Source organism: Procambarus clarkii, chromosome 48, assembly GCF_040958095.1.
Source record: "Procambarus clarkii isolate CNS0578487 chromosome 48, FALCON_Pclarkii_2.0, whole genome shotgun sequence".
In the NCBI taxonomy this organism is placed as follows: Eukaryota; Metazoa; Arthropoda; class Malacostraca; order Decapoda; family Cambaridae; genus Procambarus; species Procambarus clarkii.
Genome location: NC_091197.1, coordinates 7,730,830 through 7,875,008, shown reverse-complemented (window position 1 = coordinate 7,875,008; position 144,179 = coordinate 7,730,830). Strand labels below are relative to the sequence as shown.

Below are 144,179 nucleotides of genomic sequence, written 5' to 3'. Positions count from 1 at the left end.
AGTAGTATATCACAGTAGTAGCAGTACACACACAAACACAGTAGTAGCAGTATAGACACATGTTGTGATACAGTGGACAAGAGAGCGTCTGGGAACACTCAACACATATGCAGGCGATGAGTCACAATAACGTGGCTAAAGAAAGTTGACCAGACGACACACTAGAAGGTGAAGGGACGACGACGTTTCGGTCCGTCCTGGACCATTCTCAAGTCGATTGTCAACTTGACGGACGGACGGAAACGTCGTCGTCCCTTCACCTTCTAGTGTGTGGCTTGGTCAACACTCAACACATAGGTTCGAACCCTCATCAGGGGCTCGTGTGGGTCTGTTCAGTCTCAGTAGTAATGAGAACAGTAGTCGTAATATAGCAGTAGTACTAACTACTGCAGTTGGGTCACTCATCAGTAGTAAAGAGGAGGAGCTTCACCAGCATCGAGCCCAACCACCACCAACAGTTGTCACACCTGCTTTATGTTACCTCACCACGAGGGTACATGAACGTTATTCCGAGGATCAATGTCCCATCGGCTCGGTCTCGCGCCAGTTTAAAAAAAAGTTATATTCCTAGCCAAATATATGCAAGTTAAAATATGAAGCGAAAAACGCAAATTCATTCAAAATGACGCAAGAAAATAGAACCAATATTATTCACCCAGAGGAGAGCGGAGAGATTGTAAACGATAAAGTCATCAGAGAAATAAAATATTAATGAAAGAACTGTCAAATTTTGTTTTTAACTCCTCGTTAATGCGTCAATAGACAACAAAGGTCAAACATCATATACCACATACCCTAAACAACGGTTCAAACATACAATAACGCATAGCCAATAGTCTTACCATTAAGCTGATGGTGTACGTAGAGGAGGACTTTAAATCTTGTAATTCGTAAGTATATAATGTTGGAGCAATGTCTACCTTGCCATCGGTATTGCCACTCCAAGTGATGAACCAGGAGTCTAACTTGCCGTTGAGCTCCTCGGGGAGTGACCAGACGACGGTGGCCTCCGAGGCGGTGTGGCTCTTCACTCTCAAGTTGACGGGAGCGGAAGGGTCTGGTCGTGGTCCAAGCAGGGAGAGACGAGAGGAACCATTAAAGTCGGGTCGTTTTTCCCCGATTTCAATTCAATTTCTTTCTTTAGTATGCACCCCCTTAATCATCCCCTGGGCGGTGGTGGAAAGGGTTACAGAGGCACATAATAGATTCAGCAAGTGACACACTTTTGAAGCAACTTACACAATTGTTAATGTTGAATACACATGTACATATATATATATACATCCATGTACAGAAATACAGCTTCACACACTCTTCACCCTGAAGAGTGTGTGTGTGAAGCTGTGGGTGAGACAGGTGTTCACTCTGAAGAGTGTGTGAAGCTGTGGGTGAGACAGGTGTTTACTCTGAAGAGTGTGTGAAGCTGTGGGCGAGACAGGTGTTCAAACAGAGGATTGTGCGTGGTAGAGTGGCCGAGACAGGTGTTCACACACAGGAGTGTTAGTGAGACAGGTGTTCACACACAGGAGTGTTAGTGAGACAGGTGTTCACGCACAGGAGTGTTAGTGAGACAGGTGTTCACACACAGGAGTGTTAGTGAGACAGGTGTTCACACACAGGAGTGTTAGTGAGACAGGTGTTCACACACAGGAGTGTTAGTGAGACAGGTGTTCACGCACAGGAGTGTTAGTGAGACAGGTGTTCACACACAGGAGTGTTAGTGAGACAGGTGTTCACACACAGGAGTGTTAGTGAGACAGGTGTTCACACACAGGAGTGTTAGTGAGACAGGTGTTCACGCACAGGAGTGTTAGTGAGACAGGTGTTCACACACAGGAGTGTTAGTGAGACAGGTGTTCACACACAGGAGTGTTAGTGAGACAGGTGTTCACACACAGGAGTGTTAGTGAGACAGGTGTTCACGCACAGGAGTGTTAGTGAGACAGGTGTTCACACACAGGAGTGTTAGTGAGACAGGTGTTCACACACAGGAGTGTTAGTGAGACAGGTGTTCACACACAGGAGTGTTAGTGAGACAGGTGTTCACACACAGGAGTGTTAGTGAGACAGGTGTTCACACACAGGAGTGTTAGTGAGACAGGTGTTCACACACAGGAGTGTTAGTGAGACAGGTGTTCACACACAGGAGTGTTAGTGAGACAGGTGTTCACACTGTACAATGCTTGAAATTGTGCAGTAGGGATTATATATGACTGTGGGTAAGGATTCAGAGTAATCCGTGCTTGGCTGAAGATTGATAAACTGTTCATGGTTATTCACAAGTACTTTGCTGAGTGTTCACGTGTATACAAACAATTCACAGGTATACATGGACTTGAAAGTGGCAAGGTGTATTCTTGCATTTTGCAGTGTAGACAATACACAAGTACGCACAGATTAGCATGGAACAAACAGTACACTCACGCACAATTTAATGTATATTACACAAACAATACATACAGACATACATGGACTAGTCCACGGCAGGCGAAACCTAACGCAGCTTCACCCGAAATGCCATATTGCATATGGCAATGCAAATGACACACATATATCCATTCTAAATCACGTTGTCATGGGATAATATACTCACCCTCCTCTGCAGTCGTGCCGGTACAACATATCTTCTTGCTTTCTTGTGTGTCAATGTTCAAGCAAGCTGTCATATCCGTGTAGGGCTTGAGGCCATATTGCACGTAGCTGACCTTGTCCCCAGCAAGCTGCGTCGTGGTGAAATCACCTGAGGAGCGAGTCTTGTGTCAATTGTCTTCCAACCCTCACACTTGTCTTATGTAATACATTATGTTTTCATTGAACTTTATTATTTCCGGAGAATTTGTAAATAGTGATCCCTCATTTCTATATGTAAACGTTATTATTAATTGACAAGCATACCACAAAATAGACAAATGATTAATTGTAATATAGTAATAATAATAATAATAATAATAATAATAATAATAATAATAATAATATATGGTATTAAAATGACAACTAACATATAGTTGTGGATTTGTTGCTTCTCGTTTCGTAGTAGATCAACTCACTTGGATGTATTAGGATTGTGGTTGAGGGGAATGGGCGGCTAACTAGCATCCGTGAGATTTGAGACAAGCAGATTAACAGGTTTCGAGAATAGATTAGTTTGGGGAGGATTTAAACAGGACCTACTTAGTGTATAGTCTTTATTATAAGTGCTAAGTTAGATCTTATTATTAATATATCGGACCACGTCTTATTCTGATTATTTTGTATTGTCACATAATTTCCTACATAGCCGGGTAAATTGCCTCGTCAGCCTCACCATCGTCGCTGACAGCTACTCCCGACGCCAACTCCACACCATCATGAACTGCAGTTGATAAAACGTATGTTTTGGAGTGTAAGGCAGGTCCTGACACCTGTCTAGATATGCTCCCACCGGAAGCATATCATCCCTACCGTCAGCCCATCGCAGGTGTGTTTGTTATGCTGCCGGTGACTAGTTCCAAGACGTGATTGGTCGCCTGGCCACTAGAGCCAGGCGTGTTTATTTTCGGCTCCTCAGTTGGTGCGCACGCCGCTGTGGTGGAGGTCGTGTGGCTGGGTCGGGTCTGTTTTGGTGCCCTGCTGGTGCGGGGTGAGAGTATTCCAGGATGAGGGGTCTACCTTGCCTCCGTTGAAGAGGATTACCTCTGCTGGTTTAGTTTATTCCTTGCCGGTGGACCATACGTTGGCTGGTATTGAGTTGGTAGACGTGCTACGTGTCAAGTTGCCGGATTTGATAGGCGATCAGCTTCTTCAGGGCCGCCATGTGATGGTTAAGTTTCTACATTAAGATATTTCAAATGTTCCTCGGTCGGTGTGAGGGGGCGTTTTTCCTCTCTGCCTAATGGAGCGGGAACCGTACCGGTGGTTAACCTGAGTGTCACATTGACTTACGTGGCGGTGCGTGGAGCCACGTTCGAAATGATGGATGGGCTTTTGACCAGTCTGTTTGGGCAGTTTAGAAAAATGCTTAGTATACGGTGGAACAAGGTCTCTGCCTGCCATGGTGCGGGGATGCTTGCTGGGGACCAGGACTCTGACAATGTCCCTGGCGCAGAGCGTACCGTCCTTGTTGTCCCTGATGGGGTTTACGCTCTGCTATCTATAAAGACGCCAGCCACGTACGTTTTATCGTTGTGGTTTGCAGGGTCACCTCCCGGTTTGGTGCCTTCTATTGATAATTATTTACTTGCAGGGTCACCTGTCGGTGGCTTGCTCCGTTGCCGCGGCTGACCGCGTAAATATATTCCTAGAGGATGATTTTCAGCATCACTCAGGAGGCGCCGGTGGGGGTGTTGGCTGGGGCGTGTTGTTCTGCCTCCCAGTCTCCCGGGGTGGTGGGTCTAAGTGTATAATGGTCCCGGCTGCTATTGTGTAACAGCCAAGAGGTGTCAGGTAAGTATTGTTGTAATTCAGTTGTTATTTCTTTCTGTTTGTGTTTAAGTAAATTTATATTTTTTGTCTGAGTTTACTTTAACGCTTGGCCACTTTTCACACTGCAAAGGCCAATGCAGTTTACTTTAAATTGCTGTTACTGCATGTGAGACATTCCATCGGCCCGCTACGACCGCAGAAGCGTATCACGTCACAGTATATTTAATTAGATTAAATAGATTGAAGCTCCTCCCACTTCCGTCATGCTCGGCCAATAGTTACGTGCCACGTGCTGCACGGTGATTGGAAGAAATATCAGGGAGGCGGGCCAGGGGGTGGCGTGCGACCATTGGTCAAAGTCCCACAGCAGTTTATTCCTCTTACGATGTTATTGGTGACCTTCATTTCATTTCAATTCTATTTTTATTTCCAAAAGTTCCAAGCAATAATGCAAAAGTAAAGCTAGTAAAGAAATACAGTTGTGGCAAGAGTGAACACTTACTGTGCTCGTTGGACCACTTAACGGTAGTGTTCCAGACTAAGAGGAACTGGGACACGGGACAGTCCGGCACTTCCAGGCTCCAGGAGAGACTCACTTGTCGAGACTCATCATAGCTACAAGTCATCCAGGTGTCTGCAACTGTTGTTAAATTGGTTAGTCTTTGTATTAATGTCAACAAGCATGGCTTCCAAGGGCTCAAGAACAGACCTCCTTTATACAGTGCTAAATGATACTTATTTGTAGCTAAAACTTAAAATGTATTGAAATAAAAACTAAATGCATAATGAAATAAAAATAATGTTAATTTAATAGTTAATGAAATAAAAACTAAGGAATATAAAAACAAATATATGTATCAGAAGAGAGAGAACACAGCTTCAATACACAAAAATAGTATATTTCTTTAATATACTTCATATCGTTTTCTTAATTAACAAGGTGATATTTTCAGACTTGTTATATTTTTACATAGAGGTCTATGGTGTAATAATTGTATAGTGGATTTATTGGGAGGGTGAGTGAGTGCTTCCCATGAGTGGATATATATAAACGTGTGAACAATTCCTACTTTATAAACAAGTGTTATTCTTCCGTACATCTTGTACACTGTGCACAATCGCTTCCTGCTACTACACACACTGACTCGGACCATCACACACCCGCACTCACCCACCATACCTGACCATCACACACACACCCACCATACCTGACCATCACACACACTTACCCACCATACCTGACCATCACACACTCACCCACCACACCTGACCATCACACACCCGCCACACCTGACAATCTCGGAGTGCGTACTCATTAGTCTTTGCTCATGATAATCACCCAATCAAGGGGTGAAAGTTTATTTCCCATGTATATATCTATATAAATAAAAATGTAAATTTTCGTTTGTTCAACACCGCTAATTTCCGAAACTTCATCACCGATTGCTTTGAAATTTTCACACAACGTTCCATTTGCATCCGAGTGGGTTTTTAAAAAATACTATATGGATGTCATGTCTGTGACGGGACAAAAACATGTTGTTTTGGAAAAACTGTGTTTTTCATGTGATTTTCATGTGAGGGAAATCTTCGAAACTTCATTACAGATTGCTTTGAAATTTTGACACAACGTTGCATTCGAATTGGCGCGTGTTTTTATATACGTACTATATACATGCCTCACCTGTGACAGGAAAAAACAGCGCCATTTGTTGGACGAAAGAGCAACGAACGCTGTAATCTCAGAAAAAACTTCACCGATTGCTTTGAAATTTTGACACAACGTTCCATTCGAATAGGCGAGTCTTTTTATATACCAAGTATATAGATGCCACCCCTGTGACAGGTAAAAAACATGCGTTTTTGAAAAGCAGCGCCATCTGTTGCACATAATAGCAACATGCATGCTTTACTAAATATGTCACGAATTCCATTTTAATTCTGGAGATATATCTGGTATCTGGATACACACACACACACACACATATATATATATATTATATATATATATATATATATATATATATATATATATGTCGAACCTAGTAGCCAGAACGCACTTCTCAGCCTACTATGCAAGGCCCGATTTGCCTAATAAGCCAAGTTTTCATGAATTAATTGTTTTTCGGCAACCTAACCTACCTAACCTAACCTAACCTAACTTTTTCGGCTACCTAACCTAACCTAACCTATAAAGATAGGTTAGGTTAGGTTAGGTAGGGTTGGTTAGGCTCGGTCATATATCTACGTTAATTTTAACTACAATTAAATAAAATTGACCTCATACATAATGAAATGGGTAGCTTTATCATTTCATAAGAAAAAAATTAGAGAAAATATATTAATTCAGGAAAAGTTCGCTTATTAGGCAAATTGGGCCTTGCATAGTAGGCTGAGAAATGCGTTCTGGCTACTAGGTACGACATATATATATATATATATATATATATATATATATATATATCAACTATTGTACCTTGACATTTTGAACAGAAAGGGTTATTAATTATCTAACAGAAACAAGAGACACTCACATGTATTTGGGATGGGAGCAGATCTTCCATCAGAGTCTCCCAAGCCTGCAGAAGTTTCTGCTTGAACACTCACTAAATAATTCGCACATCGCCTGAGATTGTTTATCGTGCTTGAATATTCGTTTGGGTTCGCTGATTGGTTCATGGAGTTACCGTCTTGGTCGGTGTAAGTGACCAGGTAGCCAGTTATCACGCCATTCTCCTCCTCTGGACCGTCCCACGAGACAGTCACTGATGTGTCCTGTACCTGTAGGGCCTTGAGGACGGGCGGCCCAGGAACTGGAAGACATTGAATACGTGCAAGGCAAAAAATTTTGAAAAGTATTTAAAAGTATTTAATTGTCCTAATGTGGTCCTGAGCATGATTTGTACTGTAAGATATTTATTGAGATGAGATTGAAATGTAAAAACAAATAATTTGAATATATTTTAATTCAATTGAACCTTGATTTTATTCGTAATTACTTTCTAAAACACAAATATTTGTATCTGGAAGGCAATCATATCTGCTTGGTCTCTTTGTTACTTGATAAATCTTCCAGTAATTTAGCAGTTTACCTTCCAGATACTAATTCAACTGTGCCATTCACTCAGCAACCAAACCTAACATAACCTAACCAAGAAACCTGAGCATGACCACACATATAAGATGATGTAATATAGTGCTCAAGCACTTCCAAAGCAAAAATTTTCGGCTGACCCAAATAGCTCAAGTTTTACAAGTAGCGCATATCTTGTAAACTGAAACACATACATCGTAAACAAGTCGCAGCAACACTGATTCTCTGTGAAGCTCCATCTCCTTAATACGCTAGACACAAGCAAAGCTGTGGAAAATTTTTCCACGAACATTATAGCATAATGGGCTATAGCATAACACCGGGCTGTGGTGGGTATGTGGGCCTGCGGGCCTCTCCAAGCAACAACCTGGTGGACCAAACTCTCACAAGTCACGTTGCAACGGAGTAGAAGAACTCCCAGAACCCCATCAACCAGGTATCAACCAGGTATAACATGTCTTAGTAATGGTCTGTGAAAGCGCATGGCCCAGGCATGGCTATTTATAGCCATGCCTGGGTCAAGCTCTCTCTCTCGAGAGAGAGAGAGAGAGCTCTCAAGTCTTTTGGGTCTTCGTTTGGAGGAGGGACTGATAAAGCAGTGTGTGTGAGAGGGTGAGCCCTCAAGGGGTCGGAGCCCCAGGACCATCCCCAGCCAAACCCGGCTTTCAAACAAAGACCCAAAAGTGATTCCATGCACCCGCCAAACCCCCTATTTATGAATGAAAAGCGGTTTACACACGACTCACAACTGATTTCGTCCGAACACTTCCGGAACAAGAGCTTCACTGACGAATTTTGTTCGAACCACAACGCTGTAAATGCTTCACCCACGTACTACAAATACATATAATCGCCAACAGAACCCAAACACCTAACCTAACCTAGCTTATGCCTATATATACACAATATGCTAATACACTATAATATTAATTTATATATGAGAAAATTCCCGTTTTGAATGAAGAGCATGTTAAAATTTATGAATGCGTCTGTGGGGTCGACCATTGGATGTAATGGACTTAATTAAGTCGAGGTCAGGTTTCACCCACGTACTACAAATACAAATAATCGCCAACAGAACCTAATCACCTAACCTAACCAGTGCCTAAATATGCACAAAATGCTAATATATAATAATATTAATTTATGTTTGAGAAAAGTTTTATTTTAAATGAACAGAATGTTAAAATTGATGAATGCATCTTTGGGGTCGACCGCTGGATAGAATAGACTTGGTCTGAGGACGGGTTGTCAGCAGCTGCATCTCCACAGTTGTGTCGAGGTGACGTACAGCTTCTCCCGGGTCAGGGCTGACGAAGAGTGATAGTCTCCTCTTAAGATGGGAAAAGTGAGGTGGATTCCTGATGAGTTTTTTGGGGTGAAAATGTGTTGCCTCATGTTAATTCTCGTGAGACGTGGGCTACAGGATTTTTTATAAGTAACAGCTGTCGTTTTCTCACAATTGTTCAAGAAAAGGAAATGGTGTCGTATATATGTTTCTTGTGTATCTTAAGAGATATAAGGAGAAAATAGGTAATTGGCGGAAGTTGCCGGAGGCCCAAATTTTAAAAATGGCAGTTATGGTCTTGCGATCTCACTTTATAGGAGCAGAAGTTTAAGGAATGCAATTTCGTGGTGGTTTCATCAGGAGCATCCTGTTAAACTCTGAGAATAAGCACAGGTGATACATTTAGAAATGGTGGTGTAATTTTGTCCAGATATTTAGCAAACAAAATCATCCTTCAGTTTGAGTGGGGCTTGAAAATGGTTACATAAAATCACTCAAGACGTTTTTACTGTCTTAAACAATAGCACTTTATTTGGTCAGTGAGAACGTGTGTCTTACACCTTCTGTTTACTACGTCGAGCTCTAATAGCTTTATCAACACATGAGTCAAGTTGTATAATGTACTACCGGCGGACATCAACATTTGCTCTACGGCCGCACTTAAAACTGGAGGCCAAACGTCTTCCTTCGTGTTAAATGTTATTAACAGTTAAACCGTATATCAGTATTAAAGGGCTATGGCTATATAGCTCCTGGAGCTGACAGACACTTGTACCTTTAATTAGCGTGGACCAAAGTCAGTAATTTTGCTGTTGTGGGGCGCTAGGCTTCTGTGCCTCCCTCTCCTACACTCGAAGAGAAAGACAGACAGATGCAGATTCAGGGACAGAAACAGACAGATTTGGATTTAAAGTCAGAGAAAGGGGACAATGAAAGAGAGACAGACTGGTGTTGATAAAGACAGAGAGAGAGAGATTAGGATATGTACACAAATACATTCCCAATAACAGACCCTTAACACTTGGTCTGCCACTCACATCAGACCTGCTAAGGACTCGTTGCTCGACGATGGAGAATAGAGGACAAGAGGGATGCTTGCGAGCGCCTCTAATCATTGTGTCTTTTATCCCCCCTTCTCAATATGGAACAATCTTGACCAATAAACGAAAACAAATAAATAAATAAAACGCCTTCGGGCACGTTTCATCTTAGTTAAAAACTCAATAGACGCCCATTCCCACACACAGTCTCAGCAACTCTTCCCGGCCTGGCCACTGGCTGAGCTGAGAACTGAGAACAACACAAGCTGAGACACTAGCATGTGAGATGGGCAAATACTATGGCTCCTGACACTAGATATCCTCCCAATCACCAGAGCCATTACAGTTCTCTCCATTGTAATCTCACAGCAAGTGTTAATCTCGGGATAATGTGAAATGTTCGCTGCCGAGCCTATTAAACCTACCGAGGCCGATGAAGAGAAGAACGTCAATATTAAGCATTATTAATTAAACGGATTAGTCGATTCCGTAAACCAAATCGACGCTCTACCGGGACACTAGTACTCACTGTCCTCGAGTGTGGTGCTGGAGCAGCAGGTGGTTGGTCCTGATTCATCGTCGCGGCTCAAGCACGCTAACACCTGCGTGTCTGGCTTGAGCGGTTGTAGCACGTAGCTGGTGTTTCTCCCGTCAATGGTCACCTGAGCAGCGGGACCTGAGCAACACACACACACACACACACACACATGGGTTTTAATGGGAGGACTTAACTCATGTGTTTTATTGTCTGCTTTAGTGGGCCAGAGAAACACAGGTGTGTTATTGTCTGCTCTAGTGGGAGGAGCCGAGAAAAACAGGTGTTTTATTGTCTGCTTTAGTGGGCCAGAGAAACACAGGTGTGTTATTGTCTGCTCTAGTGGGAGGAGCCGAGAAAAACAGGTGTTTTATTGTCTGCTTTAGTGGGCCAGAGAAACACAGGTGTGTTATTGTCTGCTCTAGTGGGAGGAGCCGAGAAAAACAGGTGTTTTATTGTCTGCTTTAGTGGGCCTGAGAAACGCAGGTGTTAATGGTCGCTCAAACAATTATATTATACCATACATCTGGGTCACAGCGATAAATTTAAATTATATTTCTGAAAGTTATCTCACATAACTTTCCAATTTTCTCTCTGAAAATGTTCCCGACACAAATAATAATTGCTATAATAATAATACAAATATTTAGATTATTGTTAATACAATCAATAATTACATATATATAACATTCAATAAAATATATTATTTAAATCATTAATAAAAATTATATGCTGTTAATATTATTGATTAAAATAAGGATAAGTATGAGGAGAAAACACCAAGCTATGATAACGCAGCACTTGGGAGGGATATGAGAAGGAGATGGGGATAGGACGGAGGGAAGGAATAGTACCCGACCACTTGGACGGTCGGGGATCGAACTGCGACCTGCATTAAGCGCGAGGCCGTTGTTCCACCGACCTGTACGAGTGTTGGTTCAGTGTAGTGTTGGTAATTAAAGGGGGATTTGGAGGAAGTAATAAAATTGTTACTGTTTGTCACTGTTTGTTTGTGAGATGATAGTAGCAGTTTTGTTCCTCCCTTCCACTCCCTGTCTATCACTACCACCAACACCTTCCCCCCTCACTGTCTATCACCACAGACACCCTCCCCCTCACTGTCTATCACCACAGACAGATTACCCCTCACTGTCTATCACCACAGACATCTTACCCCTCCCTGTCTATAACTACAGACACCTTCCCCCCTCACTGTCTATCACCAAAGATACCTTCCCCTTCACTGTCTATCACCACAGACACCTTCCCACTTCACTGTCTATCACCACAGACACCTTCCCCCTCACTGTCTATCACCACAGACACCTTCCCCCTTCACTGTCTATCACCACAGACACCTTCCCCCTTCACTGTCTATCACCACAGACACCTTCCTCCCTCACTGTCTATCACCACAGACACCCTCCCCCCCTCCCTGTAATATTAATATTTCCAACTAGTAATAATATTTCCAATTTTTGAGTCCTCGGGAAATTGAACTCAGGTTTGCAAATTACTTGACTCTACCAACGAGAGAGGACGCTGACTATAAGGTATCAGTAAGCATCAAACTGATACTCAAGCTGAGGTGTAAACATTCTCTAGAGCACCACAGCGCTGTCTGGTGGTTATTAACCCATTATCCACCTCATATTATTGTTTAAATCCACATTTCGACGGATCTTGGAACTTTAATATTAAGGTGAATGAAATAGTATTTTGTTTCCCCTATTTCTGAGCAATTTCTAAGTTTCACCTAAAGTTCCAAGCAACAGATATTAAAGGTGCTTACGAAGTGACTCTGTAGCAAGAGTGAACACTTACTGTGCTCGTTGGACCACTTAACGGTAGTGTTCCAGACTAAGAGGAACTGGGACACGGGACAGTCCGGCACTTCCAGGCTCCAGGAGAGACTCACTTGCCGAGACTCATCATGGCTACAAGTCATCCCGGTGTCTGCAACTGTGGTTAAAGTTGTTAGTCTTTGTGCTCATTATGAAACTAACAATATTGCGTTGGACATGGCTGAACATTTCTTTCACTTGACAAACTAAACTATTTTATGTAACAAAAATCTTTAAAAGGAAGGTGAAGGATCATGCTGATGAATCTGATGAATCAGTCAACACCACGGAATCTGTTCTAATTATTACACTCTCATCCCAGAACATCAATTCATCAGCTCTCAAAAAAAAAAGGATGAAAGTGTCGCGAATGACGTCACTGACAGAAAGTGACCCATTTCGACAGTAAACAGATACAGGTCACAAACAATTCTGACAGAAAAATTCAGGCATTTACACTGACAAAAGACACTCACATGTATTTGGGATGACAGCATAACTTTCCTTAGATGGAGTACCGTAGCCTTGGGAAGTCTGTGCTTGAACGGTGATTGTGTGGTTCGCACATCGCCTGAGATTGTCAAACGTGCTTGAGTATTCGTTTTGGTTCGCTTTTTGGTTCACGGAGTCACCGTTTTGGTCGATGGAAGTGATCAGGTAGCCAGTTATCACACCATTCTCCTCCTCTGGCCCGTCCCACGTGACAGTCACTGATGTGTCCTGTACCTGTAGGCCCTTGAGGACGGGCTGCCCAGGAACTGGAGAACAGTCAACACAATTTAAATCTTCCTAAGATTAATATTTTCTGTAATTTCAACGAATTAATACATTTAATATATGTACGTGAATCTGCTTTAATACAGATTACAAAATCATGTAATTGTAACATTTGTTGTGGGTTGTCAAATTTAGATCCATTTTCGATTGATCATTTAAAGGGAAAGTTGAGTTGGGTCATTGATACACAGATACCTTATTAATCTTCCCTTTTCTCGTTAAAGACATTGTACCTCGCCTCAACTCTTTCCTCCCTCTATATCCACCCCACTCAACTGTAAATCTATCTTTCTGAAAATGTATTAATAAATACGAAAGTACTTAAAGAAAATCCTGTCTTAATCCTTCCTTAATTTTATATATATATATATATATATATATATATATATATATATATATATATATATATATATATATATATATATATATATATATATATATATATATATATATATATATATGTCGTACCTAGTAGCCAGAACGCACTTCTCAGCCTACTCTGCAAGGCTCGATTTGCCTAATAAGCCAAGTTTTCATGAATTAATTGCTTTTCGACTACCTAACCTACGTAACCTAACCTAACCTAACTTTTTCGGCCACCTAACCTAACCTATAGAGATAGGTTAGGTTAGGTTAGGTAGGGTTGGTTAGGTTCGGTCATATATCTACGTTAATTTTAACTCAAATAAAAACAAATTGACCTCATACATAATGAAATAGGTAGCTTTATCATTTCACAAGAACAAAATTAGAGAAAATATATTAATTCAGGAAAACTTGGCTTATTAGGCAAATCGGTCCTTGCATTGTAGGCTGAGAAGCCAAGTTTTCATGAATTAATGTTTTTTCGACTACCTAACCTACCTAACCTAACCTAACTTTTTCTGCTACTTAACCTAACCTAACCTATAAAGATAGGTTAGGTTAGGTAGGGTTGGTTAGGTTCGGTCAAATATCTACGTTAATTTTAACTCCAATAAAAAAAATTGACTTCATACATAATGAAATGGGTAGCTTTATCATTTCATAAGAAAAAAAATAGAGAAAATATATTAGTTCAGGAAATCTTGGCTTATTAGGCAAATCGGGACTTGCATAGTAGGCTGAGAAGTGCATTCTGGCTACTAGGTACGACATATATATATATACATATACATATATATATATATATATATATATATATATATATATATATATATATATATATATATATATATATATATATATATATATATATATATATATACTTGTTATTATTTGCCAAGATGTATTAATCAGATTTTAAAAGGTATATTTATATGTGACTTACGGGCCGTTGGCGTCTGTTTCTGGCAGCAGTCGGCGACTGTGTCATAGCCCGACACACTGACACAGACGTTGTAGGCCGCGTATGGCACAGAACTCTCCAGCTGGTGGCAGCTCTGACTCTTGTCCTCCCAAGGCTCTGTGCTGTTGCCAGCCACTGAAACAAAATAATGACCTGACCTCAGTAGCTCACACTTGATATAACTGGAGTTCAGTAACTCACGCTTGACATACGTTAAGTTCAATAACTCCTCAAACTATTACTTTTATTTTGTATAGACGTGATGAAATAGGAAGAGAATCTCGGGTCCAGTTGATTATACTGTGACTGCCTTATAACTTGGTGAGTAAAGAAAGGTAAACATGATAGCCACTGACCATGGTCGGTGTTGTGTGTCCAGAGCCTGGCGCCGTCCCAGGTGACGGTGTAGCCGTCCATGGGACAGTAGCGGGGAGACGGCGTCCAGCACACCTTCACGTCACCGTCTACAATTGAACACTCCACGGCGCTTGGTGCCACTACCGTCAAACAATAACAATTTAGAGGAGAACAAGTCAGAGTAACGAGGCTAGAACAGATATCAAGACCCATATGCAGGCGAGGAGTCACAATAACGTGGCTGAAGTATGTTGACCAGACCACACACTAGAAGTTGAAGGGACGACGACGTTTCGGTCCGTCCTGGACCATTCTCACAATCGACTTGAGAATGGTCCAGAACGGACCGAAACGTCGTCGTCCCTTCAACTTCTAGTGTGTGGTCTGGTCAACATATCAAGACCCACATGTATGACAGGAAAGTGATAACATTTTGGTCACTCTGGACTCATATTATGTCCTCACTTTCATCTCGTTTCATATATGTGGGTGAGGAGTTTGTTATTAATTCTGTTCCCAGCATGTATAATGTGTTAAACCTTAATTGCGATAAAAAAAATAACAATACAGTTCCCAGCATAAATAGGAATTGTGTTAACGAATTGTCTTGCAGTACAATATATATATATTTGTTCATGATTATTGTCTCCACAACCATGAGGTTGTTATCACTTACCCGGACCATCGATGGTAATAGTCGAGAGGTCAGACTCGGGTCCCCAATGTCCGCCCTCAGTCATCGCCCTCACACTGATGGTGTAGTTCTCACACGCTTGTAAGCCATCAACCTCAGCCTTGTTGTCTTCTCCAGTCACATTTATAACTTTAGAATCATGTTCACTCTCACACCTGACTTCATATATTGAAATTATACCATTGGCTTCATCAGGAGGCTGCCAGGAGACAGAAGCTGATCCTTCATTTGGCTTCACCGTCAGACTGACAGGCGGGCCTGGCTCTGGTGTGGGGAAAAAAACGAATCAACACAATATAAACACATTTGAAAGTATTGATATAAAACCAAAACAACAAATTAAAAGGCAGGAGACCTATTGGGCCATACGAGGCAGCTCCTATTTATATATACTCAAACACACAAAAAATATTATATACAGATTTGGTCACCGCACCTCAGAGTGGACAGACATATTCTTGAAAGCATTTCACAATTATCTCCGACATTTTACACCGAGCAACAAAAATATTGCATTAAATGTTAAAATGGTTAAAATACATTCTCTTGTAATTAGACGGGGAGACGGGTGTATAATACACGGGTGTATAAAATACACCAAACAACAAAATCTTTCAAGAAAATAGTCTTGACGCGCGGGATAAAGTTAGACAAATTCTGCATTCTGAAGATCACAACAAAACAGTGACTCGGTAATAAAGACGGAAATAAAACAATGTCTCGGTAATAAAGATCATAAAAACGCAAAGACTCTGCTATGAAGGTTACAAAGAAGCAATGAGTCAGCACTAAAGGGCCACAATAAACCAATTACTCGACAATAAAGAAATAGCTAAACAATAAAGTTTACAATAAAACAAAGAATCGGCAATAAAGTGCACAATACAGCAAGAACGTAGCAATAAATTCGTATAAGCAGACCTTGGAACGTTTCACAAACAGCAGACGGATATACTGGCGTAAAGAAGCCGGCTATATCAGGCTACTAGCTAAGATATAATTCACCTAAATTCCACATAATATTCATCACGTGCTTCTCCTAGCCCCTTTAGTTTATCACTAATGTAATGCCGACTGAACTATAGTGTGTTCAACATAACATGAATGGCAGTTACGGGAAATAATGATTGACCTACCAGCCTCTGGTGTCTGGACCGAGCAGCACGCGGTGTCTGTTACGTCACCATTCACACCCACACACAGACTGTAACTGGTGTAGGGCACAGAGGTCGCAGCTGTGTAACACAGCTGTGGCTCTTCACTCCAAGGCAAGAAACCGCTGCCATCGTCTGAAACACCACACGCCATATTTATTATATATTACGTGATGTAAGTTATATTATGTGGCGTAACTTATTATGCATTATGTGGGGTAACTTATTACAAGTAATGTGACATAACGTTTTATATGTTATGTGATGTTGTAATGCAATAATTAACGTTAATATTTAGAATGCTTTGCCTACTGTCATAATTATATTATTACTGTTGTTCTCAAATTTATTATTACTGTTACTGCCATTGTAATTATAAGTGTTGCTGTCATTGTAATTATTACTGTTGCTGTCATTGTAATTATTTATCTTGCTGTCATTGTGTTTTAAAATATTCAGTATTATGGTATCTTAACTTTAATTAATGTTATTATTATATGTTTCTTATCTATTCACTAACATATATATTCCTCGATAGAAAATATAATGTAGATGATGAGTATGAGCTTTTATATATATATATATATATATATATATATATATATATATATATATATATATATATATATATATATATATATATATATATATATATATATATATATTATATATATATATATATATATATATATATATATAATATATATATATATATATTATATATATATATATATATAATATATATATATATATTATATATATATAATATATATATATATATATATATATATATATATATATATATATATATATATATATATATATATATATATATATATATATATTGTTCAATTTATAAAAAAAAAAGCTTTATCATCTCACATATTACAGACCTGTGTCAGTGGACCACAACACGTCCCCTTTCCAGGTTATGTCGTATTGAGTGCTGGGGTCATCAAGACATTCTCTGGGAAAAGGCGTCCAGCACACCGACGTCTCAGTACCTCCTTCCTCGAGGACACAAGAGACAGAACTTGGCGGAACTGTGGTGGGAGACAACTGACAGTACATGACTCTGCCTGAAGCAACGTATCATTAACAAGAAAGTAAGTAATAACGACGTGGCTGATACAAATCACCCAACTCACACACATGGAATGAAAGGGAGAGTGTGTGTAGACGCTAAACTGGTACCAGGAGCTGATTCTAAACTGGTACTAGGTGTAGACGCTAAACTGGGACTAGGAGCTGACACTAAACTGGTACCAGGAGCTGACACTAAACTAGTACCAGGAGCTGACTCTAAACTGGTACTAGGAGCTGACTCTAAACTGGTACTAGGAGCTGACTCTAAACTGGGACTAGGAGCTGACTCTAAACTGGGACTAGGAGCTGACTCTAAACTGGTACTAGGAGCTGACACTAAACTGGTACTAGGAGCTGACTCTAAACTGGTACTAGGAGCTGACACTAAACTGGTACTAGGAGCTGACACTAAACTGGTACTAGAAGCTGACACTAAATTGGTACTAGGAGCTGACACTAAACTATTACTAGGAGCTGACTCTAAACTGGTACTAGGAGCTGACACTAAACTGGTACTAGGAGCTGACGCTAAACTGGTACTAAGAGCTGACACTAAACTAGTACCAGGAGCTGACTCTAAACTGGGACTAGGAGCTGACACTAAACTGGTACCAGGAGCTGACACTAAACTAGTACCAGGAGCTGACACTAAACTGGTACCAGGAGCTGACAATAAACAAATACTCGTTGCACACACACTGATCAAACTGAAGGAGCTGAAACTTAACGTCATCCCTCAGAATAACACGAATGCCTTTGATATACAGTTATCATTCTTATAATACAGAATTATCTATCAATCATTCTCACTTCTCTAATCACGCTGAAGTCATGCACTCTCATAAACCGACTTTTTGTCCACTAAGTTTACATTCACGTACGCCCTCTCTGACCTGTAGCATTATGTACACAATACCACTTCCCAGGATATACTATACTTATATATACATATATATGACAATGTCAGACCACGGAGGAAAAAAGAAACAGGAATTTCCTTAAGTACTTTCGTATATTAAATACATCTTCAGAAGATGTATTTAATATACGAAGTACTTAAGGAAATTCCTGTTTCATTTTTCCTCCGTGGTCTGACATTGTCACATTCTTAATCACGTGTTTATTTTCGTGATATACACACACATATATATATATATATATATATATATATATATATATATATATATATATATATATATATATATATATTCCCAAGATAGAGGTATACTAAATATTCCAGTCCACTCGTCAGTATTATGAAAGTGTATACCATCTTTACTTGGGTCAGCTCTTCATTACCTTCAAGGTATATATTTTATCTGTTCAATGCCAATTTCGTTCATTTTTGTCTTCTGTCAGGCTGACACCTCAAGGTTTTTTTTTTTAATAATTAACACTTTTACATTATGTGGTTTTCCATCCGACTGTATAACATTCTACGCTACACGAGGTTGTATATATATATATATATATATATATATATATATATATATATATATATATATATATATATATATATATATATATATATATATACATATATATATTCAATATATGATAAGTATTAATCTTCTTTACTTACCTGCGCCGCTGTGGTGAATATTCCAACTTCCGGACTCAGGTCCCGCCCCTACCTCGGTGGTAGCGTGAGCCGTGACGTCATAGGTGTCACAGACAGGTATGTCACTAAACGCAGCAGTGTTGACACTTCCAGTCACATTTTCGTTGCTCTTAAAATGATCATTTTCAAAGCTGAACACATATTGTAAGATCACTCCATTTGCCTCCTCAGGCGGAGACCAGGAGACGTACAGCGAACGTTCATACGACGTGATGTTAGTGATGGTTGGGGCTCCGGGTACTAGTGAGAGGGATATACACGTGATATTTAATCATTTTTAATCATTAATAACACAAGTTAATGATGAAAATATCCGATAATATCCCTCAGCAAACCCATTAAAATTTAGTATATATACCTTCAAGTTATATATGCACGTTCTTTGTTTATTGTTGCAACAGTAAATGATGGTATTTATTGTGCTCTGCTGAGTACTGTAAAACAAACATTACGAAATTCAGATCCCCAGCCACTATGCTGAAATATTTAGGACGCAGATGGTGATGAATTGTATTTTAGTATGTAACCATTTGTAAGTCTTGTTTAACCCTTGGTAAGTCTTGTATAACACTTGGTAAGTCTTGTGTAACACTTGGTAAGTCTCGTGTAACACTTTGTAAGTCTTGTTTAACATTTGGTAAGTCTAGTGTAACACTTGGTAAGTCTAGTGTAACACTTAGTAAGTCTAGTGTAACACTTGGTAAGTCTAGTGTAACACTTGGTAAGTCTAGTGTAACACTTGGTAAGTCTAGTGTAACACTTGGTAAGTCTAGTGTAACACTTGGTAAGTCTAGTGTAACACTTGGTAAGTCTCGTGTAACACTTGGTAAGCCTCGTGTAACGGAAGTTTTAGGTCCGGAGCCAAAAAGACATGTTAGTGGTGCAGGATATAAATAATACACCATCGCCAGGCTTTGGTCCACGGGCCGTTGGGGTTCGGAGCCGCCACCCACTAGCGGTGCGTAAGGAGTTAGGTAAGAGCAGGGGGCACGGTAATGGTTTACAGGTGTTGTAGGTAAGGGCAGGGGGTACGGTAATAGTTTACAGGTGTTCTAGGTAAGGGCAGGGGGCACGGTAATAGTTTACAGGTGTTCTAGAAACGGGTAGGGGGCACAGTAATTGTGTACAGGTGTTTTAGGTAAAGGTAGGGGACTATGGGGAATTTTCACAGCAGGAATATAATTTATGCACTGTTAATTTAATAACAATATAATTTTAAATAATTAATTGATAATGGACTGTATATTAGTAATGGACTGTATATCACTGGTTTGACCTACTGGGAGTGGTCCTATCCACAACTTTAAGGGGTTGTTCGTTCATAGCCTATACCACTAGTTGTGGATAATAATAAACTACAAAATGTTACACACAAGAAATCACAACAGCGTGACATATCAAATGTACAAATCCACAAGGGCCGTGATGAGGGTTCGAACTTACGTCCAGGATGATCCCAGACGCGCCTTAGGGGGCGTAATTTTGAATATTAAAAGTTGTTCAATTCAACCAAGCTTTTTAGACTAGTTGTGTATGAAAAGGGCTGCAACTGTTCCTAGTTTCAGTATCGCAGCCTAAATAGAAAGAGAGATTTTTATATTTTTTTTCAACGAATTTTACACATTTTCAATAAGCTTCAACAACTACAAGTTTCAAATGAAATCATTTCTATGACACTCTTCTATCACCTTAGCATATAATAAAGGATTTGCCTTACTGGATTTTCCGAAATATGTTTAGTTTTACTAATACAAATAGTCCAAGTTCCCACCAAAATTATGCAAATATATCACGTTTATTACAATATATAAAATCAATAAATGAACTTAGGAAAAAATAAGTAAGACACATTGTAGAGACATAAGCTCTACATGTAAGGTGTAAGTTTCATATAACTTGAACAAAAAAATTAATGAGTAGAGTCACTTTTATGTTACTTGAAAAAAAAATAAAGAAGAATAGAAGTCTAAAGTGTTACCAATTTATTAAAAATGGCTTGACGCGTTCTCCTGATAGTGCCCTTCCCCTTCCTCCAAAATTGGCACCCTTACAGATAGGTGAACGTGAAATCAGGTGTATAAGTTTCATGCTAATCGCCCGATAAACAGATGAGAAAAAACATTAAAAAAAAAATCAATTTTTGTTAATAATTATTTTTTGGTTAAAACTAATTATTTTTTATTTTTACATGCTATTGTGATAGTTGAGAGTGATTTACATGATTTCAGTTGACACTTGTGTTTGATATTAATTTTTGAACATTTGGGAAAATTGTTGACACAATTAAATATTTTTTCCCCTTTTTTTCTGCAATATTGAAATCTGAATCTGCTTTAATACAGATTACAAAAAAATGTAATTTGAACATTAGCAGCGGTTTATATAACTTAGATCCATTTTTGATAGATCAATTAAAGGGCGACTTGAGTAGGATCATTGATACACATTTGTCTCACTAATTCACTGTAAATATTTACTATCTTATGCTATTATTATCCATGTGTGGGCCTGTTGGTGGGTATGAATAGGAGCTGCCTCGCATGGGCCAATAGGCCTTCTGCAGCTCTTATGCGGCTCTTATATGTATCCACCTAATTCCCATTCATTTTTCATTGTACCTCACCTCATTTCACCTCTCTCTCCTGCCTATATAGAGAGGTGAAATGATAAGAAGGATATTGATGGACAGCCAAGAGACACGCGAGCCTTAAAGATCCGTGGGCCATAACTATCACATCACCAGGGATGTGATCCACATCACTAAGAATGTGTTGACCTCTTGTCCATAGATGAAGATATTCAGCTTTGTTCTGATACCCTACAAGAACAACAACAACAATAATATCTAACTATATAAAGTTAACTCACTGTCCTGAAGCGTGACATTCCAGCAGGTTGTGGAGGGACCATAACCTGCCTCAGTGGCGGCTGACACACTGACCGTCACATTGGTGTAGGGTTTGAGGTTCCTTACTGTGTGGTGGTCTCCACTGGTTTGGGCGACACCTGTGTCCTCCTCGTCATTCCAGAGGACGTGTGACGTCCAGCTAATGCTGTGGTTGGTAACTGGACACTGAATGTTTGGATCACTCCAGTAGGCAGTTAACAAGGTGGTGTCAATGTTGTCAAACCAACATCTTGGTGGTGCCGGTGGTACTGTGGGAAAATGGTGAAGTTCAGTCCGGCTACTAGCCATGATTACAATATTTGTGGTATATTTTGTATATTGAAGCTTTGGAAGCCGAGACTGAACTTCTTATTGGAAACGGAAGACTTATGCTCTGTTTGGCAGCCGGTCAACCAACCCGTCCACAGACCATGTCCAATCTATCCAGCGGTCGATCCCAAAGACGCATTCATTAATTTTAACATGCTGTATTGCTGTTCATTCAAAATAGGAATTTTCTCAAATATAAGTTAATATTGTAATATAATAGTACATTGTGCATATTTAGGCTTTGGTTAGGTTAGGTGTTTAGGTTCAGTTGGCGATTATTTGTATTTGTAGTACGTGGGTGAAGCATTTCCAGCGTTGTGGTTCGAACAAAAGTCGTCAGCGAGCCACTTGTTCTGTTAGCGTTCGGACGCCATCAGTTTTGAGTCGTGTGTAAACCGTTCTTCATTTTTAACAGCACCAAGTTTGAGTTGCACTTTCACCCTTATGTGTAAACACTCACTAAATCACCGTAACCAAAAAAGCTTGCCAAACCTTACGTATTCCTAACTATACATAAACCCCTACTGTATTCTAATATTAATTTACATTCAAAAGTTTCTAATTATACTGTATGGAAGATTCATCCTGTCAGTAGGTTGTCTACTGAATATGTCAAATCTGCACTAAATTAGTCAAATCTAAGTCAGTATTATACTTATTGCTGAGGCTGAAGGATGAATTGGCTAATCATATAATCGCCAACAGAACTTAAACAACTAACCTAACCTATGCCTAAATATACACAGTATAATAATATTTAATAATTTGAATTTATATTTGGAAAAATTTATATTTTGAAGGAACAACCTCTTAGGCTTTATGAAGGCGTCTTGGCGTCGGCCGCTGGTAGTAATTAACATTTGCTGAGGACGGGTTGCTGTTTGGGTAATATTTGTTAAGGATTATGAAGAAAATATATAATTAAAAAATACATAAAATTATAAAAAACGTTGTTAAATGCATTTTGTTCAAACTAAAGAGCAATACAAATTAACAATTTCTGGCGCCAGAGCACCGCTGGTATTACCTGAAATATCTGTTTCTCCGTCCGTAAAAGCAGGGAAGGTCTGACCGGCGCCTTCGTATACAGAGGTCACGATAATACTATAATCTGTACAAGGTTGCAGTCCTTCTATAAGGAAGAAGGTATCGTGTGTAATTTCGTTACTGGTTCCAGCTTCTACCGTATAATAAGAAGGTTCCTCCCCTGGCGGGTCCCACGACACATTGAGAGCGTTGGTGAACTCCCCGACCACTGCCACGTTCTCTGGCGGCCCACGAGCTGAGGGAGACAATGTTGTTGTTATCAATAAGAAAAAAACAGTAGTAGCCATGAGGAGAATTCGAACTTCCACACTGGGCGCTCCAAAATGCACACCTCAATCCACGATATGTTGAAATTAATGTAACCTGGGATTCGACTGAAACCTCTAGGGTTCCTGAGGCATCTTCTGGTAACAAATCATGATTCCATATACATTTCCCGCATATCGTCTGGCGGTGGTATAGGAGCTCCACTCAAACGCCTCTCTTCAAATGCACAGAGAAATAAACATTAACATCACGTTAATGTGATTACTTTGTTCGTTGTTATCACTTTCACGTTCTTGAGCGGCCCACAACCTGACGGAGATTAACATATTAATATTTTGAAGCTTCTCCTATTTACATCATTCAAACACACTAATATAAATGTCTAATCTACGCTTGAAACAATACAGCGATCGCAGGTCTATTATGTTATCCTGAAATAATTTGATGAAATTTATTGATACCTTCAAAGTCCTTTATGTGAGGATAACCCAAGAAGATACTTGAGACTGTTTCTCCCACATCTTTAAATATTATTTGATATCCAGTTAATATTTTGTTCTGCAAAATCTGATATTATCCGAGTGCAGTGTTCTTCCCTTTGGCCATAGTCAGCAGAGACGTGTGTTGCTCAGGAGCCTGGGCCACACCAGACTAAAGGACGGTGACACATTCAAACTGGCTTATGGCTTAAAAAGTAAGACAATGTTTAAAAGCATCACGCTAGAAAAGGTAAGAAGAAATTTGTAATAAGTAAGACGTAAAAACTAAGAAGCAAAAAAAAAAAAAAGCTCGTAGGCTAACAGACCAACACACTAGAACAGACTAACAGACTCACACACTCGAACAGACTAACAGACTCACACACTCGAACAGACTAACAGACTCACACACTCGAACAGACTAACAGACTCACACACTCGAACAGACTAACAGATTCACACACTCGAACAGACTAACAGACTCACACACTCGAACAGACTAACAGACTCACACACTAGAACAGACTAACAGACTCACACACTCGAACAGACTAACAGACTCACACACTAGAACAGACTAACAGACTCACACACTCGAACAGACTAACAGACTCACACACTCGAACAGACTAACAGACTCACACACTAGAACAGACTAACAGACTCACACACTCGAACAGACTAACAGACTCACACACTCGAACAGACTAACAGACTCACACACTCGAACAGACTAACAGACTCACACACTCGAACAGACTAACAGACTCACACACTCGAACAGACTAACAGACTCACACACTCGAACAGACTAACAGACTCACACACTCGAACAGACTAACAGACTCACACACTCGAACAGACTAACAGACTCACACACTCGAACAGACTAACAGACTCACACACTCGAACAGACTAACAGACTCACACACTCGAACAGACTAACAGACTCACACACTCGAACAGACTAACAGACTCACACACTCGAACAGACTAACAGACTCACACACTCGAACAGACTAACAGATTCACACACTCGAACAGACTAACAGACTCACACACTCGAACAGACTAACAGATTCACACACTCGAACAGACTAACAGACTCACACACTCGAACAGACTAACAGACTCACACACTCGAACAGACTAACAGACTCACACACTCGAACAGACTAACAGACTCACACACTCGAACAGACTAACAGATTCACACACTCGAACAGACTAACAGACTCACACACTCGAACAGACTAACAGATTCACACACTCGAACAGACTAACAGACTCACACACTCGAACAGACTAACAGATTCACACACTCGAACAGACTAACAGACTCACACACTCGAACAGACTAACAGACTCACACACTCGAACAGACTAACAGACTCACACACTCGAACAGACTAACAGACTCACACACTCGAACAGACTAACAGACTCACACACTCGAACAGACTAACAGACTCACACACTCGAACAGACTAACAGATTCACACACTCGAACAGACTAACAGACTCACACACTCGAACAGACTAACAGATTCACACACTCGAACAGACTAACAGACTCACACACTCGAACAGACTAACAGGTTCACACACTCGAACAGACTAACAGACTCACACACTCGAACAGACTAACAGATTCACACACTCGAACAGACTAACAGACTCACACACTCGAACAGACTAACAGATTCACACACTCGAACAGACTCACACACTCGAACAGACTAACAGATTCACACACTCGAACAGACTAACAGACTCACACACTCGAACAGACTAACACATTCGAACAAACTAAAAGACTAACACACTCGTACAGACATACAGACTCAGGAATCTGTACACCAGTTGATTGACAGTTGAGAGGTGGGACGAAAGAGGCAGAGCTCAACCCCCGCAAGCACAAATAGGTGAATACAGACTAACACATTCGTACAGACTAACAGACTAGCACACTCGAGCAGACTAACAGACTACTACAATAAACTACTGCTCACAGGACGAGTATGGGGTGCACAATAAACTACCACTCTCAGGACGAGTATGGGGTGTACAATAAACTACCACTCACTGGACGAGTATGGGGTGCACAATGAACTACCACTCACACTCTACCTAAACTACCACTCAGGCGAAGGGAGCAGAAGACTGATCACAAGGTACCATCTGGGAGGTGAAATCCTGCAAGAGTCAAAAAAAGAAAATGATCTGGGGATTGATATCACACCGAACCTGTCCCCAGAGGCCCACATCAAATGGATATCATCAGCGGCATATGCTAGATTGGCCAACATAAGAACTGCCTTTAGAAACTTGTGTAAGGCATAGTTCATATCCTTGTATACCACTAATGTCAGACCAAGACAAAGTTAGAGAAGATTCAGAGATATGCCACCAGACTAGTCCCAGAACTGAGAGGTATGAGCTACGAGGAAAGGCTACGGGAGCTAAACCTCAGAAGAGTAAGGGGAGACATGATAACCACCTACAAAATTCTCAGGGAAATAGACAGGGTACACAACAAAGTACTTAATGGGGGAATTGTTTCCGCCGGGGATCGAACCCGGGCGGAGGACTACAAACCTCGAGCGCTGTCCTCTCAGCCATCAGACAATACCCGCAGTGTAATCATTTTTGCGGTTAGCAGGGTCACACATTCGCATCAACTACCCTAACCTAACCATCCTATTAATGACGACCCAACTACAAGACGGGTCCCTCCCTCCATATACTAAGGTTTTCCCGAGGCAGCTATAAGAATAAGAATCTTTTTACCCAAGGATGGATCTACGTCTACTCGTAGTAGACGTAGATCCATCTAGTATGTAGATCCATACTAGTGGATCTACTAGTATGGGAAGCAGTTAGGAGGATCCCACACTCGTCACAACTTGGTGAGTACAGAAAAAAGTTCTGTCCAGAGGAGGAAATTTTCTTGTAACTCCTCCACGAGACAGAAAGAGCACCAGAAGCAACACGTCGCTGACAGAACTCCTGTCTACCGTTTAGTTCACTAAATATTTTCTTGCGAATTAACTTCAAAGACTTTTTTGGGGGGTAAAACATCTCAGATAGGGACCGTCCCCTTGGTGTCTTATCTATCTGAGTCAGAGATATCAATTGTTTATTTGGCTTGAGAAACTGTACGGTATCTGGACACACACACACAGGGCAGAAGAGGAGAATTATCCGTGGATTTATACTACAGTTTTCCAGTAGAAATAAGGCTAAAGTTACCTTGACACAGCAATGATAGACCATGGGTTTCCTGCGGTCAAATTTAAGATTGAAATTACATACTAAGGAATAGTTAAGTGACAGCAGACTATTATCAGAGAAATAATGAATAAAATATTACTCTCTAAACTAATGTTATTGATAATTAGCAGAATACAACAGTAATAAAACGCAGCGAGAGAATATAAACTAGAATAAAATTCAGGAAAACTGTAATTTCAGTACACTGGAATAAATTATATTTCGAAAAACCCGTGGATGTCTAACACAGTTATGGGAAAGATATCAAAACATAACCATATCAGTTAAGTTAGAAATTATTAAAGTCTGCTCTGTTTCATGCAAACTTTCTCAGTGTATTGTGTTATAGAAGATTGCTTTATGCTCCCCTTGACATGTTAGAGTGTTGATGTATTTAGAAGGTGGAGACAGCTAGATCATTAGGACTGTAACAACCTCTAAGACAGATCCACAATTCTTATTGTGTTAAAGAGACATGTGGAAGTGTGAGATTGGATCACAGTATGAGGAAATGTTGGCCATTATCTCTGATGATCTTAACTGGTGAATATATAATAATAGGAATACACAGAGAGTAATCACACTAACCCCATTGACTACATCAATGAGAAAATCAATAGGAGCCGTGATGAGGGGTTCGAAGCTACGCGATGGGGGTCACACGCACACACTTCAAGCGACTCGACCATTTCACGGTCTAGTCGCTAGAAGCAAGTGCGTGTGCGCATTGGTGCGAATCCTCATCACTGCTCCTACGGATTTTCTCAATAATAATAATAATGAGAAAATTCACAGGAGCCGTGATGAGGATTCGAACCTATGCGAACCCACGCTCTTGATGTGTTTACCAGGTCGCTGGGTCAAACCCTGCATTGCTGTAAGTGATATTTTGAGTAAGATAGTTCGCATCATTATCACAGGCCCAGAGACACTTCAAGATGTTACACGACCACAGATCACATTCACTCCAAACATCTACCACACACGGGTTACTCATGCCCGTGCCACCTCTTCTGGTGGTTTATCTTCAACAACAACAACAACAACAGCATCATTGTGAACTCCTTGCGTATTTTCTCAAGAATTTGTGTTCAAAATGTTCATTGTGTAGTCCGGTGCGAGAATGAACTGTGGTCTAACTAGCCGAGGATGGGGCGAGATAACAACTCGGTGATAACATAAGCTGGGTTTATTATTAACACTCCGTGTTATTAACCCCCAATATGTGTGTTTTGATCTAAGATTAACACGTGGGTTTGTTGACTTTGGTCCCCTCATTGTCATGACAGACGGATCTCTTCAACATTCCGATTTGGCCTTTTCCAAGTAACGAAGCTGCTGACTGTCTCAGGTGGACAAGGGTCCAGCACCGACCGGAACGTTGCCACTTTCTTTCATTACATATATATGGTTTGGGTCACTTGTTTCCCACTACTTTATTGTGACATTCTTTATTAGTTCATGTCAGCCTGAGGGATACTTAAGTGTGGCTTGGCACTCAGCTGTGCATCAATATCTTCACCTGATAGCAGAATATGAGGCCACTTATTTAAGGAAAAGTAGCATCGAGAAAGTCTAAATTTTGTAGTAATTTTCGAAGAGAAATTCAAACGCAACTATACTTGTTATGTGGTCAAAATTGATACACCACGTTATTGATACATCACGTTATTGATACATCACGTTATTGATACACCACGTTATTGATACATCACGTTATTGATACATCACGTTATTGATACATCACGTTATTGATACACCACGTTATTGATACATCACGTTATTGATACATCACGTTATTGATGCATGACGTTAATGTGATTTCTTTGTGCGTTGTTAGTTGGTGTTTTAACCCATCATTCCTGTTTCCCACAACCTTCCCCGACCACAGAGACAACGAAGATCATTCGAGCAATCATTAGAGAGCCAGAGAGCAGACTGATGAGGTCATAGAGGGCTGAGATCCTTCAGTAGCTCTACACACCTCTCCTGAGCCGAGCAGCCTATAATCTCAGCTCCCAGTAAAGTTCCTGTACCGTCCCTTCTCGCCCTCTCCAAGGCGTCACGTGACCAATACAAACCACAATTTCTGGCAAGCTGAACTTCCAAAAGAATTGAAATGAGTAGTACAGAGGCCTCCAGGCACTACACATGCGTGGTATCATTCTGAGGTAAACTATATACAAGGCATATACAAACTTCATTCTAATGCAGTGCCTTAGAATGAACTGCATTAGAATATATACAAACTTCATTCTAATGTAGTGCCTTAGAATTAACTGCATTAGAATATATACAAACTTCATTCTAATGCAGTGCCTTAGAATGAACTGCATTAGAATATATACAAACTTCATTCTAATGCAGTGCCTTAGAATGAACTGCATTAGAATATATACAAACTTCATTCTAATGCAGTGCCTTAGAATGAACTGCATTACAATATATACAAACTGCATTCTAATGCAGTTCCTTAGAATGAACTGCATTAGAATATATACGAACTGCATTCTAATGCAGTTCAAGGAAGGTGAATGTCATCTCTGGGCATCGAAATCCTACCTCGATACCACATGTTCAGATTACTGAATATTCTATATATAAGAATAGTTATGAAACTGTAAATATCTGAGGTGAGGCGCAGGGAGGAGGAAGGCATCGCCCCGGTAGTGTTGGAAAAAAGCCCATCTTCCAAAAGTTTTCCAACGTAGAGAAACAGTCGTACTAAAGTGCCCTGATCCTAACCTACCAGAGGAACTAAAACAGAAAACGGGGACAGTATGTCAAATACACGAGCCGCTATCATTTTCTAGTACGACAGTGTTTGGTCTTAGGTAGAGTGTACGTCAAAATGCGACGTTGTATCAGGAGGACGAGTTGGGTGGTGACGCCGCTCGCCAGCACAAGGTTAGCAGGTTTGGAGAAGACAGCCACTGTCCTGATTAGATATACCTGTCCCCTCCCCTCCCCTCCCCTATCACCCTCCCCCCTATCACCCCTCCCCCCAATCACCCCTCCCCCCTATCACCCTCCCCCCCTATCACCCCTCCCCCCCAATCGCTCCTCCCCCCCCCAATCCCCCCTCCCCTCCCAACATGTATCACGGAGCTGCTCCACTCAACAATATTATCTGTGTTGCCTCTATCGCGGAACTTCGAGCCCGACAGACGTGATTTCTTAAACCATTCCGCTCGTAATACAAGTTACAGTCGTAATGGCTTAGTGCTTTCTCCCGATAATTATCCGCTCGTTATTTTAGCGCCGTGCGTGCTGAGTCCTGGTCAGTAGACCTCGGACACAAGTACTTACGAACGTGTACAACTTTCCTCAATCTTTAATGGCTTTGGTTACATTTATTAAACAGTTTACAAACATGAAAACTTGCCAATCAACCGTTGTTATTGTTATAAACTGCCTCCTGGTGTTTCGGAGCTCATTAACTGTTTAATAATTGTAAACAAAGCCGCTAAAGCTTGAGAAAAGATGAACAGGTTCGTAAGTGCATGCGTAACTGCTTCGTGAATCTTGTCCCTAACCTCCCGGGAGCTGAATTATGTCTAATTGACGAAAAAGTTTAGCTACATATTAGGTGGTTATATCAGTGGCTGGTGAAGGATATCTCCCCATTAAGATCACAGGGTGGACCAGGTGATTATATCAGTGATAAGTGAAGGATATCTCCCAACTAAGATCACAGGGAGGACCAGGTGATTATATCAGTGATAGGTGAAGGATATCTCCCAACTAAGATCACAGGGAGGACCAGGTGATTATATCAGTGATAGGTGAAGGATATCTCCTCACTAAGATCACAGGGTGGACCAGGTGATTATATCAGTGATAGGTGAAGGATATCTCCCAACTAAGATCACAGGGAGGACCAGGTGATTATATCAGTGATAGGTGAAGGATATCTCCCAACTAAGATCACAGGGAGGACCAGGTGATTATATCAGTGGTAGGTGAAGGATATCTCCTCACTAAGATCACAGGAAGAACCAGGTGAGGATTTAGGCGCTTAAGAGAAGGTTAACGTAGACTCAACAAAGGAGGTCACTGCCCATACTTGGAACAAGCACCACCTCCTGTAGCCTGGTTCATGCTCTTAACGTGGGTCAGACCAGAAGTGGTTGTGCCTATAATGAAGGTTATGAGCCTCAGTCACCTACGTTACTTACCAAGGCCGCTGCCCACGGGATCGTAAATATTGCGGTGTTTTTAGATTGAAATTCAGCACCAGATTTTCGACGTATGGTCAGACTGTGGTGCATCAGGTGTGAGGGAAAGTTGGGCAGGTAAGTGAGGTGTCCTGTACGTCAGAGAAGCTCTCATGTGTACGTTACAGGTCGTGTACGTCTACCAGTCACATACAGGAATGGATCAATTGCGCTCCACGAAGCAGTAAATCACAGGTGAGAGGCATTCACCTGACAGTTGATCAACACTGGCAACAATAGATGAAGCCGTTGACCTATTGATGCTATGCCAAAGACACTAACTGATCGACCACAGAAACTGTGATGAAGCAGATGGAAATATGGTCATTACAATCTACGGTAAACAGCATATTCAGATAACCAACACGATACAAGGAAAAGCATTAAGACTCACGTCCAACCACTTGAACTGGACGGTTGAGTTACGATCTTCGTTCAATCCCCGACCGTCCAAGTGGTTGGGCACCATTCCGTCCCACCGTCCCATCCAAGTGCAATAGTGTCGTAATGGTTCAGTGCTTTCAGTGCTTACGAATGAAAGCACTTTCAAGCAGAACGTTATTTTACCATCACCATCAATTTACTTTTCAATTCCAACACTTAAAACAATTTATATTATCTTCAGGCATTTTAAAATTATAAAATTATATATTGATAAGATATAAAGTGGATAATAGTAATGGATGTGTGTTCAGACTGACAGTGACGTCACCAGTGACAGTTGTTAATACTACGTATTCCAGCTTATACCTGTACCCTGTGTGTTGATGTGTACCCTGTGTGTTGATGTGTACCCTGTGTGTTGATGTGTACCCTGTATGTTGTGTGTACCCTGTATGTTGTGTGTACCCTGTGTGTTGATGAGTACCCTGTGTGTTGATGTGTACCCTATATGTTGTGTACCCTGTGTGTTGATGTGTACCCTGTATGTTGATGTGTACCCTGTGTGTTGATGAGTACCCTGTGTGTTGATGTGTACCCTGTATGTTGATGTGTACCCTGTGTGTTGTGTGTACCCTGTATGTTGTGTGTACCCTGTGTGTTGTGTGTACCCTGTGTGTTGATGTGTACCCTGTGTGTTGATGTGTACCATGTATGTTGTGTGTACCCTGTATGTTGTGTGTACCCTGTGTGTTGATGTGTACCCTGTGTGTTGATGTGTACCTTGTGTGTTGATGTGTACCATGTATGTTGTGTGTACCCTGTATGTTGTGTGTACCCTGTATGTTGTGTGTACCCTGTGTGTTGATGTGTACCCTGTGTGTTGATGTGTACCTTGTGTGTTGATGTGTACCATGTATGTTGATGTGTACCCTGTATGCTGTCTGGGTTCGAACCCTTCTGGGGTGTGGAGTTTTCAGTTGCATATTGGCTTGGGGACAATGCAAGCTGCATAATGATGCATTCAACCCCCTGCAATAATGATGTATACCTTACATGTTTATATATACTCAGTATGAGGGTAAATATTAATATGTAGGTTATATATCTTTCCATTCCTACTATATCTTTACCTGTGAGCCTTCCTATGATCTTAGTGGCGCAACATCATTCACCAAACTCTAATATACAAATTTTCTGTCCAGTAGTGGTCAGGAGTTAAAACTTGTGCCCATCAAGTTGTATGAAAAATGAGTTAGAAGACTGTTGTTGTTGTTTAAGACTGGCTACTTGGAACAAAAAGTTCCAAGTAGCACGGGCTATGGTGAGCCCGTTGTGGACTTACTAGTTAGAAGACATTTTTAGTGAAGAATTTTGTGATATTTAGGGATTGAATAAAGGGGAAGATGTTAAATTAAAATCACTAACATATTTTTCAAGGGACGATATTAAGAGCAATATTTGCTTGTGGATATATCCCGAACTTTATAACACTGACATTCACCATACTGAAGAGAGTCAAAACCACATATATATACCAACTGCATTACGACGACCAGAGTATAAATCTTTTGCAGAAACGTAGGCTTCAGCGTTTGAGTAGTTATCAGGAAGAAGTGCACCTGCATATTCATTAACAGCTTCATCACCAATAGGACGGTAATAGAGGGGTCTGGTAACCTTTACTGGAGGTTGTAGCTGAATGGGTTTAGCATCTGGGAAAGCACCAGAAAGAAGCTGGCAGTCCTTTGAACGGCCATATGCAGCTCTGCGTTCTGCTACAGAAGGGATTTCTTCTAGTTCGTGTTCCACTGTAGCCCAACTCGTGTGAGTATGTGAGTCTAGGTCTTATACATCATGGTTGTGACGGACATGGAAGATGGTTCATGTGTTACAAGCTATAATGTTCGATGTTATAATATCCTCCAGGAAACATTCAAAGTTATAGTATATTTTTTTCTAAACCACATTGAAAAATATAAGAATGCTACACATGTTTTTCGACCGTCATGTTTACATCAGAGCTCGACAGCAAGGGCGTTGAGAGTGAAGGACTGGTGGTGAGGTGACCGGACCCACAGGTAGCTGGGACCAGTCACCAGCCAGAGTCAGAAGGAACCAAATATGTATCTTATAGGGAAAATAGGGAATGATTAAATATTTAAGACAAGTTTAGGACTATTCAACTTTATAGAAAATTTACGCAAGAACAAATTAACCAATAAGGCTCAAGGCTGGACCAAACCCCCTAACCAAAACCACTTTACAGGGGTGCTTCACTGGGTCCAATTTTTAAGACTTACGTGCAATATTGTAGGTTAAATGTGGCTCTAATTTGTTCATGCCAGGGCTAACGTTAAGTCTATTGGGACATTGTTAATCAGGGTTGACTCAATCAAATTTTGCTCAACAAAACCCCTTGCACTGAGCAATGTCTTTTAACCCTTTCAAGTCAATAGAATGATCACATAAAATGGAACGTAAATACAATACGCTCCTGGGCCGTTCAAATTGAGTAAGAATGTTACTTTAAATGTAAATATAGAAATTTACCAGTTTGGCCAATGTACGTAAATGCACAACCATTGCAAGGGCTCGAACATTGCATTAGATCTCTCAAATTGTAAGCTAAATGTTACTCACTTTAAACAAAACTGTAAAGTAAGATTTCTACTGATGTACATCTGTGTAGTTCACCCATAATTTTGACGATTGAGTAAGTTCTTATGTAAATAGTTTATAATTCTGAATTTGACAACTGTAATGACTTTTTTAACCCATTGATAAATGTTGTTTCTAAATCTGAATCTTGAATAAACAGTTTATAATTATAGATGTTGCATGTTACGTTATTAATGCGACTTTCTCTTAGATAAATATTGTACTGTAAACTTGTGTAAACTATCTGAATTATAAATAAACAAACATTTATAAATAAAGTGTTCTAATTTCAATTTCTAGTAAGACTTTCTTGGTGACCCTCCTTGTAAGGCACCCTAAGTGTCCCTCCTTGTAAGGCACCCTAAGTGTCCCTCCTTGTAAGGCACCCTAAGTGTCCCTCCTTGTAAGGCACCCTAAGTGTCCCTCCTTGTAAGACACCCTAAGTGTCCCTCCTTGTAAGGCACCCTAAGTGTCCCTCCTTGTAAGGCACCCTAAGTGTCCCTCCTTGTAAGGCACCCTAAGTGTCCCTCCTTGTAAGGCACCCTAAGTGTCCCTCCTTGTAAGGCACCCTAAGTGTCCCTCCTTGTAAGGCACCCTAAGTGTCCCTCCTTGTAAGGCACCCTAAGTGTCCCTCCTTGTAAGGCACCCTAAGTGTCCCTCCTTGTAAGGCACCCTAAGTGTCCCTCCTTGTAAGGCACCCTAAGTGTCCCTCCTTGTAAGGCACCCTAAGTGTCCCTCCTTGTAAGGCACCCTAAGTGTCCCTCCTTGTAAGGCACCCTAAGTGTCCCTCCTTGTAAGGCACCCTAAGTGTCCCTCCTTGTAAGGCACCCTAAGTGACCCTCAGGTAAAACCCCCTAAGTGACATTTTTCACGTTCTTCCTCGCCTAATCTTGGTCAGTAATGTGGGTTCTTACTTAAGAATACAATAATGTTCACAGTGTTCTTGAACCACCTCGCATGTGGTTCAAGAGCAATAGGAACATTTCTTAACGCTATTTGCTTCCTGCAAATAGCTTTGCAATAATAAAAGAATTCACTCACAGTCGAATGAGAATGGTCCAAGACGGACCGAAACGTCGTCGTCCCTTCACTTTCTAGTGTGTGGTTGGGTCAACAGACTATCATGGTCAATTATGTAATACAATACAGTATTTTCTATTCGCCGATCTGCATGTACCGTGTTCAGGACGATCTATGAATTTCCTTCCTGTAACCAAGGGTGATATCTGAATGTGTAGGGAACTGTTCCTTGAAGAACACAGGTTCAAAAGTTTAGTTGGTGCATCTAATGAGTTGACTTGGATCTCTTTGTTCTTATTTGAAGAATGTTATTTACAGTAGGATGTGATATGGTATTTGGACATGAATGTTGAATTGTGTTGGATCTGATCCGTTCAGTGTTGAGAATGCAGTACTGAGGTTTTAGAAAAATGTCTGCGAAGTCCTGGCGCTTATCAGATATTAGTTTTTCACTTGTGCTGAATCTTATCAGAAGCTGCATTAACGTCTCTTATCACCGAGTTACAAAGTTCCTCGTTTGTGTGTTTTGACTTAGCTTACAGGGCGGTGGTAACCGCTTGTGTCTGCCTTCGTCTGAATACGGACTGCCTAAATATGGTGCGTAAATATGGTGGCAGTATACTAGAAAGGAGCTAGAGAAGAGGCACTTAACTACAGAACATTGTCGCTCACAATCATTCCTTGCGAAGTACTTGAAAGAATTACTTGGCTTAAGACTAGTTGCACTAGTAGGAAGAATTAGGCTTGTATTTAAATAACAACACGGCTTTAGAAAAGGGAAATCATGCCTGACGAACCTCCTGGAGTTTTATGATCATGTAATGAAAATAAGGAAAGACAAAGAAGGCTGGGCAAATTGCGTATTTCTGGACTGACAAAAGCCTTTGATACAGTAACACACAGAAGGTTGGTACTGTAACTGCCTTAACTATGCTGGAATAAAATAATAGCAAATTTCTTAAACATGAACAGCCATTTGTAAAACCATGTTAAGAATCAATTATTAATTTATGTTTTTCAAGGTGAAGACGAATTGTATTTGCCGATTCAAGTAACTTTCCCACAATAGACGTTGGGCTAATTGGTCGATAGTTTGACGCAAGTGATCTATCTCTTTTCTTAAAAATTGGTACCACATTAGCAACCTTCCAGGACTCAAGCACTCTGCCTGACTCTATTGGTTTATTAAATATGGTAGACAGTGGCTCGCAAAGCTCCTCTTTGCATTCTTTAAACACCCTAGCAAACACTTCATCCGGCCCTGGGGATTTGTTTGGTTTGAGTTTTACTATTTGTTTATTTACATCCTCCCTAGTAACTGCTAAACTAGTCAACCTGTCCTCGTCCCCACCCACATAGACTTGATCGGCTGAAGCCATATTGTTAAGTTCCTCTTTAGTAAATTCAGAGAAAAAATATTTATTAAAAATACTACTTATCTCTTCGTCATTATCAGTTTTCTGACCTGTCTCATTTTTTAATGGACCTATCCTTTCCTTAATCTTAGTTCAATATAACGGTAAAAAACCTTTAAGATTTTTCTTTGCTTGTCCTGCTATGCGAAATTCATAGTTACTTTTTTGCCCTCCTTATCTCTTTTTTTTAACATTTCTAACCAGTTGTACGATTTCTTGTTCTAAACTGACTACCCTATTCTTAATCCTTTTGTACCACGCTCTCTTTTTACCTATAAGGTTTTAGAGATCCTTTGTTATCCATTTTTGGGTCATTAGTATTTGATCTATTCAGTTTGTGTAGTATACTACGGTCCTGTGCTTTGCTTAGAATATTTTTAAATAAGTTATATTTTGAATCCACATCGAAGTCCCTTTTTACGTCACCTATCGCGGGGTTCACGTCTCGCTCCAAGACCGGCCCACCCCCCATGCCCAAGACTTTCCAATCTATTTGACCCAAAAAATTTCTTAGGCTATTAAAATCAGCTTTTCGAAAATCTGGCACTTTAACAGAATTTTTCTCCTACAGATCTATTCCAATCTATGCTAAATCTGTTTTCTTTGTGATCACTGTTCCCTAGCTCACTCCCTATTTCGATGTCATTAATTTGTGTTTCCCTGTTAGTTAACACTAAATCTAAAATATTATTTTCCCTCATTGGTTCCTTAATGTGTTGCGTAAAAAAAGAATCGTCAGTTAATTCTAGAATATCTTCTGCTTCATTATTTCATGTTCTGGTAAACCAATTTATTCCACTAAAATTAAAGTCACCTATGGCACAAATACTGCTAGACCTAGATGTTCTAGATATTTCACCCCATAGATGGTTTGCTTCCATGCTGTCTTAAGTTTGGTGACCTATATATAACTCCTATTATAAGATTATTTGCTTTTTCGTTTAATTCTATCCAAATAGTTTCTGTGTGTGGCTCAGTTTTGATTCCCTCTTTGAGACTACATTTCAAAATTTCCCTAACATATATGGCTACTCCCCCTTCTCGTCTAATATATATCTATCTGTGTGAAATAGTTTAAATCCATTTATTTGATATTCAGTTAATAGTTCTCTATTTTCTACATTCATCCACGTTTCGGTAAGTGCAATAATATCTATTTTTTCTGTGCAGACAGGAGCATTTAAATCGTTTATTTTGCTTCTTAGACTTCTACTGTTAGTGTAATATACCCTAAGTGTATTGTTATTTTGAGGCCCTTCTCTTTCCCTGATCATTTTGCCAATTTGTTTGCCTCACAAACACATACTTTTATTACCTCCTTTCTCCATATCAATTCTCATACCTCTATCTACTAACAGTTTAAACCCAAACAAAAACAATCGCCTCCAACCACTGGTTCCAACGAGTTCGCAACAACAACAACCCCAGCCCTCGATAGATGCACCCCATCCCGAGCATACATGTCATTTCTTCCATAGAAGTGTTTCCAGTTATCTATGTAAGATTTTGCATTTGATTTGCAATATTTTTCCAGCTGGCAATTGACACCAAGTGCCCTCGACATCCATTAATTTCCAACTCCCTTCCTTGGAAGAATGTCACATATGATCGAGATTCCTCCCTTGCTCCTAACTAATTCTATGGCTATCTTAAAACCTCTGTATCAGTTCCTCACTCCTAACTCGTCCAATATCATTTCCACCTGCACTAATACATATAATGGATTTGTTCCCGTTTTCAGCCATAATATCATTTATGTTGCCAACAATATCGCCAATTCCATCTCCCGGAAAGCAAACCCTTAACCTGTTCCCCCTATCTCTGGCACAAAAAGCTCTATCCAAATACCTCACCTGGGAATCTCCCACAACCAAAATTCGCTTAGTTACTTTCTTTACTTTCTGAGCACTTTGTGGGACCTGCGCTTCGTTCCTCTTCGTGGCTTTCCCATTCGAACGAACTGCAGGTTCACCACAGCACTCGTCCTCCAACACGGCAAATGAGTTACAAGTCCTTAGGATATCTGTAGGCGGCTTTGTCAAGGTCTTCTTAAGACCCCTGTCCTTTACGACTCTCCAAGACGAGGTCTTTTTAATACTGATCTCCTCCTTTGTTTCTTCCTGATGTTGTTTCAGCTGTCGTACTTCCTCTCGTAGGAAATTCAAATCTGTCCTCAGAGCTCCATCTAGATTCATCAGTTCCTTCACTACACCTTCCATTATTGATATGATAATATTACTACAAGCGGAGCTCTAGCTAACACACCCTCTCACTGTGACTGACAAGTGACAACCAAGGCAGAACACGAAACGATGGGCATAAATTGGATAATTTTAGATTTAGGAAAGACCTGGGTAAATACTGGTTCGGTAACAGGGTTGTTGATTTATGGAACCAATTACCCGTAACGTGGTAGAGGTGGGGTCCCTTGATTGTTTCAAGCGTGGGTTGGACATGTATATGCTTGGGATTGGGTGGTTATAAATAGGAGCTGCCTCGTACGGGGCAATAGGCCTTATCCAGTTACCCTTATTCTTATGTTCTCACATATTAGTGAGCAAGGGCAGGTGTAAACAGGAGTTGTCTTGCATGGGCCAATTGCCATTCCGCACTTTCCCTTATTCTGATGGTCTTATAACACGGCTGAACGATATAATAGTACAACAATCTACCCATGAACTAAACATCTGCCTCATAAAATAGTACAACTAACTTTCTCTATAATGTAAACTATGGTACAGCTGTCTGATCTCCTCGGGTGAACTAAACCTCTGAGGTAAACTAGATGACTCCAGGTTAAGCCATCACTGTAAGAGGCTCACCAGACTCTCATGCAGACGAGGAGTCACAGTAACATGGCTGAAATATGTTGACCAAACCACACACTAGAAAGTGAAGGGACGACGACGTTTCGGTCCCTCCTGGACCATTCTCAAGTCGAACATTCTCACAATCGACTTGAGAATGGTCCAGGACGGACCGAAACGTCGTCGTCCCTTCACTTTCTAGTGTGTGGTCTGGTCAACAGACTATCACGGTCAAACTGGCCCCCGCGCGTGCGGTCAACTGAAGACCCGATGCCTCTACCACATTCCACTTGAGATAAGAAATTCAAATTTCGAGGTTAAGAGTGATTACTTGGTCCTGGCCTTGAGGAGGACGATATGGGGTCCTTATACGCGTGTGTCAGCAACGTATCGCTCATCGTGTCATATGTCATCTCAGCAGGAGTAGCTACTGTACCCATAGTTACAGCTAACTACGTAACTAACTCCGTAACTACGTAATTTAGTCACTGAAGAACAGTCAGATTATAAAGCAATCGTGTAACTGGTAAGCAAATTAATTTAAAATTCAAATGCAAACGAATGAACAATTGTTATGGATTTGGTATATATAAAAGACAAAATCTGTCTGCTTGCCTGCCTGTCTGTCTGTCTATCTGGACAGAGGCCAGATGCTTTTGGTTAGCCTCACACAGTTTCCCTGCATGAAACATGGAGGGTATATGTGTGTCACAGAACACTATGGTCGGCCCAAGTACCATGCTTTAAGAAATATGCTTACCTGAAGTTCCTAATCCCCAGCGATTTTCACGAAATGTGAAATAAAATCTTGTTTTGTGAAAATCGTATAGTTTCATCCTAACTCCTGCCGTTTACCCGGGGGGAAATGGGAGGAAGAAAGGTGGATGAGGCCGTGCCTCATGTCTGTTATTAATTGTCTTCATGAATATATGATTCAACCCGAAGTGTTGAATCTCCAGAGGAAGAAAATAGGAGCATCCCCACCTGCTCTCCTCATGTGGGTGTTGACCTCTTGGCAACCTCTTACAAACTACGTCGCTTTTTGCTCGTATTCGCTACGACCAAAAATGCCGTAATTTGAAAATGAAAAATAATTGAAAAGCAATTTGGATTTGTTTCGTCCAAAACAGCAAGTTAAGGGTCCTCTGGCAGGTTAAGAGGTCAGGAAATTATCCTAAGGTTTCAAAACATCATGAAAACCGTTAATTGAAAGTTTTCCCTAACCTAACAGCCTAAGCCTGAGGACCCAAAACAGAAAACGGGACAGTACATCACTTTCGTGAGCCGATTTCATTTTGAATTATGTCCTTTTTTATCCTGAGTGCCCATACGAGCGAAAAGCGACGTAATTTGTAAGAGGCCAGGTTGGACCACCACGTCCACCCACACGAGGAAGGGCAGCCATGTTCCCTACAGTGATATCTAGTTGACATAATCTAAGACATTAAACTGATTATACATGCATGTAATATTTCCAGAACAGACCTGATGTCGCGGGCCGCTCGTTACCAACAATTTTTTTTCAGTGATCACGACACCTGGGAGGAAAGATGCGTTGATGTGTTCATTAAGAGTTAGGTAAGGTGGCATCATCCTCGTGACGCTCAGGAAGAAGTTGTGTTGTGTTGAGAACAGTTAGTGTGAGACAGGATATCCTAATGACTCTCAGGAACTGTGAGTCTGGAGATGAACTACGTCTAACAACCAACCACCTTGTCTGGTCCTACATTATCACTCACCAGCTTCAACTAAGTATCCTTCTTCTTCTTTCTGAAAAAGAGAATGAAAAATCATATCACTAACTTGATGATAATCTTTTATGAATATATTAATTACAATAGAAGAGTTGTGAGCATTTCAATATATTCCAAATAATCTTATTCTAACATTTGTGTTGGTTGAAGTCCTGACCAGACGCAGGCTCTGAATACTTTAAAGTTCCGATGTAGGAGAACAATGGTTGTCAAGCTCTCATGTAACACTATATATAGATCTTTTTTTCAGGACCATGCGACAGCTCCTTGATACACATTATCATTATGTACCGCTGCCTCACGCCACACCTGCTGCTCCAGCACACATCAACTGTCTACCCTGTCCCTCCCCCTCACTTCACCTCATGCTACTTGACGTATGTAATGTGTTATGCCTCCACTGCCTCTCAAGACGACACTGAAACTTCGCCAGTGTCGTCTTGGTCAGGCTCCAAATTTCTGCTGAAAGAGTGTATCCAGAGTCACAGTGCGGTTTCAGAGCCGAGAGATCGATACTGACATGGTGTTCTCCCTGAAACAGCTTCAGCAAAAGTCCAGGGAGCAGAGAAAGCCCTGTTCATCACCTTCAGTGACCTTACAAAGGCCTTCGACCTTGTGAGGAGGGACGGAGTCATCAAGATCTTGGCCAAAATTGGCTGCCCACACACCCTACTCAGCATGATACAATCGTTCCACGAGGACATGAAGGGCACGGTCGTGTACGACGGCTCAACTTCTGAACCATTCAACATCAACAGTGGTGTTAAACAGGGGTGTGTTCTTGCTCCAACCCTGTTCGGCATCTTCGCGATCCTCGTCAAGCATGCCTTTGGAACAACCACAGAGGGCATCTGTCTCTGGACAAGATCTGATGGAAAGCTCTTCAATCTATCCAGACTCCGAGCAAAGATGAAAGTACATATGAGAATCCTCAGGCAGTTCCTCTTCGCCGACAATGCAGGGATCACCACACACACACACACACACACACACACACACACACACACACACACACACACACACACACACACACACACACACACACACACACACACACAGCAGAAGGCCTGCAGCAGCTACTCAACCACTTTGCCGTCGTCGGCTCCGCATTCGGCCTGACAATCCCCCTGAAGAAGACACAGTTGATGGGACAAGACGTCAATGAGTTACCCGGTATAAACATCACAGACTGCGAGCTGGAGGCGGTCCACGAGTTTATGTACCTGGGCTCCACAATCTCAGCCACACTTTCCATGGACACTGATCTCAACAAGCGTATCGAGAAGACCGCAACAACACTGGCCAGACTCACAAAGCGTGTTTGGGTAAATTACAAACTGACAGTTCCCTGAAGCAGGGAAAAAGGGAGGGTCCGGAATGGGAGGGCCTAGAGAGGGGAACCTGAGGGATCTGGGGTGTGCGGGGACTGGGAGGATCTGGTACGGGGAGGGTGGTGGAGGAGAGAGGGCTTGGGGGTGGGGGAGAAGAGAGAGGGCTTGGAGGGGAGGGTGAGAGGGGAAAGCTTGAGGGGGCGGGTTAGAGGGGGGAGGCTTGCGGGAGTGTGGGAGAAGAGGAGGCTTGGGGGGGGGGCCTACAGAAGAAGGGAGGGCTTGGGGGGATAGGGGAGAAGGGGGGTCTGGGGGGTAGAAGAGGAGGGAGGGGTGAGGAAGAAGGGAGGGCTTAGGGGGGGTAGGGGAGAATGGAGGGCTTGGGGGCGGGGCAGAAGGTGGGGCATGGGGGGGAGAAGGGAGGACTTCAGGGATGGGGGAAAAGGGATGTCCTGGGGAGGGGGGAGGGGGGGGAGGTGCCATAGGTGAGCACCTAGTGGGGGTCTGGTAGGGATTGGGGCAGGTAGGGCATCTATTGGGTGGAAGGTGGTGCTTTTCCCACTGTGGCTGTTGAACTGCTTGTAGAGGGTTCCCCCTCCCCTCTGGGATTGTAGGGGTTGGGGTCATGGTTCCCTGATTCATTTCTCTCTGCGCTACCTTCTCGCAGCTGCTGCCCTCATTCTCTCGTTCCTTGTTATATCCCTCTGCAAGAATACTTTTTTGAACTTTGGTACATTTGCTAGTCCGCTCTTCCTTGCTAACAGGTCCTCTTTTGTGTTCTCACTCGTGAATACTACCTTTATCAATCGGTCTCTGTCCTTGATATATTGTCTGAGCCTGAAAACCTTTTCAATATTCTGGACAGCTCTCTCCATCACTACCCCTTTAAGGATCTCATTAACTTCGTTTTTTTCCTTGTCTCTCCTCTCCGCTGGACCGGTCCCTATTTGCACCTTAATGCCTACTATTGCTACTGCACTTTTTTGCACTATCAGTCGGCTAGTACATCTAGCTGCTGTGTGTGTGTGTGTGTGTGTGTGTGCGTGTGTGTGTGCGTGTGTGTGTGTGTGTGTGTGTGTGTGTGTGTGTGTGTGTGTGTGTGTGTGTGTGTGTGTGTGTGTGTGTGTGTGTGTGTGTGTGTGCAATAGATCAATAGATATATCTTATATAATAAGATATATCTATCATGAAGTGCCTGTCATAACTGCCATTTTCATGGTTTATGAGCACCGTAATCATTGCTGGTATCCCCAGCTGGCCGCGTTATCCCGCCGGCCTCAGCAACAGTACACCGTTGTCTGGAACAGTAAACAGAAGGCTTCTGTTTTCTCCCTGATTTGTCTAATCAGTTTTCCAAGAAGACATACTTATATTTATAGTCTATCACAGTGAGGGAATCTTAACTGATATCAAATCAACATACCCGGATCATATTAAAAGTTTACTTCTCTGTGAGAAAATTTGCTTCGGTATTACCAAGTTTACACACGCGAAGTTTACTGCTGTGTATCTCCGATAATGTCATGTTCGAGACCCGAGTCTCGTTGTTTACATAATTGTTTGCCATCTGTAAACATTTTACATTATTGCGAGCGATACGTAACTTTAACCTATGTATGTTTCGGTCCATAACTGTAGTAATATTAACAACGAAAACATAGGCGAGTATCACAAATGTGCGTCTAAATAGAGAGCAGAAGCTTCATATATGACCAGAGATCCTCTACCCGAAACACAAGGCTTTTCCAGTCAGGTTACCGCTGAGGCTTCACAACACGCGGCCTCTCATCCACCGCTTGAGTAAGGCTGAAGTGAGCAATACTTAGCGGGCCAGTTAGATGCCTAAGGCCAGCGAAGTAATATTCCTCACACAGCTTCATCATGAAGAAAATGTCTTCCTCCCATAGCTGCATCATGAAACACATATCTTCGTACCACAGCTTGAATATGAAGAACAAATCTTTCTCCCACATCTTCAATAAGACGTGTTAAGATGTTAACATCACCCGCAACCTTGGAGAGTAAGATTTCTTTCAAATAGCCGAAGCCTTGAGATACTGATGCTCTGTAGGGACAACGTGACTAATTGAAATTCTTAATTGCAACACGTTTACTGAATTTGTAATGTTATATATCAGTTTGATATAGTCTTGCATCAATCATAATATATGTTTGATATAGTCTTGCGATACATAAATCGTTACAGCAAGTATGATTGAAATACAGATAACATTGTCCTGAATAATGCATTTCAGAAAATAAATGAGTGATTTGGTTTTAAGCTCTTGATAGCTACGAATTACATACTATCTTCTGAATGACCAATTACATGAGGCTCTTTGTTGGTTATGAGTGATAGTACGTTGTTTAATTCCAGATGATGATAAGCATGGGTTTACCCTGTGTGTTGCAAAGTTACCCTGTGTGTTGCAAAGTTACACTGTGTTTTGCAAAGTTACCCTGTGTGTTGCAAAGTTACCCTGTGTGTTGCAAAGTTACCCTGTGTGTTGCAAAGTTACACTGTGTGTTGCAAAGTTACACTGTGTGTTGCAAAGTTACCCTGTGTTGCAAAGTTACCCTGTGTGTTGCAAAGTTACCCTGTGTGTTGCAAAGTTACCCTGTGTGTTGCAAAGTTACACTGTGTGTTGCAAAGTTACATTGTGTGTTAGAAGGTTACATTGTGTGTTGCAATATTACACGAAATGTTACAAAGTTTAATTGTGTGTGTTGCAAGGTTACACTGTGTATTGCAATATTACACTGAGTGTTATAAGGTTACACTGAGTGTAACAAAGTTACAATATGTATCGCATAGTTTCACTGCTTGTTGCAGTATTACACTGAGTGTTTCAATGTTACACTGTGCGTTGTACGTTTTCACTTGTGTTGCAATAATACACTAATTGTTACAAGGTTTCACTGTGTGATGCAATATTACACTGAGTGTTACAAGGTGTCATTGAGTATTGCAATTTTGTAATTTGTTTTGCAAGGTGTTACACTGAGGTTTCGTCCCTGACGTTCATGCAATTTAATCCACTTATTCTTGACGTCAGTGTCAGCACAGAGTATAAAAGAACACTTTTACTAAGTTTTCCTCATGTTATTATAAACCTTTGTTTTCCTCGGGTAATTTTCTAATATTCTGATGAAATTTAGGTTCAGTATCGTGTGTTATGTGGGCACGATGAAGAGTTTCCATCCCGTCACCGCTGTTACAGTAACAAAGAGATTTTCTTGGCTCACTCTCGTGATCTTTAAGCCAGACACGCACTTTCTACTTCTCATAGTGGTATAGTGGTCTACGTTCTCGATTCACAATCGAGGGTCCCGGATTCAATTTAGTATTTCGAAATAAGTGGGGACCTCGATTCAAGCCTAGGGACATATCTTCCTATCCCCGACAGCGAGAATTATGACGCAGTTTGAATATCGCAGCAGTAGCAGTAGAGGAGCGTTCACTGTTTGACAGAGGAACAGCATCTCGTGCAATGTGGAATTCTGAACGCCAGACTTCCAGCCAGACTTACCTGTATTTCCTCAGTGTCCAGGGCGGCGGCGGCTGTAAGCAAGGCGGCCAGCACCAGAAGACGCCCCGACCACCACAACATGTTGGTGTGGGCTTTGATGCTGTGGGCTGTGGTGAAGGACTGGCCCGGGAGGGCTGCACCAGGCCCTAGTCTGGCCTTATCGTCCGCTATCATGTATGAAGTGTCCACCACGACTGATAATCGTGCAGCCTGTTGCCTGTGTTTCATCGTTGCCGGCGGCTCTGGGACTGCCACAGCACCTACATTATTGTTGGCTTTTCTCCCAGGCTACAATTAATGCCAGGATCATCTTAACTCTCTTGATCAGGTAACGAGTGCAGAAGTTTATTGTTGCCAATGCTGTAAAAACTTCTGCCGTTGTTCAATCAACATTTCGATGTTTCCAGCTAGATGAACATATTGACCTTCAGTGTCGGGGTCATCACAGATGGGGAGCCTTGGGAAGCTGTCGGAGAAGCTCCGCACATTGTCACTGTTGGAGGCCATTGTATATTTGTATATGAGAGTGAGGTGTTCTTGTTCGTCTGCAGTTTCTAGCTGTGGGAAGCTGTTAGGAGAATTCTACAGCTGAAGAACTGAGACTGTGTTAGAAAAGCTTTCCAGTCAGAGGCAATGATGCGCAGTTGGAGGAACTCTTCAGATGGTATCCCTGAAACACTGTTGGAGGAACGTTGGAGGAACTCTTCAGATGGTATCCGTGAGAGGCTGGGTAAGTTACCACACGCTTCACATTTCATGTGTTGTCCACAACCAAACTTGACCAAGTATTCAGTGTTCTTTTTTAAATTGTGGAAATTTTAAACCCTAAATTGGACGAAGGTTAAATGATTATTATTATTAACGTCAAATTTTTTACATAATTTTTCTCTAACATTGATTTGAATGTTATCTGTATTGTAAGTTACGATTGTGTATCTAGTGGCATACCTAGTTATGAAGGACAGTGAACTAGAGACATTTATTCATTTAGTATAAAAAATTCTCTGGCTATTTTATTGATAATGTCAAACAATATTTGATGATTCTTTAAACTAATTAATGGATTCAGTAGAATTCTCAATTAATAGTTGTTATATCAGTAAATTATGGTGGTGAGGATGGGCGTGGGAGTGTTATGTTTGTAAAGAATGGACATTAAACATTTATTTATCGATCGTTATGGTGTTAAATTATTGGGTAATATGTCTGTAGACTTTGGGGCATTATGTTGGTAAATTCAAGGGCATTATGTCGGTAAATTGTGGGGCATTGTGTTGGTAAATTGCAGGGCATTATATCTGGAAATTGTGAGGCATTATGTTGGTAAATTGTAGGGAATTATAACTATAAATTGTGAGGCGTTATGTTGGTAAATTGTTGGGTATTATGTTGGCAAATTGTTGTAACATTCAGTAAATTGTAAGGTATTTCACCTGTAACTATGGAGCTATTTATATGGGAAAGAACATTTGTAAATTGTTCGGCTTTATGTCAGTATATTATGAGGCATTATGTCGTTAAATTGTGAGGCATTAGTTATGTAAATTATTGGGCGTTATGTCTGAAAATTTTGGTTATTATATCGGTAAATTGTGAGGTTTTACGTCTGTAAATTGTGAAGAATCATGTCGGAAAATTGTGGGACATTATGTTGGTATATTGTGGGGCGATATATTAGGAAATTGTGAGGCATAATATATGAATATTATTTGCCATTGTGTCGTTAACTATGGAGCATTATAATGGTGAATTAAGGGGGGGGGGTTGTGGGCATTATGCCAGTAAACTAAGGGGGCATTACGTCGGTAAACTAGTGCTCTGTGTCTGCTTTATCGTGACAAACGTCAATCTCCGGCACTGTGCGGAAATAATCAGCACTTCAGAATATGTTGAAAACTGTTCGGGAGACGTTAGATGTGTTAGAGCCTGACCTTAAGACGTGACTGTCTTATCTTATCCGCCTCAAATCTTGTCAAATTCCTTTGTCGTGAGTTAATTCCCTTTTATCTTTAAATCCGTAATTGATATTGCAAGCGACGTGATTGATATCTTCACCGATATCTCTTAATACTCAGTTTACAAAGTGTGGCTCGTGAGATAGCGAGGAACATAACAGTCTGACTGGACACAATGACCGGAGACCACAAGAATAACACATAGGCTACAAACGGCCTGTTGTCCCATGAGGGGAAGCTTCTATATATGGTCGACCAGAATTACAAACATATGTCTAACCTACGCTTGAAACAATCCAGCGATTCCACCTTCATGTTATCCAGAAATTTCATCCCAAAATCAAGACTCCAATTTACAACCCGGTATTTACCCAGGTCTTTCCTGAATCTTAATTTATATCATTTGGATTCACTGACTCGTGTACTATTTTCTATTGATATATTTATATAATATTAATATCACGTTGTTATACTCTTCAACCTCTTTCTATACCTCAGTCAGGCCTTCTTTATTTTTAAACTTTTTCAAGAATGTTCATTAATGTTCTGAATCTGTCTTAAGTCATTATTCTCTGTATGCGTCCAGGAACGTTCATATTACGGTACAGCGACCAACGCACAGTACACACAGTGAAGGACCTGTGGCTCATGGTCACTGCACACAGTGAAGGACCTGTGGCTCATGCTCACTGCACACAGTAAAGGACCTGTGGCTCATGGTCACTACCCACAGTGAAGGACCTGTGGCTCATGCTCACTACCCACAGTGAAGGACCTGTGGCTCATGGTCACTACCCACAGTGAAGGACCTGTGGCTCATGCTCACTGCACACAGTGAAGGACCTGTGGCTCATGCTCACTGCACACAGTGAAGGACCTGTGGCTCATGCTCACTACACGCAGTGAAGGACCTGTGGCTCATGCTCACTGCACACAGTGAAGGACCTGTGGCTCATGCTCACTACACGCAGTGAAGGACCTGTGGCTCATGGTCACTACATGCAGGTAACAAGTCAAGATAAGAATACTTTTCTCATCTCTCTCCCGAGATAATGATTGTTCTTATCTTACGGTACATTAGAGCACAAGATAATTAGGTCACGAATTATTATTACAACAAAATCAATGATGAAAGACAGTGTAATATTATTGGGTTATATTTAATACTTGGAAGATAGCAAGGGTTGTTATTCCATAGACTCATTGCTTTTAGGAGATGAGTCTACTGGAGCAGTCTACACAACAAAGAATTAAAGAGCAAGATATATTCAGCCAGTTAACTTAGGGAGTTACTAAGACATGTTGCTTAATAGGGAAATGACGTGTTCTTAAGCCCACCTGACTCCTGCACTATACCCATTAATGAGAGCTATCACTGGTAACTCTAAATCCATTCAGAAGAGCTCTCAAAAATCACCATAAACTCATTTAGGAGATATACACACCTCCTTAACGCACACTCACACTGAAAGCGCTCGGGGCTTGTAATCCTAAGGGCCTTGGTTCGATTCCCGGCCTATGCAGAAAATGGGCAGAGTTTAATTCACTCCGATGCTCCTGTTCACCTAGCGGTAAAAATTGGTACCTGGGAGTTGGACAGCTACTTCGGGCTGCTTCCTGGGAATGAGTGTGTGAGTGTTTTAGATATATATATATATATGTCATAATAGAGGAAAAATAGATTGTTTAGAAGGTGGGGTCCAAAAGCTAATAGCTCGATTCTGCAGGTACATATAGTACATTCAAATAGTAAATACAAAATCAAGCGGACAGCCTTTTGGGGTTGAAGTCCTAAGGGTCCAAGGTCGATTCCCAGTCGAGCAAGAAACAAATGGGTAGTTTGGGATATTCTTGGACGTTGGTTCGAACCCTCGTCACAGCCTTTGTGGATTTGTTTAAATGGGTAGCTTCTTTTATCGCCTAAAGCCCTGTTCACCTATCAGTAAATAGGCACCTGAGAGCTAGACAGCTACTACGGGCTGCATCCTGATGTGTGTGTGTGTGTGTGTGTGTGTGTGTGTGTGTGTGTGTGTGTGTGTGTGTGTGTGTGTGTGTGTGTGTGTGTGTGTGTGAGAGAGAGAGATAAATATGTAGTAGATGTGATAGAGGACAAATAAGTCAGGACATTAGACAGCCGATTGTTAGAAAGGCGAGGTCCAAGAGCTAGCCCCTCGATCCTGCAGACACACATAGTAAATACACACTCACATTATTATACACACTCAATGAGAAGAAAAGCAAGAGGGAGAGGGAGAAATACAGAGGTCAAAGGAAAGATGAAAACCGGAATATATGCAATAGCGTTAGGAACGAATATATAAACATACGAAGAATGTCGGACAGAAACTATGAAAATTATATTGCCTCTAAACCTAAGACAAACCCAAAACTTCTACATAATCAAATAAGAAGGAAAATTGCAGTGAACGACCAACTCACTAGGTTAGATGGAGTCCATCTGGAGCTTCGGAGCTTCCGTGAGGTATACACGTGTGTCGTCTGGCCTCTGGTAGTTTGGGGTGTTTACCGTTTTCGTCGCCAGGGGGTGTGGGCGTCTTTGCCCCCCCCCCCTTCCCCCTTCCCCTGCTGTTGCTGCCTGGCTGCGTGTTGACGTGACGAGCTTGTAATGGGTAGTCTCCTACCTCCTGTTAAGCGCGTGAACTCCGTGGGCCTGGAGTTCACTAGTCGTGCTGGATATGCGGATATAGAGATGGTTATGTGCGACATGCTCCGTATCCCTGTGATGGCCGTTTACGGTATTGAGCTTGTAACAGCCCACCGGGTTGTTATCAAGTTCGTGAAGGAGGAGGAGTACCGCGACTTCCTCCGTCGTTACGAAGAGCGTTCGTTGCCGTTGTCGGGTGGTGCCGGCTCTGTGTCCATCTCGGACCGTAGTGGTGCCCTGACTTATGTCTGTGTGCATGGGGCGCTCCTGGAGTTTCCCGAGGACCTTCTCCGACGTTACTTTCAGCGGTTTGGAGCGGTCGTCAATGTGCATTTAATTTAATAATTTGATTATTAAATTAAATGATAATTTAAGGATCATTATCATTTAAGGATAATGATCCTTAAACTGTGTTTAATTGGCACCATTTATGTTTTAGTGATTAGTAATAATCACCCAATCTCGGATCTGAGTATATCTCGAAACGAGATCTCTCTGTGTTTGGATCCATAGAGATTGTGGAAGGGTTAAACTATTATCTCAGTGAGGAGAGAAAGTTTTGACACTTCAAGCAAGTCACGCCACTAGAGGGTGACCGCTGTGTGTGTTCGGTGTAGTAACACAGCTCAGTTTAGGAGTTTATACCATCTAGTCCAGTAATGGTACCATAGTGACGTGGGTTGTGTTGTTCCATTGGTAACTTTGCGGAGTCTTAATTGTATACTTTACGGATGTCTTAGTGATAATTAAGTAAGTGGGTCTTAATGACACGTGTATCTCATTGATTGTTGTGCTTTAGTAACACTAGTGCATTTTCTGTGGTTAAACTCTTCGTGATATTTAAAAATTTATATTATTAAGTTTAGACTGTCTTAGTGACAGTGTTAATTAACGTAAATTAGTTGAGTGTTAAATAAAGTGTTAACGCAATTAATTATTGGTTGTTGTTTTAGCGACAGAGTGATTAACGTAAAATAATTGAAGTGTTAACGTCATACTTGGAGTGCTGTTGTCTTTCTGACAAGTATTAATTGCATTGTTAACATTTTTAATAGAAGTTTTTTTATTGTTGTTTTGATACTGCAAGTGTCGAGTGCAGTAAGTAATTGCTAGAGTTGCTCACCAGTGTTCAGATTGTTAACTCATTGCTTATTAGCTGTCAAGAAGGTCGAGACTGAGGTCTCATATCACCTGTCAGAGTGGAGGAAACGGATTTCCTGCTGCGGAAGATGTTGTCAGCTTTGGACGTGAAACTCTAGATTAACATAACATATGTCATAGAGTATCAGTGACTAAGTTTGTTGAATAAATATAGTTTTGCTATTATACACGCCTTTACGTCATCCCTTTTCTGGGTACTGCTCCGATGTTTTGCTCGGTCGTTTAATATTTGCTACTTGTGTTAATTGGGTTGGCTCAGGGTATCAAGACCCCAAATCTAACAAAAGCTTCCTTACTTCCCCACTGGTAATCTAAAACTCTTCTAGTGGTTCCTGGTTAACTATTCCCTCTCTTATCTCTGGAACTTCGTTTTGCTCTATTGTGAAGACCTCCTGGAATTTTTTATTCCATTCCTCGCACACTTCCTTGTCGTTTGTAGTGAATCTACAAACGACAAGGCCCCTATTCTCACTTTCATTACCTGTTCCTTTACTGTTCTTTTTCTCCTGATGTGGCTGTGCAGAAATTTAGGTTGAGTCTTTGCCTTGCTTGCTATATCATTTTCGTATTGCCCTTCTGCCTCTCTTCTCAACCTGACATATTCATTCCTGGAACTCTTTCTCTGCTCTCAAGTGTCCTGTTATTTCTATAGTTTCTCCATGCCCTTTTACTATGCTGCTTAGCTAGCCTACAGTTCTGATTAAACTATGGGTTTCGCATCTTCATTTTATTGTTTTTATTTTGGTCCGGGACAAACTTATCTGCTGCCTCCTTACACTTCTTCGTGATGCAGTCCATCATGTCTTGGGTCGTCTTTCCCCTGAGCTCTGTTTCCCATGTTATATCTGTTAGGAATTTTCTTATCTCCTCATAGTTTCCCTTTCGGAATGCCAGCCTTTTGTTTTCAGTACCCCTCCTCGAGTTCATTTATCCTTTTTCAACCAGATACTCAAACATCAGTACACTGTGGTCGCTCATTTCTACTGGGACCTCGAAACCGATTTCCATTATGTCGGAGTCGTTCAGAGTGAAGACTAGGTCGAGTCTCGCTGGTTCATCGTTTCCTTTCATTCTTGTGGGTTCCCTGACATGCTGACTTAAAAACAGAGTTAGGACAGGAGAAAATGAAGGCTGTGTCATCAGCAAATAAAATTAGGTTGAGGAGTTGAGGCATTTGGAAGGTCATTAATGTAGTTGAGAAAGAGGAGAGGGCCGAGTATGCTGCCCTGAGGAACATCAATGTTGATGGGTAGGGTGAGAGAAATGGAATTATTCACAGAAACATACTGGAGTCTGTCAGTAAGGTAAGACTGAAGGTATTGGAGGGAGTGATCTCTGACTCCGTAATGATGTAATGGTTGCTGGCGGCCAGGTACGTATGGTTACTGGCCGCCAGGTACGTATGGTTCCTAGCGGTTAGGTACGTATGGTTGCTGGCGGCCAGGTACGTATGGTTACAAGCGGCCTGGTACGTATGGTTACTAGCGGCCAGGTACGTATGGTTACTGGCGGCCAAGTACGTATGGTATCGCGAAGCTCTTCTGGGAATTCTTGTAATCATGTTGAACAATATATTTCGCTCTAACATTTTTTTGTCAAGCATTTATTGCCATAAATTCACTGTGTCTCTCCATTCGTAAATAAATATGGAGCGATGTTGTGATTGAAATACAATGAATAATATTGTATTTATTATTCATTAATAAAGTCATGACAAGTGATAACATAAGAGTAGAGACGCAACAATTTGGGAACTGTTCAGTGTCAACGGAAAACGTTAAATATCAGATAATACATTCTGCAGTGGAGCGTTATCATCGGCCCACATTGTACATTGTACGCATTATATATCATCATTGTGTGTTGCATGGTGTGTTGTATGGTGTGTTGTATGGTGTGTTGTATGATGTGTTGTATGGTGTGTTGCATAGTGTGTTGTATGGTGTGTTGTATGGTGTGTTGTATGGTGTGTTGTATGGTGTGTTGTGTGGTGTGTTGTATGGTGTGTTGTATGGTGTGTTGTATGGTGTGTTGTATGGTGTGTTGTATGGTGTGTTGTATGGTGTGTTGTGTGGTGTGTTGTATGGTGTGTTGTATGGTGCGTTGTATGGTGTGTTGTATGGTGTGTTGTATGGTGTGTTGTATGGTGTGTTGCATGGTGTGTTGTATGGTGTGATATATGGTGTGTTGCATTGTGTGTTGTGTGGTGTGATATATGGTGTGTTGCATGGTCAACCATCACTGATCATAGCTCTCAACGCAATTACAACATATTACATAGATCATGGAACTAGGATCAATCTTAAGCCTTATGCCTTGCGCTCTTTCTCTCTCAACTCTGTATAAATATATATATATATATATATACCACACTGAAGTCCTTCACAACCCATCTTAGTGTAGGGAGTGTCTTTGACAACTATACATTCAACATAGTTGGTGGACCTGTCTTCACAACACTCCCAATTCAGTGTAGGGGGAGAGTACACACAACAGTACACCCAGCCTAATAAGAGGGGGATTGTCCTTCACAGCAACACACACCCAGTTCAGTAGGGGGGCGGGGAGAAGGGGAAGATGATGTCCTTCCCAACAACACGTCCTCACATATATCTGACAACACGTCCTCACATATATCTGACAGCGAGATAGTGATGTGAAAATTCAGCACATGGTCGCAGTTGATAATACGTTTTTTGGCAGCATTCACCTCACCCTGGCCAACTTTGACCTAGCAATATTATTTTTCCTAATTACCAACATTTATATACACTCTCCCAAAAGTATCTCTATACCCCACACTAAACCCCAGAGGTTTAGTGAAGAACTGAACACCATCGTGTTAAGAACGTTTTAGGTTGGAAGTTAAGTCCACAAGTTGTAACTTGCTGCTACAGTTATGGCGTCACAATCTTGACGACCCACAGCGTAAAAATAGTAGTTGTGTGAAGCGCAACATAATGTTGGAATTTTTTTAAGGGGGGGTTAATAATTCAGCAAGTCCTCCTAAGATTTCCCAAATTAAGAAAAGGTTCAATTTCAAGTGTCGTCTTCTAATCTACCAGAGGACCCAAAAGAGAAAACAGGACAGTACGTCACTTTCGTGAATCGCTTCCGTTTTCTAGTACGTCCATTTATGGTCAAATGTAACGTTTACCAGCGCAAAGCGACGTTCTTTCTAGGACTGGTTGAATGATTAGCATCCTTGGTAGGTTAGGGGGGGAGTTGCCTCAGGTCGAACACCTTTGGGGTGACTAACACCTCATATGTAATGCTCCTCAAATCATAAGAAAGAGCTCAGTAGTGTTTACAGTGAAATAACTAACAAGAGTCAATATCAGTGAATTACGAGCATTTACACACACACACACACACACACACACACACACACACACACACACACACACACACACACACACACACACACACACACACACTGACCCTGATGCTGTATCTCTGCAATTTGCTTTAACTGTTCGTTCGTAAACCCTTCTAGATGCTCAGGCTTTCCTGAATCAAGAACACTCTGGACCCTACCCATCCTTTGTGATGTTTAAATGAGAGATAAATTACCCTGGTACTTACTTTGTGTGATAGTCTACTCTCTCTGACACAGGTCCCAATATTTGGGGTTGTGTTAATAATTAACCAACCTTCAAGCAAACACCAGTGCTGTCCATTCTGCCGACACCTCTCGTGTCTCTAACACCTCTGGGAAGCTGTCTGCCAACGTCTCATATCCCAGGAGGGAGGGAAGACACTTTACTTAAGTGGTCAGACAACTCAGCCAAATCTGTTGAGTGTCTTCACTTCCACCGCAGAGTTTACAAATGCACTCGGGTGTCCTTTCTCCAACCCTCAATGTATTGTTTTTTTCCCACTTCACTCTGTCTAATATTTCTCTCTCTCTCTCTCTCTCTCTCTCTCTCTCTCTCTCTCTCTCTCTCTCTCTCTCTCTCTCTCTCTCTCTCTCTCTCTCTCTCTCTCTCTCTCTCTCTCTCTCTCTCTCTCTCCTTAATCATACTTTAATCTTACTTTACCTTCGTTCCCTACCATTCTCCCTCCTTCTCTCACTCCCATCCCCCCCCCCACCCTCAATTTCATTCTCCCACTTTCTCTCCCTGCCATTCCCCCTTCTTGAGGTTATCTTGAGATGATTTCGGGGCTTTAGTGTCCCCGCGGCCCGGTCCTAGACCAGGCCTCCACCCCCAAGAAGCAGCTCGTGACAGCTGACTAACACCCAGGTACCTATTTACTGCTAGGTAACAGGGGCATAGGGTGAAAGAAACTCTGCCCATTGTTTCTCGCCGGCGCCCGGGATCGAACCCGGGACCGCAGGATCACAGTCCAGCGTGCTGTCCGCTCGGCCGACCGACTCCCCTCCCTCACATTGGAGATCAACACAATTGTGGAGTTCATCACATGTGTGAACGCGTGAGACCAACACGTGTGAGTGTGTGTGGAAATCATCGCAGGTATGAGTGTATATGAAGAGCTTCACAGGCTTGAAAAAAAAAACGCAAAAACACCCCACAAAATTTAATAAAATAAAAGTCTAAGTGTTTTCATGTCCTCCAGCGCATGATGAATAAGTATATGATAATGTGGTGAAGAACACGAGAGCTCGCAGACACATTCCCTTCATTTCCGTGCTAACTGACTGTTCTGGCAACCTCAGGCCCGCTGACAACATTTAAAACAGAGACAAGAGGCTGCCCGATTATCAGACATTGTGGGTACTTCAGATATGATAAGGTACGATAAGGCATCATAGCGGCCAGACTAGATGCCTGGTGGAGCCCTTCCGGGCCAGTCCTTCACCACAATCCACAGCACCACAACCAACAGCACCACACCCTCAAAGCACAACAGCCCAGAGCACCACAGGCCACAGCACCACAGCCCACAGCACCACAGCCCACACCAACATGTTGTGGTGGTCGGGGCGTCTACTGGTGCTGGCCGCCTTGCTTACAGCCGCCGCCCTGGACACCGAGGAAATACAGGTAAGTCTGGCTGAAAGTCTGGCGTTCAGCTTCATCCTGTCCTCACAAGACTCGAGTCTGTGACACCAGCAATACCTTGTGTCACTCACAGGAGCAAGACGCAGCATCTCATGAACTATAAGAACACTACACTATAAGCAAGAGAAGAGAACAACACAACATTTAAAAGTATCAACAACCATTAAACATTTCAACACAATCAAAGAAAATTCTTCAGTGAAACACCACTTTCTAAATATTTTCTTAAATATACAGTGTCACATAATTTAGCACTCGATCTTCACTTCCTTCCTGCCTTCACCTGACCTTCACTTCTCGACCTCACCACGATTCACCTTCTCCCTGACCTCACCCGACCTTGACCTCTGGTGAATAAAGCATTTATATACATAGAGTAAACAACAGAGGTCCCAAAACAGATTCCTGAGGTTCTGTCGTGGGACCTGTTGCAACAGTCTCTCACTGTTGCACAGTGGGAGACTATTGCACTCCCCTGCAACACTCTCCTACTCGGACTGCTCTCCACTACTGTCAACACGGTCGTGACAGGTCATCAGTGTATGGGAGGCACCTGGCTGAACATTAACGAGGTGTTATCTTGTTGAACTGTTCAGATGTGAATGATCAATTTTGTGTGCTCAATATAATAGTGGAAAAATGGGATAAATATTGATTTATTTTAATTTTTTTCAGAAAGAAGATGAACACCTTGTGCTTGTGGCTGCAGGTGAGTGATCTGCGGTGTTGTAATATTTATATATTTGCTCTTTTGTGAACTGTTCTCATAAGTACTTGAAGCATCTAATTGTGTGAGCATAACGAGTTTGTTTAATATGATTTTTAAGATTCTTAGAATTTCACTTTGCTTCACTGGGTTTACTAATCTCATCTTTCTCCTGGGCTATTCTTATTTTATTCTTTGTGGTTCTTGTTAATTTCTCATTAAGTTTTCTTAGAACATAGGAACATGAGAAATAATTATTAAGAAGCATTGCAGCAGGCCTGCTGACCTATACCTGTAGCGCCCCCCCCCCTCTCTAATCCTGATTCTGATCAAATCTCTTCTTAAAATATGTTAAACAAATTTTCCCAATATTGCTATCAGGTAACCTCATCAAAAACCAAATTTTCAAACCTATACTTCCATATATCCATCCCCCCAAAAATTATATCGCTATAGCTTTCACCCATCGTCGCCGGTTCTGGCCCTTCCCGACAGTTTCAGGGAACTCTTGTTTATGTCCCTGACTCATTTGAAAGTCTCGGTCATACTCTCCACCTGTTCTGCGTCTCCAAAGAGAACAGATTCACACATAACTTGTCATACTAATTTGTATTTTTCATTAGTCAACGTCCATTCTGTAGTTTGATGGCCAGAACTGCACGGCGTGGTACAAGTGGAGCCTGACCGGGGCCAGGTGTTGCTGAAGGATGATACGTGTGTTTCTGTTGCTGATCTTTCTTATTATCAATCCCAGCAACCTGTTGCTTTTATTTCCTGCACCAGTTCACTACTGTCTCAGCCTCAGATCGTTGCTAATCATGACTCCTGAACGTTAGACTTTACTTACCATATTTCCTTCCAACATTTGAGCTTAAGTCTTTTTGTAATTCACTGGAGTCTTTTTTTGTATTCTCTTTACGCCAGATCTCTGTAAACGTCAGGTGATATCTTTAATTTATTTTAGTTAATCATTTAGGGACGTTATTATTTTCTCTAATTAGCTACAGAATGATGTACCACCACACTTTGGACATCTGTCGCACATGTGTCAGCTTCCACGTCAGAGTGGCCCACTTTGCCTGTTTAGGCTCCAGTCTTAACTCCTTGTAAACTGTATTTCGAAAATCTGGGACTCAGATAATTGTATGCTTCTTGGAATATATCTTCCAGATGATACCAAATGTCTCTATGATCATTATTACCCACTTTTACCCATTTTTACCTGAATTTACCTGAGGGACACTACCACTAGTGGCCTCAGCGAGGACAGGAAGCCGGCAGCTTGTCGATGGTCCCCCCATTTGTCTTGATGATCTTTTCTAGTTGTACTTTAAAATTTAACAGGTTTTGGTTTTTACGACTTCGGCGGGTAGGCGGTTCCATGGGTTTATAACCCCTGAGGGTAAAAAAAACTTCTCCAGTGTTCATTTCTACATTGTGGCTTGTTGAGCTTGAAACCGTTGCTCCTGGTTTGTGTTACATTTCACCTTTTTTGAAGAAATTTTTTCGATCAACATCCCTTCTTGGTGCCTTTCTTTGATAATTACTTACTTACTTCTGAATCACCATCCACAAAGTTGTTAAGTTTTTTAAAAGTTTCAATGAGATCTGCTCTCTCATACCTGGTATGCAGCGTAGTTAGCCCTGTGGCCCTCAACCGTTACTGATAAGAGATATGACTTAGCTCTGGAATTATTTTTTTTGCTCTGTGTTGCACCTTCTGCAGAGCAGCTATGACCTTCTGAAGATGTGATGTGAACCTTTATTATTGCAGATCACCATGACATGAAAATCTCTACTATTACTGAGCACCAAAATATGAACCTCTACTATTACAAAACGCAATTATATGACCACCTTCTAATACAGAGCACTACGATGTGATCCTCTCCTATTACATAGCACCATGATATAAACCTCAACTATTACATAGCACCATGATATAAACCTCAACTATTACATAGCACCATGATATAAACCTCAACTATTACAGAGCATATGATATAAACATCTACTATTAGAGAGCACGAGAGCACGATGATATAGACCTCTGCTATTACACTATGGTGTACCAAAAACCTCTACTAATACAGAGGTATAAGGAACACTTATACCTAGTGTACCACAGTATAAGTGTTTGCAAACAAATGAGTTAAAGGGGGTTATTAAGACCATAAGTGTAGAGTCTGGCATCGTGTGCTGTCTCCACTTCAACCATTACTAACTGTACATCTTTTCCTGTTTGTGTTCTTCCTGTGTCACCTTGTCTTCCTCTTGTGTCACCTTGTCTCTATCTTGTCACCTTGTCTTTCTCTCTTGTGTCTCGTTTTCTTTCTCTTGTGTCGCCTTTTCTTTCTTGTACCTCTGCTTGTGTTCTGATAATTGCTTTTCGTTATCTTTTATCTTCTTGTCTTTCCTATATCTTCTCTCTCTCTCTCTCTCTCTCTCCCTGCCTTTCTCTTCACTCCTTGTCTTCCTGTTGTCTTCTCTCTTCTTCCCTTTCTCCTCTCTGTACTTTTCTTTCTCTTCTGCCTCTTTATCTCTCTATACACTCTGGTCCATTGTGTCCCTCAGTGGTGTTCTCAGCAACAAAATATTTAAATATATCTGAACTTTACTGATACCTAATGTTCACAGTATCTTCCTCTTGTATCTGAGTCTCTTTAAACACACTTGATGTGATCTCTTACAGTATTGTCTCCCTCAGGTCCAGAACCGCTCCTGAACGTTGTAGTGACGTCAGTGATCTCTTACAGTATTGTCCCCTTCAGGTCCAGGTCCAGGGCCGCCTGAGAACGTGATAGCGACGCCGGTGGGATCCACCGCCCTCAACGTGTCGTGGGACCCGCCAGAGGAGCCGCCTCTCTACTACATCGTCAGAATTGATTCTGAATCTATAGAGAATGATACAAGCAACACCTACTTCCTCGTAGAAGGACTGGAACCGTGTCAAGATTATTATATAAGAGTGTTATCCAGGTACAACGGTAATCAGTATACGGCTAAAGCAACAGGCACAACCAACACTCCAGGTAATACCACAGCTCCTGTTGTTGTTGACCTTGAGCTTGTCTGACTTAGACATTATAAGGCATACTTCTGTCTTGTGTCCATTATGAATCTCACATTTCTCATGTATTTTTGTGTATAAGATTCTATTCCCTGATCCAAATGATTCCAGATAACTATCCTTTTCTCTTAACCAAGATAAACCTCCATAAAACATTTCATTGTTAATCCTTATGGCTCATCCCAAATATTTTCCAACAGTGCCACCGTCACCACAGACCTGCTGGTTCTCTGACGTTCACACCTCAACATTGGACATTAACTGGAATGACACACAATTTAAGTGTGCTATTGTCGGCCACAGAATAAGCTGGTTGTTGGACGTCCTGGGGAGTGACGAGGAGTCAACCAACCAAACCACCACCACAGACCATCAAATACACTTAACCAACTTGCCGCCCTACACCAACGTCACAGCCAGTGTGGAGGCAGAGAGCAAGACAGGTTATAGTCAACCAACAACTTGCTGGAATGTTACTGATCACGACAGTAAGCTATTCTTTATTATTCCATTTATTATTTATCTTCCTCAGCTGTAACATACAATTAACATTTCGGACTTGGCCGGATCACACAAAGAAATACGATTTAATTACATACATTAGATATATTACATGCTATAAAATAAAGATATATTACATAATATTATACATATATACATATGTAATTTAATTACATATATTAAAATATTATAGGCCAGGAAAAATAATATGTATGAGATGTTAAATGGGGTAAGATCCATCTAAAAATATATATATTCAAAAATTTAACAAGTAATTTTTAAAAGTATGCGGAAAACAAGAGAGATTTTGAGATTAGAGGATCTAGAAATATTCAGTAAAATCTTATAGCGTATTTCCATTTGCCAGAAGTTGATTCTATTAAAGAATAATTGTAATAAATAAGTTATATAATCTACGTTTGGAATTACCCAGAACGCAGACGTCTGGAGTTACCTAGGACGCAGACGTCTGGAGTTACCCAGGACGCAGACGTTTGGAGTTACCTAGGAGGCAGACGTCGGGAGTTACCCAGGACGCAGACGTCTGGAGTTACCCAGGACGCAGACGTCTGGAGTTACCCAGGACGCAGACGTCTGGAGTTACCCAGGACGCAGACGTTTGGAGTTACCTAGGACGCAGACGTCGGGAGTTACCCAGGACGCAGACGTCTGGAGTTACCTAGGACGCAGACGTCTGGAGTTACCTAGGACGCAGACGTCTGGAGTTACCTAGGACGCAGACGTCTGGAGTTACCCAGGACGCAGACGTCTGGAGTTACTCAGGACGCACACGTTTGGAGTTACCTAGGACGCAGACGTCGGGAGTTACCCAGGACGCAGACGTCTGGAGTTATATAGGACGCAGGCGTCTGGAGTTTCCTAGGACGCAGACGTCTGGAATTACCTAGGACGCAGACGTCTGGAGTTACCCAGGACGCAGACGTCTGGAGTGACCCAGGACACAGACGTCTGGGGTTACCTACGACGCAGACGTCTGGGGTTACCTAGAACGCAGACGTCTGGGGTTACCTAGAACGCAGACGTCTGGAGTGACCCAGGACGCAGACGTCTGGAGTTACCTAGGTCATAGACGTTTGGAGACACCCAGGACGCAGACGTTTGGAGTTACCTAGGACGCAGACGTCTAGGGTTACCCAGGACGCAGACGTCTGGGGTTACCCAGGTCGCAGACGTCTGAGGTTACCCAATTTACTCTTCCCATTCTCCTCTTTGTACTTTTCTTTGTCATCTGCCTCTTTATCTTTCTATACACTCTGGTCCATTGTGTCCCTCAGTGGTGTTCTCAGCAACAAAATATTTAAATATATCTGAACTTTACTGATACCTAATGTTCACAGTATCTTCCTCTTGTATCTGAGTCTCCTTAAACACACTTGATGTGATCTCTTACAGTATTGTCTCCCTCAGGTCCAGGACCGCTCCTGAACGTTGTAGTGACGTCAGTGATCTCTTACAGTATTGTCCCCTTCAGGTCCAGGTCCAGGGCCGCCTGAGAACGTGATAGCGACGCCGGTGGGATCCACCGCCCTCAACGTGTCGTGGGACCCGCCAGAGGAGCCGCCTCTCTACTACATCGTCAGAATTGATTCTGATCCTATTGGGAATGATACAAACAACACCTACTTCCTCGTAGAAGGACTGGAACCGTGTCAATATTATGATATAAGAGTGCTCTCTAGGTACAACGATCGTCAGTTTGTGGCTAAAGTATCAGGCACAACCAACACGCCAGGTAATTCCTCGGCTCCTGCTGTTGTTGACCTTGAGTTTGTCTGACTTAGACACTGTAAGACATACTCCTGTCTTGTGTCCATACTGTATCTCACATTCTTCATGTATTTATGTGTATATGATTCTATCCCCTGAATCAAATCACTGTAGATAACTATCATTAAACCAAGATAAACCTTCATGAAACAATATTGTAAGTATTAGTAAAACACGTACTACAATATATTATATATTGTAAACACATGAATGTATTTTTTTTATAACTAGCTGACATTATAGTTATAAGCAGTGCAGATTATTTATAAGTAATAATATACAAATCTCCTCTGAGGTCTTATTAAAACCTTTTAGTGTACTCAGTCGTCATTTTTGCGCTACCGCTCACAGGATGAGTGCACAATAAACTAGCCGCCTACGGCAGGAATAATTAAGGTAAAAAAGTTTTTTACAACATTGATCAACTACTGGGAATGTGACCGTCCGAAGTTAGAAGTTCCTTGAGAGGGCAGCGACCTGTCCATGTAACTTAAGAGATTAGCACCTCTCTCGTAGTGGGTAAGCATGTGTGGGTAAGGTGTGATCACCTGGTGCAGCACCCAATGAGAAGCGACTTGGGAAAGACACTCCTTTCTGATTGGCATGCGATTAAGGAGCAGTAGCTGACCAAAAAATATACAACAACATAGCCAGGACGAGGCATGGGAAAAAAGAGAGAATTCATAGCCTCGTAGCCAATGAATGTGGACTTTTTTCTCTCCAATACAGACGAAGAGTCTGTACCTAGCCAGCTCACGTCAAGTTAACTATCAACTTACATCATAGACATGTCACAGACCTACAGATCAAAGGATGATAAGAGCATTGCTTCAACGCACTTATGGTAGAGTTCCCTATCCTGGAGAGGGTGACATAACATGCCATACAATATCACTGACACGCTCAACAGTCCTCTGACAAAGCCCATTAAACAAAGTTTGCGACAAGGTGTCTTACCAGATCACAGGACACAACAAATAATAATAATAATGACCAAGCCAGACACACAAATTTCGACACATTCCCAAATATTCTATGACTGCGAAGGTCCCGAGAGGACTATACCCGGCAGACTGATAATGCGTGTAAGATATCCAAGTAGGGGCCTCGTAGCCTGGTGGATTGCGCGCAGGACTCGTAATTCTGTGGCGCGGGTTCGATTCCCGCACGAGGCAAAAACAAATGGGCAAAGTTTCTTTCACCCTAAATGCCCCTGTTACCTAGCAGTAAATAGGTACCTGGAAGTTAGTCAGCTGTCACGGGCTGCTTCCTGGGGGTGGAGTCCTGGTCGAGGACCGGGCCGCGGGGACACTAAAGCCCCGGTATCATCTCAAAATAACCTCAAGATAGGAAGATAACCACAGCAATTTTTCGCATCTTGCTGGGAGAAGCGCTCTAACCTTATTTGTTGATAACTTTACCATCTCTCAGCCCTCATCTAACACAGCTCTCACCCGGCTTTTATTATCTTCAAAATGCTTTTCATACAGCAAATAATAAAGATAACTTTAGAACATTTGTGCTTTTTTTAAATCATGAGAACGCTACTGACATGGTTCAAAGAATGCCTAGGGTAACAGAAGAACCTTTGTCCTTCACAAATGTGTTAAAGATATTTATAGTATATTCTCAGGGTCCTGCAGCGCAGTAGTCTGCGCTACATCCAACAACATTGGCCAAATGATTAACTTTATCCTCTGAGAACTCTTAACGGAACGAAAATTGGTGAGCATCTTAAATATTAAGACTCTCTTACTACTTAGTCCCTGGACTTAATTACCTTCGTCACAAGAATCATCAACATGGGGTAAGAAAGGAAGCTTCCCAATCTCCAGGAGACAGTCACAATATCATTTTCCCTGCACCAGTTGTCAGAGACACGGTACCGTCTGAGGAGCTCTGAGATAAGCTAAGTTCGTGTCCTCAATGAACTTGAGATTGTTGTAAGACGCTGACTCGTTATTCGTTTGTTAATTGGTTAAATACAAATGTTTCATTTTGTTTTGTAACAAATATATGAAATACATCAATTATTTAAGTTTACATATATATATATATATATATATATATATATATATATATATATATATATATATATATATATATATATATATATATATAAAGAGAGAGAGAGAGAGAGATTTATATATATATTCGTTTATGACCAGTGTCGGACTCTTCCTCTGTCGTCATGAGACATGTTATCAGCTGCGAGTGTTCTCACGCTCGTGTGAATGTTCTTGTCATAACAGTGTGGCCGTCACGGTGTTCTTCCCATCAGCCGGCCCAACACAACGCATTTCCGGATAACAACGTGTTCACTACGCGCACCGAAAATGTTATCAATATAGATAAGAGCAAGTGGATGTGTTCAGAATAAGTAGTATTAATGTGCACTTGTTGTGAGCCAATATTACTGTACAAAACAGCCACTTAAAGTAATATTGTATTTATCGTTTCCATAAATTTTTGCAAGGAAATATAAATATTGATTTAGTATAAAAGACGCAATTACATTACTTTTCTTAATTTTTTAGTTGAACTGTTAGAAGGTTGTGGTGTGGTTATGTCTTGGGAGGAGGAGGTCAGCAGGCTATCAGAAGAGGTTAGTTATATGATCAAAATGGAAACATTTTACAAGCATTGTGCATAAAATTCATATTTATATTTATATTATATCACATTAAGTTATATCATATTCATATTCATATTTATTACTCATTCCTGACAGTAGAGTGATGAGCCGTGGATAGTATGACCGTTGTCAGACTATTATGATCACTCCTATTGTGATCTGGCATGACATTGTGATGGGTAGATTATAGTATCTACTGTGCAGGATCAATATTGATAACGCAGTAGTGATAGTTGATTTAGATTGAGTAGGGGAGTTGTGGTGAGGTATTGTTGGTGTCAACACCACGCGAGGAGCAGTGGCTCCCTTCTCTTCACTCTAGATTATTTATCTGTTGTAAATACTGTTCTTTTAACAGTACGGTGCTCGACACTTCACTAACTGTAGGATAGGTATGAGCACTGTTTATGTAATGTTTGTGTGGTGTAGGACGCTGATCTGAAGTGTGTAGAACACACACGCGAGGGTTCTGGAGCTGGTCTACTCAGAGTCATCCCGCTGGGCGTTCGCTTGGGGCCTTGCCACCTCATTCACGGCTACTTTTCTTAGTTGAAAACTTTTATTTTGAAGTTGATCAGACTTAATTTATCTTCACTAGAAGGTGATGGGACGACGACGTTTCGGTCCGTCCTGTACCATTCTCAAGTCGATTGTGAGAATGTCACTTCTCATTCTCACAATCGACTTGATAATAGTCCAGGACGGACCGAAACGTCGTCGTCCCTTCACCTTCTAGTGTGTGGTCTGGTCAACATACTTCAGCCACGTTATTGTGACTCCTCGCCTGCATTATTTTGAATTTTTTATATGATTAAGCTAATAATGATTTGCAGATTATTAAGTATTATTTTCATATGATCAAATTCTTCCTTATAAAAGGATTGTGATGTCATGGAGTCGACGTCATTTTGCTGTTTCAACGATCTATTGTGGACGTCCGCCAGTAGCTGGCGTTGTTGTGAAGACCCCCGTGTTGTTTGGTTGTTTATAACCCTGGTAAAGACACCAGTGGTCCACTGTTACTGTGAACTATGTGATGTACCTGCATACATATAATACATATAAGATTTATATATCTCATTGTAGTGGATTTTTTCATATGACTATCCCAATGTTAGTATCCCAATGTTACTATCTCATCGTTACCATTTCCATGTTACTATCCCTGTGTTACTCTCCTGATGTTCCTATTTCACTGCTAGTATTCCCATATTATTATCACGACTGTGATGATGTTCGATAATTAAATTTTTGTGGAAAGTAACTTTATACTCCCAGTAATTCTGGTGGGTATTACGGCACCAGGTAAGATAACCAGGCTGCGATAAGGACGTGTGGGAGCATGCTATATTGTCCATATGGCTTACACTACAGCCAGTCTGCCACCAGAGCCAGCCACACCACTGCCAGCCACACCACCAGCATGATGTCCTGGTCTGTGCTACTGCTGAGCGTCTTGCTGATGACTGCTGCCGCCCACGACAGTGAGGAGGAGCAGGTAGGTCACGCTCACAGTATTAGGTCCCTGATGGGTCCCTGATGGGTCCCTGATGGGTCCCTGATGGGTCCCTGATGGGTCCCTGATGGGTACCAGGTGGTCTGCATCAACCTGCATGAGTGTCTGTATCGACCTGGTGCTCAGGTTTCCCACACAACACTTCCCAGTCTCCCTCCCTCACTATAACCATTGTCACAACACACTATCGTCATCACAGTAAACATCTTCACACCCTCCCAGTCTCCACCCACACACACCCTCCCCGTCTCCACCCACACACACCCTCCCCGTCTCCACCCACACACACCCTCTACCCGTCTCCACCCACACACACCCTCTACCCGTCTCCACCCACACACACCCTCCCCGTCTCCACCCACACACGCCCTCTACCCGTCTCCACCCACACACACCCTCTACCCGTCTCCCCAACACTGTAACCAAAAGGTTGCACACAGAATGCCAACCTGGTGTCTGAACATACGTTTTGCATGTAAGTATCAGTATATAACACGATATAAACGAATGTTAAACTCTATGGACTCGATGCAGAAAATTTTATATCGATCAATTTGATTACGGGGTAATAGAAGAGGGAAGAATTGTCCCAATTCCCTGCCTTATAGGGAAGAATTGTCTTCCCTTTAAGGGAGGCATAAAGGCCAACCTTGACTCTCTGTGACACTCCTCGTGTAATTCCCAGTATGTCTGCAAAGTTTAATGCTTCTAATCCCATTCCCTCATCCAATATAGTATAAGTAAGAAGAATTTGTGTGTAAATTAAGTCTTTGAAAATGTAATACGAATTGGATGAGGTGATGTGGTACAAAAGTTTTGAGTGAGGTGACAAGCACAAGACAGAACACGAAACAATGGGTATAAATTAGATAAGTGAACATATGAATGGAAGTAACTGCAGAAGGCATATTGGCCCATACTTCCTCTTGCTGCTTCCATATTTTAATGGAAGCAGCATTACAACTATTGTGATTACAACTATTCAATAATAGTTGTAATCACGTTCATGGCTCTAGACCATTATCCGTCCTCACTGTAAGTGAGGCAACAGCCCATACAGAGGATGGAGGTGTAAACTTTTTGAAGAGTTCAAAAGTAAATTATCAATTTTGTTTCTTCAATATATATCCAAAGAAGTGAAAAAAATCTTAATGATTTTGTTAATTTTGTTTTCCAGAGAGAAGAAGAAGGAGAAGAAGTAGGAGTTGTGACTGTTGGTGAGTGATCAGGGGTTGTTTTATTAATATTAAATGAACCTTTATAGGAACTGTGATCATTAATATGTTAATCGTATTAATGTCTTGAGCATGAAGAGTGGGGGAACCTCAAGGGGTCGGTGCCTGGCTCCATGCTCTTCACAATAGTTGTTTAATCACAAGACAATGGTTAATGTCTCATATTTTAATTGACCAGACCACACACTAGAAGGTGAAGGGACGACGACGTTTCGGTCCGTCCTGGACCATTCTCAAATCGATTGTGTCTGGACCATTCACAATCGACTTGAGAATGGTCCAGGACGGACCGAAACGTCGTCGTTCCTTCACCTTCTAGTGTGTGGTCTGGTCAACTTACTTTAGCCACGTTATTGGGACTCATCGTCTCATATTTTACTTTAGACATAAATAGAGGAATTTATATATTATTCTGAAGGTCAAATATCACTTGGAAGTCCTTAAATTTTGCCTTACATAATACATGTTGAATTATATAAGATATTTATTGTCATGCATTGCTGTAAGTTGCATTAAATATACGTCTCATATGTACTTTACACACTTTCCCTTAACTTGTGAAATATTTACTTCTAAAACGTAAAGTATATAAGACTTAAGGAGCACTGTAGCTCTCCTGTTGACCAATATTAGGTTAGGCCCCGTTTAAATCCATCCCTTCCCACTCGTGTACCTATCCCCGTCTCATCTGTGTACCTATCCTCATCTCTTATATGTACCTGTCCCCTCTCACCAGTGTACCTATACCACTCTCACCGGAATACCTATCCCGCACTCACTAATTGTAGTGTACCTAGCTCCCTTCTCGTGTACCTATCGTCCTGTCTTACATGCACCTATCCTGCTCTCACCCAGGGATCTATCCTTCTTTCTTCTATGTATCTCACCTTCGTTCCTCTATGTATCTCTCCCCCTTTCACCCATGTACCTATCCTCGTCGCACCTATTTCTCTATCCTCCTCTCACTCGTGTACCTATCCCCTCTCACCCATGTACCTATCTCCTTTCCCCATGTGCCAATCCCCCTCTAACCCATGTGCGTATCAAACCTATTCCTTAAACCTGTTAAATTGTCTCAATAATCGGCCAGCCTGTTCCACGCACCCAAAACACTTTTTATCAACAAAATTACTTTCATGAGTCCCTCTTAAAACTAAATTTTTCCTGCTTGAACCCACTATTGTGCTATCTCATCCTTTTCTAAGTTTCAAAACCCCTGTTTAAATCTCTTTTTTTTAATGTCTTTAATCCGCTTGAAAACGTCGATCTGTAGGGGGTGTTTGAGGATTTATTGATAACTTTGGTGAGGGGCGTAAGGTCAATTAACATCTGGAAACTCCAGGGTTATTAAGGCCACTATACTGTAATACCAAGGTGGCTAACCAACAAGTTCACTTCAGCCCTGAACAGTATTTAGGACCAAGTATACTCTCAGTTTATATATATACTGTGTAATGGGGAGTTTCAATCCCCACGTTGTCTACAAGGACAAATATGATATGATATTTTACGATATTATCTCCCTAAGGTCCAGGGGCCAGATTCACGAAAGCACTTACGCAAGCACTTACGAACCTGTACATCTTTTCTCAATCTTTGGCGGCTTTGTTTCCAATTATTAAACAGTTAATGAGCTCCGAAGCACCAGGAGGCTGTTTATAACAATAACAACAGTTGAATGGGAAGTTTTCATGCTTGTAAACTGTTTAATAAATGTAACCAAAGCCGTCAAAGATTGAGGAAAGATGTACACGTTCGTAAGTGTTTGCGTAAGTGCTTTCGTGAATCTGGCCCCACGGCCGCCCTTAAACGTTGTAGTAACCTAAGTTATCTCTTACAATATTGTCTTCCTCAGGGTCGGGGCCTCCGTTGGACGTTGGAGTAACGCCAGTGGGATCCAACGCCCTGAATGTGACCTGGTCCCCGCCAGACACCCCGCCTAACTACTATATTGTAGGAATTCCTACTGAAGACATACTGGCAGAGACAACCGACACCTTCTACCTCATAAACGGACTGGATCTTTGCACAGAATATTTAATAGTGGTGTCGTCTGTGTACGACGGTGACGAGGTGTACGAGACCACAACATACGCCGCGACGGACTGTCCAGGTAACCCTCTCCGGACCGCTCCCAGCCCAGGCTAGGGGCCAGATTCACGAAGTAGTTACGCAAGCACTTACGAACCTGTAGATCGATCTCTGAAGCACCCAGGAGGCTGTTTATAACAATAACAGCAGTTGATTGGGAAGTTTTCATTTTTGTAAACTGTTTAATGAATGTAACCAAAGCCGCCAAAGATTGGGGAAAGATGTACACGCTCGTAAGTACTTGCGTAACTGCTTTGTGAATATGGCCCCAGGTTATCGTAGTGAGGATTGTTCATGTACGGTGGCCGATATGTTCTTTACAGAATACTTCATTGTTGGTCATATTTAGCTTTCCCTCCATGGTGCTTGTGGTTCACATCATTGTGTTTGTGGTTCACATCCCAGATGCTGTGGTCCACAACTTCCTCCATTCTCATGCATTTCTAAAGAGACTTGTCATTCTCTTTCTGTATTTTGCTGGCACGAAAGATCACAATAGCGAGTGTATGACAATGTTTTACCAAGATGACGTAACAGTGACACTTCGTTCTCCAAGGATATGGCATTCCCTTTTGCAGGTCGTCCAGTACAGGTCATACTTGTAAAGGTCGTCCAATTAAGGTCATACTTGTCCAGGTCTTCTTCATACAGGTTGTTTACAAGCAGGTTATCTAATACAGGTCATACTTGTTCAGATCGTCTTCCTACAGGTCATACTTGTACAGGTCGTCCTCCAGAGTTTGACAGCATCCTTATACATAAGGGGACCACCACTGAGTGAACACGAGGGACGACATGTGTCCGAGTAAAAGTCTTACCATAGGTCTCAGTCATAGGTAACTTGAAGCCATAATTGGTGGCTCCGGACGACATCTTACAGATTTGAAGCTTATAGAACTGCAACAATGGAGGAATTCACAGCAAAGGAAGTACGAATGCACACTACAAGTCCACTAAATTAAGGGGTAGACACCTGCAGCCACTAGCAATAGGTAATTGAGGCCCAACCTGATCTACTATTTCCAATAGTCTGGTGGACGTTTTTTTTGTATCTTTGCTGCCCACATCACCGTCAGTGACACAAGGAGAGAGAGAGGAGCAGGAGGGGCGCCGCTCCTGCCCTCTGGCGGAGCACAAGAGACTCCTCACCACGTCAACTCGTGAAGGAACAACCAACTGAGGGGGGGGGGGGACCATATAACACAGGTGGAAATAAATTCTAAGTACAAAAAATCCTTACAAGATGAACAAGATAGACTGAAAGTGGACGATAGACTGAGGGATGCAGTATAATGCTAATAAATTTACCGGTTTAAGCCTAATAATGAAATTACAAATTCTGATTGAAAAAGATCTGAACTACTGCTACTTATTTATCGAACCGTCAGCAACAACATTTCAAATGTTACTATATAGAGACGAAAATAAACTATGTAATATTCAGACTAATAAAACATATTTTAAATTTAATTCATAAACTACAATTAAACAAATTCCTCGTTCCAGATAAGTTGCTCATCAGAGTCTAAATGAGTGCAGAGAAGAAGCTTGTCGCCCCCACTAATAAGCAGGGGCCAGATTCACGAAAGGACTTACGCAAGCACTTACGAACGTTTACATCTTTCCTCAATCTTTGACGGCTTTGGTTACATTTATTAAACAGTTTACAAGCATGAAAACGTCCCAATTAACTGTTGTTATTGTTATAAACAGCCTGCTGGTGCTTCGGAGGTCATTAACTGTTTAATAATTGTAAACAAAGCCGCCAAAGATTGAGAAAAGATGTACAGGTTCGTAAGTGCTTTCGTGAATCTGGCCCCAGGTTCAGTAAATCGCTCAACACAGGAGTAGTCCCAGCTGCTGGGGGGTGGGTACAGCGAGCCCCGGATCTCTTGCTCATAACGACCGTCAAATTTACCTGACTTCTATCTTAAGAAAATTCTTTGAGGCTGTAATAGCAAATTAAATACGAAAATACCTCAACAAATTCAAACAGATGAGGGACTCAAAACGTCACTTATTGTGAAGGGGATCTTGTCTCACATATCTGTCCGTCTACACAAGCATATTTGAGGCATTCAAAGGGCAGGGACGCATATTTGAGGCATTCAAAGGGCAGGGACGCATATTTGAGGCATTCAAAGGGCAGGGACGCATATCTGAGGCATTCAAAGGGCAGGGACGCATATCTGAGGCATTCAAAGGGCAGGGACGCATATTTGAGGCATTCAAAGGGCAGGGACGCATATCTGAGGCATTCAAAGGGCAGGGACGCATATTTGAGGCATTCAAAGGGCAGGGACGCATATCTGAGGCATTCAAAGGGCAGGGACGCATATTTGAGGCATTCAAAGGGCAGGGACGCATATCTGAGGCATTCAAAGGGCAGGGACGCATATTTGAGGCATTCAAAGGGCAGGGACGCATATCTGAGGCATTCAAAGGGCAGGGACGCATATCTGAGGCATTCAAAGGGCAGGGACGCATATCTGAGGCATTCAAAGGGCAGGGACGCATATCTGAGGCATTCAAAGGGCAGGGACGCATATCTGAGGCATTCAACAACAATATAAATTAAGATTTAATCAATTTCAAACTTAGTAAGGCCTTTGACATTGCTCCTCACGAGTCTGCAAGCCTGGTTGAAGTAGAGAAAGCAGAGAGCTGGCGTTAACTGATCGGAGCGGTGAAATGTTCCAATTTGCGGGTCCCAGGCGTGTGTTTGGGGGGCTCTGGTGGTTTGTAATGTAGTCAGCGATGTAGTTCTTGGGGTGAACAGGCCAGCTAGGAGTGGCCACCTTAGCTGGCCTGTGCTGGTCACTCCCAGCTGGACAGGGTTTGGATCGCCCAGCTGGCCATAGTTGGCCTCTCCCATCTGAGTGGGACATTACTTCTACTTCCACTAATATAGGATATATAGTGTACCTCTGTGTTCATGCTCTCTGTGTTCATCAATTTTTGTCTTTTACTACTATATTTCATCAATGTTTGTCTGTTTTATTAGACAATATTTGTAAGAAAATGTTGTCCATGTTTTATCATATCAAATATTCATGAAATTTACCCTTATACTTCAGAAATGTCAAAAACTAAAGCCAAAACAGAGGTGTAGCTGTCAACACCTGAGGTCAAGCAGGAAGAGCTGTCAACACCTGTGTGGTCAAGCAGGAAGAGCTGTCAACACCTGTGTGGTCAAGCAGGAAGAGCTGTCAACACCTGTGTGGTCAAGCAGGAAGAGCTGTCAACACCTGTGTGGTCAAGCAGGAAGAGCTGTCAACACCTGTGTGGTCAAGCAGGAAGAACTCACCAGGACAAATGACCTGTTAACCTCTGTTAACCTCTGTTAACCTCTGAAATCTTCAAAACAATGGTCTAAAAGTAGAGAAATAATTATTAATTAGAGTTAATATGCTTTTATGTAAATAATATATAATCTTAATGAGAAATTAAATTGAAATTAATAATTCAATCTGTGAAGGAAGTTACATTTTCTCACTGTCTTATGCGAGAGTTTCTCGGCGTTTTTAATATTTGTGTCATGATAATCATATAATTAAATTATTATGTATTTTGGTGTTATATTTTGCATTTATTTAGTAAATACTTAAATTAATATAAGTTTATAGTTATCTTTTCCAAACTGAAAATATTTAATGAGCTTAATAATAATTTCCAACTATTAAACATGTTAATTATATTTAAGTTCTTGGGCTCTTGGTCTCCAACTTTAGGAAATATATTTATTGATTGTTATGTGTTGACTTTACTAATGAGTGACATGATAATAAACAAGTTTATGAATGAACAAATAAAGATTTTTGCTGTAATGTTCTTCCATATGTACACACTTCACCAACCAATATGTTTCATATAACATCATGTCAAATTGGGCACCTGATCTAATAACATAATTACTGGGAGGGGGTAAGACAGTCACCTGGTAGACAACAGCTGGAAGTAGATAAGACAGTCACCTGGTAGACAACAGCTGGAAGTAGATAAGACAGTCACTAGGGTAGACAACAGCTGGGAGTAGATAACCAACCAGACATTTTCTCGTTTTCTAAACTTTTAAAAACGACATTTTATTGCTTTTTTCACATTTTAAATTACAATTTATACACGTTTTTAAGAACTTGTAAAAACAGTTATAAACGTGAGGTTATAACATCTTATTAAAACGTTGTTTTAATGTTATGATATAACGTTTAGGAACAAAGGTTTTTAAACATTAATTCTAATTATTAATATTTGGAATTATTAAGGATAATTATCTTTATTTCATTTAGAAAGTTAAAAAGAAACAGAGAGAAAAGGAGGGATATGCAGAGATAGACAGAAAGAGAGAGAGAGAGAGAGAGAGAGAGAGAGAGAGAGAGAGAGAGAGAGAGAGAGAGAGAGAGAGAGAGAGAGAGAGAGAGAGAGAGAGAGAGAGGAGATAGGAAATAAACAAAGAGAGAGAGAGAGAGAGAGGAGATAGGAAATAAACAAAGAGAGAGAGAGAGAGAGAGAGAGAGAGAGAGAGAGAGAGAGAGAGAGAGAGAGAGAGAGAGAGAGAGAGAGAGAGAGAGAAGATTGGTATATGGAGATACAGAAATATTGGAATATTGGAATATGTTCCAATATATACAGGTCAATATTGGAAGGCGTGAATATGGGAAGACAAGGTTATGGGGAAATGGGAATATGGGGAGACAGGAATATGGCGATATGGGGAGACTGGTGTTACAAACTTTACCTCCTGTGGAGGTTAGTTTCTATTATACATTATTATTAACACAAAGGAGTTGATCAGAGAATATTTTTTTGAAATAAACCTGTAGCTGGCACCTGGGAGGCCGCGAGTGACTAGTATTACTCCGCCAGTAAAGTAGTTCCCTTCAGCTGGTGACCGTTCATGAATAATTTGTGTTTTAATAGCACACACACACACACACACACACACACACACACACACACACACACACACACACACACACACACACACACACACACACAAAATAGTAAATAGTTAATTGACAGTTGAGAGGCGGGCCGAAAGAGCAAAGCTCAACCCCCGCAAACACAACTAGGTGAACTCACACACACACACACACACCTGTGAGAGAGTGCAGGTGTTTCCCCCAGAGGGGGGGGTGGGGGGCGGGGGTTGAGGGAGAGCCAGTCATAACAACAGGTGTTCAGCCACAGCAACACGAGCCTCCAGAACACGTGCACAGCCGTGTGATCTATTGCAATCCACTAGAACACGTTTGCAACTGAAGGAGGAACACGTCCACACCTACGGTCACATGTGCACAGCAACAGAAACAAGTGCACAGGAGTAAAAACAATGCATAACAGTAGGAACAAGTGCACAACAGTAAGAACAAGTGTACAACAGTAAGAACAAGTGCACAGCTGTAAGAACCAGTGCACAACAGTAAGAACAAGTGCACAACAGTAAGAACCAGTGCACAACAGTAAGATCAAGTGCAGAACAGTAGGAACAAGTGCACAACAGTAAGAACAAGTGTACAACAGTAAGAACAAGTGCACAGCTGTAAGAACCAGTGCACAACAGTAAGAACAAGTGCACAACAGTAAGAACCAGTGCACAACAGTAAGATCAAGTGCAGAACAGTAAGAACAAGTGCACAGCTGTAAGAACAAGTGTACAACAGTAAGAACAAGTGCACAGCTGTAAGAACCAGTGCACAACAGTAAGAACAAGTGCACAACAGTAAGAACAAATGCACAACAGTAAGATCAAGTGCAGAACAGTAGGAACAAGTGCACAACAGTAAGAACAGTTAGGAGTAATAAAGCTAAGCAAGAGAAGAAGGTGGAGAAGAGGAGAAGAGAGAGAGAGAGAGAGAGCAGAGGAGAGCAACTTAGCGCCTCTCACACAAGAGAAGAGAAAGAGTTAATGATAAAGATAATAATATGGATGATATAAATGACGAACAGAGGAAACTTGAGAATCAATCTTCACCGATATTGTTGATGTTTGTAACGGGGTTCGTATACTTGTTGATGTTTGTAACGGGGTTCGTATACTTGTTGGTGTCTGTCTTGTAGTGCTTGTTTTTGCCTGCTTTTTTCCACTTATGTGCTTGTTTGTGTATGTGTTTGTCTTTAGTTTGAGTGATTCTTTTAAGGCGTGATTAGCAACGTGTCTGTGTTGGAGTGTTTCAACTCCAGAGTTGAGTATGTCTGGTTCATCTACCCTCCCCTCCCTCCCCCCCCTCTACCACCCTGACATACTCCAGAGTTGAGCATGTCTGGTTCATCTACCCTCCCCTCCCCCCCCCCCTCCACCACCCTGACATACTCCAGAGTTGAGTATGTCCGGTTCATCTACCCTCCCCTCCCCCCCCCCCCTCCACCACCCTGACATACTCCAGAGTTGAGTATGTCCGGTTCATCTACCCTCCCCTCCCCCCCCCCCTCCACCACCCTGACATACTCCAGAGTTGAGCATGTCTGGTTCATCTACCCTCCCCCCCCTCCTCCACCACCCTGACATATCTACTCTGAAAGTCGTGGATGAAGTTTTCTCCTCAGCGGTAAACATTGCCACATCTTCTTCTGGTGGACACATCACATCTTCTTAATGTAGAGGAAGGGCAGTAGTGGTGTTGAGAGTGATCCCGGTGGCATGTGTGTATGTGCTTGTACACGTGTGTGTGTGTGTGTGTGTGTGTGCGTGTACCTATCATAGAGCCGATCTTTTCTTTCTCATTGTCAACAGGAAGACTGTGAGGAGGGTTGTGAAGTTGGTGGTGTTACTTGTAGTGTTGGGGGTGTGGTTCACTCCTTTCTTCTCCCCCACAACCACCGTACCTGCTCTCCACCACCACCGCAACCTGCACCACTACCACCACCACCACCACCACCACTACCAGGTAAGGCTCGCTATCTCCAGTTTTTAGAGAGTGCGATATTAACATTAACTGAAGCACTGCATGGTAATCCTCCGCCCAGTTATCTACACTGTTATACATCCTCCCTGTCAGTTAAGGCACTATCTCTTAATCCCTGCATATTAGTAGTGACTACGTCTGATCCAGGCTCTTGGGGGCACTGGGGTCCAGGCTCATGGGGCACTGGGATCCAGGCTCATGGGGCACTGGGATATTTATATACAATTACCTACGGGACGCTGATTGGGAAGAGGTCTATGACAGGTCTTCCCAACATTTTTGGACTCACGCAATATCTTCTAATGCTCAAAAGTCCAAATAACTCGACTTTCTCCGACACTCTTCGCTCACACGACTTGATAATAGTTCACGACGGAGCGAATCGTCGTCAATGTTGTACTTCTTGTGTGAGGATGGTGTCTAATGTTGTCTCTTAGTGTGACTGTGTGTGGGTACCATCCATAAACACCAGGTGGCGTCGCTTGCAGGTGGCGTCACTTACAGGTGACATCTCTTTCAGGAGGCATCACTTGTAGGTGACATCACTTGCAGGTGGCGACACTTTAACTGTGGGTCCACCTTAACCACTCCTTGCGCTTGGCTAGCCCAGGTTAGGTTAAGGTTTGGTTCTGTTTGAGTGCTGTTAGGGCCGCTCAGTTACATTAGGTTTGAAGTCTTGTTAGGGCCTTGCTTTGTTAGGTCTCGAGTCGCTCTGCCACCGGTCTCCCGATGCGAGGTGGGTTGTATGTAAGTAGGGTTGGATAGTTCACTGATTCCTAGGTCAGGATCGCTCTTACTAAGTGGTCTCTTAGAGAATTTCATCTCCTCCACGCTATCATGGGTGGGGTTTCTGGGAATCTGCTCCATGCCGGGTGGTCTCCGTAGGTCAATTTCAGCCCATCCCAGAGTCCTGCCAACTTTTCTTTCGTGGGGCCGGATAGGCTCGGGAAGAACAGCTTGGTTAGTATCTTCCTATCTTGCTCAGGTTGTCTTCTTATGGGCTGGAGTAGCTGGTCTCTTCCTTGGTTCTGCAGTCGTCTGCCGGCCTTCTTCAGCAGGCTGCTGTTTATCCTCTTCAGTCTTAGTCCCAGAGAGTATGGTAGCGATTCCTTTAGTGCCTGCTGGTTAGGCAATCTCTGGCTGCGGCTTGTAGCAGCCAGAGATTTCTGGCACCTCCTTTGCCATCCCAGGTTTTTATTTTCGAAGAGTTTCATTATTATTCTCCTACTTCTGTCCTGGGCGTTCCTATATGTCCTCTGTCTAACTTTTCAACAACCCCCCTGTCCCGTGTCTGGACTGTTCCTCAAGCTTGTGGATTACCCTCTACATGTAAACTTATCTGAGATGGAGCCATGAGGGAAGATTTAAACCGACTGACAGAAGAAGTGAAGCAGGAATTGTCTCGCAAGAGAGTGAAGTTGTGTCGGATGGCATTCCTAACCTCTCCTAATAACGAACTCTACCGTCATCTAATTACTATCGATGACCAAATCACACATCAGAAAATAAAGGGGAACTATCAGGAGAAAGCGCTAGGCCATTACGACTGCATAGCACTTGGAAGGGGTTAGGATAAGGCTTTGGAAAGGAATGATATCCAACCACTCGGATGGTCGGGGATTGAACGCTGACCTGCAGAAAGCGGGACCGTCGCTCTACCGTCCAGCCCAAGTAGTAAGTATCAGAAAATAAATAAGACACCGCTTCAGTCCGTCGTGGACCATTGTCAAGTCGTGTGATAATAACACACAGTATGATCCTGGTCCACGACGGACTGAAAGGTCGTCGTTTATTGATCCTCTGATGTGTGGTTTGGTCAACATATCATCAGCCACGTTACTGTCACTCATCGTCTGCATAATAACCAATCCTAACTGCACTTAACAACCAATCTTATCCTTACCTATCTTATCCAATCCGAACCTAACCCAATCTAATAGGCTCAACAAAATTATTTTTAGCAGTAAATATATCGTGTGGTGCTCTGATCACTTCAAGGAGCTCCAATTCTTTTCTGGTTTAACGAACACACAATAAAGATATTTAGTGTCTTTGGTCACCTGAATGTCTCTCTTTTCCTAGCGTGCCTCGGAGGGCGCCGCCTCCACCACCCAGTTGCCCGCCTCGCCACCCACCCCGCTGAGTCCCCTGGTTGTGGTGAGCGGGCTGCCAGGGGCGGGTACAGGGTTGCTGAGGGCGGTGTTGGACGCCCACCCTCAAGTGAAGTGCTGGGAGGGATCTGGCGTGCTCCACACCCTGGCCAGGATGTGGCGCTCTTTATAACAGCCTCCGCCAGAGAGAGGCACAGGCTTCAGCTCGCCGGTATATCTCATACGGTGAGGCCACAGTGGTTGGTGAAGGAGTTGTGGTGTGCTAGTCTGTGGTGCTGGTGAGTGTGTGTTGTGGTGGGTGTTGCAGTGGGGTGGTGGAATAGTGTGATTTGTTGTGATAGTGTGGCTCCAGTGTGCTGTGATATAATGGGGTTGGTACTCAGGCGCGACTGGGCCAGCCAATGCAGATGGGCGACATTTAGCTGCAGCTCTGCAAGAAATACCTGAGATTACACTTCTCAGTATAGGGAAACACACACACATTCAAGAAGGGTGTCTTGATCTTACGTTAATCTTACCTGCATTCACGCATCAGGTGAAGTCGGAGGTAGTCCCGGTGATCACTTTGCTACTATCACAACGCTAAACATAGAACGATCTCCTATACCACCTGCACAACCAAGATTGAATATATATTAAGAGGAACTTAAAAATTGGTGTGCTACATACACGTCACTGGAAGATTTGAACATAATTGAGACTAATCAATAATAATAATAATAATAATATTTTATTTAGGTAAGGTGCATACATACAATAAATTTTTACAAAGATTGGTTGACTTATAGGTAGAGCTAGTACATACAATGCCTAAAGCCACTATTACGCAAAGCGTTTCGGGCATACAATACAATACAATACAATACAATACAATTTTATTTAGGTAAGGTACAATGAGAAGCTATTACAGCTGCTGCAAACAAAGCTATTCCGGTCATCATCCCAGTGTGGGAAATTTTTACCTACCTACCTATATTATCATCTAAGAAATGTATAATTTCTGTATCATATCTATATCATATCTAAATCGTATCAAAATCATAACAAAATCATATTAGAATCATTATAGATTCATTATACAGCTTGATCCTAAATGACAATGTCACTATAATCATTTACGCCATAGGGGCCCTATAGATGCCTATGTGACTTTGTGCATGATCTCTCAAGGATCCAGAAGCTTCTAGAAGGATTTCTTAATTAAAAAACTATTGGAACATTAATCGCTTCCGGTAGGGATTATAAATTGAATCCTTAATAAGAATCAGTGGTACTATCAAGTACTACTTATAATCTTTAAATCCTATATCTAATTATATTATAATCACATCTTATCTCAATCATAAGTCTAGACAGTAAAAATAATCAATCAATATTCATTGAAAGCTACCTCTCAAGGGAGAGGGAGGAGCATCTCGGGAACAAGAAGTTTCCAACGATACCCCGGGCACTTCCTGTTTGTTTACAACACAGTGAACAGTGACGGATCCTTAGCGAACATTATTTGGCTTAGGACACCTTATCTAATATCTTTATCACCAGTGAATACTCTTTAGAACTGTGGGAGTATCTGGACAATATATTTACAAGGAAAATCCCTAGAACATTTATATCTATAAGTGTAGAGTGGAACACACAGTGACTTGTCTCTACCTTCACCATCAACCCTCATCTTTATGCAACGCAATTAAATAAAAATCACGTAGCAATGCTACTAGTACATCATACAGCAATGCTGTTATATAAAATATCGTGCCTAAACTTGCGACAAGAGAGTTATCCAGTCTGGCACACTGTCAGACAGGCACTCGGCAAGCAGAGAAGTATATTGAGGTTATTTTGGTATATAGTTGGCCAATTGTATGCTTGTGTGACTTTAATATTCTATAAGTCTGTCTATCGGTTATAAAGCGAGGCAACGCCTCATATCTCAGTAAGTTTATTAATATAGTAGCGCAGCAGTAGAATCTTATCCAAGCACTAGACCTCATGAGTGTCCATTATGAGAAAAGATTCAGTCGCAATAAGTAAACAAGACCTCATAAGTGTCCATGGTGTTGGAAGAGATTTAGTCAGGCTGACTGAACATCATCATATAAATTGAATATAAATACATTGCATATATACTTGAATATATAAATTAAGTTAACAATTACTTGCTTAGTTATTTTTTAAGTTATCATATAAGTTCATTTAATTGAATATAATCTTTAGTACTTAGTTAACAGTACTTAGACTACATTTAAAGTCATTTATCATACTTTTACAATTTAAATTGTTGTTCATAGTGTAAGAATATATTGGCTGTTAATAGTTATGGTGCTAGGCTAGACTATGTACATGTTTAAATCTCTGATTTAAACAGAGCCAGGGTTCAGTCATATAACTGAATTTATTAAATCTTATCCTTGTATAAAATATAAGCTGATGTGAGATACCTGTTGGCAGGTGGACTGTGGATCTTCAATCAACCTATCAACTAATTCATTCACCCCACCTGCCCCTTACAGCCCACAATCCGTCATTAGGAAAAGAGGAGCTAGGATTTACAACCCTAGCTAGAGAATTTAGTTGAATTAATTTGCAGACAGTAATTTTTAATTTAGTTCAGTACAAGTCCCTGGTAGTCTCCTCTCATATCAATCCCAGCAGGTTTTTCCCACACCCAGGAAACACAAAACGAGAACGAAAAATATGCCCGAAACGCTTTGCGTAATAGTGGCTTTAGGCATTGTATGTACTAGCGATACCTATAAGTCAAACAATCCTTGTAAATATTGTATGTATGTATGTACCTTACCTAAATAAAATTGTATTGTATTGTATTGAGAACTATTGATTCTACAGTAACTTAAATAACAAACCCACAGAGTCAACATCTTCAGAAAACATCTAAAGAGAAACCCCAACATGAGAAGGAAGAACTCTGCTTAGAGCAGTGATATCTGAAGCAAGACATGTATCTAGAATCTTGAGTGGTGAAAGATGGTGTGAGTGGTGCCACATTATAAACGAACATAGTAACCTTGGTAAGATATTGCTACCTTGTGCTGGTTCCAATGATCAACGTCCCGGCGGCCCGGTCTCTAACCAGGCTTCCTGGTTGGTCGTCTGGTCAACCAGACTGTTGTACGCGGCTGCTCGCAGCCTGACGTATGAATCACAGCCTGATGTATCAGGAATCCTTTGGAGGTGTTTATCGAGTTTTCTCTTGCACACAGTGAGAGGTCGGCCAATTGTGCCCCTTAAATGTGTTGAAAAGTATCGGGCCTTTGCTGTTGATAGAGTTCGTTCTCTCTCAGCGTACCAATTGCACCTCTGCATTGCAATGGTCCTATTCTGCACATCCTGCCTTTGGCGGTACTGGTTTCTTGTGATGTTTTTTCCGTGTTCATTCGGAACCAGTTTCTCTAATATTCTTTAACCTATAATTTTTCTTGCAGTTGTGACACCTAGTTTATTATGTTTTTTTGAAAGAAAGGTCTTCCGACATGATAACTCCTAGATCTACAGTATTACATTGCTTTTTCGTTCTATAGTGTGATTCGATTGCGTTTTATATGTGGTTTCAGTTTTTTCCATAGCGCAGGAGTCTTGTCTTCATTAAACATCATATTATTATCGGTGGCCCATTGAAAGACCTGATTAAGATCAGATTGGAGATTTGCCGTGTCCTCTATATTCTCTACTCGCATGAAAATCCTAACGTCATCTGCAAATGATGATACAGTGCTGTAGTTTGTATCCTTGTCTATGTCTGATATTAGGAAGAGAAAAAGTACCGGATCAAGTACGGTACCTTGAGGGACTGTGCTTTTCGCAGTAGATGATCCGGACTTTACTGTGTTGACTATTACACTGCGTTCTGTTCCTTAGGAAGTTAAAGATCCATCTCCCTACTTTGCCAGTAATTGTTTTTAGGACATTTTGTGCGCAATAACACCGTGATCACATTTGCCGAAAGATTTTGCAAAGTCTGTGTATATTACATCAGCGTTTTGTTGGTCTTCCATGGCACCTGAGGCCATGTCATAGTGATCTAGCAATTGTGAGAGGCAAGAGTGAACCCATGTTGTCCAGGGTTATGTAGATGTGATGCCATGTGATTTGTAATCTCACTTCTAAGCACTCTTCTCATAGATTTTTATGATGTGTGAAATTGGAGCTATTGGTCAATAATTTTTTGCATCTGCTTTACTACCTCTTTTGTAAAGTGGCACAATCTCCGCTGTTTTAAGTGTGTCAGAGTTAAATGTTAAATGTGTATTGCACTTCTTGATGAATATAGAACTTCATGAGTTTAACACTAACGTCAGCCTGGGTGCTCTCGCTAAAAATAGCTAATTACCAGAGGAAGCAGTGAACTACTATAGCCGTGGAGCAGATAATGTATTGTATGGAGTTAAAAGAGAAAGCATCAGTATTGGAGAAAGTGGAACAAAGGAGCCAGCCAAAGAGGGTTGTAATGTGAAAAAAACTAAGTGCCTTGCCTAAGAGTAAACAATATAATGATCTTTCATATTAAAAAATAAAATGTAGTACAAGTTCAGTTGTCTAATGCATGATGAGAGATCTCTCGACTGATTTACTGGTTCCTCCTGCAGGTGCTGAAGGAGGCGACTCAGCTCTTCCTGCTTGAGGTGCTGGCTAACAATGTCTCCTCGGTGTCCATCGCGTGCATGAGGGACGCTCTGGCCCTGACAGGGGGACGCTACCTCCTTACTGCCTTCCCCAACACCAAGTTCATCTTCCTGGTGAGAGATCCTCGGGCCGCCGCCACCTCACTCTGGCGCCGCCAGGTGAGTGAAGTACACACTAGACGCTTCTCCTGAGTGTGGACACCAGCACCCCTTAGTTTACCACACACACACACACACACACACACACACACACACACACACACACACACACACACACACACACACACACATACACACACACACACACACAGAGCCTGCGTGTGGTAGTTGTGGGCTCCACACACACAACCTGCGCGTTTTTTTTTTTCCGGGATATTCTTGCGCGGGCCCGTGTTGTAGCACGCAGGTATTTCCCTGGGTGGAACTCGTACTGTGCTCGCGCTGGAGCACAGTACGAGTTCTACACCACGACATGTTAAAAGCAATACAACCAGGGATTAAACTGAATCCCTGAGTCCCAGGTAACATAATTCTCTACCTTACCCCTCTATTGTCAACCCATGTATGTTTTTTTTTTTTTTTTTTTTTTTTTTTTTTTTTTTTTTTTTTTTCAAATCAACGCTGTTTTAATGTAATTTTCTGTAATAATTTGTAATTGTATTTGTGCTGTTTTTTCAACAATGTTCCCCCCTCTTTTACCCCTATTTTTATTTGTACTCAACGCATTTTTTTCTTTTTACCCATTAGTTTTAAGCTTTAGTCAGTAGTGTTTTTTCCTGCCCGAAACGCTTTGCGTAATAGTGGCTTTAGGCATTGTATGTACTAGCTCTATCTATAAAGCCAACAAACTTTGTAAAATCTCTTTATGTATGTACCTTTGCCTAAATAAAATGTATTATTATTATTATTATTATTATTATATTATAATTATTTTTACCATGTCGTAGTGTAGTGGTCTAAGGCGTGTGCTTGGAATTATCCAGACCATAGGTTCAAATCCTCCTCGTGGGCCCTACTGCTTTTCTCATTGATACATCACGTTAATATGATATCTTTGTGCACTATATAGCCACGATGGCTACCAGCTTTCTTGTGATAACTACTTACCTGTTCTTGTGTGTGTCAGGTACCATTGTTGGGGCGCGGCTTGAGGAGTGTGGAGGAAGGTCTGAGGATGCTGGAGGACCTGCTGGGGGTGCTGCGGACCGAGTGCCTGCTGATGGGTCCGCGCCGCTGCCTCCCCGTCCACTACGAGGCCCTCGTCCTCAACCCCAGGTCAGAACTCACACAGTTAAACTATAACACAACACGTATAACAACGGTAATAGGCGGGTTATTAACAGCTAACTCTCACTTCCTCGAAGTTACTGTTATAGCGCGCTGACTAGTCGAGTCTGCTAGCTAACAGTGCTTATCTAATAGTAACTTCGAGGAATTTTTCTTTTTACAGTACTTTTAACTCTAGGTCTGAGGATACTCCTTTTGTCGCAGCCAGGTCACCCAGGCACCGCCTCAGGTTAACTCTTTTATTTTCAACTCCAGGTCAGAGATCAGCCTCTGCCATGTAAAGAGTTCAGACCATTGTAAGAGTTAGCCTCGGGTCAGCTCCAGCAGTACATCTTGTCTTAGCTATATCATAGCCCCTGTTGTTGTTCTAAGGGGGCATTACTCAACAATATCTTAGACTTTAAACTGTATTAAGACTTTCATGCCTCTTCAGAACGATTAAACCTTAAAGAGATAATATTGGTGACATGTATGAGTTCACATGTTAAACTTATTAATGCCTTTGCCATAGAGAAAATAACAGATGGGGTGTTACAGGAAAACGATGGGGAAAGTGATGAGATTTATTGGCGGGAACTTGAACAAGGACATGATCCACCACCACCACGCGATCGGCAGCTTCACGCCCAGGTGAGCTGTCTTTGTTCCCAAGGTGATAGCTTTTGTCAAGGGAGTCTATTGTTCGGTGGGTCTGTTGTTTGTTAATATAACCTCTAGCTGTAAACGATAATATCCGTGGGAAGGCTTGATGTTTGGGCTAGCCTCACCCAACTATCCTAGAGGACACAAGGATAGTGTGTCTTCTTCACAAGGATAGTGTGTCCCTTCCCCCCCGTCCCCCCCGGACGGGGGGGAAGGGAAGTGACATAGACCTGGCCGGGGACGGTCGGCTTCAGTGCCTACCTTAAAGAAAGTTTGATGTTTTATCGACTTGCGGCGTTCATAAAGGAGAGATAGAGAACTTGTACAAGAAATGAGTCGAGAACTTGTCCTACTCAGTACCTGGATGGAGAGCTTGTACTGCTCAGTACCTGGGTGGAGAGCTGGTACTGCTCAGTACCTGGGTGGAGAGCTGGTACTGCTCAGTGCGTAACGTGAGAGCTTGCGTTGCACAGTACCTTGACGTTAACTGTCGAAGTTCCCGTGTCGCCAAAACTCTTCGTCAACACGTTCACTGTATTAGTTGGTCGCTGAAACGCTTCGTGGGAACTGAAAAGTGGTAGTTTGCGGTCATATCCCAGCTCCTAGCACGTCCTCGTGTCCCAGCTCCTTGCACGTCCTCGTGTCCCAACTCCCGGCACGTCTTCGTATCCTAGATTCTGGCACGTCCTCGTATCCCAACTCCTGGCACGCCGCCGGCTTCCTGTCCTCGTCGAGGCCACTGGTATTAGTGGCCCCTCAGGTATGTTTACGTAGTCATTCTGATTTTGCTCTTTCTGTTGACAATTTCCGTACCATATTAAACTTGTTAGGACTGTGTGTGTTCTCTCGTGTGTGTGTGTCCGCCAGTGTTCCCATATTCGTCTTATCTGCTCTTCACGCACTTTCTTCACCAATAATTGTAAAGCAACTTGTAAGTTTTATTCAGTTGCAAGTTAAGACTGTTCAGATGCTGAAATTTTAATTCTACATGGTGACGTTAGTCGGAATACAAATTTTCTAACGCTCTCTATCAGTTGACAAAGAAATCCCAGTACACCTGGCCCTGACCCAGTACACCTGGCCCTGACCCAGTACACCCGGCCTTGACCCAGTAGACCCAACACTAAATCATTACACCCACCCATGAACCCACTACAGTACCCAGACCTAATACAGTACATCCAGCCCCTGACTGATGTCCCCCGTGTCTCTCCCTGACAGCACCGACACCGTGACGGGGCTGAAGACGGACTCCCTGACGGCGTGGGTCGCCCACTTCCCGGGCTACCTGCGGCTCTCTCCTCGCTACTACTACGGCCAGGCCAAGTTCCTGGGCTACGACCTGCGTTCATTCCCGCCGAACTACTTACGCCTGGGGCCCTACGACTGGAGCAGCCCCAGGCCCTGGCGACCGTCAAGGGACTCCCAGGAGTTCCTCAGGATGGTGGGCAAGATGGCAGCAGAGGCTTCAGGCGAACCTGTCCACGATGATGCTCAGGTCGGTCGCCATTTAAGGGCCTTCCTCTACGTGTAAGGGCGCGTCTTCTCACACTTAGGGCCATTTATGAACGTATGAGTGTAGCGTTTGATATTTGAGGGCCTTTATGTATATGAGGGTGTCATGTGGCACTTGAGCGCCTTCATGTACGTGTGAGGGGTGCCAACTGGCACTTGAGCGCCTTCATGTACGTGTGAGGGGTGTCAGCTGGCACTTGAGCGCCTTCATGTACGTGTGAGGGGTGTCAGCTGGCACTTGAGCGCCTTCATGTACGTGTGCGGGTGTCAGCTGGCCCTTGAGCGCCTTCATGTACGTGTGCGGGTGTCAGCTGGCCCTTGAGCGCCTTCATGTACGTGTGCGGGTGTCAGCTGGCCCTTGAGCGCCTTCATGTACGTGTGCGGGTGTCAGCTGGCCCTTGAGCGCCTTCATGTACGTGTGCGGGTGTCAGCTGGCCCTTGAGCGCCTTCATGTACGTGTGAGAGGTACCACTTTTTTTTTAATATATATGGAGTAGGTTTATTGTATTAATAAAACATAGGAGCAAATATATTTTATTAATTCTTTCATAAACTTGTTTGTTTTCATCATTCCTCCGTAGAGTTAAAATGAAACTATCTGTAAATATATTTGATAAATCTGGAGACCAAGAGCCCACTTATTAATTATTGTGTTAATTTAATAAAAACTTTAATTTTCACTTCGAAAAATAAAACTGCAGACTTATATTAATAAGTATTACCTTAATAAAGGCCAGATATATCCGCAAAAAACTTTAGATTGTAACTCCCGGCTTATCTTAACATTAACTTATTATAAAGAAGAACAAATCTATCTTAAGCTCCTTGATGGAGTCCTGTTGTTTGGAACATATAATCATATAGCATTATAACATCAAGGAACATGATATCGTCACACACAACGAGACGATCACCAGGGATAGGAAAAGGAACTCACTCTCCTGTGAACTGCCTCGAACCTTGGAAAGTCAGAGTGTTCGATCACTCTGACATAACAAGTACTCTACCTCAACACCACGCAGATCGTACAAAAGAGGTTGAAGTGTGTGGGTGGAGACGGGGAGGGTGTGTGTGTGTGGGTGGAGACGGGGAGGGTGTGTGTGGGTGGAGAGAGGGAGGGTGTGTGTGGGTGGAGACGGGGAGGGTGTGTGTGGGTGGAGACGGGGAGGGTGTGTGTGTGGGTGGAGAGAGAGGGAGGGTGTGTGTGTGGGTGGAGACGGGGAGGGTGTGTGTGGGTGGAGACGGGGAGGGTGTGTGTGTGGGTGGAGAGAGAGGGAGGGTGTGTGTGTGGGTGGAGACGGGTAGAGGGTGTGTGTGGGTGGAGACGGGGAGGGTGTGTGTGGGTGGAGACGGGGAGGGTGTGTGTGGGTGGAGACGGGGAGGGTGTGTGTGGGTGGAGACTGGGAGGGTGTGAAGATGTTTACTGTGATGACGATAGTGTGTTGTGACAATGGTTATAGTGAGGGAGGGAGACTGGGAAGTGTTATGTGGGAAACCTGAGCACCAGGTCGATACAGACACTCATGCAGGTTGATGCAGACCACCTGGTACCCATCAGGGACCCATCAGGGACCCATCAGGGACCTAATACTGTGAGCGTGACCTACCTGCTCCTCCTCACTGTCGTGGGCGGCAGCAGTCATCAGCAGGACGCTCAGCAGTAGCACAGACCAGGACATCATGCTGATGGTGTGGCTGGCAGTGGTGTGGCTGGCAGTGGTGTGGCTGGCAGTGGTGTGGCTGGCAGTGGTGGGTCTGGCAGTGGTGTGGCTGGCAGTGGTGTGGCTGGCAGTGGTGTGGCTGGCAGTGTGGCTGGCAGTGGTGTGGCTGGCAGTGGTGTGGCTGGCAGTGGTGTGGCTGGCAGTGCTGTGGCTGGCAGTGGTGTGGCTGGCAGTGTGGCTGGCAGTGGTGTGGCTGGCAGTGGTGTGGCTGGCAGTGGTGTGGCTGACAGTGGTGTGGCTGGCAGTGGTGTGGCTGGCAGTGGTGTGGCTGGCAGTGGTGTGGCTGACAGTGGTGTGGGTGGCAGTAGTGTGGCTGGCAGTGGTGTGGCTGGCAGTGGTGTGGCTGGCAGTGGTGTGGCTGGCAGTGGTGTGGCTGGCAGTAGTGTGGCTGGCAGTAGTGTGGCTGGCAGTGGTGTGGCTGTCAGTGGTGTGGCTGGCAGTGGTGTGGCTGGCAGTGGTGTGACTGGCAGTGGTGTGGCTGGCAGTGGTGTGGCTGACAGTGGTGTGGCTGGCAGTGGTGTGGCTGACAGTGGTGTGGCTGGCAGTGGTGTGGCTGGCAGTGGTGTGGCTGGCAGTAGTGTGGCTGGCAGTGGTGTGGCTGGCAGTGGTGTGGCTGGCAGTGGTGTGGCTGGCAGTAGTGTGGCTGGCAGTGGTGTGGCTGACAGTGGTGTGGCTGGCAGTGGTGTGGCTGGCAGTGGTGTGGCTGGCAGTGGTGTGGCTGGCAGTAGTGTGGCTGGCAGTAGTGTGGCTGGCAGTGGTGTGGCTGGCAGTGGTGTGGCTGGTAGTGGCACGTGTGGCTCTGATGATGGAGTGCCTTTAGTGAAAGACGTCTGGGAAATACAGCATACTCTCACACGCCCTTATCGCTGCCTGCTTATCTCACCTGGTGCTGTATTCCCACCAGAATTACTGGAAGTATAAAATTACTCTCCCCCAAAAAATCAGTGTTAGAATGTCAAGAGAATTGTATCAGAATATCAGAACACTAACACTGTGATAGTTACACCAGGAGAGTAACACAGGGGGTAGTCAAATTGTAATAGTAACATTGAGATAGTAACATAGGGAGAGTAACACTGTAATTTACCTGAATTTACCTGAGGGCCACTAGTATTAGTGGCCTCGACGAGGACAGGAAGCCGGCGGCGTGTCGAAGGTCCCCCCATTTGCCTTGATGATCTTTTCTAGTTGTACTTTAAAAGTTAACACAGATTTTGCATTTACGGCTTCGGCGGGTAGTCAGTTCCATGGGTCAATAACCCTGTGGGTGAAAAAAGTATCTCCTGTTCTCACTCCTAAACACAAACAAAGAGCAACGGTTCCAAGCTCACCAAGCCACAATGTTGGACTGAGAACAGGAGATGCTTTTTCACCCACAGGGTTTAGGCTCATGGAACTTCCTACCCGTCGAAGCCGTATAAATGCCAAAAGTGTGTTAAGTTTTAAAGTCTACCTGGAAAATATCATCAAGGCAAATGGGGGGGACCTTTGTCAATGGGGGGGGGGACCTTTGTCAATAAGGGGGGGACCTTTGAGGCCACTATAGTTAGTGGCCATCAGGTAAATCAGGTGAGGCAGGATGAATTTTTAACAAACCCATGTGTCGATTTAACAAGTTTGTTCACTGAAAGATGGTGAATCATTCCCTTCCTGAAGATTCTCTCCATGAGCTTGCAGATGTGTGATGTCAAGCTGATCGGACTGTAGTTCTCTGCTGAGCTCTTTCTTCCTTTTTGAAAATAGGGGTGACATTTGCATATTTCCAATCTAAGGGGACTATCCCTTGGTCCAGAGATTTTATGAAAATAAATTACAGGGTAGGCATAGTTCTCCTACCAGTTCTTCTATGACTTTGGAGTCCATCCACTCCAGGGGCTGCCGAGTCTTTTAGTTTGTCAATGTTCTTCCTGTTAATTTCGCATCTTATTGTTGTATTCCTAAATTCCTAAATTAATTTTCTTCACCTCCTCCAAACATTTGTGTGGATGGTGACATGTCTTCTTACCTTTCTAGTGTGAACACATGTAAAATATTAATTTAAAGTGTTTGCTGCCCTTTTATTCATTATAATTTGGTTAGCCTCATCTTTTAAGGGTGCTACTGGGTTCTTTGTTTTGGTTTTACTTTTTAAATAGGCAATGAACGATTTTGGATATTTCTTAATGTTTTAGGCAAGTTTTCGTTCAGAGTTTCTTCTAGCTGATCTGATTTCCTGGGTGGCTGAGTTTAGTGTTCTTTTTTATATATCTCATAATCAATGATGTCCATCGTGGATATATAGGTTCTGCAAAGGTTCAGCTTGGTTATCAATGCTCGTTTCACTACCTGTGTCCTCCATCTAGTTACCTTTCTTTTCATTCTCCTTTTGGTCACATCTTTTTGAACGAGTTCCGTGATGACCACCTTAAAGTTTTGCCAAGATGCTTCCATGCCATGTTCACCTATTTGATCCCTCCATTTGCAGTTCCTCTCTCATTCCTTGATAGTCACCTCGATGTTAATCTAGAAATTCATCATGATGAGCCTTTGTGGGTTTCTATATTTGTAGTCCATCTTAAAATATGATGATGATCACATGAGGGGTTAGCTTTTCCCCAACATTAATTTGATCAATGATGCCCTCTTCTGATGTTAGCACAAGAGCCTGGCTGTGTCCTGTCTCTCTTGCTGTGTCACTGTGAACACGGCCTGGCTGTGTCCTGTGTCTCTTGCTGTGTCGCTGTAAACACGAACTTGCTGAGATCAATGTTTACACTTCTCTATGGGGAAGGGAGAACTCAACTAAAATATAGCCCGTGCTACTTGGAATTTTTTGTTCCAGGTAGCGAATCTTTAACAACAACACCTAAAATATTTTCTTGCTTATTTGGTAGCGTTTGGAAATTGCAAGGTTGAGATAGTAACTCCAGGATAGTAAGACAGGCATCCAGACAGTAGCATGGAGATAGTGACGGGTTTATACTTTAATCTCAATTAGTATTAAGTTTTAGTCTTAGTGTTTTTCCTGTCCGAAACGCTTTGCGTAATAGTGGCTTTAGGCATTGTGTGTACTAGCTCTATAAATCACTCAACGTTTTGTATCTCACCTTGTATGTATGTACTTTACCTGAATAAATATTTGATTTTGATTTTGATTTGATTTGGTTACAGCAGCAGCTAAGACCCGTCACTCACCTGGAGCCCTCTCATGCCGTCACATTACCCATTCAAGTTCAAGTACGTTTATTGAGACAATAAAATACATCTCACAGGGATAGAGTAGCTTAGGTTATTTCTACCCTCCTTGATACCCATGTTGGCAATGAAACAAATATATTAGGGTATGAAAGGATAAGGTATGCTAGGGTATGATAATGTATGGTAGGAAAAAAGACAACTAATGATCGGATAAACTAATTTTGGAAGTGCACGTCGCGAGGGACTTATGGTGTGAGGATAGGAGCACGGTGTGGGGGGGTAGGAGCATGGTGTGGGGGGGTAGGAGCATGGTGAGGGGGTAGGAGCATGGTGTGGGGGGGGGTAGAAGCTGAAGCCAATAAGCTGGGAATTTGTTTAATATTTACTATTAATTTTCACAAATTCAATTTTTCTCGTTTTCCGCTTCCTGAACATAAATAAATTCATTAAGAAACAAAAAATTTGAATATTTACTCAATAATCTGAAGCCTTATCATTTATTATTTCCAAATAACAGTAGAACAGAAATTGTCTTAATTTCGGATGAGTGAAGTATGACACATGATGTAAATTATGTATTTCTTAGTTTCTTTTAAAACTGGCTGAGAGAAGTAATTATTAAAAGAAGGTACCAAGCAAGGAAGACTTTGTAACGGGTTGAGAAAAGTACACCTTTTATTCATACTTGGAAGGTAATTCACATTCAGGACGTCTTGCGCAATGCATACATGTTCAACAGTCACTAGAACTCAATGTGTTTTGGGTAAAACCTAAAATAATTATGTTAAATTATTTATAGGTTTAATATTAACAGTATAAGCACATAAAAGTAAATGAAGTTATCATATACAACCCGTTCTCGCAAATTTAATAAGTCAATATTGACTTATTAAATATGTGCATAGGTGACATACTTAACATAATAGATACCCTTAAAAAGATTCATAGAAAACACCGACCTTACCTAACCTTGTTAGTATCTTAAGATAAGCATCTTATTGCTTCGTAATTACAATTATTACCTAACCTATAATAGGTATAGGTTAAGTAATAATTGTAATTACGAAGCAATAAGATGCTTATCTTAAGATACTAACAAGGTTAGGTAAGGTCGGTGTTTTCTATGAATCTTTTTAGGGGTATCTATTATGTTAAGTATGTCACCTATGCACGTAGTTAATAAGTCAATATTGACTTTACGAATTTGCGAGAACGGGTTGTCATATATGAATGGTTCAGGAAACTTAGCAAATTATAAGATATATTCAAGTTATACTTATTATACTTATGCATGGCAAAGACTACTATATTAGAGAATCTATTTTTTAGCAATATAGATATAATATTTAACATTTACAATAACAGCAAAAACACAAAATTGGCTTATTTTGGATGAGGAAACGAAGTAAAATTTGTTACATATTAGATATTTCTTAAGTTTCACTTTTTAAACTGATCGAGAGAAGTACAACATTTACTCTTATTTGGGAGGTCAATCCACAGTTTGGAACCCATGATTTGCATTGGATTTCTGCTTTCAGTCTCACTCTAGGAATATCTAGATATTTCTTGTATTTATTGGGGACCTGACGGCAGAGTGGACAGCACTCGAGGTTCGTAGTGCTGAGGGTCCGGGTTCGATCCCTGGAGGAAACAAATGGGTAGTTTCTTTCACCCTGATGCACCTGTTCACCCGGTAGTAAATAGGTACCTGGGAGTTAAACAGCTGCTACAGGCTGCTTCCTGGGGATGTGTGCTTGTGAAACTCAGGATTAGGGACTTGCCCGAAATGCTATGCATGCTAGTTGCTGTACAAGAATGTAAGAACTCTTGTATATATAAATAAATAAAGTATGGTGCAACTTGGATTCTATTACAGCCCTACAGGAAGCATTGAAAGTTTGGATTAGCAATGCAGGTCAGAAATTATATAAATGAAGAGTACAAATTAGTGTGTTCAGTGACTTTATATTTAACATGTTCGAGGATTTCAGTATGGGAATCAAGTGTAGTATGGGATTAGTTTGTTATTGTCCTAATTGCTGATTCATGATGAAAAGAGGGTCAATAATCGGCATAATAATGAGCAGGAGATAATTTCCTTCACGAATACGACCCCATACCCACCATGGAGCCACAATTAGAGGGACAGGACACCTGACAAGACGGGGCCCTCCTAGGGATGCATTGTTAGTATACGCCCCGCAATCGCCACCTTAAGAACCATCAGTCCGTCGAGATCGGGTTCAGCAACGAAGGCAAGGATTGACAATAAAAGTGTCCACTCGCTCACAACATCAGGTACCACAGTTCTACGGGTGAGAGAGTGTGCCTCCCCAAACACCCGGACGTCAGAACAGAAGATGTCCGAAAGAATAATCAAGGGTGGCAAAAGTTGGCGGGAAATGACAATTAGAAAGGATAAGAGGGGGAAGAAAAAAGGAAACATAAGTTAGAGGAAAAGACTTCCAGCACAATTTGTAAAGACAGCAGGAGCATAAGGCTTCAAAAGGACAGAGGACTGTCCCATGAATCATCACACCCTGGCAGCCGTCCACCAAGCCCCCTCACAACAACAACAGGCCGGAAAGGGAGGGGGCAAACATATAGTAGATGAGATATGGATAGATGAGTGAATAATAAAGTGGTACTAAGTCAGTGAGGTGTGTAGTACTGGATCAGAGAGAATGCATAAGGTTTTAGAAATATTTTTGTTACATTTATAATATGGTAAATTAAGTTCAGTTTATCGTCAATATGAATACCAAGGAATTTCCCATCTAATACTCTATGTTTGGGTATTATTATTTCTTCTCTACAGATAACCTCAATATTGACCAGTTCTATACAGATAACCTCACAATTGATCAGTTCCCTACAGATAATCTCACAATTGATCAGTCTTCTGCTTTATATTTATCATTATATTGCCATCCATGTTTGACTTCATCAAATGAGACTGGCTGCTATGCATATATGTTCCATAAATTATCTTCGGAAAAAATAGAAAACGGTAATTTCATCCCCAGAAATATTACGAGAGGCTAAAATGACAATGAAGTCTTACCAAACATTCTTACTTAAATTTTTATTTACAATCATACATGTGATCAAAAATGTTCAGCAATGGTTTGTAAATAATCAACAAATCAAAATTGCTGAAGAGGAAACAGACTGGGTAAAAAACTTAAGCCATACTTAAGATTCCCCATTTTATTTCACATTGATTCCAAGGAAAAGATTCTATCTCGGAGCTAAAAAAAAATATGGCAACTTTGACTTCTATTCTCGTAAGATGCAAAATTACAGCAGCCTTGAATTCAGATCACATGACTGCACAATCATGACAGCTATGTATTCACACCTCATAATTGCAAAATGGTGGCGGCTCTGTATTCAAACCACATGATTGCACTATACAGTAATGTCAGCTATGTATTTAGATTTCATGACTACAAAATAAACATAAGGTAGTAAAATCTAGGTATGTTTACAGGTAATTTTTTTGAGAGCTAAACATCTGGTAAGTTATAAACATATCACCAATATTCCTGTACAACCGTTGCTGTGAGTTAAAACATGGAAAAAAAATTGCCACTCTAGTAGATACAGTGCACCGAGGCAGATGCAAGTGTTTCGTGTCTTGGGTATAATTTTGAAGAGCTTATTAGACCAATTATCAAAACAACAATCTTTCCTCTGAGAGGGGTCAATATGCTGTTTTCAACCCAGTAAATACAAGGCTGACTCAGCAATAATATGAGCAGCATTACAGTAAGCAGCTTAACGGCAGTTACCCTTCCAGGACTCTTGCATGCTGGTACCTTAACTCTTGGTTCATGTTTATCTCGCTATTTTGGGCAAAGGTTTTTCATGACAACAATTGTAAAGAAACTGAAAACAAAACACAGTCAAGTTTACAAACAAGATCAAAACTAAATCTTAAAAAATCCAAAATTGACTAACATTCTAAAGACTAAAAGTACAGTACATAAATATTTGACTTTACCTTACCAACCGACATGATATATCCTCTATTAAATTTAAAAGTGCTCAGGTACTCTTTGTCATTGTAAACAGATGTCTTGGCCTGATCTTCTATCATATTGTACAACATTAATTTCCTGTTCAATAAGTTGCAAAATGAGTCGATGATTTACTTGCAAAGTTACACCAACCTTTTCCACAATAGTTCAAGAATTCTAATATCTGATTAACATAATGAAGTACTATTTCTCCTGCTACTCCACAATACAAAATTAACACAGTATTTGATAGTACTACTGCCTTTCTTCCTATACCACAATTCAAGATTTTTTCACTCATTTGTTACAGACAACTTTCATAAAATTATCTAGATATAGTTTATGTATATATAAATATATGTATATTTTGTCTAATTTAATAATCTGAAGCTCACCACTGTCTTCATAGAGAATTTTCTGGGGAAATTTTGTCGCTGCTAATCGTGAGTGGTAATGCAGTTCTATTTGTCTTTTGTCCATCTTATGTGCCGTAACACACTACCTCTCTAAAACAAACTCTTATATTATTAATTAACATGTTACTTCAAAACACAAATACAGTATATTTAAAATATAAAAAATATTAAATAAATAGAGTAACATAAAACTTTTAATACAAAGTATGTTTAAGTAATAATAAAACTAGTTAATACTTCCAGTGAAAGTTCCACCAATGATTATTGCTGTATATGTAATACCCAGCAAGAACACTGTACCAGGTATTTGTAATACCCAGCAAGAACACTGCACCAGGTATTTGTAATACCCAGCAAGAACACTGCACCAGGTATTTGTAATACCCAGCAAGAACACTGTACCAGGTATTTGTAATACCCAGCAAGAACACTGCACCAGGTATTTGTAATACCCAGCAAGAACACTGTACCAGGTATTTGTAATACCCAGCAAAAACACTGTACCAGGTATTTGTAATACCCAGCAAGAACATTGCACCAGGTATTTGTAATACCCAGCAAGAACACTGTACCAGGTATTTGTAATACCCAGCAAGAACACTGTACCAGGTATTTGTAATACCCAGCAAGAACATTGTACCAGGTATTTGTAATACCCAGCAAGAACATTGTACCAGGTATTTGTAATACCCAGCAAGAACACTGTACCAGGTATTTGTAATACCCAACAAGAACACTGTACCAGGTATTTAAAATACCCAGCAAGAATGTTGTACCAGGTATTCGTAATACCCAACAAGAACACTGTACCAGGTATATCAAATACCCAACAAGAATGTTGTACCAGGTATTTGTAATATCCAGCAAGAACACTGTACTGTGCTGGGTATTTGTAAATCCCAACAAGAACACCATGTTGGGTGTATTATATATATAATATTTAACAAAATCACTGTATTTGCTCTACTCAGCAAGGAAAGGTGACCAAATAGGACCTAGAACCAATATTACATTACTAAACATCCCAGCACCCATCTTAATACTATCTCCTTTATCAAATACTTTATCCTCTTCAAGTTTTTTCCAAAACATTTTCAAACACAGTAACTGCACAGCTCATCTAAAAAAAAACAGTATTAAATATAATGAAACGCCATTTTCTGGGCGAGTCCCGGAGGCTCCCCGGAGCTATCCAGGATGAGTGGATATGTATAACTTTCTGGCATCAGTTAATGTGCATGGAGTTCTTGCGTACTGGGAACCATGAGCCAGAACCTGGCCCCCTCAAGAGAGACACGAGGAGCAGTGTCCTATAGAAACCCCCGTGTGGTTGGAGCATTCTATGTGTGCCATCGACCGGATCTGGCACCCAGAAAGGTAGGCGCCCCCAAAACAAACCCTTATTTTGGTGAAACTATTGCTACCAAAAGCCGAACGAGTGGACAGAACTCCCCTAATGAAAATTAGCAAACGAGCATGACGTCATCATGTCGCCGCAACGCTGTCTGCACACCCCCCCCCCCTCCCCAGGAGGGGAAGATGGGAGCCGCAAACCCCCATGGCGGCGATCCACCCTGCATATCAAAATACGTGAAAACACCACCAACTGGGAAGGAGGGAGGAATGCTGGGGAGCCTCCGGGACTCACCCAGAAAATGGTGTTTCATTACATTTAACGCTGCTTTTCTGGAAGTGAGGGGAGCCCCATCAGCTCCCCGGAGCTAATTACCCAAAGATAAGGAAAAGCAGGGACTTACCCGGGCGGCAGTCAGTCCTCACTCTTCAACGCGAAGCCAAGACAACTGGCTGCAACCGCCGATCCAATGCAATGCAGGCCCTACGAGGTCCAAGGACATTGACAAGGTAGCGAGTGGCCAGGACCCTGAACGACCTCCAAAAACCCTGTGCCTGAATGTCAACCTAAGACATGTTGCCAAAGATGGCAGCCAAAGCAGCAAACTTACACACAATATGGGCACAAGGATAGACAGCAGGCTACCTAGCTTTAATAATCCTGTGGATGACCTGTGGAAGACCCAAGCCTAGGAACAGGGAAAAAGGGGAAACCAAATAAACCCACAGCGCATCCCCGGCCACCGAAGCCATGGCGCGCAAATAACGGCAGAGGGCCACAACTGGACACAAGTCTTGATACACCCCCGGCCTGACCAACCAAGCATCAACAACCCAGGGACCCCTCCGAAAAGCAGCAGTCTCATTCTTTGCCAGAAAATAAGAAGACGGCTGCAACCGAACAAACCTACTACCAGAACCAAAGGAGCAGAAACCCCCTGCGCCGGAGGAGAGCATTTGGTTCCCCGACCCGACCCGACCCTCAGAGGTCATGGATCATGGATCCATCACAAACGCAAAATCCGGGTCGCGCAGGAGGTAAGCAGCAAGGGGTTCCTGCACTCACTGGGACTGGACTCAGGAAGCCGGAAACCTCCAGAAAGACGGAACCAAAGAATCGTTGGGGTCACAGAACCAAACCCGGGGAGGGGTAAACGCCAAATCCAACTCATACAAGGTGGTAAGCGAAGAGAGAACCCCACACCCTGTAACACCAAGCCCCGCTCTGAGGGTACAAAAACCCAAGCGGGGTCCAAAGGGGCCTAAGGCCCCTAAGTCAACCCCTCCCCCGCCCCAGGAACCTCACCTCAAGGATCCGGGGCCGAGCCGTCCTCCACACCATCCCGCCTCTAAAGAAAAGGCAGGAACAGCCGAAAAAGCAGGCACGAAGGGGGCTCACTGGTCAGACCCAGAAGCTCCGGCAGGAGGACCAGGACTACCTCCTAAACCCTGCCATGACTCCAAAATCCTCAGACGCTTCGGAGCCGGAAGCAAGGGAGGAGGAACTGGATGGACAACAGCAGGGAAAGGACAAAGACGAGGGGAAGGAACCAGAGCCGAAGAGACTCCCACCCCAAGTCCGTGTGCCTAAAACCAAAACAGGGCAGTCTCGGGGCATCCGGGGGAAGCAACTAACCTAGCGGGTTGCAGCAACCTAAACCTAGCATGCAACGCAGCTGCTGCCTGCACCCTCATATCATGATCAGTAGCTTGAGTGAACTGGAGCACGTACTGGCAACAAACGTCACTCGACTCCAGGGCCAAAAGAATCACCAACCCGACAGGTAGCATGGCGGAGGCACAACCGGTGATTGTCCCCCAGAGACAAGGGGACAGTGCAACCTTCCGACTTGCATGAAGTGAGAAGGAACTCAAGGGTCACATCCATCGGACCACGGAGGACCCGCGGTGTTTCCCAGAGCCCCTAGCCTTATTAATACACTAACAAAAACCCAGGCAGGGTACTACAAACTGTCGCCCAAAACTACCAAACAATTTGCTAATAACTGAACCCCTGGGACATGTCCACTCACAGGGTCCTAGCAAGGGTTACCACCAACCACACAAAATCTGAGAATAGATATAATGATAGATATATACACCCCAACACAGAAGGAGCAACCACCAAGGCAGACCCACTCACCAGGCAGAAAAACAAAAGCAAAACCCCGCAAGAGGACAACGTACCCAGGTGGAACAGAGCCGGATGCTGTAAGAGGTGAAAACTAGCTGTGCAGTAACTCCTGACTGGCACACCACCAGTAGAGACAGTCCACGCCCAAGGCACAGAATCTATAGCAATAGTTTCACTGGAATAGGGGTTTGGTTTGGGGCGCCTACCTTTCTGGGTGCCAGATCTGGTCAATGGCACACATAGAATGCTCCCAACCATACGGGGGTTTCTACAGGCCATTGCTCCTTGTGCCTCTCTTGAGGGGGGCCAGGTTGTGGCTCATGGTCCCCGGTAGGCAAGAACTCCGTGCACATTAACTGATGCCAGAAAGTTACATATCCATTCAGCCTGGATAGCTCCGGGGAGCTGACGGGGCTTTCCCCAGAAAATGTTTGGTCCTCTGGTCATGCAAGATATTTAGGAAGTTGTGTGTGGAGCATGAGGACAATATTTGTGAATATGTACATATCAACACTCCAGGCTACACCTATCTTCCATAGGCCTATCATGTACCAACCTTTCATAGACCTATCATGTGGTAATCAGCCTCCAGAGATGTGCGAAGTGGCTTGTTGTAAGCTAGTTTTGTATTACTGTTTGTGAGCCTCAGTAATCTAGTTTACCTAGGAAAGGTTTTTTTATATATTATTTCCAATAATTAAATAAGTTTGGGAACTTACTCTTTCTTTTAAATATCAATGCCCGCAGATTTCCATCAATCTTGTTCTCGGCCTCAACAACCAATACTACAAAATACAACAACTGCTGTTCTTGGCCATAAGAACCAACCCTGCTCATCACACTATTGCTAGTAAATTAACATATTCCATTTTTATAATGGAGGGATATGGAAGAACAAAAATTCATTTTGCAAGTCTGATGGGGCCTGAGACACTACTTCAAGTGTGCTAAAATAATATACTGACTTCTCTCTGTAGCATTAAATATATATTTTCATACTGATTCATATATTATGAATGTTAGTGTTGTGAGAGGCAGTGAACCAACATTACAGCAGACACTTTGTAAACAAGATTTGTCCCCAAAACCAACCTGAGAACAAAGTTATGTCTTATGGAAATACTGCACTGTACAAATCCACAAGGGCCATGAAAAGGATTCGAACCTGCATCCGGGAGCATCCCAGACACTGCCCCAGACAGATGCTCCCGGACGCAGGTTCGAATCCTCGTCACTGCCCTTGTGGATTTGTTCATTTGATGCATCACGTTAGTGTGATCTCTGTGTGTAACTGCACTGTACAATGTGTCACCAACTTCATAGTTAAATGTATCATTAAACTGATGTAGATATATTACTATTCATGAGGGATGATAAAAAGAATATTACCTAAATTACATACCTGAAGTGCAAATTTAAAAATTAATATCAAGTTTAACTACCATAAAAAAGTGTCAATCATTTTTAGATTTAATCTGAAACTCTTGACAGCTCAGAAGTTTGGACTAATCTTCTTAGACAAATGGCGGTGAAAAAATATTTCTTAGCTATAAGTCATACCAACAATACACTACTACATTAAACACCACATGCACTGTTAAAACCAAATGGCTACAGTGGCACTGTAGCTTGTAATGTTGTTATTGTACATGCACCACACACCTGCAGTGTGTGGTGCTGCAGTTCATAATGTTACTGAACACACCCACACACCATCAGTTATGGTGTATAGCGCTCTAGTCCATATATGTAATGTACATATATGTAATGTTACTATCATGTAAGTACCCTACACTGTCTACATTGTGTAGTTTATAATTTTGCTATATACTACCCTGCATCAACTACAATGTGTGGTGTTGTAGCTCATAACATTACCACACACACACCCACACCACCACATGTCAGCTATGGTGTGTGGTGCTGCAGCTCATAGTGCTACTTACGTATCAGTATGCTGTCTCAGATAAGATCATTATAAATTACTAAAACAGGTTTTCTGTCTAACACCTATTTAATAAAACAAGGTAACTTGTTAATAACCTTCCTGTTCCAACTCCAGACCAAACACGAACCAAATTTATGAATTTCACAACAGTATGCAACTATACTGTATAACAACACATACTGTAAGAGCACAGTAACCAGAATTCCAGTAACCCAAATATTTGGCATATCTGAATAAATGCAAGTTTGAGTTTTTGACTGTTCAATTCGAATAAAAACTTGGATTACCTATATTTTTGCTGAGCAAAAACCCAGAATAAATTCAAGCTTTCATTTTTTACTGCTAAACTTAAATAAAAATTTGAGTTACTGAGATTTCTGCAGAACAGGAAACACAAATAAATTCAAGTTTGAGTTTTTAACTGCTCAACTCTAATACAAATTTGGCTTAGCAAGATTTATGGCTCGTGAAAATCCAAATAAATTCAAATTTATTCATTTCTGGATTTTCCAGGTAATGATTCGGATAACTTGAATGTCTGGCTAACTCAAATGGGGTGAGCCCCATATAATTTGAATTCTCGCATGTAGACAGTATCATTAAAATTCACCGGGAGCAGTTCAACTACTTCAGTAGCTATATTTCTCTTCTATGGTCATCTCTCTACATTTCTCTGTACACTTGATGCCACTGGAAGCAGAAATGCATATATCATGGTCTTTGGCACCATCTTTGCAAGACACCATACAACTAGGCTATAAAGGTTCCAGGCGCTGGAAACCTACTTACCTACTCACCATTATGAACAAGCATGTGAGTGTTAAGACTGCTTTTTCTAGTAAATAGTGTTCCACACTCCTCACACTCAAACTTTTTCTCCCCACTGTGCATCAACATGTGCGTGTTGAGGCTGCTTTTTCTTGTGAAGCGTTTGCCACATTTGTCGCACTCAAACTTCTTCTCTCCTCGGTGAGCAAGTCTATGAATGTTGAGGCTGCTCTTTCTAGTGAAGAGACCACCACACTCCTCGCACTCAAACTTTTTCTCCCCAGTGTGAGTGATTGAGTGTGTATTAAGACTGCTTTTCCTAGTAAATCTACTTCCACATTCATCACATTCAAATTTCTTCTCCCCACTGTGCACCAGCCGATGGGTGTTAAGACTGCTCTTCCTTGGAAACAGTTTGGCACATACCTCACAAGCAAACCTTTTCTCGCTGACTGTGGGTATGGTGGCAGTGGTGGTCACGCATGCAAACCTTTTGTCAGGCACAGTGGTTACAGCTGTCACACCATCGCCAGTCTGAACCAGCATGTGGGCCCCAAGATGGGCAGGGTGTGTGGCCAGAAGGCCGCTACAGTCCTCACACGCAAATTTCTCTTCTCCCGCATGCACGATCATTTGTGTGATGGCGTTGCCCTTGTATGCAACCTGTTTGCCACACTCTTCACACCTAAACATGTCGTCTCTCATTATTTATGAAATCCACACAGAGGTCGGCTATAAAATCTACAAAGAAAGTATGTGTGTTCAATTTTTGTTTTATGCAATTAATATGGCCAATCTTACCACATATACCCTGTTTAACCATGTCTCATGAATGACAACTAACAAACCGAGCATAAGAAGCATTCAGATTTCAATGAGGGAACTGCACACACTGTATCAGCACAACACAACACTTATTACAACATATTAAAAAAAACTAGCACAGTTCTCAGATACTTTACTTTTCTCATCAATACTGAAACATCAAGTTTGTATGGAAAACAATGTGAGGATTAAAACTGTATTATGGATGACGTTTTGCTCACAAGAGCTTTAGTAAGTCAGCACATCCAATACAACGGGTGCTGAGTCTGCTTTGGTGAGCACATGCTTTATGACAACCCGTGGCTGTGTGAGTGTCGAGATACGCATAATTTACAAATTGCACAACAATTTGTTCAGATAAACAACTTTCTTCTCTGTTGCACACATACTGGACCATTTTGAGTGTCCAGTTCTTGGATGGCCACCGATAGCTTTATCCGTAGCTTGAGTCTGAAAAGGAATGAGAGTCAGTACAGTTTATATTAATCATAAGACACAACAATGTCCAACATGAATATAATTATGCCTGATAAACACACTTAAAATTTATGAATTTTCCTTCCTTTACATGAATTACAAGCTTCTATAGAACCAGCATTGAATGTAATGAAACACCATTTTTCACTTGGCCTTCCAGTATCTTCCATGTACCTGTATATATTATTTGATAACTCTCTCTCTCGTCTCCATTCCAGAAAGTACATCCTGAGAGCTTTGAGCCAGTCCCAGTAGTTTAGGTGGTTTATCGTGTCTATGCGAGCCATGATGTTCTCTGTATTCCCTCTATTTCAGAAATCTCTCCTGCTCTAAAAGGGAAAGTGAGTTCTGAGCAATACTCTAGATGGGACAGCACAAGTGATTTAATAGAATTAACACTGCTGTAGGGTTCCTGGGTTTGAACGTTCTCATAATCCATCCAATCATTTTCCTGGCTGTTGCAATATTTGCTATAATGTTCACTAAATATCAGGTTGTCAGACACCATAATTCCCAAATCTTTTACATGTTGCTTTCCTTGTACGATTAATTCTGACTGTTTCTTGCACCCTGTGTTTCGTTTAAGCTCCTCGCTTCCATCATATCTAAGTACCTGGAACTTATTCACTGTTAAAATAATGTTATTTTCCATTGCATAATCAAAGACTATTAATATTGGCTTGTAATTTTTCAGTGTCTTCTAGAGAGTAAATTTTCATACAGATTTTTGTATCAGCAAAGGATGACACAAAGCTGTGACTAGTATTTTTGTCTATATCCAAGATAAGAATGAGAAAGATCAATGGTGCTAGGACTGTGCTCTGGGGTACAGAGCTTTTCACTGATTGACTGTTACTCTTTTTATTCTGTTTGACAGAAAACAGAAAACCAAATTCCCCACTTCACTCGTTATTCCAATTTGTATAATTTTATGGGCTATCACTATGGTTAAACGTATCAAATGCCTTCGTAAAATCTAAGTATACACCACCTGCATTTTGTTTTTCATCTAAAGTTTCTGTGATGGTTACCTCAAGGTTATCTTGAGGTGATTTCGGGGCTCAGCGACCCCGTGGCCCGGTCAGCGACCAGGCCTCCTCCTTTGGAGATTGTGATTGTCACAGTGATTGTGTAGTTGAAAAAGACAGGATCTTCCCACTCTAAATGCATGTTGACCTGGATTGTGAAGTTCACTGTTTTCCATACAACTGGAGATTAATTCCTAATCACTCTTTTCAACAACTTTTATTATATGTGATGCTAGTGCAACTGGTCTATAGTTTTTTGCCATGGCTTTGCTACTGTCCTTTGCTTTGCGAGCCACTGTCTACCATCTATATAAATAAAAATGAAAATGTTCGTTTGTGCATAACCGCTAATCTCCGAAAGTTCTTCACCGATTGCTTTGAAATTTTCACACAATGCTCCATTCGCATCCGAGCAGGTTTTTATATACATACTATATAAATGTCACGTCTGTGACGGTAAAATAACATGCGTTTTCTGAAAAACTGTTTTTATGTGTTTTTTGTGTGAGGAAATCTTCGAAACCTCTTTACCAATGGCTTTGAAATTTTGACACAACGTTGCATTCGAATAGGCGCGTCTTTTTATATATCTACTAGATACACGCCTCACCTGTGACACGAAAAAACATGCTTTTTTTGAAAAACAGCGCCATCTGTTGGATGTAAGAGAAACACGAGATGTAATTTCCGAAAGTTCTTCACTGATTGCTTTGAAATTTTGACACAACGTTGCATTTAAATAAGTGCGTCTTTTTATATACCTACTATATAGATGCCATTATTTTATTATTTATAGATGCCATATATATTTTTTATTTTTTTCATATTTTCATTTCATTTTTTAACTTTTTCATATATTTCAGTGATGGGAACATAAAGAATATGATGTTCATATTCACTTGATGTTCCCAATTTTCTGATGGGAACATCAGACCATTTGGGAAGGCCTCGAATACTGTTGGCACTTATAATCTTCATTATATTATCATCATACTACATATACTGATTCCACTATAAATGTGGAAAATCGGTAAAACACCCATTTGTGTGCCAATCAGTATCTAGACGTTTGGACACTTGAAGCACAATGAAACTCCAGATGCTGCCAAAGCTCGTTAGTATCTCCTTGGGTGTTGCATGTGTAGCTTACATTCTAGTGGCAGGTTACAGATTCAGACAAAAGGTTTGCAATTCACCAACAAATATTTTAGTTCAGTGAAAACGCAAAAATCTTTCTTAAATGTCCGGAGACTGGACACTTTACCCTGCCTCCTGCCAGGTGAAATCATCATCTTGGCAGTTCTGAACTACATCCAGTTCTAGAATCCATGAGTACAAGACACGTGAATATAAGAGCTTAATATTCATCATTACCAACATTAGCAGCATTACAAGCACCAACACTTTGAAATTGAAATTGAAATTGAAATAAGTTTATTGAGGTAAAATACACACAAAGGGATGAGGTAGCTCAAGCTATTCTCACCCCATTCAGTACAACGTGTTAATACATACATAGACACACATCACAAATAAACATATTAGCACCAACACTTAGTAGTACTTTGGGCCCTATGACCTTTTTCTTAACATTGAAACGACCATTATTATGCCTCCTGTTGCTAAATTCAAGCAACAAATACCCTACACACTTATTAAATATAACCACATTACTGTATTCTTGTATTATTGTGTCGATATTTCAGTAGGATATAACGAAAACACTCACTAACCCAAAGATGCACAAGTTTCCTGTCATCTTCCCACAGCTGTAAGCATCCTGGTGGCCATTTCACACGTGCGCTGGAGTGGGACACTTGTACACACCTGTGGCCACACCTGCCTCACCACTCTGGTCTCAGAAGTGACCAGATATTAATAAAAACAGAGGAGCAGATGACGACCTCTTTCACTCACTGTTGTTTTGGTCAGGACGCTGCTGCCACCAGCTGTCTTGCTTCACGCGCTATACTTAGCGACCTTCCGACCTAACAACTGTAGCAGGGTTTGCTAGAAGTAAGAGGGGGAGATTTACCTGAATTTACCTGAGGGTCCACGGGTGCCAGATCTAAATTGCTGAAAGTAGCGAGCTGACAGTCTAAAAGTAGCGAATTTGTAATAAGAGTAGCCCAATTCTTTTTAGTGAATGATATGGGTTTCAAAGTAATATATTTTGATATATAGAGTACACTACACGATGTTAATTGTTTTATTAATATTATTTCTGCACATACACACACATATTATATATATATATATATATATATATATATATATATATATATATATATATATATATATATATATATATATATATTTGGATGAGGTGAACAAACTTTTGACCAACACAAGACAGAACACGGTACAATGGGTATAAATAGGATAAATGAGAGGGAAGAATGGAAGTAACTGCAAAGGGCCTATTGGCCCATACTTCCTCTTGATGCTTCTATATTGGTACGGAGTCTTGAAGTGGGTAGAATATATAGTTGTGCATTAATTGGCTGTTGATTGCTGGTGTTGACTTCTTGATGTGTAGTGCCTCGCAGATGTCAAGCCGTCTGCTAGCGCTGTATCTATCGATGATTTCTGTGTTGTTTGTTAAGACTTCTCTGCTGATGGTCTGGTTGTGGGAAGAAATTATATGTTCCTTAATGGAACCCTGTTGCTTATGCATTGTTAATCGCCTGGAAAGAGATGTTGTCTTGCCTATATACTGAGTTCTTTGGAGCTTACAGTCCCCAAGTGGGCATTTGAAGGCATAGACGACGTTGGTCTCTTTTAAAGCGTTCTACTTTGTGTCTGGAGAGTTTTTCATGAGTAGGTTGGCCGTTTTTTTGGTTTTATAGTAAATCGTCAATTGTATCTTCTGATTTTTGTCTGTAGGGATAACGTTCCTATCAACAATATCTTTCAGGACCCTTTCCTCTGTTTTAAGAGCTGTGGAAAAGAAGTTCCTGTAAAATAGTCTAATAGGGGGTACAGGTGTTGTGTTACTTGACTCTTCAGAGGTTGCATGGCGTTTCACCTTCCTTTTTATGATGTCTTCAACGAAACCATTGGAGAAGCTGTTGTTGACTAGGACCTGCCTTTCCTTACAAAGTTCTTCATCGACTTCCTTCCATCCTGAGCTGTGGCTGAGAGCATGGTCGACATAAGCGTTAACGACACTCCTCTTGTACCTGTCTGGGCAGTCACTATTGGCATTGAGGCACATTCCTATGTTTGTTTCCTTAGTATAGACTGCAGTGTGGAAACCTCCGCTCCTTTCCGTGACTGTTACATCTAGAAAGGGCAGCTTCACATCCTTCTCCATCTCGTAAGTGAAACTCAACACAGAATTCCGCTCGAATGCCTCCTTCAGCTCCCGCAGACGTCTGACATCAGGTACCTGTGTAAAAATGTCGTCAACATACCTGCAGTATATGGCAGGTTTCACGTTCATGTCAACTAAGACCTTCTGTTCGATGGTACCCATGTAGAAGTTCGCAAATAAGACACCTAGGGGAGAACCCATGGCGACCCCATCTACTTGCTTATACATCTGCCCATCCATAAAGCCACTATTACGCAAAGCGTTTCGGGCAGGAAAAACATTAAGACTAAAACTTAATACTAATTGAGATTAAAGTATAATTTGTGTTGAGAATACCTAATACCAGCACGGTATAAAACCTTATTATAAGCTACCAGACGTATAGATCAGTGTTTAAAGCAATAATAATACATTATTATTAATGTAAAAATATTATTAAAATAATAATAATACAGCTGATGCCATCTGTCGGCAGATAAGAACACTATCAACTGGCAGGTCAACAGTAGCCATAAGATGCAGCTTACGCCATCTGTTGACATCAAATTACACTTACAACAAATTACCCCACAAAATACAACTAACGCCATCTGTTGCTTTTCCAACGCACTATAAATAGCCAAACAGCAACCCATAAGGCGGGTTGTTGTGCTCGGGTAGGAGGTTCCAAGCTCCGTCCACAGATGGGTATGGGGTGCATAATAAATAAAATGGTTGCATATCATTGGTAGAAAGTCTTTGTTGACATTCACACAACAGCCAATCACAGGAAGGGATCAGCTAAAGGCTCCATCCACTTAATAAATCATCTTTATTCAGCACACCATCTTTGCTTATGACATTCTGCTTCAACTTTAATCTACCTGAAAAGCGAAATGTTAAGTATTTAAAGTGGTAATAAAGCGATAATTAAATATTGCAGGATATAACAGATGTTATATAAAAATGGGCTGCATGGCTACCTAACTTGTGACGTTATTATTGGGGGGTTGCCTTGACACAAATAATGATACTCTGCTCTGTCCTCTTATTCGAGTAAATTATTCAGTTAGATGGAGATTTCTGTCAGGTGCAAAACAGAAATTGTTGTTCTTTTTCACAACAACCTTGTTTTTGTGCACAAGGACCTATTTCTTAGTTTAAATTTTATTCATAAAAGAGTGTTGGTATTCCCCGCAAAAGCCAATCACAGGAAGGTATTTCTGGAAGCTCGGCCTCCTTATGGACTCAGCACATCGCTCTAGCTCATGGCTCATTGTTTCATCTCTTGTATATACAAATTGACTTTTTTAGATTACTGTTATAATTAATAATATGTGATATAAAAGTTTTTACACAAAATGGCTAAATTCTGCCATTAAATGGACTTTGTCTGGTATACATAAAAACATACACCAATTTATTACCATTCATTCATTATTAATTTCAAATGTAATGTATACTGTCTAGTTTTTTTCCTCTCGCCATTACTTGGTGCAATATTTGAAAGTTGTCTATTTATTTATCGATCTATCTATTATCTTGTATTTATATTTACAAGTTACTGTGCTTGGAAGAAAACTCTGCATTGAATTGGGACTAATTTATTAAATAATATTATTTAGTATTAATTAATATTTACAATTATTATTAATTACAATTATTTATAGCTTAGTTACTTTCATGTAACTCGCAATTGTACATTCTTAACATTAATAGCCCAAATTAGCACATCTTGCTTTTAAATTAGCCCAAAAAGTAGCAAGTAGCGAAATAAAAAATTTGGGAGCGCGGGGCTCTCAAAAGTAGCCCAATTCGCTATTTGTAGCCCAATCTGGCAACACTGTGAGGGTCACTAACTCTCTAGTGGCCTCGACAAGGACAGGAAGCCGGCGTGTTGTCAATGATCCCCCCCCCAATGATGACTTTTGTTGGCCGGTGTTGCACCTTCTCCAGAGCAGCTATGTCCTTCTGAAATTGAGATTTCCACGCTTGGATACAATATTCCAAATGGGGCGCACCAGAGATTTATAAAGTTGAACCATTACCTACTTTTCCTTATAGTCAAAAGTACGCTTGATTATTTCAAGAGTTTGGTTAGCTTTTCTGACTGATGCACTAACCGGTTGTGCAACTTTTAATGAGTGGTGGATCTTGTCTCCAAGGTCTTTTTCTTCATCAGTCTGCTGTAATGCAATGTTATTAATTTGGTAGTCATGGCGTGGGTTGTTATGCCCCACATGTAGGGTCTTGCATTTGTCAATATTAAAAAGCATTTGCCAGTCTTCTGACCATTTGTGGATTTCATGTAGATCTCTTTGTAAGGCTTCAATATCATTATCACTTCCCACTTTACCATAAATCTTTGTGTCGTCTGTAAATTTGATGATGTGGTTTTCAATATTCTCATCTATGTAACTAAGTGATTGTAACCTATCCACCGCTGCCCACTGGAAGGGGGGCGGTGTGCAGGACAAACATATCAATTGTGACACTAGCTCTCCACATATGTCAGTTGCTTAATTTAGAAACTGTACTTGTGGTCGATCTCGAACCCATTGTTGATGTGACGACTTGTACTGATTTTTGTAACTAGCTCATCAAGATTGTAACTTGCTTAGCTAAATGAATTGTGGGGTTCAGCCCCTGAGCCCATTATGTGCCTCTGTAACCCTTTCCACTACCGCCCACAAGAAGGGTATGGGGTGCATAATAAATGAACTACTATTCCCTAAATTAGGTCCGCTAAAGGGTGTGTGGTCAAATATTCGCACCCTAGGAATGAGGCTGCGGGCGGACATTCCTTCTCAAGTGAGGCTTCTGGGGTGTTCTGTTAGTGTTTTATGCTCGCCAGCTCCGTACGTGTTACCGTTGTGGCCTCTTGGGCCATCAGGCTGCTGGGTGCTCTGAACCTGCCGTCGCGCCCGTCAACCTCTTCCGTAAGGAGGATTTCCCGCCGCTCCTTGTGGAGGAGGATTCGGTGGGTGTGGACGCCGCTTTGGCTGCTGCCGTACCCCGTGTGTCGCCTGAAGCGTCTCCTGCAGATGTCGCCCCTCCTCCAGGGGCTGTATCGCCGGTTGCGGTTGCCTCTTCTTAGGCGGTTGTGTCGCCGTCGGGTGTTCGTCCTGCCCCGGTTGCTGTCCTGGATGCTTCCGTGGTTCTTCCGGCTCCTGTATGCACGGCTCCCCCGTCTTCCTGTTCTCCGTCTGTGGTGCCTGTCACTGCACCCTCGCCGTGTGCCCAGGATGTGCTGGGTGCTGGGGTGGCTGTGGGACCTCCTCCTGTGCTCGACCTGGTTTCCCGTGTGGTTGAGGATGCTGCCGTCCTGCGGAGGGCGTCGGTTCGCCCGGCTTGTGTTGTCCGGGTCTCTGGGTCGACATCCGGCTCTGATGATGTGAGGCCGGTGCCCAAGCGGTCCCGGAGATCTTCTGATTGGGTTGATGCGGGAGAATTCGACGATGGTGGATCTTCCAGTGACAATGGTAAGGTTCCGTCGCATTCCTCGGTGGTAGCGGAGGTCCATGTGCCTGCGGCTGCCTGAATAGATGTTTCTTCTAGTGAGGTGCCTGTGGAGCTTGCTTCCGGTGCGTCGCCTGCGTCGGATGATTCCGGTTCTGCGTGAGGGGTGGTTCCTCCTGCTGGTGAGTGTAGTGACCTGGTGATGGTGTTCAAGAAGACTGCTCGCTCTGGGGGTTCCGCGCCCACAGTTTCGTCCCCTGGTTCTTCGGCAGCGGTTTTGCCACTTCTCCCGTCTCCGAGCGTCTCTACTGTGTCTCCTGCGGTGTCGGGTGTGGGGTTGCCGTCTCGGCGGCCTTCGTCGTCTTCTCCTGTGCGTCCGGCGGCGGGGCCGTCTCGAAGGCCTGCGTCTGCTTCTTCCGTGTCTTCTGCTTCCCTTCGTTCTGCCTTACCTCGTTATGCGACAACTGTCGCCCAGCTCCGGATGCTGCCGTTTCCGCCTGATCTGGTGGTTCCCGAGTTTATGCCCGCCCCCCTGAAGCAGGGGGACCGTTGTCCTACCGACAGGGAGTACTTAATGTGGGAGGCTTATAAGCCGAAATATCCTGGGCATGATTTTCCTGAGAAGTATTTGCCTACCACTGTCGTCTACTTCTTTTAAGTGATTTTTTTTTGTTGTGTGTTTGTGCTATGTGTTGTGGTGTTGTGTTCGTTTGTGTGCGTGGTGTGCGGTTGTGTGTGTGTGTGCGTGAGTGTATTGTATTTACTTTATTGGTGTTATGTGTTGTACCTCTCTGTGTGGTTTTTCAGGGCCAGTTGACTTGTTTTGTGTTTCACGGGTTGGGTTGTTGGGTGAGGGTTTGGGTATTTTGTCATTATACTGCTGTGCTTATTGTTTTGTTGTCGGCCCTTCAGGCCCATGTTTTGTGCCTTTGTTCTTTGTAACCTTGTGCCTTTGTGATTATTGTGATCTGTTGCCTTCCTCATGCTTGCCTGTACGCTTAACATTGCACGACACGTCTTGCACTGTTCCTTTTCTACGGTGATTTTGTGCTATGTGTAGTTTTTTGTTTATTTCCATTACCCTCTTGTATTGTCTTGTTGTCTATATTTACTGTGTTCCTTTGTGTTTATGCTCATTGTTGTGTTTTTGTTGTCGACCCTTCAGGCCGGTGTTTAGTGTATTTGTCTTTGTTTTGTGCCTTTGTGTTTGTTCTGTTTTATTGTATTTATTCGCATGTACGCATGTAAAAATAAATATAAACAAAAAATTTGGATACTTCGCTAAGATTTCGGGCAGTTCATCATTATGAATGAAGTACCTACACATTTCTTGGACACCTTTGACGGTGTTATCTCTGAATTCCGCGATTTTTTTCACATTCCAATATATAATGACGCAAAGTATGCGAATAGTTCTGCTGAGAGTGTGGTGGCAACCACCAGCCGGGTCGGACGTTCCCCTGGTCTCCCTGCTGGTGTTTACATTGGGCGATTGTTGGTTGCCCTGACGGGTGGTTGTTTGCCGCTGCGGGGTGACTGTTTTCCAGTCTCAGTATGGGGGACTTACGTGCCGCCACTAAGGAGGAAGGACTCGGCTGGGCTGACATTTACCTGTCGGGTGGATATTGGCGTCGTCAGCAACACTCTTGTTTGCAGTTATGGGCGTGAAAGTGGAAGATCTCGTCGGTCTACAGGTTGTTCGTGACGACAGAGTGGTTGTGAAGTTCGCCGAGAGTGGCTTGTTCCGGAGGTTTCTCGACCAGTATGAGGACAAGGTGGTGGGACTGAGCAACGGTCTTGGCTCTGTGACTGTGACGAATTTGAGTGTGGAGTACACATACGTGTCTATTAAGAATGCGCCGTTTGAAATATGAGGATCTTCTCCGTCGGGCTCTTGCCAGGTATGGGCGTGTGGACTCTATTCGTGTCTGTAAATACACAACCGGGGACGTCAAGGGACTCGGTAATGGTTATAGAACGGCTAAGATGGTTCTTCATGGGAATGTGCCTTCTTCTCTCGCGCTTGCTGGCTTTACGGTCTGCTTCTCCTACCGTGGGCAGACTCGGACGTGTTTTAAATGTGGCCACGTTGGACATTTGGCTGCTGCTTGCGACACTCTGATGTATGATCGGGTAAATGTGTTTCATGAAGCGGATTTTCCTCCCTTGCCCGAGCGTGAGGATGTCTCGGTTGTGGATGATACCCCCCTTGTGAGCGGACGGCCTCGGTGATGCCGGGTGCCGCTCTAGTAAGTGCGGTTGGTGGTGGTGGGGGGTGCGGACCCGCCCCCGTCGTCGGCTTCATCGCCTCCGCCGGCCCCGTCGCCTGAAGGGTGTGAACTTGTTCCCCCTGTGGGTGAGGCTGATGTTTTTCCGGATCGTGTGTTGCCCGGTGACTTGCGGCCGGCCGTAGTCTGTACTGGGATGCCTCCTGCTGGGGGCGACAGTTCGGATGATCAGTCGAGGTCCAAGCGTTCCCGGAGGGCTAGGAATGTGTCGCCCCCTCGTGGGTGGACTGCGGAGTGTGACGTTGTGGATAATGATGTGCTGGAGGGGCCTGTGCGGCCTCCTGTGACGCCTATGGCACCTGCTGCTGGTGCCTCCTCTCCTTGGGAAGTTGCCCCTAGTGATCATGACATTGTGGTGGTCCTCACGAAACCTGTGCCCGGTGGTAGGGGCCCTGGCAGGTGTGCGTTCCCTGTGGTTTCCCCCCTGGAGTGAAGAACCGTGTGACTATCAGTACGGACCTCTGTGGCTACCCTTGTCCGTCCTCTGGTGCTCGAACCCCTCGTGCTGCCCCCTTCCCTGTGGTACTGGCCAATGGGGTCCCGCTCAATGCATCGCAGGTCTTGGAACTTACTGTGGATAGCCGGGTGTATCCGGCGCCGTGGTGCCACTATATTATTTGGGTGCCCAGGGTGCAGTGTTTTGTTCATGGGGTGCCGGAGCTGATGCCTCAGCCTTGTGCGTCGCCTGGTAGACCGATGTCTGATGATGTCAAGCTCGTTAGGGAGGCGTACTGCTTGCGGTTTCCGAAGAGGGAGTTCCCGATAAATATGCGTAGTTTTGTGCTTGCATTATATGCTCCCGGAACGTTTATAACTTATTGTATTGTCTATGTAGTTGTTTTGTTGCCTAGTTTAGGCCTTTGTGTAAATTGTTTTTGTTCATACTGTAATGTGTTTTCCGTGTGTGTTAGTCCGTTATCTTCTGTGTGGTGTTTCTAATGGTGTTCTGTAATTACCTAAGTGTAGTTACAGGATGAGAGCTACGCTCGTGGTGTCCCGTCTTCCCAGCACTCCTTGTCATATAACGCTTTGAAACTACTGATGGTCTTGGCCTCTATCACCTTCTCACCTAACTTGTTCCAACCGTCTACCACTCTGCGAAAGTGAATTTTCTTATATTTCTTCGGCATCTGTGTTTAGCTAGTTTATAAACACTTTCGCGCTTCGGTGGCCCCTGAGCGAGTCAGCAATCTTTGCGTTGAGTACGCTAGAGTGGCGCGCTCACGAGTCCAAAGAAAAAATATTTGTATAAATTCCATTTACTATCCGATCTACTTGGGGATAGTTTACAAATGTTTACCATGAAATTTACGTTTTCTCTAATAGACGAACAACTTATTTAGGAGAACGGCATGGCAGCGAATCATCGTGGTAAAACAATTGTATTATTGACACGAGTATAATCGACGTAGTTTTTATGTATGTTGCCTGTCGAACGCATCTTTGTGACCTTTTATACTTATGTTCTTCTAGAACATTCTATTACGAACACATTGGTACAAAAATGAAATACGTACATCGAAAAATAATGTCAGGACAGTGAATTGAATATACACTTTTCAATGCGGGTTTCGCCGATATGCCGCCGCGGGTAACACTTCGGCCACTTCCCACACTGTTTTGGGTGGGCTGTGACATTGATTCTATATTTATATCCATATGTCTGTGTATAGAATTTTATTGCAATTTCAGTGATACCAAAATTAACGCTGTAGCCCAACTGTGGGCTTCACAACCATGAAGAGAGTAGAAACATTTTGCTGCTGTTTGGCGCTCTCGGCTAGTGATCTCAGTAGTTCTTTATTTGGTGTTGATATACCTTATGCTTTCGAGGCATTTTATAGGTATGTTCTTGTAGACAATTCTATGGCGAGCACAGTGATACAAAAATTAAACACGTGCGCCGACAATTAGTGTCAGGACAGTCAAGAGTATACACTTTTCGGTCTTGCCACGTAAGCGCTCGAAACGCCTGAAGCACATAGGCAAAGTTTTTTTTTCAATATGCCGGAAGCGACAAAGTGATTATTATATTAAATCTATGACCTCTTGTTTTTAAAGTTCCAGGTCTCGGGAAATCTTCCCTATCGATTTTATCAATTCCTGTTACTATTTTGTATGTAGTGATCATAGCACCTCTTTTTCTTCTGTTTGGGCATATTTAATGCCTCTAACCTCTCCTCGTAGCTCTTGCCCTTCAGTTCTGGGAGCCACTGAAGGGCAAGAGATACGAGGAGTGGTTAGAGGCATTAAATATGCCTTTTTTTTGCCGGGTCCTGCGTGTTCCGGTATTTTTTCCCTGTGTGTCTGGGTTGTGGTTGCCGGTTGTTTCCCGGTCCCTGTGTGTTCCGGTCGAACGATCGCGTGTTTCTGTATTGTGTGTGCCGGGTGTACCGTGGGTTGTGTGTGTATTGAAACTTTTTCTTATTTTGTACCTTCGCTTCTGAATGTTTCTTTTGCGCTATTGTGTGGTTTTTAATGCATGTAACTTGGCGCGCCCCGTCTGGATTGTGCAGTTTCTTATTGTGTTTTCTAATGAATTTTGCTTGTTTCATGGGTTCTCCTTTACGTTTGCTCTATGAAAATTGTCCATTGTGTATTTCTTGTTCAAATATGTTCAGGTTTTGGTGTGATTATTTGTACTGTTCTTGTTCTGTGTTGCTTGCCTGTCAATTGGTGTTATGTTGTTGGGTGGTGTGTGCTGGTGTAAGGTTTTTCTTTTGGTGCTTCGGTGCCTTCATGTTGTAATGCTTTCCTTGTTATGTGTTTGTTTTATAAATAAAAAAGAAAAAATAGTTTAGTCAAACAGGGGGTTGTGTGTTGTCTGAAGACAGAGTTTGTTATGGTTATGATCGCAGATTTTTGCTGAGTGATGATGAGCTAAAGGTAATTTGCAGCAGTTGATCCCCATGGGATCCCTGATCCCAATTGGGATCGATTAATTAGTGAGTTGTATAGTGAAAGGAGAGCAGACTGGGGAACATAATATCTGATTTTAGAGAGTATGCCAGAAAGAGAGTATTTTAACATTTTAGAGTAGAATAACTGTCTCCTTTCCCTTTAAGTCAAAGGTTCGTTTGACTATTCGTAGAGTTTGGTTCATTTTCCTTTTACTGCAGTTCCCACTTGTTGCGCCACTTTGTGACTTGTGCATTCAGACTCCATCGTTCTTTTCTTCGTCAATCTGCTGGGAGGTAATGTTGTCAGTTTGTTAGTTGTGATGAGCATTGTTTTGCCCTACATGCAAGGTCTTGCATTTTTCGACATTAAAAAACTTTTACTAGTCTTCTGACTTCAAGTAGAGATCATGAAGATCTCTTTGAAAGGCCACTATATCATTTTTACTCTTACTTTACCATAAATTTTAGTGTCGTCTGCAAATTATGAAGATGTTGTTTGTAATATTCTCATTTACGTATATGTTAAAGAAAAGGTTGGCACCAAAATGTACCACACTCACCACATTTATGTAATCATTTATTTAGGACGTAGTGAAATGGGTCCACATGATGCTTATGACATTTCTCTATTTGAGCTTGAAACTGCACTTAAGAAGGGCAGAGCAACTTCTCCTGGAGACGATGGCATAACGTACAGTCCCCTGAGGCTTCTTGAGATATATACAAGAGTTGTTACATTCTTGTACAGCCACTAGTACGCGTAGCGTTTCGGGCAGGTCCCTGGAATACGATCCCCGCCGCGAAGAATCGTTGTTACAACCAAGTACTCATTTTACTGTTGAGTTAAACAGAGGCTACAGTTAAGGATTTGCGCCCAGTAAATCCTCCCCGGCCAGGATACGAACCCATGACAAAGCGCTCGCGGAACGCCAGGCGAGTGTCTTACCACTACACCACGGAGACTGTTTTTTTTTATAAATAACTTACGGCCTCACGAGCCCTATGCTTACGCTGATGGGTCTGTTCAAATGTCAACAGGTCGCACTGCAGCAACATGCAGTGCGACCTGAGACAAAGACAACATATGTACACAGATCACAAGTGTGAAACTCAATAACTGTCTTAGCTCCACACATACAGAATTAGCTGCACTACAACTTGCCACTAACACACTGAAGAACAGTGGAGGAGTAATTTTCTGTGATTCAAAGTCAGCTCTTCAAGCCGTTAACAACCCAACATGAAAAATAGATACAAGGATTATTGTAACATTCATTATAAAAAAACTGTAATAATGCGCAGAGCAAGAGTCTCATTTGTATGGATACCATCTCACCTAGGTGTTGTGATGACACAGACAAAGAAGCTAAATCTGCATGTGATAAGCCTGAAATTGAGTGGAATCTGGGCATTCCAATCTCTGCCATAAAAGTCGCAATATTTCAGGAAATTAGGGATGACAGAAGAGCAGTCACTGACACACACAGGCCAGAAAGCACGAGTATAAAGAGATATGACAAGTTTAGAACCGAGAACTATAAGTACAGGTAGGATCCACTAGACAGTGTGACATTGTAATTACCCGAGTTTACCTGAGAGCCACTAACACTAGGTAAACACGCCTTGCACGTGCAAGGGGTTGCACGCTTCATTGGAAAGCAGGTATTCTTGTAGGGGGACTTTGTACGTGGTCGACGTATGATTCTAATCTATCGACCGATAGAGTAGAACCCACCACCTGCCCCTCGCTGTCAAGTTAAACTCTGTGTTCTGCTCGATATACCAGCGCTCGCCCAGAATCGCGACCGTGATTATATAGTTTAGAAATCTTCGAGAGTGACCCAAGTCTTTAAACACCCGAGGGAAACAGACTGGTATCGGGTAACATCTGTGAGATCGAGATCGTCTGTGAGTAACTCGGTGGTCTAGAGTGAACTAAGTGCCGCCGCCTAAGTAATCTGTGTGTGACTTTACCACAGTGTACCTGCATGGTACCATATAACCGTAGCCAGTCACCAGACCCACTGCCACTCTGTACTACGTGACGTCACCGCCTGTAACACCCTTACTCACGCGCCAGTGCCATCAGGGGCGTCTGTATCTGTTATTGACACACAGCACGCCCTCCTGGGTGTACCCTGCTGTATCTGTTATTGACACACAGCACGCCCTCCTGGGTGTACCCTGCTGTGTCTGTTATTGACACACAGCACGCCCTCCTGGGTGTACCCTGCTGTATCTGTTATTGACACACAGCACGCCCTCCTGGGCGTACCCTGCTGTGTCTGTTATTGACACACAGCACGCCCTGCTGCCAGTACCCCGCCGTGTCGAGCATGGCGTGTTGGGAAATCCTGTCATCAGTGTTCTCACGTCGTAACGAGCGAGACCAGCTGTCAGGCCACCTACGAGATCTTGCATAAATATGCATAAGTGAATGGGAGAGGTAGCCATACCTGTAAGTACAAGATCTTGTTCCTTTGTCTTTTTTTCTGTGTTGATCTGAGTAGTCATCCAGAGTTCTCACCTTCTCGTACCTGACACAGGTATTGGTGGAGACCGAGATACCTGACGGTGTATGAGTGTTTATCTGTGTGGTATCACGACATTACACTCGTCTGTGAATGTGAGCTTCACATACACCACACATTTAGTTATTGTGTGACACTATTATTGTGCATGATTATTGCCTGTTCCATTGACAGTGCCATTGTTGATTTATTGCGCATAATTATTACCCGAATATCCGGTTGGAACTCCTGTGACCCTTAGCACACCGGCAGTTAGGTTTGCGGTGTTGGTGATTGTCAATTGTGTTAAGTTAGGCTTCCTCCACGAGTGGATGAGAACAGAGGAGTTAGACGTCAAGACTCTCGCTAATGCGATAATAGCCTTACTGACGCCAATCTAAAGTAAATCAAGCACCCATTGTATTAGTGGTTAAGTTTGTAAATAAACTACTGTTAAGCTTTATGCGGTGTTTCCGTTGAACCACTTCTGAATACTGAGTTGATGATTGGCTACTTGCTCGTTGCAGGGTGCGGTCACGGCGTTGGCGCTCTCTCAGTTGTTGGCTGACGTCTGGTGCGAGCAGGTCGCTGTTGTTGGTGTGTGGTGTGCCGGCTAGCCTGTGGGGGCAGCTCGCGTTATGGCGTCGTCGATGACGCGGATTCGGAGGGTGGATTCCGCAGGATTGGAGTTCTCGGCGGCTGCTGATTGGACGTTGGTGGAAGTGACGCTTTTGGATATTTTCCAGGTGGACCTGCACACTGTTTACGGCCTTGAGAAGAATTCTGACAAGCGTGTGGTGATAAAGTTCTCTGCCCCTGGTCCATATCAGCGCTTTGTGAGTGATTTTGCTGGGCGTTCTCATCTGCTCCCGGGCTCTGCTGGTATTGTGGAGGTGTCGGACCGGTGTGTGGCGCCGACGTTTGTCAGCATCCATGGAGTTTCCTTGAACTTTACCGAGGTCCTTCGCACCTGCTTCTCTCTGTACGGTACTGTGTTCACTCACCGTATAACCTGCCTCCACTCAGGCCGCCTGTCGGGCTTGAGGACCAATGTGCGGACCCTTGGCATGCACTTGACGCGTGATATTCCTTCTCAGGTCAAGTTCTACGGCTTTAACATGCGGGTTTTCTATAAGGATCAACCACACACCTGTTTTCGGTGTGGCTTGCGAGGGCATCTTGCGGCCGGTTGCACTGCTTCCGGGATGGGGGAACCAGCTATCTTCCAGGCGGGTGATTTTCCTCCCTTGGGGGTTTGGGGGGGGGGGGGGGGGCAAGCCAGGTGTTGCGGAGACCGTGTTTGTCCCCCACGGCCCCTCCTCGTCGTTGGTGCCTTCTGATTCGACTGATCCTACTTCGGCTGTTCGGCAGTTTGACCCACCAGGCTCGTTGGTGTCTGATGCGGCGCCCTCGCTTCCTGTGCACGTCGTCACTGCGGAGGTTCATCGGGCTTCAGATGTTGCTGCCATGGAGACGGGTACGTCTGTGGAAGCTGCTCCATCGTGTGTAGGTGGGAGTGGCGATCCTGCGGGCCCTTCGTGTAGTGTTGCTCCTTCGTCTGGTGGCCGTGCATCTGACGTGGTTGCTGCTGCTCCGGAGGCGCTGCGGTCCTCTCGTGGCTCTAGAGGGCCTTCCCCGGTCGCGACGTCGGACCAGCCCCGTCGTAAGCGGGAGGCACGGACGCGTTTCTCTGACAGAGGTCCTCCCATTAAGCGAGGGGGGTCTACGGCTGGAGCTGCTCTGGTGTGCGCCCCTCCTCCTCCTCCCTCTGGTGGCCTGCTGCGGTCTGTTGCTCCCAGGCCCCCCCTCTGGGGGCAGTAACGCCCCAGAAACAGCGGTGGTTGATCAGTGGGTGCTGTCATCTGGTGTGGAAGGTCCTGGATGGGATGCGCTGACTTTGAAGTTTACGAAGTCTACAAAGAGTGCGAGCGCCGATGTTCCTGTGGGGCCCTCCACTGCAGGGTTGCCGGATGGTGCGCCTACTGTTCCTACTGCCTCCCATGTGGGGGCCTCTGCTCCACCTTCTTCGGGGGCTGTGGGGTTGGTGGGGTCCTCATTGCCTTCCTGATAGCGCCCTCTCTGACTTGTGCGACGCTGAATGTGCGTGGATTGCGTGACTTGGGTGTGCAGATGGGCTTGGTGGCTGTGCTTCGTGAGCAACGTGTAGATGTAGCCTTTATTCAGGAGCATAATGTGCGTGACTTGCGTGCTTTGTCTGGGTTGACTGATGATTTTCATGTAGTGCTTAATCCGCCGAGGATGTCCTTTGGGGGCACGCTGATGCTGTTCTCCCGGAGGGCGTCCATTTCCGTGCTTCACACGGAGATGGATGAAGATGGCCGGGTGTTGTTCGCTCGTGTGCGGTACCTCGGGGTGGAGATTCCTTTATTGACTGTGTATGCTCCTTCTGGCACGGCGCGTCGCAAGGAGAGGGAGGAGTTTTTCCAGGGTGGGCTGTTACACTTCTTGCGTCATGACACAAGGGACATGGTTTTTGGGGGCGATTTTAATTGTCACTCTAGCATGGGATGCAATAGTGTGCATCCGCAGAATGTTTCTCGGGCATTAGTCTCCACCTTACAGAGTTGTGGGTTTCGTGATGCTGCTCTCATGTTTGGGGGCGATTTGGAATTCACCTTTGTTGCGCGAGGGGCGTGTTCCAGGCTGGATCGTTTTTATGTTCATGGGCGGGAGGGCTCTGTTTTTGCGTTTCGTACGGTTCCTGTTGCCTTTTCTGATCATTGTTTGGTTGTGGTGCGTGTTGCTGTTCGTAGTCAGGTTCGTGTGGGGAGGGGTTGGTGTTAGTTGAATTGTCGGTTGTTGCATTGTCCTTGGGTGCGTGAGGCGTTTCGTGGGTGGTGGGTGGGGCTTGTTGCTCGCAAGTGCGAGTTTTCGTCTGTGTTGGACTGGTGGGAGTGGTGCAAGGTGGAATGAAAGTCCTTTTTTGTTGTGGTTGCGAGGCGTGAGGCAGCGGGGCGGTTTGGTTTGTTGCGCTGTCTTCAGGCGCGGTTGACTCGGTTGTATGTGTTGCTAAATAGTGGGGCTGATTGTTTTGATGCTATTTCTGTGTGTAAGGTGCGCATTTGTGGTTTGCGGGAGGAGTTGGCAAAAGGGGTTCGGGTGCGGGCTCGTGTTGACAAGCGTGTGTCTGGTGAACGGCTTTCTCCTTTTCTTTTGCGGAAGGAGAAAGCCCTTCGGGACTCGGTTCTTTTCACCGGTCTCCAGCGTCCGGACGGTTCTGTTTTGTCTAACATGGATGGGGTCCTGTTGTATGTGCAACAGGAATTGGAGGCACTGTATGGGGAGGTAGGGGTGGATGAGGGTTTGGCTGTTTTCTTTTTGCGTCACTGCTCGCCTGGTTTGTCAACTGCGGGTTGCTCCGCTTTGGTGAGGGACGTGTCGTCGGCTGAGCTTTGGGATGTGGTGCGGTCTTTCCATTCCAGCAGAGTGCCTGGCTCGGATGGGCTCCCTGTGGAATTTTATGTGACGTTCTGGGATGTGATTGGGGAGGCTTTTTTGGAGGTGGTGCGATTTTGTTTCCAGACCTGTTCTTTACCCGCGTCCCATTATGATGGGGTTGTGAGGTTGCTTCCGAAGCCAGGTGATTTGCGTTTTCTGTCAAATTGGAGGCCGATCACCCTGTTAAATGTTGATTATAAGGTTGTCTCGAAGTTGCTGGCAGGTCGGTATCGGGATGTTATTGGTTCTGTAGTTTCGGGTGAGCAATTTTGTGGCGTTCCGGGTAGGTTTTTGCTTCAATGCAATGCTCTTTTACGTGATGTGCTTCTGTGTGCCTCTGAGCTTCGCCTGCCTGCGGCGATGCTCAGCTTAGATTGGTCGAAAGCATTCGACAGTGTGTCGATGGGCTTTGTGTTACAGGCTATGGAGAGGTTCGGGTTTCCTCCGTTGTTTCTTTCTTGGGTTCGTATGTTGTATGCCCGCTGTCATAGTCGTGTGTACATTAATGGTATTTTAAGTGCCCCCTTTGCCGTTCGCCGTTCGGTGCGGCAGGGGTGTCCCTTATTTATGCTCCTTTATGCTCTTTTTCAGGAGCCTTTGTTTCGTGCGGTTAAGTCCTGTGCTTTAGTGGTTCCTCCGAGGCTGCCCGCTGGTCTCTGTTTACCGATCTGTGGGTATGCTGACGATACGGTTCTGTTTGTGGCGACCGATGGCTCTGTGGTTGCGGTTCAGGACCTTGTTCGGCGTTTTGAGCTGGCCACTGGGGCCCTTGTTAGTAGGAATAAGTCCTGTCTGATGGAGCTGGACCTCCCGTTCAGTGTGGGCGGGGTTGTGGTTTCCGGTGGTCAGGTCGCTTCGGGTTCTCGGAGTTAATTGGTTTAGCTCGTATGCCCAATCCTTGGAGTGGAATTGGGATGCGGTGTTTCGGTCGGTTGAGGTGGCGGTTGGTTTGTTATCCTCGCGTCCATTGACGGTTTATCAGCGGGCGATTGTTGTTACTAGTAAAGTTCTTTCGAGGGTGTGGTTTTTGGCTCGGTGCTTCCCTCTGGATCGGCGGCGTGCTCATAGGTTGGAGTGCAGAGTCTATCGGTATGTGTGGTGTGGGAAGTTTCATCCGGTTCGTCGCTCCTCCATGGTTTTGCGGGTGTTGGCATCCCTGATGTTTTTTACCAAGGCATTGGCTTTATTTTGGGTGTCATTGCGTCAGTATTTGGGGGTGGGTGGGGGCCTCGGTGCGCTTGGGGTTTATTTCTGTTCGGTTCGGTTTAGCTATTTGCTCGAGTTAGGGGCTGAGTGTGATGTCGCCTTTTGTACACCTGTTGTGTATTCGTGGGCGGTTGGGATTCTGCGGAAGCTGTCGTGTTCCTGGGTTTTTGTCCCTGTCGTGTCTGGGGGTTTATGGGGCTCTCCTTCGTCGTGTGAGCCATCGGGTTGAGGGTTTGTTTCCATGCTGGGATTGGGGGGGGGGGGATTTGGTCGGTCTTGGGTGGGCGGCATTTGGCTCCGCAGCAGCGGGAGTTTCTCTTTGGTATGCTGCACGAGTCCTTGCCGTCGAATGATCGTTTGTGTATGCTTGTGTTGCGTTCTTCCGCGGCGTGTGCACATTGTGGATTGTTTGAGACGCAGTTACATGTGTTTTATTTTTGTGAGAGGGTACAGGGTTTAGTTGCTTGGTTGTGTGATGTGATTGCGGTGTTCTGTGGGCCCGGGTTTCTGGGGGGATGTTTTACTGTTCCTGTTTCTTTCGTTTCCTCAGGGCTCCGGGCGACTTCAGAACACCCTGAGTGTCTTGATTGCGGATTATATGTTTTGCGTGTGGGTTGGGCGTTTGGAGTGCTACAGGGTTCGCCCGATTCTGGGTTTTCTGCGGGGGCGTTTGCGTTTCACGTGGTGGTGGTTGCGGCGTGCTTTTCCGGTGAGGTTTGCTGATTGGTTCACTGACGCGTATGTTCAGGGTGATGCTTTGGGGTTGGTGGGGGGTCGGGGGTTTGATTAGTGTATTGGTGTGGTGTCGATGATGGATTTGGGGGGAGGGCTTGTTGGGTCATTTGGGCGTTTGGGTTGTGTGTATTCCCCCTGCCCCCTGAGGGCTTCCTCGGCGGTGAGTTGTGTGTGTTTGCCTGCGCTGTGCTTTTGTGTTGCTCCTTGCGTGTGTCCTTGTTGTTTGGGTTTGTGTGTGTTGTGCGTGTGTTTCGTGTTCCTTTGCCGGATCCTGCGTGTTCCGATGTTTGTGTGTGTGTGTGTGTACTCACCTAGTTGTGTTTGCGGGGGTTGAGCTCTGGCTCTTTGGTCCCGCCTCTCAACCGTCAATCAACAGGTGTACAGATTCATGAGCCTATCGGGCTCTGTCATATCTACCCTTGAAACTGTGTATGGAGTCAGCCTCCACCACATCACTTCCTAATGCATTCCATTTGTCAACCACTCTGACACTAAAAAAGTTCTTTCTAATATCTCTGTGGCTCATTTGGGCACTCAGTTTCCATTTGTGTGTGTGTGTGTGTGTGTGTGTGTGTGTGTGTGTGTGTGTGTGTGTGTGTGCTTGGCTGTGGTTCTGGACCTTGTTTCCCAGTTCCCGTGCGTTCTGGTGTTTCATCCTGTTTGTGTGTGTGGGCGTTTTGTTGCGTCCGACTCCTGCGTGCTCCGGTGCTGTGCTCCTGTTTGTGTGGGCTTATGCCTTGTGTGTGTGGCCCTTTTGGGTACTTTTATCAGTCATGCTTCATGTATTTTTCCCTTGTGTTATTTTAATTTTTTTTTGTGCCGCTGGCTTGTGTGTAGCTGCTCTGTGTGTGCCTTTGTGTTCTCTGTGTTACTCGTGTGGATCTTGTGTTATGCATGATTGGATTTTTTTTTAGGTTGTATTCTTGTGCCAAAAAAGTCTTCATGCTCTTGCATTTGTTTCTGTATAATGCTTGTTGTCTTAAGAGTTCTTTGGGTTCTTTACTATATACTTTGTCAGGCTTTGTATCTTTTTTATTGTGTTTATTGTACTTTTATAAATAAATAAAAAAAACTTCTGAATACTGCCAACTATTACTTAAGCCTTCAGCTCCAGGTGTCTTCAGCACCGAGTCGCCTATTATTCACTAATCATCGGCAAATTTGTAAATGTTGCTACTCAAACCTGAATCTAAATCATTTATATATATATTATAAACAACAGAGGTCCCAGGACAGAGCCTTGAGGCACTCCCCTTACAACATTTTCCCACTCAGACTTAACCCCTTTTATATTATCTGTTTTCTTTGGTATAGTCATGCCCTAATCCAACTTGATATAGCACCCCCAATACCATGAGCCTCGGGGTATTGAAGAGGTGTTAACTGTACACTTGGGAAGAGATGTTAATTGTGGACTGTATAATTAGTGGACAAAGTAGAATTAAGACCCATCTCATTACCTGCACATAAGCCAATGAGAATATTGAGAAAGTACATTACTGACAATGACATAATACACTTGCTACATTGTCATTCTTATTTATTTTATTTATTTATTTATGTTTATTTATATACAAGTTACATTGGGGGTTAACGGAGAATATAGAAAATAAGTTAAATTAACATTCTTGTAAAGCCACTAACACGCATAGCGTTTCGGGCAAGTTCTTTTTTCTACTTCAATTCAATTCATGCTTTTGATCTCAATTAGTTTTATTTTTAATTAGTTTGTTTTTATGCTTTTTTTCCCCATATCTTGCCCGAAATTCTGTGCGTATTAGTGGCTTTAGGCATAATATATACTAGCTCTATTTAGAAATCCAACATTCTGTTTGTAACTCATTTTATAGACTTATTGTTTACATTTCTTATACATCTACAGAAATAAGTCTCATTTCAGAGACTTATTGACATAAATAATACGTGTGTGGCATGAGACAATAGATACCTTTGTCTTATCATAGCTCAGCCAGTGACTAGAATGCTTGAGTTAAGCACTAGAGAACCCCACCCGCCTCATGGGAACAACGGCTAAGACTATACATTTAGCCTACCAGCTGTGGAAAAACAATCTCCCACACCGCTTGACTTTGAACGTGAATATGAGTAATTCATTATTCGTGAGTCTAGGACAGGAAGGGAGACTTTCCTTTCTGTTTCTAAAGTAAGCTGTGTTGTAGATGGACCTTCACTCTTTATACAATTATCTGGGTGGAATTAATTAAGATGTTATCAACATATGGAAATAAAATATTAGAGAAGAGTATTAAGTTTGAGAAGTATTCTCTTCACAATCACTTCTTGGCATCTTTTGGTCTCTTCTTCTTCTTCTTCTGCGCCTTCTTCAGCATTTTACGCATCTTGTAGTGCTGCCAGGCCCTCTGGATGGTGCGCGCTGCGTGCTCCCTCCGGAACTCAGCCTGCAGGGAGTAAGTAATTATCAAAAGAAGGTACAAGTCCAGGCAACACAGCACTACCCCCAGAGTATTTAACTAGGATTAACAATTTCCTAGATATTATTCAGGATAAAATACGTGAGCAGGAAGACAAAACGATTGTGGTCATAGAAATCAGACACGAAGGATCATTTGACTAAAAAAAAAATGAGAACTAAATTTCCAATCATCTTCAAATCTATGCACTCTGAAGTAGATGCGTAACTGTTAGCGGAACAGAGCCGGTCAGGCAGCAAGAGGCATGTTTCAATTACATCAAGTGCCTAAACGCTAACAATATGTTGCCAATACGTAACCTACTCAGAGGTATTTTACACGTCCTGCCTCCGTAACAGGAGGAAAACAGGATGCTTTTTCATCTAAAAGGGTTATAAACACATGGAACCGCATACCCGCCGAAGCCGTAAAAGCCAAAACACTGCTGCAGTTTACGATTCAGCTAGATAAAATCATCAGGACAAATGGGGTCGGGGGACATTTGACAAGCTGCCTGCTTCCTGTCCTCGTCGAGGCCACTTAGAGAGATGGGGACCCTCAGGTGAAAGAATTCCGAATGTCGGTACCGACAGGAATGTGTGAAGGAGATCGGCTGTGAGTGCGAGACCAGGAGAAGGGTCATCAAACGTGGAGGACGCAAGTGAAGACTGAAGATGGCGCTCTGAGGGGCCTCCCGTGGCACTGGACGTGATGACAGCCATGAGGAGAGGGCAGGACCGCATACGCAGGATGGTAAGGCGAGGACAGGGAGGCAGAGACGAGGAAGTGAGAAGAGGGACCACACACGGCACCATATTGTGGATATTTAGGAGATACATCCCACGAGATCTGAGTTGCGAGGACACGGAGATGATGGTTCTGGAGCGCGGGACGTGGCTCTAAGATTCCTGCAGAGCCGCCGCCTGAATATATTAAACGTCCATGAAGAAGCCGATGAAGAGGCGCAAGAAAAAAAAAAAAATTTCGTGTGCCTCTCATATTTCTACTCTAGATCTGGAATAATGTCACCTACTGTGGGGGGACTTCAACAGCTGGACCCCACAGTCAACTGGAAGTGGGGGATAAGGAACAGAATCAATATGAGAAGGATCCCAACCTCAGCCTCACTAGCAACTCTCCCTTGGGTCGCTCAACTGATCAAACAGCAGCTGCCAATCATAAACGGTGGCAGCAACATCAGCAGCAGTCACAACAGGTGACGGAGCTGCTCTTGCAGCCGCTGCAACATGAGAAAAAATCCACCAACGATATTGCAGAGCTACTCACGTGTGTGAGGGAACTTGTAAGCAATGACTGCCACCCAAACCCTTCCTCTCCCTCCCTGAACCCTCCAAACATGTGTCCCTGCCAGTCAGATGAAACTTCTAGTGATCTTGAATCCTGGGGTAGTGGAACCCTTCCACGTAAGTTAGTTGCCGAAGCTATATTGAAAACGACTCTTATAGATAAAGACAGACAAAAGTGTACTAAACAATTGAAGGCAAATGTGTTACACTGGTAATGTGCTAAAAAATGATCCAGAACTTATACTGTATTGAAATTTATATAAATAGTTTTAAAAATGTAAATGTTCGCTTGTTAAAAGTCGCTAATCTCAAAGTTTTTTACTGATTGCTTTGAAATTTTCACATAACGTTCCATTCGCATCCGAGTGGTTATATATATATATATATTATATATATATATAATGCGTTAATGCGTTATGTGTGGTTTCCTCCGAGGCTATGGGTCCCCCTTCTTCCAGCCAGAGGTGGTACTCCCTTCCCTATTAAAAAAAAAAAAAAAAAAAAAAAAATTATATATATATATATATATATATATATATATATATATATATATATATATATATATATATATATATATATATATATATATATATATATATATATATATATAATATGTCGTACCTAGTAGCCAGAACGCACTTCTCTGCCTACTATGCAAGGCCCGATTTGCCTAATAAGCCAAGTTTTCATGAATTAATTGTTTTTCGACTACCTAACCTAACCTAACTTTTTCGGCTACCTAACCTAACCTAACATATAAAGATAGGTTAGGTTAGGTTAGGTTAGGTAGGGTTGGTTAGGTTCGGTCATATATCTACGTTAATTTTAACTCCAATAAAATTTTTTTTACCTCATACGTAATGAAATAGGTAGCTTTATCATTTCATAAGAAAAAAATTAGAGAAAATATATTAATTCAGGAAAACTTGGCTTATTAGGCAAATCGGGCCTTGCATAGTAGGCTGAGAAGTGCGTTCTGGCTACTAGGTACGACATATATATATATATAATATGACTGAAAACTCACACCCCAGAAGTGACTCGAACCCATACTCCCAGGAGCAACGCAACTAGTATCTACAGGACGCCTTAATCCGCTTGACCATCACGACCGGACATAAGGAAGTGATAGCCGAAGCTATTTGAACCACTTCCCCGGTCTATAATTGATAGATTGGTGGATGAATAGGTGAATGGAGGAATGGATTGGCGGGTGAGGGGATTGATGGATGAATGAATTGATGGATGTATTGTATTGATATATAAATTAATAGACAGAGGAATACGTAGACAAACGAATGGATAGACAAATGAATGTACTGATAGATGAATGAATTGATGTATGAATCAACAAATGTGTGACAAGACACATGGATACACCACCTGCATGGCTGCCATCCTCTCCTCTTCAATTCGCTGCTTCTCAGCCAGTATTTCCATGTATCTCTTCTCAACAGTTTCCAGCGACTCCTGTGTGTGATCAATCAATCAACTGTCAGTCTCTATACAGAAATTTCTTAAGATTGAGATATAAAAGTGGATTGAAGGGTATATCAGGGGGGATATTAACAAGATGCTCAATATATCCACACAAAATAGAACAGGAAACAAGGTATATTGCTTCCTGTTTTACTAAGGAAAGACCTGGGTAAATACTGGTTTGGAAATAGGTTGGTTGATCTATGGAGTAAGTAATCGGGAAAGTATTAGAGGTGGGATCACTTGAGTGTTTCAAGCGTAGGTTACACACACATATGAATGACTTTGGGGGATATCTGTACGAGCTGCCACGTATAGGCCAATAGGTCTATTGGAGTTTCACTTACATATATGTTCCAATTAATAATAATTTAAGCAAAAAGTCATTGATTGAATAATGGTAACAATGCATCATGCAGTGATTGTGGAGTGACAGTGTTGGAGTGATGTTGATGGTGACAGTGTTGGAGTGATGTTGATGGTGACAGTGTTGGAGTGATGTTGATGGTGACAGTGTTGGAGTGATGTTGATGGTGACAGTGTTGGAGTGATGTTGATGGTGACAGTGTTGGAGTGATGTTGATGGTGACAGTGTTGGAGTGATGTTGATGGTGACAGTGTTGGAGTGATGTTGATGGTGACAGTGTTGGAGTGATGTTGATGGTGACAGTGTTGGAGTGGTGTTGATGGTGACAGTGTTGGAGTGATGTTGAAGGTGACAGTGTTGGAGTGATGTTGATGGTGACAGTGTTGGAGTGATGTTGATGGTGACAGTGTTGGAGTGATGTTGATGGTGACAGTGTTGGAGTGATGTTGATGGTGACAGTGTTGGAGTGATGTTGATGGTGACAGTGTTGGAGTGATGTTGATGGTGACAGTGTTGGAGTGATGTTGATGGTGACAGTGTTGGAGAACGTCAACCATGACACCTGCTCGCGAAGTGTAGGTGTTGAGGGGTGAGTGTTGAGTAGCGAGTGTTGCAACTCGTTCTCGCACAAGACAGCACATATATGACTTAATGCTTATAGTCAATATTTTACTTATGAATTATTTATATGTGGTATTTTCCTAGTTATTTTTTTTCAAGGCACTAACTCTTCCTTACGTACCAATTTACGTCTCACAGTACCCGTCCATCGTCGTGGACAGCGGAATAGTCGTGATTGGTTCAATTATAATGACAACTGTAGTTTGCAGGTCTAACATTGGTTGTGAAATTTACCTACTATTGTCCATACTCTTAGAATATTACAGATCAGCTACATCCTGTAGAAGGCTCGTAGTTTTGTTTTGAGAAATATCAGTTGTTATCAGTAAATTATAAAAAGCACTATAAATTATTACATAGAATAAGAGAGCTTCAACAATCAACATTATATACAATAGTCTGTGCTTTAAAAATCTTTAAAGAATGTATTGTAGGAATGTTTACAGAAAACGATACTATGTTGGAATGTCTATGGGATAAACTACTGCAAACAGGTGACAGGTTTTCGCAGCTGGCGGGCAAAATTCGCGATTTTCGCCGCTACCGGCCAAAAATAGCGCGATTTTCGCTGCTAGCGGCCAAAAATCGGGCGATTTTTGCCGCTAACTGCCGAAAACCGCGCTATTTTCGACGCTAGCGGCCAAAAACTATGCGATTCTGCCCGAAACGCTGCGCGTGCTAGTGGCTTTACAAGACTGTAATTACCATATTTGTATCCTCACATTCCTTATGTACATTCTTGTATATGCATAAATAAATAAATAAATAAATAAATAAATTTTTGCAGCTGGCTGGCAAAAATCGCGCGAATTTCGCCGCTACCTGCCAAAAACCGCGCGATTTTCGCCGCTAGCGGCCAAAAACCATGCGATTTTCGCAGCTGGCGGGCAAAAATAGCGCGATTTTTGCCGCTACTGGCCAAAAACCGCGCGACTTTTGCCGCTAGCGGCCAAAAACCATGCGATTTTTGCAGCTGGCGGGCAAAAATAGCGCTATTTTTGCCGCTACCGGACAAAAACCGCGCGATTTTCGCCGCTACCGGCCAAAAACCATGCGATTTTCGCAGCTGGCGGGCAAAAATCGCGATTTTCGCCGCTACCGGCCAAAAATAGCGCAAATTTCACCGCTAGCGGCCGAAAACTGTGCGATTTTCGCCGCTAGTGGCCAAAAATCGGGCGATTTTTGCCGCTAACGGCCGAAAACCGCGCTATTTTGCGCAAAAACCATGCGATTTTCGCAGCTGGCGGGCAAAAATCGCGATTTTCGCCGCTACCAGCCAAAAATAGCGCGATTTTCGCCGCTACTGGCCAAAAACCGCGCGATTTTCGCCGCAAGCGGCCAAAAACCATGCGATTTTCGCAGCTGGCGGGCAAAAATCGCGATTTTCGCCACTACCGGCCAAAAATAGCGCGATTTTCGCCGCTAGCGGCCAAAAACCGTGCGATTTTAGCTGCTAGCGGCCAAAAATCGGGCGATTTTTGCCGCTAACTGCCGAAAACCGCGCTATTTTCGACGCTAGCGGCCAGAAACCATGCGATTTTTGCAGCTGGCTGGCAAAAATCGCGCGAATTTCGCCGCTACCTGCCAAAAACTGCGCGATTTTCGCCGCTAGCGGCCAAAAACCATGCGATTTTCGCAGCTGGCGGGCAAAAATAGCGCGATTTTTGCCACTACCGGCCAAAAACCGCGCGACTTTTGCCGCTAGCGGCCAAAAACCATGCGATTTTTGCAGCTGGCGGGCAAAAATAGCGCTATTTTCGCCGCTACCCGACAAAAACCGCGCGATTTTCGCCGCTAGCGGCCAAAAACCATGCGATTTTCGCAGCTGGCGGGCAAAAATCGCGATTTTCGCCGCTACCGGCCAAAAACCGTGCGATTTTCGCCACTAGCGGCCAAAAATTGCGCGATTTTCGCCGCTAGCGGATTTTCGCCACTAGCGGCCAAAAACCATGCGATTTTCGCAGCTGGCGGGCAAAAATCGCGATTTTCGCCACTACCGGCCAAAAATAGCGCGATTTTCGCCGCTAGCGGCCGAAAACCGTGCGATTTTCGCCGCTAGTGGCCAAAAATCGGGCGATTTTTGCCGCTAACGGCGGAAAACCGCGCTATTTTGCGCAAAAACCATGCAATTTTCGCAGCTGGCGGGCAAAAATCGCGATTTTCGCCGCTACCGGCCAAAAATAGCGTGATTTTCGCCGCTACCGGCCAAAAATCGCGCGATTTTCGCTGCTAGCGGCCAAAAACCATGCGATTTTCACAGCTGGCGGGCAAGAATCACGATTTTCGCCGCTACCGGCCAAAAATAGCGCGATTTTCGCCGCTAGCGGCCAAAAACCGTGCGATTTTCGCCGCTAGCGGCCAAAAACCATGCGATTCTCGAAGCTGGCGGGCAAAAATCGCGATTTTCGCTGCTACCGGCTAAAAACCGCGCGATTTTCGCCGCTACCGGCCAAAAACCATGCGATTTTCGAAGCTGGCGGGCAAAAATAACGCTATTTTCGCCGCTAACGGCCAAAAACCGCGCGATTTTCGCCGCTAGCGGCCAAATACTATGCGATTTTCGAAGCTGGCGGGCAAAAATCGCGATTTTCGCCGCTACCGGCCAAAAATAGCGCGATTTTCGACAATAGCGGCCAAAAACCGTGCGATTTTCGCCGCTAGCGGCCAAAAATCGGGCGATTTTTACCGCTAACGGCCGAAAACCGCGCTATTTTGCGCAAAAACCATGCGATTTTCACCGCTGGCAGGCAAAAATCGCGATTTTCGCCGCTACCGGCCAAAAATAGCGCGATTTTCGCCGCTACCGGCCAAAAACTGAGCGATTCTCGCCGCTAGTGGCCAAAAACCATGCGATTTTCGCAGCTGGCGGGCAAAAATCGCGATTTTCGCCGCTACCGGCCAAAAATAGCGCGATTTTCGCCGCTAGCGGCCAAAAACCGTGCGATTTTCGCCGCTAGCGGATGAAAAAATTTCGCGATTTTCGCCGCTAGCGGCCAAAAACCATGCGATTTTTGCAGCTGGCGGGCAAAAATAGCGCCATTTTCGCCGCTACCGGCCAAAAACCGCGCGATTTTCGACGCTAGCGGCCAAAAACCGTGCGATTTTCGCCGCTAGTGGCTAAAAATCGGGCGATTTTTGCCGCTAACGGCCGAAAACCGCGCTATTTTGCGCAAAAACAATTCGATTTTCGCAGCTGGCTGACAAAAATCGCGATTTTCGCCGCTACCGGCCAAAAATAGCGTGATTTTCGCCACTACCGGCCAAAAATCGCGCGATTTTCGCCGCTAGCGGCCAAAAACCATGCGATTTTTGCAGCTGGCGGGCAAAAATCGCGATTTTCGAAGCTACCGGCCAAAAATCGCGCGATTTTCGCCGCTAGCGGCCAAAAACCGTGCGATTTTCGCCGCTAGCGGCCAAAAATTGCGCGATTTTCGCCGCTAGCTGCCAAAAACCATGCGATTTTTGCAGCTGGCGGGCAAAAATCGCGATTTTCGTCGCTACCGGCCAAAAATAGCGCGATTTTCGCCGCTAGCGGCCAAAAACCATGCGATTTTCGTCGCTAGCGGCTAAAAATTGCGCGATTTTCGCCGCTAGCGGCCAAAAACCATGCGATTTTTGCAGCTGGCGGGCAAAAATAGCGCTATTTTCGCCGCTACCGGCCAAAAACCGCGCGATTTTCGCCGTTAGCAACCAAAAACTATGCGATTTTCGCAGCTGGCAGGCAAAAATAGCGCTATTTTCGCCGCTACCGGCCAAAAACCGTGCGATTTTCGCCGCTAGCGGCCAAAAATCGGGCGATTTTTGCCGCTAACGGCCGACAACAGCGCTATTTTGCGCAAAAACCATGCGATTTTCGCAGCTGGCGGGCAAAATTCGCGATTTTCGCCGCTACCGGCCAAAAATAGCGCGATTTTCGCCGCTAGCGGCCAAAAACCGCGCGATTTTCGCCGCTAGCGGCCAAAAACCTTGCGATTTTCGCAGCTGGCAGGCAAAAATCGCGATTTTCGCCGCTACCGGCCAAAAATTGCGCGATTTTCGCCGCTAGAGACCAAAAATCGGGCGATTTTTGCCGCTAACGGCCGAAAACCGCGCTATTTTGCGCAAAAACAATTCGATTTTCGCAGCTGGCTGACAAAAATCGCGATTTTCGCCGCTACCGGCCAAAAATAGCGTGATTTTCGCCACTACCGGCCAAAAATAGCGCGATTTTCGCCGCTAGCGGCCAAAAACCATGCGATTTTCGTCGCTAGCGGCTAAAAATTGCGCGATTTTCGCCGCTAGCGGCCAAAAACCATGCGATTTTTGCAGCTGGCGGGCAAAAATAGCGCTATTTTCGCCGCTACCGGCCAAAAATCGCGCGATTTTCGCCGTTAGCAACCAAAAACTATGCGATTTTCGCAGCTGGCGGGCAAAATTCGCGATTTTCGCCGCTACCGGCCAAAAATAGCGCGATTTTCGCCGCTAGCGGCCAAAAACCGCGCGATTTTCGCCGCTAGCGGCCAAAAACCTTGCGATTTTCGCAGCTGGCAGGCAAAAATCGCGATTTTCGCCGCTACCGGCCAAAAATTGCGCGATTTTCGCCGCTAGCGGCCAAAAACCTTGCGATTTTCGCAGCTGGCGGGCAAAAATAGCGCTATTTTCGCCGCTACCGGCCAAAAACCGTGCGATTTTCGCCGCTAGCGGCCAAAAATCGGGCGATTTTTGCCGCTAACGGCCGACAACAGCGCTATTTTGCGCAAAAACCATGCGATTTTCGCAGCTGGCGGGCAAAATTCGCGATTTTCGCCGCTACCGGCCAAAAACCGCGCGATTTTCGCCGGTAGCGGCCAAAAACCATGCGATTTTCGCAGCTGGCGGGCAAAAATCGCGATTGTCGCCACTACCGGCCAAAAATAGCGTGATTTTCGCCGCTAGCGGCCAAAAACCGTGAGATTTTCGCCGCTAACTGCCGAAAACCGCGCTATTTTCGAAGCTAGCGGCCAGAAACCATGCGATTTTTGCCAAAAAATCGGTTGGCAAAAATCGCGCGAATTTCGCCGCTACCTGCCAAAAACCGCGCGATTTTCGCCGCTAGCGGCCAAAACCCATGCGATTTTCGAAGCTGGCGGGCAAAAATAGCGCGATTTTTGCCGCTACCGGCCAAAAACCGCGCGACTTTTCCCGCTAACGGCCAAAAACCATGCGATTTTTGCAGCTGGCGGGCAAAAATAGCGCTATTTTCGCCGCTACTGGACAAAAACCGCGCGATTTTCGCCGCTAGCGGCCAAAAATCATGCGATTTTCGCAGCTGGCGGGCAAAAATCGCGATTTTCGCCGCTACCGGCCAAAAATAGCGCGATTTTCGCCAATAGCGGCCAAAAACCGTGCGATTTTCGCCGCTAGTGGCCAAAAATCGGGCGATTTTTGCCGCTAACGGCCGAAAACCGCGCTATTTTGCGCAAAAACCATGCGATTTTCGCCGCTACCGGCCAAAAATCGCGCGATTTTCGCCGCTAGCTGCCAAAAACCATGCGATTTTCGCAGCTGGCGGGCATAAATCGCGATTTTCGCCGCTACCGGCCAAAAATAGCGCGATTTTCACCGCTAGCGGCCAAAAACCGTGCGATTTTCGCCGCTAGCGGCCAAAAATTGCGCGATTTTCGCCGCTAGCGGCCAAAAACCATGCGATTTTTGCAGCTGGCGGGCAAAAATAGCGCTATTTTCGCCGCTACCGGCCAAAAACCGTGCGATTTTCGCCGCTAGCGACCAAAAACTATGCGATTTTCGCAGCTGGCGGGCAAAAATCGCGATTTTCGCCGCTACTGGCCAAAAATAGCACGTTTCGCCAATAGCGGCCAAAAACCGTGCGATTTTTGCCGCTAACGGCCGAAAACAGCGCTATTTTGAGCAAAAACCATGCGATTTTCGCAGCTGGCGGGCAAAATTCGCGATTTTCGCCGCTACCAGCCAAAAATAGCGCGATTTTCGCCGCTAGCGGCCAAAAATCGGTCGATTTTTGCCGGTAACGGCCGAAAACCGCGCTATTTTGCGCAAAAACCATGCAATTTTCGCAGCTGGCGGCCAAAAATCGCGATTTTCGACGCTACCGGCCAAAAATAGCGCGATTTTCGCCGCTACCGGCCAAAAACCGCGCGATTTTCGCCGCTAGCGGCCAAAAACCATGCGATTTTCGCAGCTGGCGGGCAAAAATCGCGCTTTTCGCCACTACCGGCCAAAAATAGCGCGATTTTCCCTGCTAGCGGCCAAAAACCGTGCGATTTTCGCCGCTAGCGGCCAAAAATCGGGCGATTTTTGCCGCTAACTGCCGAAAACCGCGCTATTTTCGACGCTTGCGGCCAGAAACCATGCGATTTTGGCAGCTAGTTGGCAAAAATCGCGCGAATTTCGCCGCTACCTGCCAAAAACCGCGCGATTTTCGCCGCTAGCGGCCAAAAACCATGCGATTTTCGAAGCTGGCGGGCAAAAATATCGCGATTTTTGCCGCTACCGGCCAAAAACCGCGCGACTTTTGCCGCTAGCGGCCAAAAACCATGCGATTTTTGCAGCTGGCGGGCAAAAATAGCGCTATTTTCGCTGCTACCGGACAAAAACCGCGCGATTTTCGCCGCTAGCGGCCAAAAACCATGCGATTTTCGCAGCTGGCGGGCAAAAAACGCGATTTTCGCCGCTCCCGGCCAAAAATAGCGCGATTATCGCCGCTAGCGGCCGAAAACCGTGCGATTTTCGCCGCTAGTGGCCAAAAATCGGGGGATTTTTGCCGCTAACGGCCGAAAACTGCGCTATTTTGCGCTAAAACCATGCGATTTTCGCAGCTACCGGGCAAAAATCGCGATTTTCGCCGCTACCGGCCAAAAATAGCGTGATTTTCGCCAATAGCGGCCGAAAACCGCGCTATTTTGCGCAAAAACCATGCAATTTTTGCAGCTGGCGGGCAAAAATCGCGATTTTCGCCGCTATCGGCCAAAAATAGCGCGATTTTCGCCGAAACCAGCCAAAAACCGCGCGATTTTCGCCGCTAGCGGCCAAAAACCATGCGATTTTCGCAGCTGGCGGGCAAAATACGCGATTTTCGCCGCTACCGGCCAAAAATAGCGCGATTTTCGCCGCTAGCGGCCAAAAACCATGCGATTTTTTCAGTGGGCGGGCAAAAATTTTGCATTTTGGCCAAAATGTCTGAAATGTCGGAAATTTGACTCCTGAGCGTGATTTTTAAGCCGAATTCTGACTCTCTACATCTATTTTCAGTTTCAAATTACGACTTTTTATACCGAAAATATGCCAATTACTGTAAACGGCGATGGGTTATATTTTGCCCAAACCCCCCTGCAGTTTTCAAAATGTCTGAAATGTCGGAAATTTGACTCCTGAGCATGATTTTTCATCCGAATTCTAACTCTCTGCACCTATTTTCAGTTTCAAATTACGACTTTTTATACCGAAAATATGCCAATTACTGAAAACGGCGATGGGTCATATTTTGCCCAAACCCCCCTGCAATTTTCAAAATGTCTGAAATGTCGGAAATTTGACTCCTGAGCGTGATTTTTGAGCCGAATTCGGACTCTCTGCACCTATTTTCAGTTTCAAATTACGAATTTTTATACCGAAAATATGCCAATTACTGAAAACGGCGATGGGTCATATTTTGCCCAAACCCCCCCTGCAGTTTTTAGAATGTCTGAAATGTCGGAAATTTGACTCTTAAGCGTGATTTTTGAGCCGAATTCTGACTCTCTGCACCTATTTCCAGTTTCAAATTACGACTTTTTCTACCGAAAATATGCCAATTACTGAAAACAGCGATGGGTCATATTTTACCCAAACCCCCCTGCAGTTTTCAAAATGTCTGAAATGTCGGAAATTTGACTCCTGAGCGTGATTTTTGAGCCGAATTCTGACTCTCTGCACCTATTTTCAGTTTCAAATTACGACGTTTCATACCGAAAATATGCCAATTACTGAAAACAGCAATGGGTCATATTTTGCCCAAACCCCCCTGCAATTTTTAAAATGTCTGAAATGTCGGAAATTTGACTCCTGAGCGTGATTTTTGAGCCGAATTCTGACTCTCTACACCTATTTTCAGTTTCAAATTACGACATTTCATACCGAAAATATGCCAATTACTGAAAACGGCGATGGGTCATATTTTGCCCAAACCCCCCTGCAGTTTTTAAATGTCTAAAATGTCGGAAATTTGACTCCTGAGCGTGATTTTCGAGCCGAATTCTGACTCTCTACACCTATTTTCAGTTTCAAATTACGACGTTTCATACCGAAAATATGCCAATTACTGAAAACGGCGATGGGTCATATTTTGCCCAAACCCCCCTGCAGTTTTAAAAATGTTTGAAATGTCGGAAATTTGACTCCTGAGCGTGATTTTTGAGCCGAATTGTGACTCTCTGCAGCTATTTTCAGTTTCAAATTACGACTTTTTATACCGAAAATATGCCAATTACTGTAAACGGCGATGGGTCATATTTTGCCCAAACCCCCCTGCAGTTTTCAAAATGTCTGAAATGTCGGAAATTTGACTCCTGAGCGTGATTTTTTTTGCCGAATTCTGACTCTCTGCACCTATTTTCAGTTTCAAATTACGACGTTTCATACCGAAAATATGCCAATTACTGAAAACAGCGATGGGTCATATTTTGCCCAAACCCCCCTGCAGTTTTTAAAATGTCTGAAATGTCGGAAATTTTACTCCTGAGCGTGATTTTTGAGCCGAATTCTGACTCTCTGCACCTATTTTCAGTTTCAAATTACGAAGTTTCATACCGAAAATATGCCAATTACTGAAAACGGCGATGGGTCATATTTTGCCCAAACTCCCCTGCAGTTTTCAAAATATCTGAAATGTCCGAAATTTGACTTATGAGCGTGATTTTTGAGCCGAATTCTGACTCTCTGCACCGATTTTCATTTTCAAACTACGACTTTTTATACCGAAAATATGCCAATTACTGAAAACGGCGATGGGTCATATTTTGCCTGCAGTTTTCAAAATGTCTGAAATGTCGGAAATTTGACTCCTGAGCGTGATTTTCCAGCCGAATTCTGACTCTCTGCACCTATTTTCAGTTTCAAATTACGACTTTTCATACCGAAAATATGCCAATTACTGAAAACAGCGATGGGTCATATTTTGGCCAAACCCCCCTGCAGTTTTTAAAATGTCTGAAATGTCGGAAATTTGACTCCTGAGCGTGATTTTTAAGCCAAATTCTGACTCTCTGCAGCTATTTTCAGTTTCAAATTACGACTTTTTATACCGAAAATATGCCAATTACTGAAAACGGCGATGGGTCATATTTTGACCAAACCCCCCTGCAGTTTTTAAAATGTTTGAAATGTCGGAAATTTGACTCCTGAGCGTGATTTTTGAGCCGAATTGTGACTCTCTGCAGCTATTTTCAGTTTCAAATTACGACTTTTTATACCGAAAATATGCCAATTACTGTAAACGGCGATGGGTCATATTTTGCCCAAACCCCCCTGCAGTTTTCAAAATGTCTGAAATGTCGGAAATTTGGCTCCTGAGCGTGATTTTTTATCCGAATTCTGACTCTCTGCACCTATTTTTAGTTTCAAATTACGAATTTTTATACCGAAAATATGCCAATTACTGAAAATGGCGATGGGTCATATTTTGCCCAAACCCCCCCTGCAGTTTTCAAAATGTCTGAAATGTCGGAAATTTGACTCCTGAGCGTGATTTTTGAGCCGAATTCTGACTCTCTGCACCTATTTTTAGTTTCAAATTACGACTTTCTATACCGAAAATATGCCAATTACTGAAAACGGCGATGGGTCATATTTTGCCCAAACCCCCCTGCAGTTTTCAAAATGTCTGAAATGTCGGAAATTTGACTCCTGAGCATGATTTTTCATCCGAATTCTAACTCTCTGCACCTATTTTCAGTTTAAAATTACGACTTTTTATACCGAAAATATGCCAATTACTGAAAACGGCGATGGGTCATATTTTGCCAAACCCCCCTGCAATTTTCAAAATGTCTGAAATGTCGGAAATTTGACTCCTGAGCGTGATTTTTGAGCCGAATTCGGACTCTCTGCACCTATTTTCAGTTTCAAATTACGAATTTTTATACCGAAAATATGCCAATTACTGAAAACGGCGATGGGTCATAATTTGCCCAAACCCCCCCCTGCAGTTTTTAGAATGTCTGAAATGTCGGAAATTTGACTCTTGAGCGTGATTTTTGAGCCGAATTCTGACTCTCTGCACCTATTTCCAGTTTCAAATTACGACTTTTTCTACCGAAAATATGCCAATTACTGAAAACGGCGATGGGTCATATTTTACCCAAACCCCCCTGCAGTTTTCAAAATGTCTGAAATGTCGGAAATTTTACTCCTGAGCGTGATTTTTGAGCCGAATTCTGACTCTCTGCACCTATTTTCAGTTTCAAATTACGACGTTTCATACCGAAAATATGCCAATTACTGAAAACAGCAATGGGTCATATTTTGCCCAAACCCCCCTGCAATTTTTAAAATGTCTGAAATGTCGGAAATTTGACTCCTGAGCGTGATTTTTGAGCCGAATACTGACTCTCTGCACCTATTTTCAGTTTCAAATTACGACTTTTTATACCGAAAATATGCCAATTACTGAAAACGGCGATGGGTCATATTTTACACAAACCCCCCTGCAGTTTTCAAAATGTCTGAAATGTCGGAAATTTGACTCCTGAGCGTGATTTTTGAGCCGAATTCTGACTCTCTACACCTATTTTCAGTTTCAAATTACGACGTTTCATACCGAAAATATGCCAATTACTGAAAACGGCGATGGGTCATATTTTGCCCAAACCCCCCTGCAGTTTTAAAAATGTTTGAAATGTCGGAAATTTGACTCCTGAGCGTGATTTTTGAGCCGAATTGTGACTCTCTGCAGCTATTTTCAGTTTCAAATTACGACTTTTTATACCGAAAATATGCCAATTACTGTAAACGGCGATGGGTCATATTTTGCCCAAACCCCCCTGCAGTTTTCAAAATGTCTGAAATGTCGGAAATTTGACTCCTGAGCGTGATTTTTTAGCCGAATTCTGACTCTCTGCACCTATTTTCAGTTTCAAATTACGACGTTTCATACCGAAAATATGCCAATTACTGAAAACAGCGATGGGTCATATTTTGCCCAAACCCCCCTGCAGTTTTTAAAATGTCTGAAATGTCGGAAATTTTACTCCTGAGCGTGATTTTTGAGCCGAATTCTGACTCTCTGCACCTATTTTCAGTTTCAAATTACGAAGTTTCATACCGAAAATATGCCAATTACTGAAAACGGCGATGGGTCATATTTTGACCAAACCCTCCTGCAGTTTTCAAAATGTTTGAAATGTCGGAAATTTGACTCCTGGGCGTGATTTTTGAGCCGAATTGTGACTCTCTGCAGCTATTTTCAGTTTCAAACTACGACTTTTTATACCGAAAATATGCCAATTACTAAAAACGGCGATGGGTCAAATTTTACCCAAAGCCCCCTGCAGTTTTCAAAATATCTGAAATGTCGGAAATTTGACTCCTGAGCGTGATTTATGAGCCGAATTCTGACTCTCTGCACCTATTTTCATTTTCAAACTAGGACTTTTTATACCGAAAATATGCCAATTACTGAAAACGGCGATGGGTCATATTTTGCCCAACCCCTCCTGCAGTTTTCAAAATGTCTGAAATGTCGGAAATTTGACTCCTGAGCGTGATTTTCCAGCCGAATTCTGACTCTCTGCACCTATTTTCAGTTTCAAATTACGACTTTTCATACCGAAAATATGCCAATTACTGAAAACAGCGATGGGTCATATTTTGGCCAAACCCCCCTGCAGTTTTTAAAATGTCTGAAATGTCGGAAATTTGACTCCTGAGCGTGATTTTTAAGCCAAATTCTGACTCTCTGCAGCTATTTTCAGTTTCAAATTACGACTTTTTATACCGAAAATATGCCAATTACTGAAAACGGCGATGGGTCATATTTTGACCAAACCCTCCTGCAGTTTTCAAAATGTTTGAAATGTCGGAAATTTGACTCCTGGGCGTGATTTTTGAGCCGAATTGTGACTCTCTGCAGCTATTTTCAGTTTCAAATTACGACTTTTTATACCGAAAATATGCCAATTACTGTAAACGGCGATGGGTCATATTTTGCCCAAACCCCC

At 42.9% G+C, this 144,179-nt stretch overlaps 6 protein-coding genes and 1 long non-coding RNA gene across 14 annotated transcripts in view; 3 read left to right on the top strand and 4 right to left on the bottom strand.

Moving 5' to 3' along the window:
- LOC123764739 (phosphatidylinositol phosphatase PTPRQ) overlaps nucleotides 1-46,857 on the bottom strand; it is a 55,003-nt gene extending 8,146 nt beyond the window's left edge. The window contains exons 1-17 of one of the 4 annotated variants that reach the window (XM_045752814.2): nucleotides 46,615-46,857; nucleotides 41,742-41,772; nucleotides 23,463-23,717; nucleotides 22,087-22,374; nucleotides 19,180-19,458; nucleotides 17,405-17,554; nucleotides 16,494-16,646; nucleotides 15,340-15,621; nucleotides 14,663-14,803; nucleotides 14,289-14,441; nucleotides 12,679-12,960; nucleotides 12,183-12,320; nucleotides 10,353-10,499; nucleotides 6,936-7,214; nucleotides 4,904-5,041; nucleotides 2,594-2,740; nucleotides 843-1,057 (exon numbers count right to left, since the gene is read on the bottom strand). In XM_045752814.2, the coding sequence (XP_045608770.2) occupies nucleotides 843-1,057; nucleotides 2,594-2,740; nucleotides 4,904-5,041; nucleotides 6,936-7,214; nucleotides 10,353-10,499; nucleotides 12,183-12,320; nucleotides 12,679-12,960; nucleotides 14,289-14,441; nucleotides 14,663-14,803; nucleotides 15,340-15,621; nucleotides 16,494-16,646; nucleotides 17,405-17,554; nucleotides 19,180-19,458; nucleotides 22,087-22,374; nucleotides 23,463-23,717; nucleotides 41,742-41,772; nucleotides 46,615-46,842 (3,306 nt within the window). In that variant the 5' untranslated portion in view covers nucleotides 46,843-46,857. The remainder of the gene's footprint in view (nucleotides 1-842; nucleotides 1,058-2,593; nucleotides 2,741-4,903; nucleotides 5,042-6,935; nucleotides 7,215-10,352; nucleotides 10,500-12,182; nucleotides 12,321-12,678; nucleotides 12,961-14,288; nucleotides 14,442-14,662; nucleotides 14,804-15,339; nucleotides 15,622-16,493; nucleotides 16,647-17,404; nucleotides 17,555-19,179; nucleotides 19,459-22,086; nucleotides 22,375-23,462; nucleotides 23,718-41,741; nucleotides 41,773-46,614) is intronic. The other 3 variants (XM_045752815.2, XM_069302547.1, XM_069302548.1) reach the window with 3 other exon arrangements.
- Nucleotides 46,858-57,182: 10,325 nt separating this feature from the next.
- LOC123764738 (receptor-type tyrosine-protein phosphatase H) lies at nucleotides 57,183-74,788 on the top strand. Of its 3 annotated transcripts, none has more exons than XM_069302543.1 (9): nucleotides 57,183-57,401; nucleotides 58,095-58,128; nucleotides 60,903-61,157; nucleotides 61,396-61,683; nucleotides 63,189-65,397; nucleotides 67,425-67,617; nucleotides 68,813-68,852; nucleotides 70,726-70,983; nucleotides 74,039-74,788. In XM_069302543.1, the coding sequence occupies exons 1-5, from the start codon at nucleotides 57,324-57,326 to the stop codon at nucleotides 63,491-63,493; spliced, it is 960 nt and encodes a 319-aa protein (XP_069158644.1). In that variant the 5' UTR covers nucleotides 57,183-57,323; the 3' UTR covers nucleotides 63,494-65,397; nucleotides 67,425-67,617; nucleotides 68,813-68,852; nucleotides 70,726-70,983; nucleotides 74,039-74,788. The 3 variants fall into 3 exon arrangements, with proteins under 3 accessions (XP_069158644.1, XP_069158645.1, XP_069158647.1); XM_069302544.1 differs by having other exon boundaries at nucleotides 60,897-61,157; nucleotides 63,195-65,397; XM_069302546.1 differs by having other exon boundaries at nucleotides 57,186-57,401; nucleotides 60,897-61,157.
- A 1,734-nt stretch (nucleotides 74,789-76,522) lies between these two features.
- On the top strand, nucleotides 76,523-88,614 carry LOC123764736 (protein-tyrosine sulfotransferase 2). Of its 3 annotated transcripts, XM_045752810.2 has the most exons (7): nucleotides 76,523-76,960; nucleotides 77,695-77,848; nucleotides 79,949-80,202; nucleotides 84,582-84,776; nucleotides 85,744-85,892; nucleotides 86,442-86,534; nucleotides 87,768-88,614. In XM_045752810.2, the coding sequence occupies exons 4-7, from the start codon at nucleotides 84,657-84,659 to the stop codon at nucleotides 88,078-88,080; spliced, it is 675 nt and encodes a 224-aa protein (XP_045608766.2). In that variant the 5' UTR covers nucleotides 76,523-76,960; nucleotides 77,695-77,848; nucleotides 79,949-80,202; nucleotides 84,582-84,656; the 3' UTR covers nucleotides 88,081-88,614. The 3 variants fall into 3 exon arrangements, with proteins under 3 accessions (XP_045608766.2, XP_069158643.1, XP_069158642.1); XM_069302542.1 differs by lacking the exons at nucleotides 76,523-76,960; nucleotides 77,695-77,848; nucleotides 79,949-80,202 and adding an exon at nucleotides 81,427-81,800; XM_069302541.1 differs by lacking the exons at nucleotides 76,523-76,960; nucleotides 77,695-77,848; nucleotides 79,949-80,202 and adding an exon at nucleotides 81,427-81,810.
- On the top strand, nucleotides 88,432-90,703 carry LOC138350999 (uncharacterized). The gene is made up of 2 exons (XM_069302467.1): nucleotides 88,432-88,487; nucleotides 89,764-90,703. Exons 1-2 carry the CDS (start codon nucleotides 88,432-88,434, stop codon nucleotides 90,701-90,703), a joined length of 996 nt encoding a protein of 331 aa, XP_069158568.1.
- A 5,329-nt stretch (nucleotides 90,704-96,032) lies between these two features.
- On the bottom strand, nucleotides 96,033-107,875 carry LOC138351033 (uncharacterized). Its single transcript, XR_011222336.1, has 2 exons — nucleotides 107,667-107,875; nucleotides 96,033-104,878 (listed from the first exon to the last, which is right to left on the bottom strand). It is a non-coding gene; the product is annotated as an uncharacterized lncRNA (long non-coding RNA).
- Nucleotides 107,876-112,321: 4,446 nt separating this feature from the next.
- Nucleotides 112,322-113,765, bottom strand: LOC138350998 (uncharacterized). Its single transcript, XM_069302466.1, has 2 exons — nucleotides 113,678-113,765; nucleotides 112,322-113,136 (listed from the first exon to the last, which is right to left on the bottom strand). The coding sequence occupies exons 1-2, from the start codon at nucleotides 113,763-113,765 to the stop codon at nucleotides 112,322-112,324; spliced, it is 903 nt and encodes a 300-aa protein (XP_069158567.1).
- A 13,259-nt stretch (nucleotides 113,766-127,024) lies between these two features.
- Nucleotides 127,025-144,179, bottom strand: part of LOC123764906 (dynein regulatory complex protein 10) — a 48,101-nt gene continuing 30,946 nt past the window's right edge. Inside the window, exons 7-8 of the mRNA XM_045753104.2 lie at nucleotides 130,908-130,994; nucleotides 127,025-128,205 (exon numbers count right to left, since the gene is read on the bottom strand). Coding sequence (XP_045609060.2) covers nucleotides 128,080-128,205; nucleotides 130,908-130,994 — 213 coding nt within the window. The 3' untranslated portion in view covers nucleotides 127,025-128,079. The remainder of the gene's footprint in view (nucleotides 128,206-130,907; nucleotides 130,995-144,179) is intronic.

Bases quoted from the DNA above. Each gene is read 5' to 3' on its own strand.
- LOC123764736 (XM_045752810.2), top strand. From the start codon at position 84,657: ATGAGGGACGCTCTGGCCCTGACAGGGGGACGCTACCTCCTTACTGCC. The intron at 84,777-85,743 runs GTGAGTGAAGTA...TGTGTGTGTCAG, and splicing joins CCTCACTCTGGCGCCGCCAG to GTACCATTGTTGGGGCGCGG. The intron at 85,893-86,441 runs GTCAGAACTCAC...GGGGTGTTACAG, and splicing joins GCCCTCGTCCTCAACCCCAG to GAAAACGATGGGGAAAGTGA.
- LOC138350998 (XM_069302466.1), bottom strand. From the start codon at position 113,765: ATGGAAATAAACAAAAAACTACACATAGCACAAAATCACCGTAGAAAA. The intron at 113,137-113,677 runs GCAAGCATGAGG...TCGCATAACGAG, and splicing joins GTGCAATGTTAAGCGTACAG to GTAAGGCAGAACGAAGGGAA.
- LOC123764738 (XM_069302546.1), top strand. From the start codon at position 57,324: ATGTTGTGGTGGTCGGGGCGTCTACTGGTGCTGGCCGCCTTGCTTACA. The intron at 57,402-58,094 runs GTAAGTCTGGCT...AATTTTTTTCAG, and splicing joins TGGACACCGAGGAAATACAG to AAAGAAGATGAACACCTTGT. The intron at 61,684-63,188 runs GTAAGCTATTCT...TGTCCCCTTCAG, and splicing joins GAATGTTACTGATCACGACA to GTCCAGGTCCAGGGCCGCCT.
- LOC138350999 (XM_069302467.1), top strand. From the start codon at position 88,432: ATGTACGTGTGCGGGTGTCAGCTGGCCCTTGAGCGCCTTCATGTACGT. The intron at 88,488-89,763 runs GTCAGCTGGCCC...TGTGGCTGGCAG, and splicing joins CTTCATGTACGTGTGCGGGT to TGGTGTGGCTGGCAGTGGTG.